Source organism: Bufo gargarizans, unplaced genomic scaffold, assembly GCF_014858855.1.
Source record: "Bufo gargarizans isolate SCDJY-AF-19 unplaced genomic scaffold, ASM1485885v1 original_scaffold_1791_pilon, whole genome shotgun sequence".
NCBI classification, from domain to species: Eukaryota; Metazoa; Chordata; class Amphibia; order Anura; family Bufonidae; genus Bufo; species Bufo gargarizans.
In genome coordinates, this window is record NW_025334518.1 from 4,585 (window position 1) to 140,838 (window position 136,254).

At 46.2% G+C, this 136,254-nt stretch overlaps 1 protein-coding gene across 1 annotated transcript; it reads right to left on the bottom strand.

The window, feature by feature from the left end:
- Positions 1-13,724: 13,724 nt before the first annotated feature.
- LOC122923656 (carcinoembryonic antigen-related cell adhesion molecule 1-like) lies at positions 13,725-92,755 on the bottom strand. The gene is made up of 10 exons (XM_044274511.1): positions 91,961-92,755; positions 91,393-91,704; positions 86,594-86,887; positions 73,204-73,476; positions 48,683-48,922; positions 47,452-47,778; positions 46,907-47,011; positions 45,751-45,830; positions 33,723-33,790; positions 13,725-14,099 (listed from the first exon to the last, which is right to left on the bottom strand). Exons 1-9 carry the CDS (start codon positions 92,025-92,027, stop codon positions 33,731-33,733), a joined length of 1,758 nt encoding a protein of 585 aa, XP_044130446.1. The 5' UTR covers positions 92,028-92,755; the 3' UTR covers positions 13,725-14,099; positions 33,723-33,730.
- Positions 92,756-136,254: the final 43,499 nt, after the last annotated feature.

A 136,254-nucleotide genomic window follows, 5' to 3' on the forward strand; every position in this document is an offset into this window, starting at 1 on the left:
CCCTCGCCGTGGCATACCCTGTGGTTTATGCGCGTCATGGCACCTCCGGCTGCTGACTCGTAGTGGGTGCCTTACGAGCCTGCGCGTGCTGCTATATCCGGTCTTTGGAACGCAGCGTGCGCCGGCTCGGGCGGACGCATGCGCGGATGGCATATCCGGACGCCGTTCGCTTTTCTCATTTGCTACATATGTATATTCTGTGGGGCTATCTTTCACTCCTTCCTGCTCCTCTATGTTAATGAGGTGGTCCCCGCCCCCTCTTCTCATCTGGGGAACAGCACGCAGGTAAAAAGCATTACCACTTAAATATTTAGCATATATAAATTTGACTATGGGCTACCAAGGACTAGGCCTCCTGAGGAAGCCAGCAAGTCTGGCGATACGCGTTGGGCTTTTCTTCTGACCACCACGCACGCCCCCCCATCATGCCATTTATTTATGATAAGTATTTGAGCCTTATTCATTGTTGATGGATTACATGCACTTTACAATGTTATATGCTTATGGATGTGGGGGTCTGTCTATGCTTTTGTGGTGAGTCAGATGGGCATGTACCGATATATGGTTCACATGGCCTTGATTTGGTGTATACAACGATTTTAACTTATTTTGTGTTGTGTCTGTGTCCTTGAATAATTTTGTAATATTTTAGATGTGCGGCTCCTTTTTCGGTATTCTTTTTCTTTCTCATATTGCGCATTATATACCGTGAGCCGGCACTCTTCCCCTTTTTCTATTTTTGGATGTGCCCCAATTTTTTGAATCCCAACAGAAAAGACTTAAACATCCAAATGATAAAAGCCACAAATCAGGCATCAAGGACCTTTGGGATATTCAGGTGAAGGATACCATAGCTTCCGGCAACCTCACCAAATTACACTGATACAGAAAATATCCGGCTAAGCTTAAATAAAGCCTAAGAAAGCCTAGGAACAGTGGATTTGCAGAACAACTCTAATACCATCAAGAGACTGTATTTTGTACTGCTGCAACCAAAGTCAACAACAGTAAAAGTTGTGAGTTGTACCTTACCACTGCCTACTTCATTATTACTACTATTGGTTGTACCACCATTAACGGTACTGGCGTCATGACAAAAACCACCAAGGGACTCAGCTGCAACAAGCACCCTAAGCACCCCTAACATCAAGGGCACCTCAACCACCATCTTGGCTGATGCTTCTCTACCACAGAGCGTGCCCCGGAGGATTTCGTGCTGTCCACCTCAACACTGTGCTGCCGGCCCAGGGAGGCTATCTGCTAACCGTGAGTAAACTGATGAACTGTTTTATTACTTGACCCCTCATCGGTCCACCGTGCACCTCACGTGTTGCCCCTGTGCTACTGGCTGGCTACATGTGGTCAAATTACAGGTCTCCCAGACCTTTATAATACCAGATTAGCCTTTATTCAGGTTCGTACTTCTGGACTCCCACTGCAACACTAAGTGAAGTTTTAATATTAGCCATATTTATTCATTGTCTCGGGCAGAGAACTGCTCTGGCCTACCCCTAGCTCCACCTATGCTTAGTTATGCTAAGGTGTCAACTGAACTGGGTGTGCGGGGTCTTCTTTTTGTCAGACTTGAATAAGTGAAGATTACTTCTCTTGTGTTAGTTATCTCCTTGCCTCTCACCTTACTTATCAAACAATTAATTGAAGCCTGTCGATTTGTGTCACCATCCTACACATACTCGATGACTCTTTTTGCCATTTGTATCCTGTACCATGTTACACCATTGTTGGTGTCTTGTTACTATGTTTTTATTTGAAAATGAATAAAAAATATGAAGAAAAAAAAAGTACACAGAACAAAAACCTTCAGCCATACTAACAGAAAACAGTGTCAATCAGCACTAACTGCCGCTGACCCTTGAAATTACTGGCTCTTACTTCACTGAGGCAAGGAACCTCGGTGACACATACCTTCCATCAATGACAGCCCTTTCCTATATCGAAAACCTCTTCATTACAAACTTACCCTCCTTGGCCTCATAGAAACATTACTGACACCTACGGACACCTTCTCCCATGGAAAACTCCAATTCATCCACACTCCTCGTCCAGACAGACATGCTCGAGGTGTTGGCCTCCTGCTATCAGGTAGCTGCTCCGGCAACCTTCCTTCTTTTGAAATTAACTTTCTCCATATATTCTCTCCTTCCAACCTCCAAATAGTCATCATCTACCATCCACCACACCTCACACAATGGTGCACCACAGGCACCCACAAAGATGAACACACACTAGACGTTGTCTTTGCTCCCCATCTTCATATCTCCTCCTGTCTGACCACATGCTAGATATTCATTTATTTCTTCCCCCTTCTTAAAACTCAACACGGATAAAACAGAATTCATCATCTTTCCTCCATATCACTCTGCGCCCCCCCCCCCCGGACCTATACACTATAGTTAACAGCACAACGCTCTCTCCAGTCTCACAGGTTCCTTATCTCCCTTATCTCCACTTACAGTACATTGCAGCTCCGGTCCACACCAGCCCATAGTTGGTAAAGATTTGACTTTCTGGTGCACAGAGGACAGAAATGCAGCTAAAGAGACAGCCTTCCCTTAATAAGGTACGTGCTTCTTACTCCTCTGAGTCTTAAGATTAGGAAGGAGTTCGGAGGAGTACTGGAGACACATTGTTAGTGGAGGAATTGTCAGTCAGGAGTGGGGTGAGAAGTAATGGGAAATATGTGGCCCAAGCCAGTACCCACAACTGTTTGTCAGGCTTTTTATGTGAATTGTGCCATTTTGTTCTCAGGAGAACCGATAATTCAGTTAAAGGTGTCCTAAGTGCATCTGAATGGTGAGGCCCGCATAGCTCAGGAGCAGTTATGTCACTTTTCTTTCTCTTGCCAGCAGTCGCCTTTGTTTTGATGCTACTAGAGCTTGCTATGAGTGTGATTGTCAGTGTGAAGGATTACAGTTCCCATGCCTGCGATGGATACTCTCTACATAACTCTGGTGCATCCAGCACCAGTTCTAAATGTAAGACAACTTCCCTGATGTCTTACATTTAGACCATTTTCTGCATCTAAAATAGGCGTAGAAAATGATAAATGAGACGGGACATCTCCTTCTCCGCCCTCGCCACGTCCGCTTTATTAGTCTTGGCGTATTTCAGGATAATAAATAACCCCCATTGTCTGTATTTACTGCCATCTGTTTGGAAGTCTGAAAGGTAGCCTGTAATTACTCAAAGATTCTTCTATTCGCTGTTTGCACCATTTTACCCCAGAAAATGTTAAATTAGGTGATTTTTGCCTCATTGTTTTCAGTTGAGCAGTGACTCTCAGTTTTGCTCAGAATAGCTGACAAATGATATTAATTACACATCAGTTATTTTGCAATGTTAAAGGGGTTGTCAGGAGTTCAGAGCAGAGTCCGCACATAAGCTCCGCTTCACACATTCAGCCTGTATCACTGGAGCATGCTCCCATGCCCCCCCCCCCCATGTCCTGTGCTGCATAAAATGGGCCTGCAAGTTGGAGGATTCCGTCTAGCAGTGAGCCCGGTGATGGCGCTAAAGACCGCCCATTAGCCCATTAGTGCCAGTGACGTCACCGGGATCACTGCTCCGCCTAGCATACAGAAAAAAAGCCAGGTACATCACCAGTGGTAAACAAACAGCTGGGCAGCACAGGACAAAGAGCACGAAATGCTAAATGTGGGAAAGGGAGCTTATGTCCGGGTTCTGCTCTGATCCCGGACAATCCCTTGCACCCTAGCATGTATCAGGCCCTGGAAGCAGCTCTAGAGCTTGCACCTTAGAACATATCAGGCCCTGGGAATAGTTATGGATCTTGCATCATGTATCAGGCTTTATGGATTGTTCTAGATCTCCTGCACTAGTGTGTTTAAGGCCCTGTGGACAGTCCTAGACCTTGCAACATATTATATATCAGGCCCTCAGGGCAGAATCTAGACCTTGCACCCTAGCAGCATGTATCAGGCCCAGTGGACAGTTCTAGACCTTACACCATAGCATGTATCAGGCCCATGGACAGTTCTAGACCTTGCACCATAGAATATTTCAGGCCCTGGGGACAGTTCTGAACCTTACACTATAACATGTATCAGGCCCCATGGACAGTTATAGACCTTGCAACACAGCATATTTCTGCCCCCAGGGACAGTTCTATCCCTTGCACCTTAGCATGTATCAGGCCCTGGAGACAGCTCTAGACCATGCACCCTAGACATGGGTGGTGTGGCGAAACCAACCGCGCCACGGTGTTTTGGAGGGGGCTGTTTGTCAGCCTCCTGCCCTGGGATTATGGTCCCTTTAGTTATTGGGTCTTAAGGCACTTGGGACGGAGCCCTCTGTCCCTGGATTGCATCCTCTGCCTTACTTGCTTGGATGAAGCACATGGTGAGAACAATAGATAGCGGCCATTGTAGCTCACAGACACTGTTCTGACTTTTCCACACGGTGCTATCTTGCCTGTATTTGGTGCACAGAGACATCATTCAGTAGTGTGAAACTACCAAACAGGGGACACATTTATTAGTGACTATTTTCTGTATAACCTGTATATTTTCAGTGTAACTGTATCTTCCAAACTACTGAACGGATGTGGGTGAATTTTGGACATGTGGTTCACCCAAATCCCCCGGTTCCGAGGATATATTGGTTATGGGGTTATTGCATGTTTTGGGGTTCCTGTGATATGTTTTATAAAACTGTATTTCTCTGCCTTTGATAATTATATTCGCCCTTGTGTTCAAATAATCATCATCGGCAGAGGGGAGGATTTTGTGTGGGTGTGTTTCTATTGTCCCATTGTGTGTTTAAATGGTGATGTCTGTCTTGTTGTCTCCACATGTGTATTGGCGATCTCCCTTTGTCCTGAGAGATAATTGGATTGCCCTCGGTTGTCTCCGGGACAGAGAGGAGGAAACCATGATGCATTGTGGGGATGTGTTGTATCTGTCCTGTATTTGCAAAACTGTAATAAAAACCAGGCTGGGTGTGCCAGCACTTCAGATCACTGCTGACCCTCAAGACGGAGCCTTGTCTCGTTATTGGGGGGATTCCCTGTATGCTGTTGGAGACTGATTGCCAGGAGTGTAAGCCGATTGTATGCTTTTCCTGTTCGTCTGACGGCAGCTATTTGCGAGGTTCCAGTTTGGAGTGCTATTTTGTATCCAGTTCGGGAGGTTGGTGTTCTGCAGTAGCTGTGCCTGTCTCTCAGAAAGGGGCATATCGCCTAAACGGATTTTAACCCCTTGTCTGCTGAAACGGTCCATTACAGGTGGATTGGCCATAGACCCTACAGGGAAATTTCCTGGTGGGCCAAATCAGAAAGGTTCATAAGGATCTGATGATCTCAGCATTAATTAATGTAGGAGCATCAGGCTCTTATGCACCTAGCCAGTGCCCTCTGTAATTGAATTATATTCCCGTCCTTAAGACAATGATACAGCTTCATACTGTGGGGCGAGCAGCAGCATTTTTTGCTGCACTGTGGTTCCTGGTTCTGCTACAGCAGTATATTGTTCTGTATTGTGGTATCTGGTTCTGCTTGGGCAGTATTTGGTCCTCCACTATGGTATTGCTGGGCCAGCCTATGTCTGTTGTCCTGCCTTCTGTCAATTTGGACCCACCTACAATATGAGGCAACTTTTTTTTTGTTTTTTTTGTTTCAAGGACCACTTTAAGTTCCCAGTCTGCCCCTGAACCTAAAATATATCATGGCCTGGGGATAGTTATGGATCTTGCAACCATAGCATGTATCAGGCCTTATGGATAGTTCTAGACCTTGCACCATAGCATGTATCAGGCCTTATGGATAGTTCTAGACCTTGCACCATAGCATGTATCAGGCCTTATGGATAGTTCTAGACCTTGCACAATAGCATGTATCAGGCCTTATGGATAGTTCTAGACCTTGCACCATAGCATGTATCAGGCCTTATGGATAGTTCTAGACCTTGCACAATAGCATGTATCAGGCCTTATGGATAGTTCTAGACCTTGCACCATAGCATGTATCAGGCCTTATGGATAGTTCTACACCTTGCACCATAGCATGTATCAGGCCTTATGGATAGTTCTAGACCTTGCACCATAGCATGTATCAGGCCTAATGGATAGTTCTAGACCTTGCACCATAGCATGTATCAGGCCTTATGGATAGTTCTAGACCTTGCACCATAGCATGTATCAGGCCTTATGGATAGTTCTAGACCTTGCACCATAGCATGTATCAGGCCTTATGGATAGTTCTAGACCTTGCACCATAGCATGTATCAGGCCGTATGGATAGTTCTAGACCTTGCACAATAGCATGTATCAGGCCTTATGGATAGTTCTAGACCTTGCACCATAGCATGTATCAGGCCTTATGGATAGTTCTAGACCTTGCACCATAGCATGTATCAGGCCGTATGGATAGTTCTAGACCTTGCACAATAGCATGTATCAGGCCTTATGGATAGTTCTAGACCTTGCACCATAGCATGTATTAGGCCTTATGGATAGTTCTAGACCTTGCACCATAGCATGTATCAGGACTTATTGATAGTTCTAGACCTTGCACCATAGCATGTATCAGGCCTTATGGATAGTTCTACACCTTGCACCATAGCATGTATCAGGCCTTATGGATAGTTCTACACCTTGCACCATAGCATGTATCAGGCCTTATGGATAGTTCTACACCTTGCACCATAGCATGTATCAGGCCTTATGGATAGTTCTAGACCTTGCACAATAGCATGTATCAGGCCTTATGGATAGTTCTAGACCTTGCACCATAGCATGTATCAGGCCTTATGGATAGTTCTAGACCTTTCACAATAGCATGTATCAGGCCTTATGGATAGTTCTAGACCTTGCACCATAGCATGTATCAGGCCCTATGGATAGTTCTACACCTTGCACCATAGCATGTATCAGGCCTTATGGATAGTTCTAGACCTTGCACCATAGCATGTATCAGGCCTTATGGATAGTTCTAGACCTTGCACCATAGCATGTATCAGGCCTTATGGATAGTTCTAGACCTTGCACCATAGCATGTATCAGGCCTTATGGATAGTTCTAGACCTTGCACCATAGCATGTATCAGGCCTTATGGATAGTTCTAGACCTTGCACCATAGCATGTATCAGGCCTTATGGATAGTTCTAGACCTTGCACCATAGCATGTATCAGGCCGTATGGATAGTTCTAGACCTTGCACAATAGCATGTATCAGGCCTTATGGATAGTTCTACACCTTGCACCATAGCATGTATCAGGCCTTATGGATAGTTCTACACCTTGCACCATAGCATGTATCAGGCCTTATGGATAGTTCTAGACCTTGCACCATAGCATGTATCAGGCCTTATGGATAGTTCTACACCTTGCACCATAGCATGTATCAGGCCTTATGGATAGTTCTAGACCTGCACCATAGCATGTATCAGGCCGTATGGATAGTTCTAGACCTTGCACAATAGCATGTATCAGGCCTTATGGATAGTTCTACACCTTGCACCATAGCATGTATCAGGCCTTATGGATAGTTCTACACCTTGCACCATAGCATGTATCAGGCCTTATGGATAGTTCTAGACCTTGCACCATAGCATGTATCAGGCCTTATGGATAGTTCTAGACCTTGCACCATAGCATGTATCAGGCCTTATGGATAGTTCTAGACCTTGCACCATAGCATGTATCAGGCCTTATGGATAGTTCTAGACCTTGCACCATAGCATGTATCAGGCCTTATAGATAGTTCTAGACCTTGCACCATAGCATGTATCAGGCCGTATGGATAGTTCTAGACCTAGCACAATAGCATGTATCAGGCCTTATGGATAGTTCTAGACCTTGCACCATAGCATGTATCAGGCCTTATGGATAGTTCTAGACCTTGCACCATAGCATGTATCAGGCCGTATGGATAGTTCTAGACCTTGCACAATAGCATGTATCAGGCCTTATGGATAGTTCTAGACCTTGCACCATAGCATGTATCAGGCCTTATGGATAGTTCTAGACCTTGCACCATAGCATGTATCAGGCCTTATTGATAGTTCTAGGACCTTGCACCATAGCATGTATCAGGCCTTATGGATAGTTCTACACCTTGCACCATAGCATGTATCAGGCCTTATGGATAGTTCTACACCTTGCACCATAGCATGTATCAGGCCTTATGGATAGTTCTACACCTTGCACCATAGCATGTATCAGGCCTTATGGATAGTTCTACACCTTGCACCATAGCATGTATCAGGCCTTATGGATAGTTCTAGACCTTGCACAATAGCATGTATCAGGCCTTATGGATAGTTCTAGACCTTGCACCATAGCATGTATCAGGCCTTATGGATAGTTCTACACCTTGCACCATAGGCATGTATCAGGCCTTATGGATAGTTCTACACCTTGCACCATAGCATGTATCAGGCCTTATGGATAGTTCTACACCTTGCACCATAGCATGTATCAGGCCTTATGGATAGTTCTACACCTTGCACCATAGCAGTATCAGGCCTTATGGATAGTTCTAGACCTTGCACAATAGCATGTATCAGGCCTTATGGATAGTTCTAGACCTTGCACCATAGCATGTATCAGGCCTTATGGATAGTTCTAGACCTTGCACCATAGCATGTATCAGGCCTTATGGATAGTTCTACACCTTGCACCATAGCATGTATCAGGCCTTATGGATAGTTCTAGACCTTGCACCATAGCATGTATCAGGCCTTATGGATAGTTCTACACCTTGCACCATAGCATGTATCAGGCCGTATGGATAGTTCTAGACCTTGCACAATAGCATGTATCAGGCCTTATGGATAGTTCTAGACCTTGCACAATAGCATGTATCAGGCCTTATGGATAGTTCTAGACCTTGCACAATAGCATGTATCAGGCCTTATGGATAGTTCTAGACCTTGCACCATATCATGTATCAGGCCTTATGGATAGTTCTAGACCTTGCACCATAGCATGTATCAGGCCTTATGGATAGTTCTAGACCTTGCACCATAGCATGTATCAGGCCGTATGGATAGTTCTACACCTTGCACCATAGCATGTATCAGGCCTTATGGATAGTTCTAGACCTTGCACAATAGCATGTATCAGGCCTTATGGATAGTTCTACACCTTGCACCATAGAATGTATCAGGCCTTATGGATAGTTCTAGACCTTGTACCATAGCATGTATCAGGCCTTATGGATAGTTCTAGACCTTGCACCATAGCATGTATCAGGCCTTATGGATAGTTCTAGACCTTGCACCATAGCATGTATCAGGCCTTATGGATAGTTCTAGACCTTGCACCATAGCATGTATCAGGCCTTATGGATAGTTCTACACCTTGCACCATAGCATGTATCAGGCCTTATGGATAGTTCTAGACCTTGCACCATAGCATGTATCAGGCCTTATTGATAGTTCTAGACCTTGCACCATAGCATGTATCAGGCCTTATGGATAGTTCTAGACCTTGCACCATAGCATGTATCAGGCCTTATGGATAGTTCTAGACCTTGCACCATAGCATGTATCAGGCCTTATGGATAGTTCTACACCTTGCACCATAGCATGTATCAGGCCGTATGGATAGTTCTAGACCTTGCACAATAGCATGTATCAGGCATTATGGATAGTTCTAGACCTTGCACCATAGCATGTATCAGGCCTTATGGATAGTTCTAGACCTTGCACCATAGCATGTATCAGGCCTTATGGATAGTTCTAGACCTTGCACCATAGCATGTATCAGGCCTTATGGATAGTTCTACACCTTGCACCATAGCATGTATCAGGCCTTATGGATAGTTCTACACCTTGCACCATAGCATGTATCAGGCCTTATGGATAGTTCTACACCTTGCACCATAGAATGTATCAGGCCTTATGGATAGTTCTAGACCTTGCACCATAGCATGTATCAGGCCTTATGGATAGTTCTACACCTTGCACCATAGCATGTATCAGGCCTTATGGATAGTTCTAGACCTTGCACCATAGCATGTATCAGGCCTTATGGATAGTTCTACACCTTGCACCATAGCATGTATCAGGCCTTATGGATAGTTCTACACCTTGCACCATAGCATGTATCAGGCCTTATGGATAGTTCTACACCTTGCACCATAGCATGTATCAGGCCTTATGGATAGTTCTAGACCTTGCACCATAGCATGTATCAGGCCTTATTGATAGTTCTAGACCTTGCACCATAGCATGTATCAGGCCTTATGGATAGTTCTACACCTTGCACCATAGCATGTATCAGGCCTTATGGATAGTTCTAGACCTTGCACAATAGCATGTATCAGGCATTATGGATAGTTCTAGACCTTGCACCATAGCATGTATCAGGCCCTGTGGACAGTACTAGACATTGCACCTTGTGATGGCATGGTGAAGAGTTATATGTGTATTGGTGTTGGGTGTAATTATGTTATGTTGTATGACCTGGTTATGTCAGAACCCCTCTTTCTCCCCCTCCCTCTCGTTATCTCACATTGTACTCTGGAGGAGCTCAGAACAATGCTATTCTTGCCAGGCTCTTGCTAGGGCTGTCTGGAGCTATTAGCAGGTGGACCCCTGTGGTGTGGTACTGACAGAATGTCTGGGGAGAGGAAGGGGGATGTGATGGGATTTTAGTTTTATCTGGTCACAATTTCTGTATATAAGTTTGTGCAGTTGCTCAATAAAGGATTTTTTTGTTTCACCTACACTGAGTCTCGACCAGTGACTGGTATAGAATACAGAGGCGGACATACTCTTCCTGAGTACTGGGGGTCCATCACACACCTTGGTATGCATCAGGCCCTGGTGAAAGTTGTAGACTTTACACCATATCATATATCTGGCCCTGGTGGGCAGAATCTAGACCTTGCACCCTAGCATGTGTCAGGCCCCATGGACAGTTCTAGACCTTACATTATAATACAGTCATGTGAAAAAATTAGGACACCCTTTGAAAGCATGTGGTTTTTTGTAACATTTTTAATAAAAGGTTATTTCATCTCCGTTTCAACAATACAGAGAGATTAAAGTAATCCAACTAAACAAAGAAAACTGAAGAAAAGTCTTTTCAAGATCTTCTGTAAATGTCATTCTACAAAAATGCCTATTCTAACTGAGGAAAAAGATAGGACACCCTCACATGTATTCCCTCTTAAATTGGCTCAGATCTCACACAGGTATATCACACCAGGTGCACATAATTAGTAGATCGTTACTCTGCATGTTGAATGAGGCTTGCCCTATTTAAACCTCAGACATTTAGTTTGGTGTGCTCCTGACTGTTGAAGTGAGAGTGAGCACCATGGTGAGAGCAAAAGAGCTGTCAGAGGACTTCAGAAAAAAGATTGTAGCAGCCTATGAGTCTGGGAAGGGATTTAAAAAGATCTCAAAAGATTTTGAAATCAGCCATTCCACTGTCCGGAAGATAGTCTACAAGTGGAGGGCTTTCAAAACAACTGCCAACATGCCCAGGACTGGTCGCCCCAGCAAGTTCACCCCAAGAGCAGACCGCAAGATGCTAAAAGAGGTCTCCAAAAACCCTAAAGTGTCATCTCGAGAACTACAGCAGGCTCTGGCTACTGTTGATGTAGAAGTACATGCCTCTACAATCAGAAAGAGACTGTACAAGTTTAACTTGCATGGGAGGTGTGCAAGGAGGAAACCTTTGCTTTCCAAGAGAAACATCGAGGCCAGACTGACATTTGCCAGAGATAAAGTTGACAAAGACCAGGACTTCTGGAATAATGTTCTTTGGACAGATGAGTCCAAAATTGAATTATTTGGACACAACAGCAGAGGACATGTTTGGCGTAAACCAAACACAGCATTCCAAGAAAAGAACCTCATACCAACTGTGAAGCATGGAGGTGGAAGTGTCATGGTTTGGGGCTGCTTTGCTGCAGCAGGACCTGGTCAGCTCACCATCATAGAATCCACGATGAATTCTACTGTGTATCAGAAGGTGCTTGAAGAACATGTGAGACCATCAGTTAGAAAATTAAAGCTGAAGCGGAACTGGACCATGCAACATGACAATGACCCAAAACATACTAGTAAATCAACCAAAGATTGGCTGAAAAAGAAGAAATGGAGAGTCCTGGAATGGCCAAGTCAAAGTCCAGATTTGAATCCCATTGAGATGCTGTGGGGTGACTTGAAAAGGGCTGTACGTGCAAGAAACCCCTCAAACATCTCACAGCTGAAAAAGTTCTGCATTGAGGAGTGGGGTAAAATTTCCTCAGACCGATGTCGAAGACTGGTAGATGGCTACAAGAACCGTCTCACTGCAGTTATTTCAGCCAAAGGAGGTAACACTCGCTATTAGGGGCAAGGGTGTCCTATCTTTTTCCTCAGTTAGAATAGGCATTTTTGTAGAATGACATTTACAGAAGATCTTGAAAAGACTTTTCTTCAGTTTTCTTTGTTTAGTCGGATTACTTTAATCTCTCTGTATTGTTGAAACGGAGATGAAATAACCTTTTATTAAAAATGTTACAAAAAACCACATGCTTTCAAAGGGTGTCCTAATTTTTTCACATGACTGTATGTATCAGACCACATGGATAGTTCTAGACCTTGCACCCTAGCATCAGGCCCCATGGACATTTCTAGACCTTACATTATAATATGTATCAGACCACATGGATAGTTCTAGACCTTGCTCCCTAACATGTGTCAGGTCCCATGGACAGTTCTAGACCTTACATTATAATATGTATCAGACCACATGGATAGTTCTAGACCTTGCTCCCTAGCATGTGTCAGGCCCCATGGACATTTCTAGACCTTACATTATAATATGTATCAGACCACATGGATAGTTCTAGACCTTGCTCCCTAGCATGTGTCAGGTCCCATGGACAGTTCTAGACCTTACATTATAATATGTATCAGACCACATGGATAGTTCTAGACCTTGCTCCCTAGCATGTGTCAGGCCCCATGGACAGTTCTAGACCTTACATTATAATATGTATCAGACCACATGGATAGTTCTAGACCTTGCTCCCTAGCATGTGTCAGGCCCCATGTACAGTTCTAGACCTTACATTATAATATGTATCAGACCACATGGATAGTTCTAGACCTTGCTCCCTAGCATGTGTCAGGTCCCATGGACAGTTCTAGACCTTACATTATAATATGTATCAGACCACATGGATAGTTCTAGACCTTGCTCCCTAGCATGTGTCGGGCCCCATGGACAGTTCTAGACCTTACATTATAATATGTATCAGACCACATGGATAGTTCTAGACCTTGCTCCCTAGCATGTGTCAGGTCCCATGGACAGTTCTAGACCTTACATTATAATATGTATCAGACCACATGGATAGTTCTAGACCTTGCTTCCTAGCATGTGTCAGGCCCCATGGACAGTTCTAGACCTTACATTATAATATGTATCAGACCACATGGATAATTCTAGACCTTGCTCCTTAGCATGTATCGGGCCCCATGGACAGTTCTACACTTGCCTCCCTGAAGCGTAATTTCCAGAGTCTCTCTTTTTCTAATATAAAGGTGATAGGAGATGGGGCAGAGATAGTGGAGCAACACGTGACTGTAGGATCCGACTACATCCAAAGTTGTGTTTGTAGTCTGTAACCATGGAGACAAATACAGCTCTGAATATATTCACCAAATGGTGTTACTTCATTATTCATTTACATGCACTGAAACCATGACAACATTGGTTGCAAAAGTCTACAATTCCTTTAATACAATCATTATATAGCAGGTATATAAGAAAGCATAGCGCTTATTAGTAGCATTCACCACTGGAGTACGACTGCCACGTGCAGCCACTAATGAGTAAATGAGTGTTGATTTCGGTGGAATTTTGGGCTCATAGTGCGGTTTTTGTCAGCAGTTTGTACGTCCTGTTCACACATCTTGAGCGGCGTCCTGAGGACGTTTTCATGTTCTGCTGCTTTTCCTCTGCTTTCTTGGGTTTAGACATTGAGTCTCGTGGTGCGTCGTACTGCTGCAGTCCACCGGTGTAGAGACAATGGGCCACAGGGACTTCAGCTGTCACTTGTCTGCCCATGATGTTCACGTGATGAAGCAGCAGCTTGTGCTCCAGAGCAGATGTTCCTATTATAACAGAGAAATAACCTTCTATTGTTAAATTTGTTTTGAAATCCAGTTTTCTGGTCACTCAGTCACCTCTTACGGTATGCACAGACCCCCCCCACCATCCAATGTTTCATAGGCGCCCCCGAGACGAGAAATCAGCTGGGGCTGAAGGGCCCCCTATATCACATGCAGAATTATTTTACCTTTACAACCACTTGGTTTCCCTCGCACAGGAAGTTTTGTGTGGTTTTTACCTGCTTTTTTCCCCCTATATTTTTTTTACTTAGAGCCATTGTTTTTCCACACCTGCAGAAAGCTGTGATTGACAAAAGTGTCAAAAACACAATGCAAAAAACACTGGAGAAAAAACAAGTTCTCACGAATTTCACAATTCTTTGCAGACTGTAAAATGACATCTGGTGCCAGAAAGTAGATGTGGTAAAAACACTAAACTACTGCCCAAAAATGAATAAAACACACAATACCAGCATCATTTAGAATATTTTTGCTGTGATTAAAGAAGTTTTCATAGCAAGGGGGCGATACGAAGAATGGCCACCAGGGGGGGATCTTCTACATCTGCTAAAATCGGAATAACCCCGGAGTCAAATCTGAGCATTATAGTAAACTATGGAGCAATAAACATGAATAACAGTCAGGAAAAGTGCTGAAGCCAACAATATGCTACAAAGACCAGGGGTCAATAATGGAGTCAGTATACCCCGCGTGGGTATAAAAACACATGGGAAGGGGCGGGACAAAAACAGGAAGTACGGTACATCGCTTCCTGTAAGCCGATCCAGACGCAAATAAAACTACAGGCATAAAGAGAGATGAAAGAAGATGCAGTATTTATTCTTAGTCAAAAATTTATTAAAGTAAAAAGAAAATAAATGGAAAAAAATTGAAAAATAACAATAATAAAAAATAAATAAATAAATAAAAGGGGTGTATTGGGGAGGAGGGAGAGGGCACACCGTCTGTATGAAAAAAGCAAAGTGTGCAAACTAGGGAACTATCCTAGTGCAGGGGCATAGCTATAGGGGGTGCAGAGGTCCCAGAAGCCTGAAGGGGCCAAAGACGCTTCTGCCGCATAAGAAGACACCAAAGTTATAGAAGGTGCCTGCTGGTCAAGTTACAACTATGGCTGGAGGGAAGAGGTTAGGTCAAGAATTTGCAAGGGGGCGTGGATTAAAATTTTTGCACCAGGCAGCACAAAGGCTATGTGCTCCCCTGCCTCCGGCCACAAAGCACTGTGGGAAGGGGGGCCCAGGTGAACTTTTGCACCAGGGCCCATGAGCCTTTAGCACAGAAATTTTGGTCCAGTCTATAAGTCATATTATTCAATAAAACATGTAAAATCAATGGATTCATTCAGTCACAAAGAGCTACAGTTTGGAGTCCCACTGTGGGGATTCGCTCTGATAGACAGGGTGCGCGGACGCAGTACAGAGACAAATTACCAAATCAAACTTCCGTGTTTATTCACACATAAAGCAAAAACAAAACGTCACTTTGCAGTCTTGGTGTTAGTTCACACACGATGGAAAGTCCACAGAGCAAAAATCACCTTGTTGGCAGTTCTGCCTCCAGTAGTCCATAGCCAGCTTTTAGGGGGCCCGTTTCCCTTACAGACGTGTCTCAGCCCTCCAGCACGGCATGAGCCTCAGATCCCAGCACACACACCTCCAGAGCTCCACTGTCAGACTGAGGTAGGTCTTGCAAAACCCAGCCTGGAACATGGGGAGTAGACACCCACCCAGTACTTTGACAACTTCCAGTGAGAGCTGTCCCGGATCAGCTATACAGCCATACTAAGTATTAAGGTGTCAAACAGCAACTGCTGCTGACACATAAAAAATGTCTCTTACTCCACCGAGGCCAGGAACCTTGGTGACACGTACCTATCATCCACAATGATTCCTTATACCTTCTTACATATCTTCCCCCTTTGTTCAACCCTAAGGGGGTGAACACATGCCATACAGTATACTCGAGACAGGGCATCCGCGGCCTGCCCTGTGTCCTACGGAGAACTTAAAGTTTTGTAAGGACAGGAACCACCTCTTGATTTGGGCATTTCTCTCTTTGGCCCTGCTCATCACTTGAGAGGGGAGTGGTCAATCACCAGGCAGAATTTTCTCCCCAACAAATAGTAGCGAGGAGACTCGAGTGCCCACTTGATGGCCAGGCACTCTCTCTTCACTATACTATACTGGGTCTCGGCTGGGGTGAGCTTGCGGATTAAGAAGACAACGGGATGCTCCTCCCCGTTGACTTCCTGAGACTGTACAGCACCGTGGCCTATTTTGGAGGTGTCTGTCTGCACTATGAATTCCCGTTTGAAGTCGGACGTCACCAAAACCGGGGACCCACACAGGGACGACTTCAAAGCAGAGAAAGCCTCTTCCGTCTGATCATTCCAGTGAACCATCACTGACTTGCGTCCCTTCAATAACCCTGTCAATGGCGCGGCTACAGTAGAAAAGTGGGGAACAAACCTCATGTAATATCCCACCATTCCCAGGAACGACTTTACTTGTTTAGTGATGACAGGTCGGGGCCAATTTCTTATCGCATCTATTTTGTTTACTTGGGGTTTGATGACTCCACGCCCAAGGACATACCCCAGGTATTTAGTCTCCTCTAACCTTATTGTGCATTTTTTGGGGTTAGCTGTTAGTCCCGCCTTCCGAAGGGAGTCCACTACAGCCTGCACTCGAAGCGTACCAACAATGTGGTCGAAGCACAATGTTTCTAAGCCATTGAAAAGTGGCAGGGGCACCATGCAGACCAAAGGCTAGCACCTTGTACTGATACAACCCCTCAGGTGTGATGAAGGCAGTTTTCTCTTTGGTAGCCTCTGTTAAGGGCACCTACCAGTACCATTTTGTGAGGTCCAAAACAGAAAGATACCTTGTCCTAACCTCTCGATGAGCTTATCCACCCGGGGAATGGGATACGCATCGAATTTAGAAACCTCGTTAAGTTTTCGAAAGTCGTTACAAAACCACAATGTCCCTTCCGGCTGGGTATCAATACTATAGGACTAGCCCACTCACTTTTTGACTCCTTAATTACGTCTAGCTGCAACATTAGCTGCACCTCCTCCGATATGGCTTATTGCCGAGCCTCGGGTACCCAGTATGGTTTTGACCGGACTTTTGCTTGAGGCTTAGTGACAGTGTCATGCCGAATTGTGGAAGTGCGTTCAGGGAGATCCAAAAACACATCCGTGTTCTGGCTAATAAACTCCCTGGCCTCCTGAGCCTGCTTAGAGGAGAGTTTGTCAGCAATTATTTCTGTGGTAGCCGCTTCCTTTATTATTTCTGTGGTAGCCGGGCTGTCTTCAGTACAGGTTTCCCTATCTTTACACGAATTGAATAGATTCGCATGGTAAACCTGCTCCGGCTTTTCGCCTCCCTGGCTGGTGTACCTTGTAATTTAACTCTTCAATTTTTTTAAGTATCTCATAGGGCCCCTGCCACCTGGCCAGGAACTTACTGTCCACGGCCAGCACCAGAACCAAAACATGATCACCTGGGTTAAAGATCTGAACCCGGGCCTGACGATTATAGACCGGACTCTGGGCTCGCTGAGCTGCCTCCATATGCTCCCAAACAAGAGGCAACACTGTCTCTATTCAATCTTGCATCTGGGTAACGTACTCAAGGAAACTTCTATGTGGAGTGGGTTGCTGTTCCCACGCCTCTTTGGCTATGTCCAAGAGACCGCAAGGCTGTCTGCCATATAGCAATTTGAAGGGTGAGAACCCAGTAGAGGCCTGGTGTACCTCTCGCACAGCGAACATGAGATAGGGCAGAAGAAGGTCCCAGTCCTTCCCATCTTTATACACCTTATTAAACCTTTCAACCAGACCGTCCGTTTGCGGATGGTAAATGGACGTCCATAACGGTTTGATATGCAGCAACTTACAGAGCTCCCTCCTCACCTTAGACATAAAAGGGGTCCCGTGGTCAGTCAGAACCTCTTTAGGTAGTCCCACTCGGGAGAACATTTCCATTAGCTCCTTAGCTATCAGTTTAGCAGATGTATGTCGCAGTGGCACTGCCTCCGGGTACCGAGTGACATAGTCTAGGACGACCAGGATGTGTTGGTGTCCTCTAGCGGACTTCAGTACTGGGCCTAAGAGGTCCATCGTGACTCGCTCAAACGGTACCTCGATGATCGGGAGAGGTACCAAGGGACTATGGAAAAGGTGCTGGGGGCTAGTTGCTTGGCAGGTCGGGCATAACTCGCAAAACTTGTCCACCTCTCTAAACACACTGGCCCAGTAAAACCGCTGTGGAATCCGGTCCTGTGTTTTCTGCATTCCTAGATGTCCCCCGAGAACATGTTGGTGGGCTGACTCTAATACGAGTTTGCGATAAGCCTAGGGGACCACTAACTGTTCAATATGTTCACCCCATAGTTGGTTTACCTGATACAACATATCCTGATGGACCACAAAACGGGGGAACACCGACACTGCCCTCCAAACTCAGGATAGGCTTGGGTCTTGGTGGGTCTCATAATTTGGGGTACCTAGAACGCAATATCTTTTAAAAATTGCAGAAGGACCCAAACAATACCGCCATTGATTTCTGCATTTTTTTCACAAGTGGTTTGTGGTCGGTACGAGTTGGAGATGAACATAAAGTAAAATCATTTACTAAAAAATTAAAAAGGAAATGTTATTTCTTGGGGAGAAAATTAAAGCGTTAGATACCCAGCACAGATACGCTGTCTCGGATACCATGGTGCTGGAAACAATGCAGTGTACATAACTGGAGGCAGACATCGCTATCTAGTGGCTGAACTAGGGTACTGCAGCATTCAAGTGAATGGGCGCTCATGTTCAGTGCGCCGCTGCAGGAAACCACACAGTGCACAGAGCCTTGTGCTTACTGCAGCATGGCTTCAGAAGCAGCTGATTGGTGGGGTTGACGGGGGTCAGACTCCCACTGATCTGATAGTCATGACCAAGCCTGAGGATAGCTCATCGATACCTGTACCTGCAAAATTATTGCACTCTATTCTGCTTCCATTTACACCCCTACAGGACCTGATCACTGATTACTTGATTGATTCCTGTACACTTTCTGTTTATTTTCTATACGGCTAAATGAAAATAAAAGACACATAGTCACCACAAGCCAGGAATCACACGTCCAAACGCTTACAGATATGTGGTGGTTCTTTTTCTTGTGATGTAGAGCAGGAGTCACTAGCTCCACTCCTCCTTCTATTGTAGTGTCCTGGAGCAAAGGAACTGTGAAGTCTGGCCATTTGTCTATTTCCCCTATGCAAAGTTATAAACTTCTTACTTTATTTCACTTTAAAGTGTTAACTTGCAATGACTTATACAATTTTATACTGTGTAACAGCATTTCATATGTTTAGTGTGATCTATACCCTGCTCATTTGCACAGCACTGTGCAAAGGGTTAATGAACACCAAGAGACATTTGGGACTTTCTAGCTAATAATGAGAAGCTGGTAATTTTCCACAATTAAAACAAAGAGTTGTGAGACGCACAGGACTGAGGAAAAATATGGAGGAGGTGCTCCCAGTAAAGAGGATCCGCCCTTCCTCTAATAATGAATAAATACAAATAAAAAATACTGGGCACTCTCACTTATGCAGAAACATACAGTTTATTTAAGTACATATAATAAATAATCAATTTATCCATAAACGCATAATCCCAATAATAAAATAAATATTAGATAAAAAATCCTAAAATCATGTTACAAACCAGATTATGTAATAATCTGGATAAGATGGAACGAGAGATTATGGAGAAAAAAATAAAAAAAATGTTATTTATTCAAAATAAAAAAGATAGAAAGGACAAGGGAGTACAACATGTGGAGAGGGAAAGAATAGAAAGTATTAGGGAAGAAGAGCAGATAGAAAAAAGCACTGATTTACGGGATAATTACACCAAAGACAACACTAGGTCTAGTAATTTCAATATACCGATCTATAATAGATTTGAGATTTTTGATGAAAGGGCTTCTTTTTTAGACCGGACCCCACCGCATCACCGTATACGGACCAGGCCACCATCACCCCCAAGGGGAACACACAAACCTTATCACAGACCACAGACAGATCACCAATACAACCTGAGAGACAGGCCACAAGTGCACAGGGAGCAACAGGATTTCAAGACACAGAATATAGGGAAATACCGACAACCGCACAACTCACACAATCACAGCACGAGATATCACGAAGAAAAACGGGGAAGGTACGGAGAGGAAGGAGGAAGGTAAAGACACCACAGGCAATAGAATTAGAAGTGATCAATGATTCCATCATTAATTTGAGCTCAATCACATTGACTAACGTTCAGAAACACCTTCTAAATAAAGGCCTAAAATTTGCCCCAACGGAAAAACTTAACAAATTCTCAACCTTCATAGGGGTGGAGAAGTTTATACGGCGGTTATGCCTTAAAAAATATTTTTCAAAAAACCCGATTGAGAAGGAAATAGAGAACAATATTCAGAGGGAAAAATTTACACATACCAAACTTAAAAAACGTTCCAAAAAATATCCAAGGAACGAAATTAGCCATGAAATGGCGACATTCAAAGAAAGTGTGGAGAATGATTTACGAAAAATAAAAGACACTAATAAATATAGACGCAAAAATTTAACGAAGGGAGAAATTGGTACCCTAAAACAACTACAGAAAGACAATAGGATTATTATCCGCCCAGCCGATAAAGGGGGGGCAATAGTTGTACAAGACGCAGAAAAATACAAACAGGAATGTTATAGACAACTAGAGGGATAAGGAGACATACAAAAAACTAATGAAAGACCCAACTGGTGATTTTTTGGTGGAACTAATGAACTTAGTGGAGGACGGTAAAGTGAGAGGGATTTTGACAGAGAACAAATACAATTTTATACTGAATAAATACCCCAGGATACCGGTATTCTACTGCATACCGAAAGTGCATAAGGATATGAACAACCCACCAGGTCGCCCCATAGTTTCAGGGATCGAGTCCTTGATGTGCAATCTATCCAAGTATATTGACGTGCTATTAAAGCCGACAGTCCAAAAAAATGCCTCTTATATTAAAGACTCAACACAAATTATAAAAACTGTAGAAAATATGGCATTTGAAGAGGACTGGTGGATGGGCACTTTGGATGTTCAATCCCTATACACTATTATCAACCACGAGCAAGGAAAACGAGCAGTTGAGTCCCAGTTAAAACAAGAAGCTAGGCTAAAGGAGGAGCAGATTAATTTTTTAACCCAAAGTATTGATTTTATATTAACGCATAATTATTTTAACTTTGAAACAGATTTTTACCTTCAAACTCAGGGCACAGCCATGGGCACCAGGTTCGCCCCCAGTTATGCAAATTTATTTATGGCGGATTGGGAGGAACGGAACATCACCCCTCGACTGGGGGTGGACCTGGTGCTATGGCAAAGATATATAGATGACGTGCTTTTTATTTGGAAATCTGGCAAAGAATCTTTAGAATTTTTTTTAGGGGTTATTAATTGTAATAATCTTAATTTAAAGTTCACCCACAATATTAGCAAGGAGATGTTAGAATTTTTAGACCTAAAATTATTTATAGAGGATAGGTTAGTCAAATGTTGCACTTTTATGAAACCCACCATGAGAAACAGTTATATACTGTATAACAGTTGTCATTTACCCAGCTGGTTGATCAATATACCGCAGGGTCAGTTCCAAAGAATAAGGCGTAATTGCACACTAGAAGATCAATTTGAAAAAGAGGCCATTAAGATGAAAGAGGCATTTTTAGAAAAAAAACTACCCAGAGGAATTAATAACGGGATCCCTGAACAAAGTGAGAAACATGAAAAGGGAAGACTTTTTTTCAGAAAAGGTGAAACATACAGATGGGGAAAAGGATGTGTGGCGAAACCAACCTCGCCACTGGGTTTTGGAGAGGGCTGTTTAAAAGCCTCTTGCCTCAGGATTATGGCCCATAGTAACTGTAAAAGAGAAGACAGACCGGCCGCACAGCTTAAATCTGTCTGTAGAATTGTATTTTATGTTATTATGCGTTCGGGTAAATTGTATGTTATGTGAGGGTACCCAGATAGCTAATATCATTGTATTCGTGTATTCTGAGTGCCAGTCACCTAATGATATGCACTCAGACTTGAGCTATCTGGGGATATGTTACATGTCTGTGTTTGCTGTGGGGGTGTGCCATTGTGTGTTTGGGTGGTGATTCCTGTCCTGTTGTCTCCACATGTGTATTGGTGATCTCCCCTTTGTCCTGAGAGATAATTGGATTGTCTTCGGTCGTCTCCGGGACAGAGGGGAGGAAACCATGATGCATTGTGGGGATATGTTGTATCTGTTCTGTATTTGCAAAACTGTAATAAAAACCAGGCTGGGTGTGCCAGCACATCAGAGAGCACTGCTTGACCCTCAACACGGAGCCTTGTCTCGTTATTGGGGGGATTCCCTGTATGCTGTTGGAGACTGATTGCCAGGAGTGTAAGCCGACTGAATGCTTTTCCTGTTCGTCTGCCGGCAGCTATCCGCGAGGTTCCAGTTTGGAGTGCTATTTTGTATCCAGTTCGGGAGGTTGGTGTTCTGCAGTAGCTGTGCCTGTCTCTCGGAAAGGGGCATATCGCCTAAACGGATTTTAACCCCTTGTCTGCTGAAACGGTGCCGTTACATTGGTGGCAAGCAGCGGGATCGTTCCTACAGCCAGAAGGACAGCTACAGGAGACACCATTTCTGTGGATTCTACAATTTAAGGGCAACGCATGTCCCAGTACAGCGACCCTAAAAGCACCAGGATGGAACCAGCAGTGTTATACGAGGAGGAGGACCTGGATGGCCGGGATGCATTAAGGAAAGGCATCTGGTACCAGGCCCTGGATAATGTACAATACCAGCGAGGTGAGAGTCTCCCCAGTGAAGAGCAGCGGTTGCAGAAGCAAGTGGCCCTGCGGATGTCCTTCCTGGGAGAGCAGCCCCTGGAGGAATGGGTGATAGAACTACAGCACCGGGTATGGCAGGAGCTATGGCTGGAGGATTCCTACCAGGCGCTTTGGTGGTATGTGGCACAGTTTATACCCTGGACAGCTGAGCATGACAAGCCAGAGGGAGAGGAGTTTGATGGTCCTGGCTTGTTATGGGAGTCCTTTGCAGAGCCTGACTTCGGGAGCCCTGCACAGTCCAGACTTCAGGACATTTTCTATGAGAGGGAGGCTAGGCATGAGTGGGATGACCCCCATGAAGTAGAGCAAGACCTGGCTCACCTAGCAACCCTGGAGTGGGAACTGGAGCAGGACTACCGAGATCTCTTCCACTCCATTGAGAAGGCTCAGCAGGACGGTAAGGTGACAGACCCAGATCCAGACCCATTCAGCTGGGCAGATATTGTAGAGTGTTACTGGGAAGGACCCCAGGTGGCCGGTAGAGATGGGACTGAGGTCTCTCCGCCGGTCCTGCAGGGAATTGGGAGCCTAGTCTCCATTCCCCAGCGGCAGTGTGAAGTGCAGGGAGGGGAGAGCAGCGGCCTCCCTCCCCAGTGGCAGGCTGAGTTACAGGGGGCAGAGGTAGTTGTTCCTGCCCCCCAGCAGCAGCATGATTTTTTGGGAATTGGGAGCCGAGTCTCCATTCCCCAACGGCAGACGGAGTTACAGGGGGCAGAGACAGTCGGTCCTGTCCCCCAGCGGCAGAGTGTCCTACAGGGAATGGAGAGCCCAGTCTCCTTTCCCCAGCAGCAGGACACTGTATTGGGAGCAGAGGCGGTCGGTCGCCCTCCCCAGCGGCTGGAAGTATGTATGGGAGAGGAGCTCGTTACCACCTCTCCCCAGCGGCAGCTTAACGCACCAGGGGGAGACAGTAAGCCCCACAACAGGGCAGATGGGACCGTGGTCTCTGCACTTACAGCACAGGGGGTAGGGACAGTCGTTCCTGTCCCCCAGCAACAGGGCTGTTTAGCCAAAGGGGAGACAGTCGGTTTCTCCCTCCAACAACCAGACTCCAACCAGACTTCTTCCGTGGTAACGCTGTCACCAGGGCAGAGTACCGCTGATCCCTGCCCACAAAGCAACCTCCACTCCAAGCCAGGGAGCAACTCAGAGACCGGGAGTACCAGCTACCAATATAACCTTGGTGGATTCACTGGACAGAGACAGCCTACTAAATTCAACAGGTCCAGTATTGGGTTGTGGGTGGGCTGCCAGACTAACTCAGGTACCGACCGGCGTGAGGTCAGGTATCTGGTTAGTCTTCCCTGGGGGGGGAGATGTGTGGCGAAACCAACCTCGCCACTGGGTTTTGGAGAGGGCTGTTTAAAAGCCTCTTGCCTCAGGATTATGGCCCATAGTAACTTTAAAGGAGAAAACAGACCGGCCGCACAGCTTAAATCTGTCTGTAGAATTGTATTTTATGTTTATTATGCGTTCGGTTAAATTGTATGTTATGTGAGGGCACCCAGATAGCTAATATTATTGTATTCGTGTATTCTGAGTGCCATTCACCTAATGATATGCACTCAGACTTGAGCTATCTGGGGATATGTTAAATGTCTGTGTTTGCTGTGGGGGTGTGCCATTGTGTGTTTAAATGGTGATGTCTGTCCTGTTGTCTCCACATGTGTATTGGTGATCTCCCCTTTGTCCTGAGAGATAATTGGATTGTCTTCGGTCGTCTCCGGGACAGAGGGGAGGAAACCATGATGCATTGTGGGGATATGTTGTATCTGTCCTGTATTTGCAAAACTGTAATAAAAACCAGGCTGGGTGTGCCAGCACTTCAGACCACTGCTTGACCCTCAACACTGAGCCTTGTCTCGTTATTGGGGGGATTCCCTGTATGCTGTTGGAGACTGATTGCCAGGAGTGTAAGCTGACTGATACGCTTTTCCTGTTCGTCTGCCGGCAGCTATCCGCGAGGTTCCAGTTTGGAGTGTTATTTTGTATCCAGTTCGGGAGGTTGGTGTTCTGCAGTAGCTGTGCCTGTCTCTCGGAAAGGGGCATATCGCCTAAACGGATTTTAACCCCTTGTCTGCTGAAACGGTGCCGTTACAGGATGAAATACGGATTATTTTACCTTTTAATGATGAATATAGGAAGATCCCAAAAATTATAGGGAGGCACTGGTATTTATTACAGAAGGACAAAACAATAGGCCCCCTAATTCCAATAAAACCTCGGATAACCTTTACTAAAGCCCCCAGTTTGGGAATAAGGTAGCCCCAACAATAAAAAGAAGATACATAGGAAGTACCTCTCTACAAAATTGGCTAAATATGGAGGGTTTCCATAGATGCGGAAAGTGTGGAAATTGTAGGATTACATCTTTTCCCCGGAAAACAAAAGAAATTATATCCTCGGTTAACAACCACAAACATATAATAAAGGACTTTTTAACATGCAACTCTGATAATGTCATCTATATTATTGAGTGTCCGTGTGGAGGCCAATATGTTGGGAGAACAAAAAGATTCCTAAAAAAACGCATCTCCGAGCATATTACTAATATTAAGAAGGGCCTAGAAACCCACACACTTTCTAAACATTTCAAGTTAATGCATAACCAAAATCCAACAGGCATGAAATTTGCGGCGATTGATAAGGTGGAGAAAGGTTGGAGGGGAGGGGACCACATAAGTAAAATGTCCAGACTAGAGTCCCAACGAATATATGAACTGAATACTTTGATGCCAGGCGGATTGAACGCAGAATTTGAGTTATTCGGATTCTTGTAATTTGGTGGATGTCCCCCATGGACGGCAAAACCCCTGCAGGTTTTTTCTTGTCCTGGGGGGTTCGGCCCTTCATGGGGGACCTCCACCTAACATCTCATCCCCCTTTTTGGGAAGGTTCAATCCACCCCTGATTCCAAATGATGAAAAATAAAAGTGCCCTCAGGTAAATTGAATAGAATAAAAAATATTATATTTTAAATAATAAAAAATATTATATTTTAAAAAATATTATATTTTAAAAAATAAAAAAATGAAAAATGATTTCCTGTTGGTAATGTGGAAATGACATATATGACCCCCATAGGAGGTATGAACAGTGGGTTATGGAAGATGAGATCAAGTAATATGGAGATTGACATTGGACTTGGTCATTAGGGGGTTAATACCCCTGTGCCAATCCTTGAAAATCTATTAGGGCCATCTGACCATCCCACTGTTAGTGTACTTTAAATTTATGTCATTATGCTACATGTAACAGATAGGGGGAACAAAAGAATAATTGATATACAACTTGTCATTTTTAATCCCCCGATTAATAAATTAAACCGCATGGATACCGCAAGGGATTGTATTGGTTTTGTGTAGGTTGAAAATAAATGAGATCAATTGAATGGGATTGTCTTTGGGTTGAAAATAAAATAAAAGAGGCCAATGAATTATTGTAATAGTGTAATTTAAGATACAGGTACCGGCGAACACTATTGTACACTAAGCATTACGCAAGCTAAAATTCAAGTTTTCTTGCGTGGATAATTGGGTGAAATTACGAATAGAATGGATTCCAATTCCGTACCACCTCTTGAGGAAAAGGAGGAGGATCAACACCTGTTTGAATAATTATAATCTACAGGGCTCTATAAAAGTCAACACTTACGGGGCAGTCACTACCACTGAGGAAGGGGCAAGTACCCCGAAATGTGTTTGGTAAAGAGACCCCCAAAGTAATCCCAAAGCAAGACTTACTGGAACTAAAAGGCTGTGTTGCTATTTTGTACCAACCGAGGATCCCGTGCCTTATCAAATCCCTGATACACCGGCGGCTACAAGCGCAACACACGAGGCTACATAGTATCGTGGCGCAGGTCATCCGACGTGGGGAGAGCAAATACAAGTCCCAGCGTCTGCCTGCTCTTAGTCACTACGGAGCGGCAGCCAGAGGACCTCAAAGACACGGGCAAGCAAGTTACAGCAGTATCCAGCGGCGACAGGAGCAGACAAGAGTGATCTTTGGATTACAAGCCGATGATCTGAAAGAACTGCACTGCACAGTGAGTACAAGCGGGACGCCGTGAATATACTCACCTAAATGTATTTCTTTAAACCGCAGTACCGTTACTCTTCTCCAAAGAATTAGGACTGTGAATTGTATAGGACATTGCAAATGTCATCTATAGTCATCAATTACCGCAAACCGCCAGTCAATATCTTGGGATACCCTATGCTTATGGATTGACTATCCCCCATTTTGGATCCATCTTTTAGTGTTTAGTGATTTTAGGATTTTTTATCTACTATTTATTTTATTATTGGGATTATGCGTTTATGGATAAATTGATTATTTATTATATGTACTTAAATAAACTGTATGTTTCTGCATAAGTGAGAGTGCCCAGTATTTTTTATTTGAATTTTACACAATTAACAAAAGATTTGAAGAATATCATGTTTTGGAGAAAAAAAAGACTTGTTTGCCACCAAAACCAGACAGACCGACCTTGTGACTGTCTGGTTTTATCGCTATGTCTGAAAACCTGTTTTTGTCTGAAAAAAACTGTTGTGTCATTGCCATTGAGTATCACTGAAGCTGTAATATAAGTCCATGAGAGACGGGAGGTGTAACATTGTATCTGTTTGTGCTGAGTTTCTCTACTCCATCCCTCCGGCTAGAAGGTCCCCCTAGTGCTCTGCAGTTAGGGATCAGTGCTTGGAGGGAGACTCTGCCAGACTGCATGAGTGACCAGAAGAAGACGCTGAGATGGGGGCGCTGAGCCACAGACCATGGATCACCAGCCTTGGACCAGGGTACCAGCCTGAGGAGGAGGAGGACATTAACTCCCAAGAGTTTTACACAGAAAAAGTGGTTTATCTGCCCAAGGGACAGGAGAGAAACAGGAGGAGCATGAGAGGCCGGAGGGCGATGAGAAGACCAGGAAGATGAACCTGACAAACTGTGGCAGTATGCAGTAGAGATGGAGGCAGGGAGTCCCTCTGATTTCCTTGTGCAAATGGCCAGATGCATGCTGAGTTGATTGTGTAGTGACAGCCGCATTATCACCATTCAGCAGAGGGATGACTACGGGCTCTCCACAATATTAGACCCTCACTACTGAGTCAAAATGGTGTCCTTTTTTACACTTGCTGAGAGGGATAAAAAACTAAACTACTATAAAGACATCCTATATAGTCAGTTGGTCACTGTCTATGTGTGCCATCGCCCATCCTCACAAAGGTCTGACTGAGGGGAACCCTTGCGCTCACGCTCCACTGCCATGACTGCTGGAAAGGGGTGGATGGGAAGGAGCAAAACCAGCTCCATCATCAGAAACTTAAGTCTTGAGTATCTAATGAACATTTTTCTTCACCCGCCTACTGAAGAAACCATCCAGCAACAGCAGGACCTGGTGTACTTTGACTATTACCGCAGATCAAAGATCCCCTGGACTGCTGGGCAGCCAAACTTGTATGGCCGCAACTGGATGAGTTTGCCCTGGACAAGCTTTCCTGCCCGGACAGTAGTTTGGCATCAGAGCAGGTGACCTTTCTAAAGATGAATCAGGCTGGATGCATCAGACTAGATCATTCTAGCAGTAATCTTCTCACTGCAGTGTGCTGCTATACTGGAACATTGTGAAAAATGGCCCGTTATTTCTGGCCACGTGCTTCAGCTGCTATTGTGATACTGCCACCTGCCTTATGCCACATACCTGCTGCCATCTTCTCCTACTGCCACCCACCATCTTGTGCTGTTACTGCTACTGCTGTAGCCCCCCACCTCCCCACTCTGTGACGGGGCCACTAAATTGGGGTTAGTGGGGCCACTAAGTTGACTCCTTTCGCTGTTGCCACCTCACCACTCTGTGACTGGTTCAGCATGTTGACTGCTCATGCAGTTGCCACCCTCACTACTCTGTGACAGGGCCACTATTGTCCTTGTTGACATCACAGTTTATTTTACCCTTCTAATCTGTCAGAAGAACTGAAAAAACAAAGAACACAACGGATCCTGTCTTTGGAGCATCCAAAAGGCCTCTATCACACAGTCAGGGTTTTTCATCAGGATTTCATCATGATTTGGAAGCCTAAAGCAGGAGTGGGTCCAAAATCCAGAAGATAAATATTTCCATTATGTCTCATCTCTGCTTTGGAACCACCGGTTTTTGCTTTGACAATACTGATCAAATACTCATGCAAAAAACTGACCAGACACTGACCGTGTGATAGAGGCCATTTGAATAAAACTGATTTCAGAGGCAAATAGCAAAAACTCATGCAAATGGAGCATTAGGCCTCTATCACATGGTCAGTATTTGGCATCAGAATTGCCTTATGATTTGGAAGCCAAAACCAGGAGTGGGTCCAAGAGAAGACCTGAAAATATTCCATTCACGTGTCATTTCTGTTTTGGACAAATTATTTATGTGGCGAAACCAACCTCGCCACTGGGTTTTGGAGGGGGCTGTTTGAAGGCCTCTTGCCTCAGGATTATGGCCCATAGTAACTTTTGAACCCCTGAACCTATTCCAGGGAATTTTGGATAGGTTTGTCCCCCAAGTTATACTGTTTAAATTGATGTAAGTTATATGTATGGACAATGTAACCTCACAAAGTTGTAACAACTTATAATAAGTGTAACTTGTCAGCTTGGGAGGAATATGCTGGGTGTGGTTCCATTGTCCCATTGTCCCATTGTCCCATTGTCCCATTGTCCCATTGTCCCATTGTCCCATTGTCCCATTGTCCCATTGTCCCATTGTCCCATTGTCCCATTGTCCCATTGTCCCATTGTCCCATTGTGTGTTTAAATGGTGATGTCTGTCCTGTTGTCTCCACATGTGTATTGGTGATCTCCCCTTTGTCCTGAGAGATAATTGGATTGTCTTCGGTCGTCTCCCAGGCAGAGAGGAGGAAACCATGATGCATTGTGGGGATATGTTGTATCTGTCCTGTGTCACAGTCTCCCTTCTGGTCCTCTAGGGGGCGGGAACGATTGGTTGCTGTATTTACATTGTGTGTGTTGTGAATTACTGATTGGTTGGATTTCAAAACCCTGTGGGCAGTACTATGTTTGTTTTTTTATCAATAAAAGAGGCTGTACTTGAAGTACAGTCAGACCACTGCTTGACCCTGATCACGGAGCCTTGTCTCGTCATTGGGGGGATTCCCTGTATGCTGTTGGAGACTGATTGCCAGGAGTGTAAGCCGACTGAATGCTTTTCCTGTTCGCCTGCTGACAGCTATTTGGGAGGTTCCAGTTTGGAGTGCTATTTTGTATCCAGTTCGGGAGGTTGGTGTTCTGCAGTAGCTGTGCCTGTCTCTCGGAAAGGGGCATATCGCCTGAACGGATTTTAACCCCTTGTCTGCGGAAATGGTGCCGTTACATTGGTGGCAAGCAGCGGGATCGTTCCTACAGCCAGAAGGACAGCTACAGGAGACACCATTTCTGTGGATTCTACAATTTAAGGGCAACGCATGTCCCAGTACAGCGACCCTAAAAGCACCAGGATGGAACCAGCAGTGTTATACGAGGAGGAGGACCTGGATGGCCGGGATGCATTAAGGAAAGGCTTCTGGTACCAGGCCCTGGATAATGTACAATACCAGCGAGGTGAGAGTCTCCCCAGTGAAGAGCAGCGGTTGCAGAAGCACAGTTTATACCCTGGACAGCTGAGCATGACAAGCCAGAGGGAGAGTAGTTTGATGGTCCTGGCTTGTTATGGGAGTCCTTTGCAGAGCCTGACTTCGGGAGCCCTGCACAGTCCAGACTTCAGGACATTTTCTATGAGAGGGAGGCTAGGCAGAATTGGGATGACCCCCATGAGGTAGAGCAAGACCTGGCTCACCTAGCAACCCTGGAGTGGGAACTGGAGCAGGACTACCGAGATCTCTTCCACTCCATTGGGAAGGCTCAGCAGGACAGCAAGAAGTCAGACCCAGGTCCAGAGCCCTTCAGCTGGGAGGATATTGTTGATGTTTACTGGGAAGAACCCCAGGTGGCCGGTGGAGATGGGACCGAGGTCTCTCCACCGGTCCTGCAGGGAATTGGGAGACTAGTCTCCATTCCCCAGCGGCAGGCTGAGTTACAGGGGGCAGAGGTAGTTGTTTCTGCCCCCCAGCAGCAGCATGATTTTTTGGGAATTGGGAGCCTAGTCTCCATTCCCCAGCGGCAGTGTGAAGTGCAGGGAGGGGAGAGCAGCGGCCTCCCTCCCCAGCGGCAGGCTGAGTTACAGGGGCAGAGGTAGTTGTTCCTGCCCCCCAGCAATAGCATGATTTTTTGGGAATTGGGAGCCGAGTCTCCATTCCCCAGTGGCTGACGGAGTTACAGGGGGCAGAGACAGTCGGTCCTGTCCCCCAGCGGCAGAGTGTCCTACAGGGAATAGAGAGCCCAGTCTCCTTTCCCCAGCAGCAGGACACTGTATTGGGAGCGGAGGCGGTCGGTCGCCCTCCCCAGCGGCTGGAAGTATGTATGGGAGAGGAGCTTGTTACCCCCTCTCCCCAGCGGCAGCTTAACGCACCAGGGGGAGACAGTAAGCCCCACAACTCTGCAGATGGGACCGTGGTCTCTGCACTTACAGCACAGGGGGTAGGGACAGTCGGTCCTGTCCCCCAGCAACAGGGCTGTTTAGCCAAAGGGGAGACAGTCAGTTTCCCCCTCCAACAACCAGACTCCAAACAGGCTTCTTCCGTGGTAACGCTGGCACCAGGGCAGAGTACCGCTGATCCCTGCCCACAAAGCAACCTCCACTCCAAGCCAGGGAGCAACTCAGAGACCGGGAGTACCAGCTACAAATATAATCTTGGTGGATTCACTGGACAGAGACAGGCTACGAAATTCAGCAGGTCCAGTATTTTGTTGTGGGTGGCCTGCCAGACTAACTCAGGTACCGACCGGCGTGAGGTCAGGTATCTGGTTAGTCTTCCCTGGGGGGGGGGGGAGATGTGTGGCGAAACCAACCTCGCCACTGGGTTTTGGAGGGGGCTGTTTGAAGGCCTCTTGCCTCAGGATTATGGCCCATAGTAACTTTTGAACCCCTGAACCTATTCCAGTGAATTTTGGATAGGTTTGTCCCCAAGTTATACTGTTTAAATTGATGTAAGTTATATGTATGGACAATGTAACCTCACAAAGTTGTAACAACTTATAATAAGTGTAACTTGTCAGCTTGGGAGGAATATGCTGGGTGTGGTTCTATTGTCCCATTGTCCCATTGTGTGTTTAAATAGTGATGTCTGTCCTGTTGTCTCCACATGTGTATTGGCGATCTCCCCTTTGTCCTGAGAGATAATTGGATTGTCTTCGGTCGTCTCCCAGGCAGAGAGGAGGAAACCATGATGCATTGTGGGGATATGTTGTATCTGTCCTGTGTCGCAGTCTCCCTTCTGGTCCTCTAGGGGGCGGGAACGATTGGTTGCTGTATTTACATTGTGTGTGTTGTGAATTACTGATTGGTTGGATTTCAAAACCCTGTGGGCAGTACTATGTTTGTTTTTTTATCAATAAAAGAGGCTGTACTTGAAGTACAGTCAGACCACTGCTTGACCCTGATCACGGAGCCTTGTCTCGTCATTGGGGGGATTCCCTGTATGCTGTTGGAGACTGATTGCCAGGAGTGTAAGCCGACTGAATGCTTTTCCTGTTCGCCTGCTGACAGCTATTTGGGAGGTTCCAGTTTGGAGTGCTATTTTGTATCCAGTTCGGGAGGTTGGTGTTCTGCAGTAGCTGTGCCTGTCTCTCGGAAAGGGGCATATCGCCTGAACGGATTTTAACCCCTTGTCTGCGGAAACGGTCCGTTACAATTTACCAATACTGATCAATTGCTGACCAAATACTGACCGTGTAAAGATGGATTCTCAAAAGACAGGATCCGTTTTTGTTGGGTTGTTCTTATGATGGATCAGAAGAAGGGAAAAATAAACAGTGAGGTCAGCACAACCTTACTGCGGACCCCCTCTCCACTCTGTCGGGGGCTCTACTTGTCTCAGCGTGTAATAGAACAGGTTCTGTAGGAATCTATGTGGAATCAGGTGATGACGTTAAATGAGTGCGCTCTTTCACTCTATAGTAAAATCTTGGGCCACTGCACGGTTCTTTATACCTGACACTAACATCGTCCTGTAAGGCTAAGTTCACACTTGAGGTATTTGGTCAGTGTTGGCCCCGTGACTGCCCAAATAAGTGAAGTGTGCAGTGATTCTAAGAGCGACGCCGGTCATCTGCATGTCATACGGACTCACAGAACTGCTTTGCTACCACGGACTAGCTTTGCATGTTTCTCCACTGCACAGTGATGTACACCGAGATACAGTCTCCCTGCAGGTCAGGAAATGCCGAAGCTGATTTATAAAGCGCTTTGTGACTAATTAATTTGGATCAAATAACATTTTTAGGAAAAATTGGGCAAATCGTCTGAATCTATTTTTTTTAAACTTCGCTCATCTCTACCTCTGTGGATCAGGAGAACATAAAATGAAATTGAGATGTGAACTCTCCCTTACCCATCGATGCCCCACGGCCATGTTGTGGGGCTTCGATGGCTGTCAGTCACCTGTGTGATCACTATGACATGTACGGCAATCTTCTTCAAAGTGGAAACAAATTTTACAGGATAATAGTCAAATGTGTATAAAATGATAATAGAAAGCTCCATTAAAACCAGTTTATAAAAGTGGGATTACCAGCCTGATCATGTCCTGCGGCCTGGCAACACATTACAGTATACTGACTCGTCTGGATGCTGGATTTTCTTGAAATAAAGGAGCAGAAAGATTCATTAGAAAGGGTTAAAATGGCATAAAAAGTGTCAGGTTTGTAATCTGAAGGTAGAAAACGATAGAGGAGGAAACATTGAGTTCAAACATGTATGGCTTTCTATAATTTTCTTTACTCTATATTTTTATGTACATTGCTCGCAGCATAAAGCCTGTGAGTCCTGCTTCCCCCATACTTCATAGAGAAAGCCTGTGAGTCCTGCTTCCCCCTCCTACTCATAGAGAAAGCCTGTGAGTCCTGCTTCCCCCATACTTCATAGAGAAAGCCTGAGAGTCCTGCTTCCCCCATACTTCATAGAGAAAGCCTGCGAGTCCTGCTTCCCCCATACTTCATAGAGAAAGCCTGTGAGTCCTGCTTCCCCCTCCTACTCATAGAGAAAGCTTGTGAGTCCTGCTTCCCCCTCCTACTCATAGAGAAAGCCTGTGAGTCCTGCTTCCCCCATACTTCATAGAGAAAGCCTGTGAGTCCTGCTTCCCCCATACTTCATAGAGAAAGCCTGTGAGTCCTGCTTCCCCCATACTTCATAGAGAAAACCTGCGAGTCCTGCTTCCCCCATACTTCATAGAGAAAGCCTGTGAGTCCTGCTTCCCCCTCCTACTCATAGAGAAAGCCTGTGAGTCCTGCTTCCCCCATACTTCATAGAGAAAGCCTGAGAGTCCTGCTTCCCCCATACTTCATAGAGAAAGCCTGTGAGTTCTGCATAAGGGGAAACAGAACTTACAGGCCTCCCCCATACTTCATAGAGAAAACCTGTGAGTCCTGCTTCCCCCATACTTCATAGAGAAAGTCTGAGAGTCCTGCTTCCCCCATACTTCATAGAGAAAGCCTGCGAGTCCTGCTTCCCCCATACTTCATAGAGAAAGCCTGTGAGTTCTGCATAAGGGGAAGCAGAACTTACAGGCCTCCCCCATACTTCATAGAGAAAACCTGAGTCCTGCTTCCCCCTACTACTCATTGAGAAGGCCTGATTCCTGCTTCCCTCTACTACTCATAGAGAATGCCTGTGATTCCTGCTTCCCTCTACTACTCATAGAGAAAGCCTGTGAGTCCTGCTTCCTCCATACTTCATAGAGAAAGCCTGTGAGTCCTGCTTCTCCCTACTACTCATAGAGAAAGCCTGTGAGTCCTGCTTCCCCCGCCTACTCATAGAGAAAGCCTGTGAGTCCTGCTTCCCCCATACTTCATAGAGAAAGCCTGTGAGTCCTGCTTCCCCCTCCTACTCATAGAGAAAGCCTGTGAGTCCTGCTTCCCCCATACTTCATAGAGAAAGCCTGTGAGTCCTGCTTCCCCCATACTTCATAGAGAAAGCCTGTGAGTCCTGCTTGACCCATACTTCATAGAGAAAACCTGTAAGTCCTGCTTCCCCCATACTTCATAGAGAAAGCCTGTGAGTCAGGGGCGTAGCGTGGGGGGGGCCGGGGGGGGCGTTGCCCCGGGCGCCACACTGCAGGGGGGCGCTGTCCGCTTCAACAACAAAATCTTAAATGGCTGATGCTGTGTTTTTTTCTTCACACAGCAGAGCAGAGTGAGGAGGCGGGGCGCAGTACGATCACACTGATAGGCTCCGCCCACCACCAGGCAGGAAAGACAGTGCGGAGCCAGGAGCCAGAAGAAGATAGAAGCAGAAGATGGCTGCCGCACTGTCCCTGCTTCAGTACTTGTAGCGGTCAGAGAGTCTATCCAGAGTCCAGACAGGCAGCCTGAAAGCGACCCTGACAGAGTACGTGACACTGCAGTCAGTGTCATTCCCAGTCCCAGCCTGAGTGAATTAGGTCAGTCACAGTGTGTATGTTGGCATGGGCTGAGGGTAGGCGTTAGGGGTAATATATGAGTGAACTAGTGAAGTGCCACTGTGCCAGTGCCATGAGAGCCAGGCCAAGGCTGCCAAGTAGATGGCATCATGGCAGTCAGGGTGCTGGTGAAGGATGACCAGCCCAGGAACACTGACAGAGAGACAGTATGCCTCTCTGGGATGCCATCTGCAGTTTCTGCCCATCTCTGCTGCCCATATACCAGGCCTACCCTGGTATATGGAGTGGACAGCAGAGATGGGCACATGGCATCCCAGAGACAGTACTGTCTCTGGTCATCCTTCACCAGCACCACCTGACTGCCACGGTCCTGCTTGGACTGGCTCTCATGGCACTTCAGCTTCCTCTTGGTCTTTTATATCCTGCTTTGGAATCAGGTTTTGAGCTGGGTCCCTGTAAGCTTCAGGGCTGCAGCCATGTCTGCCCTCCTCTCAGTCTCAGGTCCAGACAAGTCACTGACCAAGTTTAAGTCCCTCTGAGGCTCAGCCTAAGGGTCCATTCACACGTCCGCAACGTGTTTTGCGGATCCACGGATCCGCAAAACATGGACAGCGGCAATGTGCGTTCCGCATTTTGCGGACCGCACATTGCCGGCACTAATAGAATATGCCTGTTCTTGTCCGCAATTGCGGACAAGAATAGGACATGCTCTTAACGGAATTGCGGACCCGGAAGTATGGGTCCGCAATTCCGTATCTGGGCAGCACATTGTGCTGCCCCATAGAAATTAATGGGTCCGCAATTCCGTTCCTGCAAAATGCGGAACGAAATTGCGGACGTGTGAATGGACCCTAAGGCTACTTTCACACTAGCGGCAGGACGGATCCGACAGGCTGTTCACCCTGTCGGATCTGTCCTGCCGCTATTTCGCCGGACCGTCGCTCCATCCCCATTGAGCTCCGGCACAGAACGGCAAAAGGCCGCCAGACTGAAAGTACTGCATGTCTGACCTTTTAGTGCTGCGCCGGCGCTCCGCCCCCGTCCCCATTATAGTCAATGGGGACGGAGCGGCGGCACTGCGAAATAGCGGCAGGTCGGATCCATCCTGCCACTAGTGTGAAAGTAGCCTTAGACACTGAGCTGAGGCACAATTTTATAAACTAAACAGAGCCTGGCCTGCTGCACCACTCAGACCAGTCAGGGAGTCAGGGCAGCAGTAGTTGTATTTCTTCAGGTAACGATTGCTCGCTGCCCAGAGAGGTCATTTTTGTGGGGAAAATGTGTCTCAGCCCAGGCTCAGGAGGAGTCATACTGGACCAGTATTAATAATGGAGGATTATTATTGTGGGGGCCTAGGTGGAATATGCACAGTGAGTAGTACTAGTAATATTCTTTCCCATAGGCCTATTGTGCATCAGATTCCACTTAGGCCCCCACAGTAATAATCCTTTGTATTAATCCATTGTTAGTCCTCATTAGGCCCCATGCCCCAGCCAGGCCTCACTGAGAATCTCAGAGGGCAATTTACTTTATTAATACATTAATAATAAAGAGGGGGCCATTATATACAGGGGGAATAATATTATGGGGAATGAAAGCTATCTGTCTGGCTCTAGCACAGTATTCGGGGGCAGCAGGAGGAGTTGTTGGACACCAGGAAGGAGAGGATGATAGTGAAGTGAGGAACCTAAAAAAATTCTGTGAAACTCTGCAGAGACGAGAAGCGGCTGAAAGAAGTTATCATGGTGGTCTTATCTCTGAATGAAGACGTTGAGGAAAGTCTACATCACAGGAGAGGTCACTGGATGTAACAGGTATGGGGCGGTATTATACTGTAATAATAATGCCCATGCACATATCTGTTTCATGGTAGGGTTGGGGGAGCAGATTGAGAATATCGCCCACCCTGCTGCATCCTGGCCCCAGACTTCAGGTCACACGGTGCGTGTTCTGAATTCTGGGGGCTCACACCCATCTACTACATTATCTGTATTCAGAGAGTTATCACTGTGTTATCTGAGGTGTTACATAGGACTGCAGGTGACATCTACTACATTATCTGTACACGGAGAGTTATCACTGTTATCTGTGGTGTTACATAGGACTGCAAGTGATCTACTACATTATCTGTTAATGGGAACCTGTCACTGGGATTTTAGAGCTGAGGACATGGGTTGCTAGATGGCCGCTGGCACATCTGTAATACCCAGTCCCCATAGCTCTGTGTGCTTTTATTGTGTAAAAAAAAATATATTTGATCCATATGTAAATTAACCTGAGATGAGTCCTGTATGTGAGATGAGTCAGGGACAGGACTAATTTCAGGTTAATTTGCATATGTATCAAATCGTTTTTTTTACACAATAAAAGCACACAGAGCTATGGGGACTGGGTATTGCGGATGTGCTAGCGGCCATCTAGTAACCCATGTCCTTAGCTCTATACCCAAAATCCCGGTGACATTTTCCCTTTAAAAGGGGTGTGCCCACGGGCTTTGGGGGGGGGGGCGACATTTTTGGCTTGCCCCGGGTGCTGGCAACCCACGCTACGCCACTGCTGTGAGTCCTGCTTCCCCCTCCTACTCATAGAGAAAGCCTGTGAGTCCTGCGTCCCCCATACTTCATAGAGAAAACCTGCGAGTCCTGCTCCCCCCTACTACTCATAGAGAAAGCCTGTGATTCCTGCTTCCCCCATACTTCATAGAGAAAACCTGTGAGTCCTGCTTTCCCCATACTTCATAGAGAAAGTCTGTGAGTCCTGCGTCCCCCATACTTCATAGAGAAAACCTGCGACTCCTGCTCCCCCCTACTACTCATAGAGAAAGCCTGTGATTCCTGCTTCCCCCATACTTCATAGAGAAAACCTGTGAGTCCTGCTTTCCCCATACTTCATAGAGAAAGTCTGTGAGTCCTGCGTCCCCCATACTTCATAGAGAAAACCTGCGACTCCTGCTCCCCCCTACTACTCATAGAGAAAGCCTGTGATTCCTGCTTCCCCCATACTTCATAGAGAAAACCTGTGAGTCCTGCTTTCCCCATACTTCATAGAGAAAACCTGTGAGTCCTGCTCCCCCCTACTACTCATAAAGAAGGCCTGTGAGTCCTGCTTCCCCCATACTACATATAGAAAGCCTGTGAGTCCTGCTTCCCCCTCCTACTCATAGAGAAAGCTTGTGAGTCCTGCTTCCCCCTCCTACTCATAGAGAAAGCCTGTGAGTCCTGCTTCCCCATACTTCATAGAGAAAGCCTGAGAGTCCTGCTTCCCCCATACTTCATAGAGAAAGCCTGCGAGTCCTGCTTCCCCCATACTTTATAGAGAAAGCCTGTGAGTCCTGCTTCCCCCTCCTACTCATAGAGAAAGCTTGTGAGTCCTGCTTCCCCCTCCTACTAATAGAGAAAGCCTGTGAGTCCTGCTTCCCCCATACTTCATAGAAAAAGCCTGAGAGTCCTGCTTCCCCCATACTTCATAGAGAAAGCCTGTGAGTTCTGCATAAGGGGAAGCAGAACTTACAGGCCTCCCCCATACTTCATAGAGAAAACCTGTGAGTCCTGCTTCCCCCATACTTCATAGAGAAAACCTGAGTCCTGCTTCCCCCATACTTCATAGAGAAAGTCTGTGAGTCCTGCTTCCCCCATACTTCATAGAGAAAACCTGAGTCCTGCTTCCCCCTACTACTCATTGAGAAGGCCTGATTCCTGCTTCCCCCTCCTACTCATAGAGAAAGCCTGTGATTCCTGCTTCCCTCTACTACTCATAGAGAAAGCCTGTGAGTCCTGCTTCTCCCTACTACTCATAGAGAAAGCCTGTGAGTCCTGCTTCCCCCTCCTACTCATAGAGAAAGCCTGTGAATCCTGCTTCCCTACTACTCATAGAGAAAGCCTGTGAGTCCTGCTTCCCCCATACTTCATAGAGAAAGCCTGTGAGTCCTGCTTCCCCCTCCTACTCATAGAGAAAGCCTGTGAGTCCTGCTTCCCCCTACTACTCATAGAGAAAGCCTGTGAGTCCTGCTTCCCCCATACTTCATAGAGAAAGCCTGTGAGTCCTGCTTCCCCCATACTTCATAGAGAAAGCCTGTGAGTCCTGCTTCCCCCTCCTACTCATAGAGAAAGCCTGTGATTCCTGCTTCCCCCTACTACTCATAGAGAAAGCCTGTGAGTCCTGCTTCCCCCATACTTCATAGAGAAAGCCTGTGACTCCTGCTTCCCCCATACTTCATAGAGAAAGTCTGTGAGTCCTGCTTGACCCATACTTCATAGAGAAAACCTGTGAGTCCTGCTTCCCCCATACTTCATAGAGAAAGCCTGTGAGTCCTGCTTCCCCCTCCTACTCATAGAGAAAGCCTGTGAGTCCTGCTTCCCCCATACTTCATAGAGAAAACCTGCGAGTCCTGCTTCCCCCTACTACTCATAGAGAAAGCCAGTGATTCCTGCTTCCCCCATACTTCATAGAGAAAACCTGTGAGTCCTGCTTTCCCCATACTTCATAGAGAAAGTCTGTGAGTTTTGCTTCCCCCATACTTCATAGAGAAAACCTGTGAGTCCTGCTCCCCACTACTACTCATAGAGAAGGCCTGTGAGTCCTGCTTCCCTCTACTACTCATAGAGAAAGCCTGTGATTCCTGCTTCCCCCATACTTCATATAGAAAGCCTGTGAGTCCTGCTTCCCCCTCCTACTCATAGAGAAAGCTTGTGAGTCCTGCTTCCCCCTCCTCCTCATAGAGAAAGCCTGTGAGTCCTGCTTCCCCCATACTTCATAGAGAAAGCCTGCGAGTCCTGCTTCCCCCATACTTCATAGAGAAAGCCTGTGAGTTCTGCATAAGGGGAAGCAGAACTTACAGGCCTCCCCCATACTTCATAGAGAAAGCCTGTGAGTCCTGCTTCCCCCTACTACTCATTGAGAAGGCCTGATTCCTGCTTCCCCCTCCTACTCATAGAGAAAGCCTGTGATTCCTGCTTCCCTCTACTACTCATAGAGAAAGCCTGTGAGTCCTGCTTCCCCCTCTTACTCATAGAGAAAGCCTGTGATTCCTGCTTCTCCCTACTACTCATAGAGAAAGCCTGTGAGTCCTGCTTCCCCCATACTTCATAGAGAAAGCCTGTGAGTCCTGCTTCCCCCTCCTACTCATAGAGAAAGCCTGTGAGTCCTGCTTCCCCCTACTACTCATAGAAAAAGCCTGTGAGTCCTGCTTCCCCCATACTTCATAGAGAAAGCCTGTGAGTCCTGCTTCCCCCATACTTCATAGAGAAAGCCTGTGAGTCCTGCTTCCCCCTCCTACTCATAGAGAAAGCCTGTGATTCCTGCTTCCCCCATACTTCATAGAGAAAGCCTGTGAGTCCTGCTTCCCCCATACTTCATAGAGAAAGTCTGTGAGTCCTGCTTGACCCATACTTCATAGAGAAAACCTGTGAGTCCTGCTTCCCCCATACTTCATAGAGAAAGCCTGTGAGTCCTGATTCCCCCTCCTACTCATAGAGAAAGCCTGTGAGTCCTGCTTCCCCCTCCTACTCATAAAGAAAGCCTGTGATTCCTGCTTCCCCCATACTTCATAGAGAAAACCTGTGAGTCCTGCTTTTCCCATACTTCATAGAGAAAGTCTGTGAGTTTTGCTTCCCCCATACTTCATAGAGAAAACCTGTGAGTCCTGCTCCCCCCTACTACTCATAGAGAAAGCCTGTGAGTCCTGCTTCCCCCTCCTACTCATAAAGAAAGCCTGTGATTCCTGCTTCCCCAATACTTCATAGAGAAAACCTGTGAGTCCTGCTTTCCCCATACTTCATAGAGAAAGTCTGTGAGTTTTGCTTCCCCCATACTTCATAGAGAAAACCTGTGAGTCCTGCTCCCCCCTACTACTCATAGAGAAGGCCTGTGAGTCCTGCTTCCCTCTACTACTCATAGAGAAAGCCTGTGAGTCCTGCTTCCCCCATACTTCATAGAGAAAGCCTGTGAGTCCTGCTTCCCCCATACTTCATAGAGAAAGTATGTGAGTCCTGCTTGACCCATACTTCATATAGAAAGCCTGTGAGTCCTGCTTCCCCCTCCTACTCATAGAGAAAGCTTGTGAGTCCTGCTTCCCCCTCCTACTCATAGAGAAAGCCTGTGAGTCCTGCTTCCCCCATACTTCATAGAGAAAGCCTGAGAGTCCTGCTTCCCCCATACTTCATTGAGAAAACCTGTGAGTTCTGCTCCCCCCTACTACTCATAGAGAAAGCCTGTGAGTCCTGCTTCCCCCTACTACTCATAGAGAAACCCTGTGATTCCTGCTACCCCCATACTTCATAGAGAAAACCTGTGAGTCCTGCTTCCCCCATACTTCATAGAGAAAACCTGAGTCCTGCTTCCCCCATACTTCATAGAGAAAACCTGAGTCCTGCTTCCCCCTACTACTCATTGAGAGGGCAGAAAATGAAAAACTAAAAAATTGTGGCAATTCTGGAGGAGCTGCTCAGCCCATGACACTGTAGCGTGTCTTTAGTAAGGGGAGCAGCCCGACCGCATGTGGACCGCAGTAATCGACTAACCCCAGCAAAATATGCATACAATGGAGGATATCGGCGCGGTCCACATGCACCACAAGAGCAAACTACATAGAATGTAGCAATCATATAGGGTTAACCCTATATGACCCTAACCCTGCCTTGCTAGATTTGAGTGTGTTTGCCTTTACTTGGCACTCTAACACTTTTTTGCACCTGGTAACCTCCATCACATGGTCTGGTGTGGGTGAGGCTCACAGCCTGGCTTCATCCACATTGTACAACCGCAGCTGGGCAATTGTGGGGAGCTTGGCTGTGAGCTGAATTATATCATCCCCAGACCGTGTTCACACCATAGTCAGAGCAGTGGTTAGGACCCCTTGCCATGCTGAGATACCGTGACGTGGTGCATGTTGGGCTCCGATATCTCCATGACTGGAACATATTGGCAAAAGTCTCAGCTTTTAATACCTTTACTTATGTCTTGCCAGCATAGTCAGTGTTATATCTGTTTGGTGCATTCTCTCTGTGTGTTCTATACTCATTGAGAAGGCCTGATTTCTGCTTCCCTCTACTACTCATAGAGAAAGCCTGTGAGTCCTGCTTCCCCCTCCTACTCATAGAGAAAGCCTGTGATTCCTGCTTCTCCCTACTACTCATAGAGAAAGCCTGTGAGTCCTGCTTCCCCCATACTTCATAGAGAAAGCCTGTGAGTCCTGCTTCCCCCTCCTACTCATAGAGAAAGCCTGTGATTCCTGCTTCCCCCTACTACTCATAGAAAAAGCCTGTGAGTCCTGCTCCCCCCATACTTCATAGAGAAAGCCTGTGAGTCCTGCTTCCCCCATACTTCATAGAGAAAGCCTGTGAGTCCTTATTCCCCCTCCTACTCATAGAGAAAGCCTGTGATTCCTGCTTCCCCCTACTACTCATAGAGAAAGCCTGTGAGTCCTGCTTCCCCCATACTTAACAGAGAAAGCCTGTGAGTCCTGCTTCCCCCATACTTCATAGAGAAAGTCTGTGAGTCCTGCTTGACCCATACTTCATAGAGAAAACCTGTGAGTCCTGCTTCCCCCATACTTCATAGAGAAAGCCTGTGAGTCCTGCTTCCCCCTCCTACTCATAGAGAAAGCCTGTGAGTCCTGCTTCCCCATACTTCATAGAGAAAACCTGCGAGTCCTGCTTCCCCCTACTACTCATAGAGAAAGCCTGTGAGTCCTGCTTCCCCCATACTTCATAGAGAAAACCTGTGAGTCCTGTTTTCCCCATACTTCATAGAGAAAGCCTGTGAGTCCTGCTTCCCCCTCCTACTCATAGAGAAAGCCTGTGAGTCCTGCTTCCCCCTCCTACTCATAGAGAAAGCCTGTGAGTCCTGCTTCCCCCATACTTCATAGAGAAAGCCTGTGAGTCCTGCTTCCCCCTACTACTCATAGAGAAGGCCTGTGATTCCTGCTTCCCTCTACTACTCATAGAGAAAGCCTGTGAGTCCTGCTTTCCCCATACTTCATAGAGAAAGCCTGTGAGTCCTGCTTCCCCCATACTTCATAGAGAAAGTCTGTGAGTCCTGCTTCCCCCTCCTACTCATAGAGAAAGCCTGTGAGTCCTGCTTCCCTCTACTACTCATAGAGAAGGCCTGTGATTCCTGCTTCCCTCTACTACTCATAGAGAAAGCCTGTGAGTCCTGCTTTCCCCATACTTCATAGAGAAAGTCTGTGAGTTTTGCTTCCCCCATACTTCATAGAGAAAACCTGTGAGTCCTGCTCCCCCCTACTACTCATAGAGAAGGCCTGTGAGTCCTGCTTCCCTCTACTACTCATAGAGAAAGCCTGTGATTCCTGCTTCCCCCATACTTTATAGTGAAAGCCTGTGAGTCCTGCGTAGGGGAAGCAGAACTCACAGGCTTTCTCTATGAAGTATGGGGGAAGCAGGACTCACAGGCTTCCCCCATACTTCATAGAGAAAGCCTGTGAGTCCTGCTTCCCCCATATTTCATAGAGAAAGCCTGTGAATTCTGCTTCCCCCTACTACTCAAAGAGAAAGCCTGTGAGTCCTGCTCCCTCCTACTACTCATAGAGAAAGCCTGTGAGTCCTGCTTCCCCCTCCTACTCATAGAGAAAGCCTGTGATTCCTGCTTCCCCCATACTTCATAGAGAAAGCCTGTGAGTCCTGCTTCCCCCATACTTCACAGAGAAAGCCTGTGAGTCCTGCTTCCTCCATACTTCATAGAGAAAGCCTGTGAGTCCTGCTTTCCCCCATACTTCATAGAGAAAGCCTGTGAGTTCTGCTTCCCCCACCATTGATTATACAAATGCACTTACAATCTTATCAGTATGTCTTTGGAGTGTGGGAGGAAACCCATGCAAACATGGGGAGAACATGCAGATGTTGCCCTTGGTCGGATTCAAACCTAGAACCTCAGCGCTGCTAGGTACCAGTGCTAACCACTGAGCCACCATGCTGCCCATAGAGAGCCCATAGAGAAAGCCTGTAAGTCCTGCTTCCCCCATGCTTCTTAGCTTGCTTTCCCCTACTACTCATAGAGAAAGCCTGTGATTTCTGCTTCCCCATCCTACTCATAGAGAAAGTCTGTGAGGCCTGCTTTCAATTCAATCATAGAAAAGCCTGTGAGTTCTGCTTCACCCTACTACTCATAGAGAAAGTATGTGAGTCCTGCTTCCCCTGCTAGTCATAGAGAAAGCCTGTGAGTCCTGCTTTCCACTTAGTCATAGAGAAAGCCTGTGATTCCTGCTTCCCCCTGCTACCCATATATAAAGCCTGCGAGTCCTGCTTCCCCCCCCCTCAGCAATAGAGAAAGCCTGTGAGTCCTGCTTCCATCTCAACAATAGAGAAAGCCTGCGAGTCCTGCTTCCCCCTCAACAATAGAGAAAGACTGCGAGTCCTGCTTCCCCCTCAACAATAGAGAAAGCCTGCGAGTCCTGCTTCCCCCTCAACAATAGAGAAAGACTGCGAGTCCTGCTCCCCCCTCAACAATAGAGAAAGCCTGTGAGTCCTGCTTCCCCCTCAACAATAGAGAAAGTCTGCGAGTCCTGCTCCCCCCTCAACAATAGAGAAAGCCTGCGAGTCCTGCTTCCCCCTCCTACTCATAGAGAAAGCCTGTGAGTCCTGCTTCCCCCTGCTACTCATAGAGAAAGTCTGAGAGTCCTGCTTCCACCACCCAGAGAGAAAGAATGTGAGCCCTGATTTCCCCCCTCAACAATAGAGAAAGCCTGTGAGTCCTGCTTCCCCCTCCTACTCATAGAGAAAGCCTGTGAGTCCTGCTTCCCCCTGCTACTCATAGAGAAAGCCTGCGAGTCCTGCTTCCCCCTCCTACTCATAGAGAAAGCCTGTGAGTCCTGCTTCCCCCTCCAACTCATAGAGAAAGCCTGTGAGTCCTGCTTCCCCTTCAACAATAGAGAAAGCCTGTGAGTCCTTATTCTCTAATACACAGTGACTTACGGTTATTCTTGTATCCGTTTTTTTTTGTAAGAAAAGCTGTTAATCACTCTGTGTGCACAGGAAGCAGGACTCACAGGCTTTGACCATGAGTGGGTGAAGGAAACAGGACTCAGAGACTTTCTTTATGAAGCATAAGGTAAGTAGGACTCACAGGCTTTGACCATGAGTGGGTGGAGGAATCAGGATTCACAGATTTCTTCGGCTAAGAGCCTTTGGCACTGGCGCTCCCGATGAGCCTGACAGCGTTGTCTTCTTACCGGCTCTCCCGGTCCAGTATTTTCATAGATGTTAGATAACGACGAATCCGCGTTCTCATAAATTAATGCTTTAGGCTTCACTGTGAAAAAAACATGAAAAGAATGAACGTGTGTGAATAAAGGCTCAGAGTGAAGATAACAATCTGGAGTAATAAAAATACTCTATAGTGCGGTATAAAACATCATTGACTGATTTAACATTATAAATAAGATCTCACTGCGGTGAACATATAACCTTCTGTAGCATTATCTGGAGGGGGGAGGGGGACCTTGGATTATGATAACAGGATAAGCCAGCAACACCTCAGCCAAGGAAGGGGCCATGGTGCTCCATGTAGTTGAGTCTGCTACAGCATCTCAGCCACTTGAATTTCATCGAGCTGCCACACTAGTTACGGCCACGTGCACATGGATGGCGCTGTGTTGGAGATTCCTGCGTTGTTATTATTAAAGCGTCATTCATTCCATGTCTCTGTACATATGATAAGCGGTCACATACATAATACAGACAGTTGCAATCAGTAGGAACAAGAGTTACAAACTGGTACAGAAGGAGAGAGGGCCCTGGCCACGAAGACTTACAATGTACATAGATCTCCACTGTGAACATATAATAATGAAGACATGTAATGTTGCAGGTGGATGGCGATAACGACATGATGGCTGGTGGGGCAGTCTACAAATAACATGGCCGGTGCAGCCAGAACACTACCTGGATGTCTCTTCTGTATGTGAACAGTCTCTATAACCACAGCATTCAATATTGTTCTATAGGACACGGCCCAACAGTCCTTGCACCAGGGGCCCTTTCTTGCCTGCTTGTGAATTCCACTCTTCTATGGGGCTGGCACACATGTGCTCCGGTTCTGTAATGTGACCTCAGAGTGCAGCCTTCTGCACAGTCCTTTCTCTCTGTATTGTGCAGAACACTGGCTTTGCTCACCTAGGTCTGATGGCTCTTCTGATTCTGCTCTTTCCCTGTACAGGACTCTGGAAACTACAGTTAGAAGGTATCTATCAGGCTAAGAAACCTTCCCCAGCTGTCTCCTGCTCTTTGGTTCCCTCTTCCTCTTGCTGACACACAGCACCTAGACACCCTGGCAGTCTCCGCATTCCCTGGCTGACATTCACACTAGGACAGATAACATTCACATACTTTGCTTTCTCTTCAAAATGAAGTGCACCATGACTCCAACAGCGGCGATGAGCAGTCCGGCCAGTATCCCAAGGACAATTCCCGATATCTTATCAATATTGAGGCCTTGTTGAGAAATAGAAAACGTGGACCAGACACAAACAAGACACAAATTATTACAGAATATCTTTCAATAGAATAGGATAGTTTTATGATCGGTCACAGCCGGCTGACGTTTTTTGTAGCTGACTTGTCAGCTTTGCCGTGTAGACTGGGACAGAGTCAGGAGAGGGTGGACGATTAATGACAGCTGTAAAGCTGGAGGCACGAGGAGGGGGCTTTATTTCCTCAATTTCTGGAGATGATTGTAATATAGTAGCTCCCTGCTGCAATGTGTATAGAGACTAGGAGATGAGACCCCATCTAAACTGTCCCCGGGGAAGGATTGACAAACAAAAAAAGGAGATCTACAACAGTAATTGAAACTAAAATTATACACATGAGACATTCTTTATGGCAGAGTTACCGTCCAAGAAGAAATTAGCCACAGAGTGAAGGTGACTTACCCTGAGGAGTAACAGTGAGGGTGAACATGAACTCTTTTGTGCCAATAACGTTTTCGGCTCTACATGTATAATTCCCAGAGTTCAGTTCAGACACCTTGAAGATTCGGAGCCTGGAAGACTCATTCGTGGAGGTCACCTGAAACTTCTCATTACTCTGTATAGGCATGGAGTCATAGAACCAAGAGAAATTAGCAGGAAGGATCTGGAGAGAGGAGGAGAAGGCTCGTAACCGGGCTCCAGAGCGCAAAGCCAGCGTCAGGTTGACTGTTTCTCCTTCTGCTACTTTTATTGCTGAACTGACCTCATGGTCGGGGGACTGTGGAGGCTCTGGAGGAATAGAAGAAGAAAATAAAAAATACTCCAGGTCCCGTGGATGACAGCTTACAGTAATATAGAGAGACGGGAGAGACATAAATGGTCTCAGCTGCATCATCTCCCTCTATAGTATATGATGTTCTATGTATCACTGATTATGTCACTATAACATCTGGGCGCCACCAGCTTATACATCTGACCTACAGGAAAAGATGGAGGTGACGATTTTTTATGCTTCCTACACTTACATAGAAGAGGATCTATAGGGGCATCTAACTGGAATGATACGTCTAACTCTGCATGTATGGGCTAGAATGTTCCTTAGTTGGCATTTTTGACAGCTGTTTTTGAAAATGAAAGGTTGAATCTGATTGTTTGCAAAGGGAAACTAAGCCAGTCCTACTTTACCCCAGTTTCGAGCCCATGTTTTAATTATTAGACTAACATAGTTACATAGTAATTTTGGCTTTGGCCCCTTAGTTCCAATGAAGGGAAATCTTAATGCTTCAGCAGACAAGACATTGGGGACAATTGTATGGAGACAGTTTTGTGGGAACTGTTTGGGGAAGGCCCTTTTCTGTTCCTCCATGACTGCATCCTGGGCACAAAGCAAGCCCCATAAAAACACGGTTGAGTAAGTCTGGAAAAACTTGACTGGCCTTGACCTCAACCCCATTCAACACCTAATCGAGCCAAGTCCTCTCCTCCATCAGGATCTGACCTCACAATTGTTCTTCTGGATAACAAAGCAAACATTCCCACATACTGTACACCCTCCAAGATCTTGTATGTAATGTATTATGTATGTAATATGGCAGTAATGCTTCTGGAGGTGTAACGTGGAGGGGCCACATATATGTCTCCAAATACTATGAGTGGAATATAGAAATCTTCGAATAATCCAAATCCATCTTACCAAATAATAGTGCACAAGTTGACTGTCTTCCCAGCTGGTGTCCATTACAGGTGAGGTTGGACCCTAAGATAATATTTATAGAAGACACATTTCTGGAGACTCTGTCCTGCCCCGTCTCTGTCCTGTTATCATAGATCATGGTCACATTAGCTGCAGGGTTTCCTCCTGGCCATGAACAGCCTAGCCGTACATCCTGGTTTATGGTATTAGTGGTGCAGAGAATGCCACCCTCTGGGTACCCTGAAAGACACAAGAAAATTACATCTATAGAATATACATAAATTGTGTTCAGCTGTGCAATCATCGTCCATGTTGATGCACCTTTGATGTCCCTCATGCACAGCTTATGACTAAGGATGAGCGAACCCGAACTATACAGTAACAAATTTTGGGGTGTTTGTGACACAGACCCGAACCCGAACATTTTCGTAAAAGTCCGGGTTCGGGTTCGGTGTTCGGCGCTTTCTTGGCGCTTTTTGAAAGGCGGCTAAGCAGCTAATCTACAAGCGTCATACTACTTGCCCCAAGAGGCCGTCACAGCCATGCCTACTATTGGCATGGCTGTGATTGGCCAGTGCAGCATGTGACCCAGCCTCTATTTAAGCTGGAGTCACATAGCGCCGCCCGTCACTCTGCTCTGATCAGTGTAGGGAGAGGTTGCGGCTGCGACAGTAGGGCGAGATTAGGCAGTGATTAACTCCTCCAAAAGACTTCATTCAGTGATCGATCTGCAGCTGTGGATGATTAAACTGCTGCTATTCAACTGCTCACTGTTTTTAGGCTGCCCAGAGCGTTTTTCAGTAACTTTTTTCTAGGGTGATCGGCGGCCATTTTGTGTCTTCTGGTGCGCCAGCACAAGCTGCCACCAAGTGCATTTAACCCTCAATAGTGTTTTTTTTTTTTTTTTTGCTATATCCTACATCAGGGGCTTGGCTGTGCGTGCTATTTTATTGAGGGGTGAAATACAATTGCCAATATAGCAGTACCCTAAATCTGGCGTTTCAGCTGTGGCTAGCCAACAGGAAAACATCTAGTTAGGGACGCGGACATGGTCCTGGTGGTGTCAGTGGACCCTCTGGTGCTGGGAGAGGATGTGGCCATTCTGCCACAGCCACACGTCCTAGTGTACCAACTACCTCAGGTCCCAGTAGCCGCCATAATCTACAGCGATATTTGGTGGGGCCCAATGCCGTTCTAAGGATGGTAAGGCCTGAGCAGGTACAGGCATTAGTCAATTGGGTGGCCGACAGTGGATCCAGCACGTTCACATTATCTCCCCCCCAGTCTTCTGCAGAAAGCGCACAGATGGCGCCTGAAAACCAACCCCATCAGTCTGTCACATCACCCCCATGCATACCAGGGAAACTGTCTCAGCCTCAAGTTATGCAGCAGTCTCTTATGCTGTTTGAAGACTCCGCTGGCAGGGTTTCCCAAGGGCATCCACCCAGCCCTTCCCCAGCGGTGAAAGACATAGAATGCACTGACGCACAACCACTTATGTTTCCTGATGATGAGGACATGGGAATACCACCTCAGCATGTCTCTGATGATGACGAAACACAGGTGCCAACTGCTGCGTCTTTCTGCAGTGTGCAGACTGAACAGGAGGTCAGGGATCAAGACTGGGTGGAAGACGATGCAGGGGACGATGAGGTCCTAGACCCCACATGGAATGAAGGTCGTGCCACTGACTTTCACAGTTCGGAGGAAGAGGCAGTGGTGAGACCGAGCCAACAGCGTAGCAAAAGAGGGAGCAGTGGGCAAAAGCAGAACACCCGCCGCCAAGAGACTCCGCCTGCTACTGACCGCCGCCATCTGGGACCGAGCACCTCAAAGGCAGCTTCAAGGAGTTCCCTGGCATGGCACTTCTTCAAACAATGTGCTGACGACAAGACCCGAGTGGTTTGCACGCTGTGCCATCAGAGCCTGAAGCGAGGCATTAACGTTCTGAACCTTAGCACAACCTGCATGACCAGGCACCTGCATGCAAAGCATGGACTGCAGTGGAGTAAACACCTTAAAGACAAGGAAGTCACTCAGGCTCCCCCTGCTACCTCTTCTGCTGCTGCCGCCTCGGCCTCGTCTGCTGCTGCCGCCTCGGCCTCTTCTGCTGCTGCTGCCGCCTCGGCCTCTTCCTCCGCCTCTGGAGGAACGTTGGCACCTGCCGCCCAGCAAACAGGGGATGTACCACCAACACCACCACCACCTCCGTCACCAAGCATCTCAACCATGTCACACGGCAGCGTTCAGCTCTCCATCTCACAAACATTTGAGAGAAAGCGTAAATTCCCACCTAGCCACCCTCGATCCCTGGCCCTGAATGCCAGCATTTCTAAACTACTGGCCTATGAAATGCTGTCATTTAGGCTGGTGGACACAGACAGCTTCAAACAGCTCATGTCGCTTGCTGTCCCACAGTATGTTGTTCCCAGCCGGCACTACTTCTCCAAGAAAGCCGTGCCTTCCCTGCACAACCAAGTTTCCGATAAAATCAAGTGTGCACTGCGCAACGCCATCTGTGGCAAGGTCCACCTAACCACAGATACGTGGACCAGTAAGCACGGCCAGGGACGCTATATCTCCCGAACTGCACACTGGGTAAATCTAGTGGTGGCTGGGCCCCAGGCGGAGAGTTCTTTGGCGCACGTCCTTCCACTGCCAAGGATCGCAGGGCAACATTCTTTGCCTCCTGTTGCCTCCTCCTCCTACTCGGCTTCCTCCTCCTCTTCTTCCACCTGCTCATCCAGTCAGCCACACACCTTCACCACCAACTTCAGCACAGCCCGGGGTAAACGTCAGCAGGCCATTCTGAAACTCATATGTTTGGGGGACAGGCCCCACACCGCACAGGAGTTGTGGCGGGGTATAGAACAACAGACCGATGAGTGGTTGCTGCCGGTGAGCCTCAAGCCCGGCCTGGTGGTGTGCGATAATGAGCAAAATCTCGTTGATCCCTTGCCTGGCGCATGTGCTGAATTTGGTGGTGCAGAAGTTCATTCACAACTACCCCGACATGTCAGAGCTGCTGCATAAAGTGCGGGCCGTCTGTTCGCGCTTCCGGCGTTCACATCCTGCCGCTGCTCGCCTGTCTGCGCTACAGCGTAACTTCGGCCTTCCCGCTCACCGCCTCATATGCGACGTGCCCACCAGGTGGAACTCCACCTTGCACATGCTGGACAGACTGTGCGAGCAGCAGCAGGCCATAGTGGAGTTTCAGCTGCAGCACGCACGGGTCAGTCGCACTGCGGAACAGCACCACTTCACCACCAATGACTGGGCCTCCATGCGAGACCTGTGTGCCCTGTTGCACTGTTTCAAGTACTCCACCAACATGGCCAGTGTCGATGACGCCGTTATCAGCGTTACAATACCACTTCTATGTCTCCTTTAGAAAACACTTAGGGCGATGATGGAAGAGGAGGTGGCCCAGGAGGAGGAAGAGGTGTGATTTTTAGCACTTTCAGGCCAGTCTCTTCGAAGTGACTCAGAGGGAAGTTTTTTGCAACACCATAGGCCAGGTACATGTATGGTATGTGGCCAGACAGGGCCCACTACTGGAGGATGAGGATGAGGAGGAGGTGGAGGAGGATGAGGATGAAGCATGGTCACAGCGGGGTGGTACCCAACGCAGCTCGGGCCCTTCACTGGTGCGTGGCTGGGGGGAAAGGCAGGACGATGATGATACGCCTCCCACAGAGGACAGCTTGTCCTTACCCCTGGGCAGCCTGGCACACATGAGCGACTACATGCTGCAGTGCCTGCGCAACGACAGCAGAGTTGCCCACATTTTAACGTGTGCGGACTACTGGGTTGCCACCCTGCTGGATCCACTCTACAAAGACAATGTGCCCACCTTACTTCCTGCACTGGAGCGTGATAGGAAGATGCGCGAGTACAAGCGCACGTTGGTAGACGTGCTACTGAGAGCATTCCCAAATGTCACAGGGGAACAAGTGGAAGCCCAAGGCCAAGGCAGAGGAGGAGCAAGAGGTCGCCAAGGCAGCTGTGTCACGGCCAGCTCCTCTGAGGGCAGGGTTAGCATGGCAGAGATGTGGAAAAGTTTTGTCAATACACCACAGCTAACTGCACCACCACCTGATACGCAACGTGTTAGCAGGAGGCAACATTTCACTAACATGGTGGAACAGTACGTGTGCACACCCCTCCACGTACTGACTGATGGTTCGGCCCCATTCAACTTCTGGGTCTCCAAATTGTCCACGTGGCCAGAGCTAGCCTTTTATGCCTTGGAGGTGCTAGCCTGCCCGGCGGCCAGCGTTTTGTCTGAACGTGTATTCAGCACGGCAGGGGGCGTCATTACAGACAAACGCAGCCGCCTGTCTACAGCCAATGTGGACAAGCTGACGTTCATAAAAATGAACCAGGCATGGATCCCACAGGACCTGTCCGTCCCTTGTGCAGATTAGACATTAACTACCTCCCCTTAACCATATATTATTGTACTCCAGGGCACTTCCTCATTCAATCCTATTTTTTTAATTTTACCATTATATTGCGAGGCTACCCAAAGTTGAATGAACCTCTCCTCTGCCTGGGTGCTGGGGCCTAAAAATATCTGACAGTGGCCTGTTCCCGTGGTGGGTGACATGAAGCCTGATTCTCTGCTATGACATGAAGCCAGATTCTCTGCTATGGGACCTCTCTCCTCTGTCTGGTTGCCGGGGCCTAAAAATATCTGACAATGGCCTGTTCCAGTGGTGGGTGACGTGAAGCCTGATTTTCTGCTATGACATGAAGCCAGATCCTCTGCTATGGGACCTCTCTCCTCTGTCTGGGTGCCGGGGCCTAAAAATATCTGACAATGGCATGTTCCAGTGTTGGGTGACATTAAGCCTGATTCTCTGCTATGACATGAAGCCTGATTCTCTGCTATGGGACCTCTCTCCTCTGTCTGGGTGCCGGGGCCTAAATATCTCACAGAGGCCTTTTACAGTGGTGGGTGACATGAAGCCTACGTTTTGCTGCCTTTTGCAGCCCTCTAGCGCTTTCCTGGGCTATTTTACAGCCTTTTTAGTGCCAAAAAGTTTGGGTCCCCATTGACTTCAATGGGGTTGGGGTTTGGGGCGAAGTTTGGGGCGAGTTCGGATTCCAAACCCGAACATTTTCGGAAAGTTCGGATGAACTTCTTGAACCCGAACATCCAGGTGTTTGCTCAACTGTAATGGAAGAGAGAGAGAATGTTTTAAGGCATTTTTATAACTTTCTGCAAAGTCAAAAGTTTACATACATTTTATTAATATTTGGTACCATTGGCCTTAAACTGTATGACTTGGGTAAAACGTATTAGACATCCTTCCACAAGCTTCTCACAATAGTTGGTCGGTATTTGGGCCCATTCCTCCTGACAGAACTGGTGTAACTGAGCCATGTCTGTTGGTCGCCTTGCTCGCACCTGCCTTTTCAACTTTTCCCATAAATTTCCAATAGGATTTAGATCAGGGCTTTGTGATGGCCGCTCCAAAACATTGACTACGTAACCAGTTTGGCAGCTTCGGGTCATTGTCCATTTGGAAGACCCATTTCCGCCCAAGCTTTAACTTCCGGGCTGATGTCTTGCGATGCTGCTTCAGTATTTCCACATAATCTTCTTTCCTCATGATGGCATCTATTTTGTGAAGTGCACCCGTCCCTCCTGCAGCAGAATAACCCCACAACATGATGCTGCCATCCCCGTCTTTCACAGTCGGGATGGTGTTCTTAGGCTTCCAAGATTCTCCCTTTTTCCTTCAAATGTAACGATTGTCATTATGGCCAAAAAGTTCAATTTATTTTCGTCAGACCACAGGACATGTCTCCAAAAATATAGGTCATTTTTCCTGTGTGCATTTGCAGACATAAATATGGCTTTTTTATGTTTCTTTTGGAGTAATAGCTTCTTCCGGGCAGAGTGGCCTTTCAGCCCATGATGATACAGTCCTCGTTTCACTGTGGATAGTGACACAATCTCACCAGCTTCCACCATCATCTTCACAGGGTCTTTTGCTTTTGTTCTTGGGTTGATATGCACATGTCGGACCAAAGCAGTTCATCCCTGGGACACAGAACCCGTCTCCTTCCTGAGCGGTATAATGGCTGGACAGATGAACGAGGCATCTTCAGGTATCTTGAAATTGCACCCAAGGTTGAGCCAGACTGGTGCAAGTCTACAATTCTCCTCCTGATATCTTGGCTGATTTCTTTAGATTTTCCTATGATGCTACATGAAGAAGCAGTGTGCTTCAGGTCTGCATTTAAATGCATCCACAGGTGTGTCTGTAATCACCAAACCTAACAGAAGCTTCCAAACACATGACATCATCATATGGGCGGTCCAGAATGGTTTAAAGGCATAGTAATCTTAGTGTATGGAAACTTTTGACTTTGCAGAAAGTAATAAAAATGCCTTAAAAAATTATCTCTCATTCTGTAATTTGGCAAATAATAATAATTATGATAATCCTAATCCTAAAAGTTTATTCTGATTTCATGGCAGGTAATGAGAAAACATGCATACAGTATAGTGTATGTAAACTTCTGGTTTCAACTGTTAGCTAGATAGTGTCCTTGCTACATTGCTCATATTGACTGCGTCTAAGGACTCAAAAGTGCCTTGTGTCAGCGTAGAAAGCCTAGGCATTGTAAAGGATTATTTGCATACACCCTTAACCTTTTTCTCTCTACAGACTTGGGAGGGGAAGGAGCCAGCGTGCTCTATGCTTTGGGTTCATGTGCTGTTGCTATAACAGAGAGGACCAAGTGGCAAAGTCACAAGCAGATCTAACATCTCTAAAGGGTGATCCCGCTGCTATACAGGGAGGAACAGAAGTATTTGAACACCCTGCGATTTTGCAAGTTCTCCCACTTAGAAATCATTGAGGGGTCGGAAATTCACATTGTAGGTGCATTCCCACTTTGAGAGACAGAATAAAATATAATAATTCAGGAAATCACATTGTATGATTTTTTAAGATTTTCTTTGCCTTGCACTGCTGAACAGAAGTATTTGAACACCTGTTAATCTTTGGTCCAGAAGCCTTTGTTTGCAGTTCCAGAGGTCAAACGTTTCCTGTAGTTCTTGACCAGGTTTGCAGACACTGCAGCAGGAATTTTGGCCCACTCCTCCACACCGATCTCCTCTACATCTGTCAGGTTTCGGGGCTGTCACTGAGAAACACAGAGTTTCAGCTCCCTCCAAAGATGTTCTATTGGATTTAGGTCTGGAGACTGGCTAGACCACCCCAGAACCTTGATATGCTTCTTACAGAGCGACTCCTTGGTTATCCTGGCTGTGTACTTCGGGTCGTTGTCCTGTTGGAAGACCCAGCCACGACCCATCTTCAATGCTCTGACTGAGGGAAGGAGGCTGTTGCTCAAAATCTCACAATAAATGGCCCCATTCATCCTCTCCTTAATACAGTGCAGTCGTCCTGTCCCGTTTGCAGAAAAGCACCCCCAAAGTATGATGTTACACCCCCCCCATGCTTCACAGTAGGGATGGTGTTCTTGGGATGCAACTCATCCTTCTTTTTCCTCCAAACACGACGAGTGAAGTTTAGACCAAAAAGTTCTATTTTGATCTCCTCTGACCACATGACTTTCTCCCATGCCTCCTCTGGATAATCCAGATGGTCATTGGCAAACTTCAGATGGGCCTGGACATGTGATGACTTGAGCAGGGGAACCTTCCGTGCAATGTATGATTTGAAACCATGACGGCATAGTGTTCTACTGACAGTGACCTTTGAAACTGTGATCCCAGCTCTTTTAATGTCATTGACCAGCTCTTCCCTTGTAGTTCTGGGCTGATTCCTCACCTTTGTTATCATCAGTGATACCCCACGAGGTGAGATCTTGCATGGAGTCCCAGTCCGAGGGAGACTGACAGTCGTCTTTAGACTCTTCCATTTTCTAACTGTGGCGAAACCAACCTCGCCACTGGGTTTTGGAGAGGGCTGTTTGAAGGCCTCTTGCCTCAGGATTATGGCCCTTAGTAACTTTAAAGGAGAAGACAGACCGGCCGCACAGCTTAAATCTGTCTGTAGAATTGTATTTTATGTTATTATGCGTTCGGTTAAATTGCATGTTATGTGAGGGCACCCAGATAGCTAATATTATTGTATTCGTGTATTCTGAGTGCCATTCACCTAATGATATGCACTCAGACTTGAGCTATCTGGGGATATGTTAAATGTCTGTGTTTGCTGTGGGGGTGTGCCATTGTGTGTTTAAATGGTGATGTCTGTCCTGTTGTCTCCACGTGTGTATTGGTGATCTCCCCTTTGTCCTGAGAGATAATTGGATTGTCTTCGGTCGTCTCCCAGGCGGAGAGGAGGAAACCATGATGCATTGTGGGGGTATGTTGTATCTGTTCTGTGTCGCAGTCTCCCTTCTGGTCCTCTAGGGGGCGGGAACGATTGGTTGCTGTATTTACATTGTGTGTGTTGTGAATTACTGATTGGTTGGATTTCAAAACCCTGTGGGCAGTACTATGTTTGGTTTTTTATCAATAAAAGAGGCTGTACTTGAAGTACAGTCAGATCACTGCTTGACCCTGATCACGGAGCCTTGTCTCGTTATTGGGGGGATTCCCTGTATGCTGTTGGAGACTGATTGCCAGGAGTGTAAGCTGACTGATACGCTTTTCCTGTTCGTCTGCCGGCAGCTACTTGTGAGGTTCCAGTTTGGAGTGCTATGTTGTATCCAGTTCGGGAGGTTGGTGTTCTGCAGTAGCTGTGCCTGTCTCTCGGAAAGGGGCATATCGCCTAGACGGATTTTAGCCCCTTGTCTGCTGAAGCGGTCCGTTACATTGGTGGCAGCAGCGGGATCGTTCCTACAGCCAGAAGGACAGCTACAGGAGACACCATTTCTGTGGATTCTACAAATTTAAGGGCAACACATGTCTCAGTACAGTGACCCTAAAAGCACCAGGATGGAACCAGCAGTGTTATACGAGGAGGAGGACCTGGATGGCCGGGATGCATTAAGGAAAGGCATCTGGTACCAGGTCCTGGATAATGTACAATACCAGCGAGGTGAGAGTCTCCCCAGTGAAGAGCAGCGGTTGCAGAAGCAAGTGGCCCTGCGGATGCCCTTCCTGGGAGAGCAGCCCCTGGAGGAATGGGTGAAGGAACTAGAGCACCGGGTATGGCAGGAGCTATGGCTGGAGGATGCCTACCAAGCGCTTTGGTGGTATGTGGCACAGTTTATACCCTGGACAGCTGAGCATGACAAGCCAGAGGGAGAGGAGTTTGATGGTCCTGGCTTGTTATGGGAGTCCTTTGCAGAGCCTGACTTCGGGAGCCCTGCACAGTCCAGACTTCAGGACATTTTCTATGAGAGGGAGGCTAGGCATGAGTGGGATGACCCCCATGAGGTAGAGCAAGACCTGGCTCACCTAGCAACCCTGGAGTGGGAACTGGAGCAGGACTAACGAGATCTCTTCCACTCCATTGGGAAGGCTCAGCAGGACAGCAAGAAGTCAGACCCAGGTCCAGAGCCCTTCAGCTGGGAGGATATTGTTGATGTTTACTGGGAAGAACCCCAGGTGGCCGGTGGAGATGGGACCGAGGTCTCTCCACCGGTCCTGCAGGGAATTGGGAGCCTAGTCTCCATTCCCCTGCGGCAGGCTGAGTTACAGGGGGCAGAGGTAGTTGTTCCTGCCCCCCAGCAGCAGCATGATTTTTTGGGAATTGGGAGCCTAGTCTCCATTCCCCAGCGGCAGTGTGAAGTGCAGGGAGGGGAGAGCAGCGGCCTCCCTCCCCAGCGGCAGGCTGAGTTACAGGGGGCAGAGGTAGTTGTTCCTGCCCCCCAGCAGCAGCAGCAGCATGATTTTTTGGAAATTGGGAGCCGAGTCTCCATTCCCCAGCGGCAGATGGAGTTACAGGGGGCAAAGACAGTCGGTCCTGTCCCCCAGCGGCAGAGTGTCCTACAGGGAATAGAGAGCCCAGTCTCTTTTCCCCAGCAGCAGGACACTGTATTGGGAGCGGAGGCGGTCGGTCGCCCTCCCCAGCGGCTGGAAGTATGTATGGGAGAGGAGCTCGTTACCCCCTCTCCCCAGCGGCAGCTTAACGCACCAGGGGGAGACAGTAAGCCCCACAACTGTGCAGATGGGACCGTGGTCTCTGCACTTACAGCACAGGGGGTAGGGACAGTTGTTCCTGTCCCCCAGCAACAGGGCAGTTTAGCCAAAGGGGAGACAGTCGGTTTCCCCCTCCAACAACCACACTCCAACCAGGCTTCTTCCGTGGTAACGCTGGCACCAGGGCAGAGTACCGCTGATCCCTGCCCCCAAAGCAACCTCCACTCCAAGCCAGGGAGCAACTCAGAGACCGGGAGTACCAGCTACCAATATAACCTTGGTGGATTCACTGGACAGAGACAGCCTACTAAATTCTACAGGTCCAGTATTGGGTTGTGGGTGGGCTGCCAGACTAACTCAGGTACCGACCGGCGTGAGGTCAGGTATCTGGTTAGTCTTCCCTGGGGGGGGGGGAGATGTGTGGTGAAACCAACCTCGCCACTGGGTTTTTTAGAGGGCTGTTTAAAAGCCTCTTGCCTCAGGATTATGGCCCATAGTAACTTTAAAGGAGAAAACAGACCGGCCGCACAGCTTAAATCTGTCTGTAGAATTGTATTTTATGTTATTATGCGTTCGGTTAAATTGCATGTTATGTGAGGGTACCCAGATAGCTAATAGTATTGTATTCGTGTATTCTGAGTGCCATTCACCTAATGATATGCACTCAGACTTGAGCTATCTGGGGATATGTTAAATGTCTGTGTTTGCTGTGGGGGTGTGCCATTGTGTGTTTGGGTGGTGATTCCTGTCCTGTTGTCTCCATATGTGTATTGGCGATCTCCCCTTTGTCCTGAGAGATAATTGGATTGTCTTCGGTCGTCTCCCAGGCAGAGAGGAGGAAACCATGATGCATTGTGGGGATATGTTGTATCTGTTCTGTGTCGCAGTCTCCCTTCTGGTCCTCTAGGGGGCGGGAACGATTGGTTGCTGTATTTGCATTGTGTGTGTTGTGAATTACTGATTGGTTGGATTTCAAAACCCTGTGGGCAGTACTATGTTTGGTTTTTATCAATAAAAGAGGCTGTACTTGAAGTACAATCAGACTACTGCTTGACCCTCAAGACGGAGCCTTGTCTCGTTATTGGGGGGATTCCCTGTATGCTGTTGGAGACTGATTGCCAGGAGTGTAAGCTGATGTATGCTTTTCCTGTTCGTCTGCTGACAGTTATTTGCGAGGTTCCAGTTTGGAGTGCTATTTTGTATCCAGTTCGGGAGGTTGGTGTTCTGCAGTAGCTGTGCCTGTCTCTCGGAAAGGGGCATATCGCCTAGACGGATTTTAACCCCTTGTCTGCTGAAGCGGTCCGTTACACTAACAATTGCTCCAACAGTTGATCTATTTTCACCAAGCTGCTCGGCAATTGCCCCGTAGCCTTTTCCAGCCTTGTGGAGGTCCACAATTTTGTCTCTGGTGTCTTTTGACAGCTCTTTGGTCTTGCCCATGGTAGTAGTTGGCGTCTGACTGACTGTGGGGTGGACAGGTGACTTTAAAGAGCTCAGACAGGTGCTGCTCAGTTAGATTAATGAGTGGAGTAGAGGTGGACTTTTGAAAGGCACAGTGTGATGGACTGAACAGTCACTGGGGCTGCTGGAGAAGCCTGAGGGCCAGCCTCCTTCCTACGGACTATGGACCCAGAACTATGGAGACCCCCTCAGACCTTTTGGGGCTACAAGGAACTATGGACCCTGATTTATGTGTGGAATTTATATGACACATATTTCCTATTGCCCATTAAAGGTGCAGGGTGTGAATTCAGCAACACAAAAAGGGGTTTACTCTGCAGGGAGAGGAGAGCAGCGTCTCCATTCCCCAGCGGCAGTGTACCTTGCAGGGAGAGGAGACAACCGGTCTCTCTCCCCAACCACAGGGGGACAGCACCCTTAACTCCGATGGTGCAGATGGGACTGCGGTCTCTGCACCAGACCTACAGGGATGCTGGACGGCCGGTACAGATCCCCAACTAACTCCACAGGAATGCCAGGAGGAGGAGGTGAGCGATCCCTCCTCTCCACAGCTGATCCACAACCACGTCCTGGGGGTAGGATTCCATAACCCCATCCAGCAGAAGAGCTGGCATCTGGGCAGAGCGCAGTCGGCCTCTGCCCTACCCTATCCTCTTGTCCAGAGCCTGACTCCCCACAGGCTACCCCAGTGGAAGAGCTGGCATCTGGTCAGAGTGCAGTTGGCCTCGGCCCTCCCCTATCCTCTTGTCTAGAGCCTAAATCCCCAAAGGCTACCCCAGTGGAAGAGATGGCATCTGGTCAGAGTGCAGTTGGCCTCTGCCCTCCCCTATCCTCTTGTCTAGAGCCTGACTCCCCACAGGCTACCCCAGCAAAAGAGCTGGCATCTGGTCAGAGCGCAGTTGGCCTCTGCCCTACCTTATCCTCTTGTCCAGAGCCTGACTGCCCGCTGGCTACGCCAGCGGAAGAGCTGGCATCTGGGCAGAGCGCAGTCGGACTCTGCCCTCCCCTATCCTCTTGATCAGAGCCTGACTGCCCACAGGCTATGCCAGCGGAAGAGCTGGCATTTGGGCAGAGCGCAGTCGGCCTCTGCCCTCCCCTATCCTCTTGATCAGAGCCTGACTGCCCACAGGCTATGCCAGCGGAAGAGCTGGCATCTGGGCAGAGCGCAGTCGGCCTCTGCCCACCAAGTAGCCACAGCTCCAAGCTAGAGAGCAACAATGCAGCAAGGAGTAACAGACGCACACTCAACAGCTGGGGACATACAGAACAGAACAGAGCCAGGCCTCAGAGTTCAACAGGACCAGTGTTTGTTTATGGGTGGGCTACTCGACTAACTCAGGCACCGACCGACAGGAGGTCAGGTACCTGGTTAGTCTACTGTTGGAAGGGGAGAAATGTGATGGACTGAACCATCATTGGGACTGCTGGAGAAGCCTGAGGGCCAGCCTCCTTCCTATGGACAATGGACTCAGAACTATTGAGACCCCCTCAGACCTTTTGGGGTTACAAGGAACTACGTACCCTGATTTATGCGTGGAATTTATATGACACATATTTCCTATTGCCCAATAAAGGTGCAGGGTGTGAATTCAGCAACCCAAAAAGGGGTTAACTCTGCACTGAGACTCCCACTGATTGTGTTAGTGATGGGATTAAGATAGCTGACTCTAGGAGTAGCCGACTCCGGTGTAGATGAGTAGATCACCCTATGATACACTCAGGAGATAATCCCATCAGATGTGTCTCCTCTCTCCCTATTCATTCATTATGGAGGGGGGGGGGGTCTGTTTGCATGTTGTTCATGGTTGATTGCGTTATGTTGTTAGACTTCTTGAACTGTATATATATTGAATTGGTCTTCAATAAAGTGAGTTCCTGTTTTGGCCTTCAACATAGAACCTCCCCTCATGTGTGTAGGGATTGCTATACACTGTGTACTCCCCTGGCTATAACCCCTAGCTCTTGTGAGTGCTGTTCCTGTTCCTTGTTCTGTTGTGGTTACGGTGTCGAGCGGAGTGCTTGGAGTCCTCGGGAAGCACTAGGAGCATCCATCAACGGAGGTACCCAGTCGGGGTGCCAGGAGATCCATTACACACAGTAACAGGTCTTTGAGAGCCAGAATTCTTGCTGTTTCTCAGGTGTTCAAATACTTCTGTTCAGCCGTGCAAGACAAATAAATTATTTATAAATCATACAATGTGATTTCCTGATTTTTTTTTTTTTATTCTGTCTCTCAGAGTGGGAATGCACCTACAATGTGAATTTCAGACCCCAATATGATTTCTAAGTGGGCGAACTTGCAAAATCACAGGGTGTTCAAATACTTCTGTTCCTCACTGTATGCATGTTCCTAAGTGCCCTAAGGCACTGTGAAACTACCAGTTCAGACATCAAGGTGACAAAGCATAAAGCATGATTAGACCTTGGTGCTGGAAGGGATTACAGGATGAAGCCACCCTTCTATTAGCGGGCTTTTATTGCATAGTGGTGGGATTACAGAGTGAAGCCATGCCTGTGCTTTCTTTGGTGCTAGGATCCAGTACACTCATAAGAAAGCCAGGAATAATCGCTTGGTGCAGACTCTTTGGTTCTCCCCCCTCTGGGCAGAACTGGGCCAGTCCTGCTTGCTGCCGGAAGGGTGGGGCAGGAGTTTCCAGTTGGTTCTAGTTCTAAGCTAGAAAGGAGGATTGTGAGCAGGGGCATGCTCAGGCGTGCCTGGCCAGCCAGAGCACCCTAAACTCTGCTGGCCATGAAGAAAGATGTCTGGAAGCCATAGGGGCCAGAGGAATAATTATTTGGCTACCATAAGAGAAATTAGCAAGAGGAAGAGTTTTTTGGCTGACGATAAGATTTACTGTGTTAGGAGGGGAATAACAGTCAACGTGACCCCATCCAAGTATACTAGAGCAGATCAGAAGTACAGAAACCAGACTAAGGCCCCTCTCACACGGGCGAGTATTCCGCGCGGATGCGATGCGTGAGTTGAACGCATTGCACCCGCACTGAATCAGGACCCATTCATTTCTATGGGGCTGTGCACATGATCGGTGATTTTCACGCATCCTTTGTGCGTTGCTCTATATTGTGCGTTTTCCACGCAACGCAGGGCCCATAGAAGTGAATAGGGCTGCGTGAAAATTGCAAGCATCCGCAAGCAAGTGCGGATGCGGTGTGATTTTCACGCACGGTTGCTAGGAGACAATCGGGATGGAGACCCGATCATTATTATTTTCCCTTATAACATGTTTATAAGGGAAAATAATAGCATTCTGAATACAGGATGCATAGTACAATAGCGCTGAAGGGGTTAAAAAAATTTAATAAAATTTAACTCACCTTAATCCACTTGCTCGCGCAGCCCGTCTTCTCTTCTGTCTTCTCTGCTGTGTGCAGGAAAAGGACCTGTGGTGACATCACTCCGGTCATCACATGATCCATCACTATGGTAAAAGATCATGTGATGGACAATCTGATGACCGGGGTGACATCACCACAGGTCCTTTTCCTGCACACAGCACAGAAGACAGACAGAAGAGAAGCCGGGCTGCATGAGCAAGTGGATTAAGGTGAGTAAAAAAAAATTTAATAATTTTTTAACCCTTTTTGCGCTATTGTACTATGAATTCTGTATTCAGAATGCTATTATTTTCCCTTATAACCATGTTATAAGGGAAAATAATACAATCTACAGAATACTAACCCAAACCCGAACTTCTGTGAAGAAGTTCGGGTTTGGGTACCAAACATGCCGATTTTTCTCACGCGCCTGCAAAACGCATTACAATGTTTTGCACTTGTGCGGAAAAATCGTGCATGTTCCTGCAACGCACCCGCACCTTTTTCCGCAACGCCCGTCTGAAAGAGGCCTTAAAGCAGAATTTAGCGCAGCATAAAGAAAGAAAGTAAAGTAATTAAGCAAGCCTGTCATTACAGCAAAGAAAGAGAGAAAGCAGGGTTGAGTTTGCCTGCCAGTTTATGCTAAAGCCTGCTGAGACCAAGACAAAGCTTGAATATTGTTTTTGATTAACTTTTACTCAAATAAAGCTGCTGTTCAACTACATACAAGGTCTGGACTCAATCTTTCTATCAATACCTCAAGTAAACCCCCCTTCTTCCTTTATCTTGTGCTTCGGAGCCAACGCTTGGGGTCCTGCAGTGTCCAGGTAGGAGCGCGGTGACACATAAAGAGACATTTTGGCCGCACTACACCACTCGGTATTCCTACTACACCTGGGACACGATAGGGGCCTTGGAGGAAGGCGCACTGCACAGGAAGGGACTGTGGTACCACCAACTTGGCCAGGAGCACATTCAACTTCTGAGCCGTTGGATGAGTGCACACATACTGTTGTCTCTTTGAAATCACCTCAGTGATCGATTCCTGGGGAAATACATTACGAGGAGTTGAAGGAGCATTAGGCGTTATAGACGAAGGGAAGGAACGACAGCCTCCTTCTGTCGGGTTTAGGGAGCCCTGATCGCTGAAGAACGTGTGTGGACCACTCCCAGTCAGGCTGTTTTCCCAGGCCACTTTATGGTGACGTTCAATGTGTTGGCACAGAGCCATGGTGCCAGCATTAGCACCCTGACCGCGCTTCACCTTTTGCCCACACATCCTGCATTCCTCCACGCTAACGTCCTCCAGCGTACTGATAAAAAATTCTGACATGGCAGAGTATGGCATTTTCCCTCCACCACTTCATGCTGACTGCCTGCCATTGCCCATGCTCCATTAGTTGTTTCCTGACAGGTAGGCTCCTGAGTAGTAGATGGTCTATCCAGGGTGCTTTGGCTCCAGTTCTCTCACTGCTTCCACCCTGCTGGCTGATTGGCACACATCCACCCTGATGTTGTCCCACAGGCCTGCTACCACCCTCATCCCCTGATGATGATGAAGCCCCCTCTTCACCCGGCTCCCACATGCGATCAGCAACATCATCATCCACTACAGTCTGTTGGTCACTTATGTCACCCTCCCTAGTTTCATGGCCACATCCCTGACTGCTCGCTACACCTGCTCCCACTCAACTGTCATCATTGCTAGTTGCACGCCTAAGGGAGGATGTAGAGGACCTCTCCTCCAAGCCTCCAAGCCTGTGCTTAGAATTAGCTGCTGACTGTCCTCACTTAGTTCATCCTAGCTGAAAAGCAGAGCAGACTTTACTTCCCGAGCAGAAGGAGCAGCAAAAGAAAGAGGTAGGTTCAGGACAGGTGAGGGCACTGAGGCATTTCTGGGGCCATATCAAGTGTGGTGTCAGAGGAACCCACCGATTCCTGGCTGTGTGTATCTGTTGTCACCTAAGATGATGTTAAAAACGTGTCAACTGTTCCAGTACAGCTGGATTGTTGGTCAAAACACGACTGCTGGATGACACTGGCAGTTCTGGCCTGTTGCTGCGGCTGCTGCTACCACACCCCTTCTTCTGCTGCCAGGTACACAGGGGTGCACCACCAATAAGGCCAGGTGAGGCGATCGCCTCAGGCAGTACCAGGTAGGGGCAAGAGGGAGGCAGTGGAAGGGTCATGGGGAATTAGCGCTTTCATTGGGGTAAAGGGGTTGGGTTAAGAAATGAACATTAGAGAGGGGGCGCCGTTTCAATTTTTGCTCAGGCAGCAGAAAGGCTAGGTGCACCCCTGTGGCTACAGCAACATTTTTGCAACTGCCCATTCCTTTCTCTATGTCTGTTGGCCATAGAGTACAGTAACTGAATCCGTAATGTTACAGATTAAGTATGAATGGGGTAGCAATTGTCCTAGATATGCTCGCCTATACAGTATATTAGACCGCCTGTTGACAATGAGTCTGATTCACAGTAAGTCTATGTATAACAGAACAGATTAAGTATGAATGGCGCATCAGGTGAACTAGGTAAATGCGCCTATATGTTAGACTACCTGTTGAGAATAGGGGGGTTATTTACTTATAGAAATACCTCTATATTAGGCGTATTTCTGGTGCAGATTGTAGCTCAAAGGTTCTTTGCTCTGCAATCAGCAACTTTTTCCCGCTCATGCCAGGTCTAAAAAAGGGGGGCATGGTGTGGGCGTGGAAAGGGAATGGGCCGGCAGGCCCATCTCATTCTTCGTTTTCTACGCTTGTTATTGGCGTACATAAATGGTCAACATCTACGCCTGCAAGGGAGGTGGTATAAATCTACAAGCGGTGGTGGAAAGACCAAAGTTATGTAGATCCACCGCCAGAACAGGGGCTTATTAAGGCTGGCGTCTAAAAGGTCCCCTAAATGACCCCATAAGTCTGCTGCACAGTAAGTCTATGCATAACAGAACAGATTAAGTATGAATGGTGCAGTAGGTGAGCTAGCTAAACCCGCCTATATATTAGACCGCCTGTTGAGACTAAAGGGCACATTAGATGCCAGTCTTGATATAGGCCCAAAGTTATGAAGATGCACAGGCCTCTCCATAAATTCGGCTCATGCAGCGCCAGTTATAAATGTATGACAGGTTCCGAGCCGTCTTACATTCAGACCATTTTCTATGTCTAAAACAGGCATAGAAAATGATGAATGAGATGGGCCTGCCGGCCCATCCTCTTCCCCGCCCACCCCACACCTACAATTTTAGACCTGGTGTGCATGAGCGGGGAGAAGTCACAGGTTAGTAGCGCCGCCATCTGCGCCTGTAAAATGCCTAATTGACGGGTATTTCAGTATAGTAAATGATCCCCTAAGTCTTATGCACAGTAAGTCTATGTATAACAGACCAGATTAAGTATGAATGGTGCAGGAGATGAACTTTATAACTCTGCCTATATATTAGACCTCCTGTCGACAATGAGTCTTATGCACAGTGAGTCTATGTATAACAGAACAGATTAAGTATAAATGGCGCAGCAGGTAAACAAGATGCACAGGGCGATTACACAGAGCCTGCACTGTCCCTGCACTCTCTCTATGCTATCCCTGCAGTGTGTAAAAGCCAGGGGTGGATTGGCCATAGACCTTACAGTGAACTTTCCCAGTGGGCTGATGCCCAGGGGTCCGCCTAAGCCCTCCTCACAGCCGGCCAGTGGAAGTTATTAGCGATGTATTTTGTGCTGTTGGCGACAGTATTTTGTGATGGACTGTGATATTTGGCTCTGTTGGGGTGGTATAATGTGCCACAATATGGTATTGCTGGCCCTGCCTACTTGTCTTGGCCCTGCCTTCCATTAATTTGGACCCAACTACAAAACGGGGACACTTTTAGTATTTTTTCCAAGTCCAGTTTAGGTTCCCAGCCCGCCCCTGGTAAAAACTCTTCTTACGATCTCCCTACACCTTCCCTGCACTCTCCCTATCCAATAGTCTACAATTAAAAGATTACTAAAACACTGTTCCTAGTACTTGCCACGTCTCTCCCTATGCTCAGTTCACAGTAAAATGGCGACGATCGCGCGAGATAAGGCTTTTATAGGGCTGTGATATCATGGGGTATAGCTATCTGCTGACTAGCTGGCTGAACGGCATTATAGGTCATATCGCGTTCCCGTGTAGCCACCACTCTAGGAAAAAACTGATTCGTTACCACAAAGCGCAAGGTAATTTGATTTCATGGCCAATTGAATTTTTCCTGAAATTTGGATCAACGTCAGTTCGTTTCAGTTCAAGTCACTGAACACTACAGACAGCAGTGTAAGCACAACCCCAGGATGCACTCACACAAAGCCAGTGGCCTGGAAGTCAAGAGTCTGGAAAGAAGCAGCACATGGAATCACTATACCGGCAAAGAGGCACAAAAGCTCAAGGTATTTAACCCTTTCTTTAAAGTTGTCACCCACTCATGAGCATGGCGGGCGCCAAAGCCGTCAAGTGCCTGCTGTTTTAAACAGCAGGCATCCAGGACTTATGCCCGCGATAGTCAGTAATGCCGGTCGTGAACTTTTAATCTTTTAGATGCCATGTTCAAACGTGACCACAACATCTGAACTCACAAAAACCCGGATGCGCTCGCTTCCAGGTGTGCGCCAGCTCTCCCCCCGGCCTATGGCAGTGCTCCATACGAATACAGTGTATTTATCATAATGCATTGGAGTGTATGAGACAAAATATAGGAACTATCAAAAAATATATATATTATTAAAGATATAACATTTCAAATCAATCTCCTTTTCCCAAAATGTAAATAACAATATGTAAACAACAACAACAAAAAATAGACATCATAGGCATGGCAGTGTGCAAAACCGTCCTAACTATTCAAATATAAAAACATTTTCCCATACTGCAAACAGCAAAACGGAAAAAAAAAAAGTCAAAATGGCAGGTTTGGCATTTTTTGGTTGCTTCCCCTCCCACAAAAATTAAATAAAAAGTGGTTGAAAAGTCTTACATACCCCAAATGGTATCAATGAAAAGTACCCTGCAAAAAATCAGCCATCAGATAGCTCCGTACACATAACTACAAAAAAGTTGGGCCAAAAAGATCAGAATATAGCAACAAAAAGAAAAAAAATTATTTTCAATTTTTTTATTATTTATTTTTTAATAGTAAAACACAGAAATACTATACATATGTGGTATCACTGTAATCGTACTGACCCGGAGAATGAGGAGAACAGGTCAGTTTTATCTCATAGGGAACGCTGTAAAAACAAAACCCATAAAACTATATAAATGTGGTATCTCTGTAATCGTACTGACCCGGAGAATGAAGAGAACAGGTCAGTTTTATCTCATAGGGAACATTGTAAAAACAAAACCCATAAAACTATATAAATGTGGTATCACTGTAATCGTACTGATCCGGAGAATAAAGGGAACAGGTCAGTTTTATCTCATAGGGAACATTGTAAAAACAAACAGATTCAGGTGAAACACAGGCGCACCGCATACACTGGCCCAAATTTGGGGATCCGCAATCTATAGATGATGTCTGTGCTGCATCAGATTTTTGCGCACCCATTCATTTGATTTGGGCTGTGGTCCATATTTTGTGGCAAAGTATAGGACATGTTCGATTCTATTGTGGAACAGATATGATCCATGTTGCACTGACCCAGAGAATGAAGGGAACAGGTCAGTTTTATCTCATAGGGAACGCTGTAAAAACAAAACTCATAAAACGATATAAATGTGGTATCACTGTAATCGTACTGACCCAGAGAATGAAGAGAACAGGTCAGTTTTATCTCATAGGGAACGCTGTAAAAACAAAACCCATAAAACGATATAAATGTGGTATCACTGTAATCGTACTGACCCAGAGAATGAAGGGAACAGGTCAGTTTTATCTCATAGGGAACGCTGTAAAAACAAAACCCATAAACTATATAAATGTGGTATCGCTGTAATCGTACTGACCCAGAGAGTGAAGAGAACAGGACAGTTTTATCTCATAGGGAACGCTGTAAATACAAAACCCATAAAACTATATAAATGTGGTATCGCTGTAATCGTACTGACCCGGAGAGTGAAGAGAACAGGACAGTTTTCTCTCATAGGGAACGCTGTAAAAACATAACCCATAAAACTATATAAATGTGGTATCACTGTAATCATACTGACCTGGAGAATGAAGAGAACAGGTCAGTTTTATCTTATTGGGAATGCTGTAAATACAAAACCCATAAAACTATATAAATGTGATATCACTGTAATCGTACTGACCGGAGAATGGAGAGAACAGGTCAGTTTTATCTCATAGGGAACGCTGTAAAAACAAAACCCATAAAACTATATAAATGTGGTATCACTATAATCGTACTGACCCAGAGAATAAAGGGAACAGGTCCGTTTTATATCATAGGGAATGCTGTAAATACAAAACCCTTAAAACTATATAAATGTGGTATCACTATAATCGTACTGACCTGGAAAATGAGGGGGACAGGTCAGTTTTATCTCATAGGGAATGCTGTAAAAACATAACACATAAAAGTATAAAAATGTGGTATCACTGTAATAGTACTGACCCGGAGAATGAAGGGAACAGGTCAGTTTTATCTCATAGGGAACGCTGTAAAAACAAAACCCATAAGACTATATAAATGTGGTATCTCTGTAATCGTACTGACCCGGAGAATGAAGGGAACAGGTCAGTTTTATCTCATAGGGAACACTGTAAAAACACAACCTATAAAACTATATAAATTTGGTATCACTGTAATCGTACTGACCCGGAGAATGAGGGGAACAGGTCAGTTTTATCTTATAGGGAACACTGTAAAAACAAAACCCATTAAACTATATAAATGTGGTGTCACTGTAATCGTAATGACCCGGAGAATAAAGGGAACAGGACAGTTTTATCTCATAGGGAACGCTGTAAAACTAAATCCATTAAAACTATATAAATGTGGTATCCCTGTAATCGTACTGACCCAGAGAATAAAGGGAACAGGTCAGTTTTATCTCATTGGGAACGCTGTAAAAACACAACCTATAAAACTATATAAATGTGGTATCACTGTAATCGTACTGACCGGAGAATGAAGAGAACAGGTCAGTTTTATCTCATAGGGAACGCTGTAAAAACACAACCTATAAAACTATATAAATGTGGTATCTCTGTAATCGTACTGACGCGGAGAATGAAGGGAACAGGTCAGTTTTATCTCATAGGGGACCTTGTAAAAACAAACAGATTCAGGTGAAACACAGGCGCACCGCATACACTGGCCTAAATTTTGGTGTCCGCAATATAGATGATGTCCGTGTTGCATCTGATTTTTGTGCACCCATTCATTTAATTTGGGCTGTGGTCCATATTTTGTGGCCAAATATAGGACATGTTCGATTCTATTGTGGAACAGATATGATCCATGTGCGTTCGCATCATTATGTCCGTTTAAAAAATAAAATATATAGGGGGTCATTTATTAAGACTTCGGTCTTAATAACTCGTTTATCTGGCATTATGAAAAGGCCGCTCCATAACTTCTTTGCTGTCTTACATTTAGACTATATTCTACATCTAAAACAGGCATAGAAAATGGTAAATAAGATGGGCCTGACATCCTCTCCCCTTACCCGCCCATGCCATGTCCACTTTTTTATACCAGGTGTGAGCCCAATATGGGTATATTTCTGGATAATAAATGACACCCATAACATTCTATATTTGAATGCAAAATGCAGGCCGCAGTCCCAATTAAGGCAAAGGGTGCACAAAAAAAGTTATGGCACACAGATGTGTATTTTGCAGATCCACGTTTTGTGGACCGCTAAATACATACGGTCTTGTGAATGTTCCCCTAGTGAGAAGAAGGCAAAAGATGAACAAATGTACAGACAAGTAAAAAAAAAAAGTCATTCAGTAAATTGCAGGAGCCAAAAGATGTATTATGAACTAATAACCTAATATATACAGTGGAGGAAATAATTATTTGACCCCTCACTGATTTTGTAAGTTTGTCCAATGACAAAGAAATGAAAAGTCTCAGAACAGTATCATTTCAATGGTAGGTTTATTGTAACAGTGGCAGATAGCACATCAAAAGGAAAATCGAAAAAATAACTTTAAATAAAAGATAGCAACTGATTTGCATTTCATTGAGTGAAATAAGTATTTGAACCCCTACCAACCATTAAGAGTTCTGGCTCCCACAGAGTGGTTAGACACTTCTACTCAATTAGTCACCCTCATTAAGGACACCTGTCTTAACTAGTCACCTGTATAAAAGACACCTGTCCACAGAATCAATCAATCAAGCAGACTCCAAACTCTCCAACATGGGAAAGACCAAAGAGCTGTCCAAGGATGTCAGAGACAAAATTGTAGACCTGCACAAGGCTGGAATGGGCTACAAAACCATTAGCAAGAAGCTGGGAGAGAAGGTGACAACTGTTGGTGCGATTGTTCGAAAATGGAAGGAGCACAAAATGACCATCAATCGACCTCGCTCTGGGGCTCCACGCAAGATCTCACCTCGTGGGGTGTCAATGGTTCTGAGAAAGGTGAAAAAGCATCCTAGAACTACACGGGAGGAGTTAGTTAATGACCTCAAATTAGCAGGGACCACAGTCACCAAGAAAACCATTGGAAACACATTACACCGCAATGGATTAAAATCCTGCAGGGCTCGCAAGGTCCCCCTGCTCAAGAAGGCACATGTTCAGGCCCGTCTGAAGTTTGCCAATGAACACCTGAATGATTCAGAGAGTGACTGGGAGAAGGTGCTGTGGTCTGATGAGACCAAAATAGAGCTCTTTGGCATTAACTCAACTCGCTGTGTTTGGAGGAAGAAAAATGCTGCCTATGACCCCCAAAACACCGTCCCCACCGTCAAGCATGGGGGTGGAAACATTTTGCTTTGGGGGTGTTTTTCTGCTAAGGGCACAGGACAACTTATTCGCATAAACGGGAAAATGGACGGAGCCATGTATCGTGAAATCCTGAGCGACAACCTCCTTCCCTCTGCCAGGAAACTGAAAATGGGTCGTGGATGGGTGTTCCAGCACGACAATGACCCAAAACATACAGCAAAGGCAACAAAGGAGTGGCTCAAGAAGAAGCACATTAAGGTCATGGAGTGGCCTAGTCAGTCTCCGGACCTTAATCCAATCGAAAACCTATGGAGGGAGCTCAAGCTCAGAGTTGCACAGAGACAGCCTCGAAACCTTAGGGATTTAGAGATGATCTGCAAAGAGGAGTGGACCAACATTCCTCCTAAAATGTGCGCAAACTTGGTCATCAATTACAAGAAACGTTTGACCTCTGTGCTTGCAAACAAGGGGTTTTCCACCAAGTATTAAGTCTTTTTTTGTTAGAGGGTTCAAATACTTATTTCACTCAATGAAATGCAAATCAGTTGCTATCTTTTATTTAAAGTTATTTTTTCGATTTTCCTTTTGATGTGCTATCTGCCACTGTTACAATAAACCTACCATTGAAATGATACTGTTCTGAGACTTTTCATTTCTTTGTCATTGGACAAACTTACAAAATCAGTGAGGGGTCAAATAATTATTTCCTCCACTGTACATGATACCACATATAATAGACCATGTAAAGCATCAAGGATCATAGAGCACACACTTACACGATACCGTCACATTGATGGGGTCACTGGTGTTGGAGCTGACCAGGTTCTCGATGCGGCAGGTGTAGGACCCATTGTAAATCTCAGATATCGGGGTGAAGTCCAGGGATGATCCCCTGCAGGTGACATGGGGCTTGGAGCAGATCTTCTCCTTATCATGGTAGAAGGTGTACGTAGTCACAGTCTGATTCCCGTCATCACAATGAAGGGTCACATTGGTGCCATTGATGAGCTCCTGGTGTTCAGGCCTGAGAACCGGGGCATTAAGAGAAGCTAGAACAGAAGTGTATGAATGTGTAAGTGATAAGATTCATCAGAACTTGACTGCAGGAAAGCAACAGCAAAATAAGACCACAGTGATTGCTCCATTATACGGACGTCACAGAGAGGGGTCTTCCCCACACCACCCTGAGGCTGAAGAATCCTGCACACAACGGCTTCCTCCAAAAATATCAGCTAAGTATGTCAGGTGGTGATCAGCTGCTCATCGGGCTTGGGAGATTCCTTTAAAAGATTCCCATAGTCTCACTGTTCTTGAAGTAAAGAGTCCATAGTCTCACTGTTCTTACAGTAAAGAGTCCATAGTCTCACCGTTCTTACAGTAAAGAGTCCATAGTCTCACCGCTCTTACAGTAAAGAGTCCATAGTCTCACCGCTCTTACAGTAAAGAGTCCATAGTCTCACCGCTCTTACAGTATAGAGTCCATAGTCTCACCGCTCTTACAGTATAGAGTCCATAGTCTCACCGCTCTTACAGTAAAGAGTCCATAGTCTAACTGCTCTTACAGTAAAGAGTCCATAGTCTCACTGCTCTTACAGTAAAGAGTCCATAGTCTCACTGCTCTTACAGTACAGAGTCCATAGTCTCCCGCTCTTACAGTAAAGAGTCCATAGTCTCAACCACTCTTACAGTAAAGAGTCCATAGTCTCACTGCTCTTACCGTAAAGAGTCCATAGTCTCACCGCTCTTACAGTAAAGGGTCCATAGTCTCACCGCTCTTACGTAAAGTGTCCATAGTCTCACTGCTCTTACAGTAAAAAGGTCCATAGTCTCATACCGCTCTTACAGTAAAGAGGCCATAGTCAGACTGCTCTTACAGTAATAGAGTCCATAGTCTCACTGTTCTTACAGTAAGCCAAAGTCATTTCACCGTAAAGCCATAGGCTCACTGTTCCTTACCGTAAATACAGTCAATATTCCGCACTGTTCTTAACCGTAAGAGTCCATAGTATCACTGCTCTTACAGTAAGAGTCCATAGTATCACCTGCTCTTACAGTAAAGAGGCCATAGCTCACTGCTCTTACAGTATAGAGTCCCATAGTCTCACTGCTCTTACAGTAAAGAGTCCATAGTGTGACTGCTCTTACCGTAAATAGTCCATAGTCTCACTGCTCTTACAGTATAGAGTCCATAGTCTCACTTGCTCTTACAGTATAGAGTCCATAGTCTCACTGCTCTTACAGTAAAGAGTCCATAGTCTCCCTGCTCTTACAGTAAGAGTCCATAGTCTCCACTGCTCTTACAGTAAGAGTCCATAGTCTCACTGCTCTTACAGTAAGAGTCCATAGTCTCACTGCTCTTACAGTATGAGTCCATGGTCTCACTGCTCTTACAGTAAAGAGTCCATAGTCTCACTGCTCTTACAGTATAGAGTCCCAGAGTCTCACTGCTCTTACAGTAAAGAGTCCATAGTCTCACTGCTCTTACAGTAAAGAGTCCATAGTCCTCACTGCTCTACAGTAAAGAGGCCATAGTCTCACTGCTCTTACAGTATAAGAGTCCATAGTCTCACTGCTCTTACAGTAAAGAGTCCATAGTCTCACTGCTCTTACAGTAAAGAGTCCATAGTCCTCACTGCTCTTACAGTAAAGAGTCCATAGTCTCACTGCTCTTACAGTAAGAGTCCATAGTCTCACTGCTCTTACAGTAAGAGTCCATAGTCTCACTGCTCTTACAGTAAAGAGTCCATAGTCTCACTGCTCTTACAGTAAGAGTCCATAGTCTCACTGCTCTTACAGTAAGAGTCCATAGTCTCACTGCTCTTACAGTAAAGTCCATAGTCTCACTGCTCTTACAGTAAAGTCCATAGTCTCACTGCTCTTACAGTAAGAGTCCATAGTCTCACTGCTCTTACATAGAGTCCATAGTCTCACTGCTCTTACAGTAAGAGTCCATAGTCTCACTGCTCTTACAGTAAAGAGTCCATAGTCTCACTGCTCTTACAGTATAGAGTCCATAGTCTCACTGCTCTTACAGTAAGAGTCCATAGTCTCACTGCTCTTACAGTAAGAGTCCATAGTCTCACTGCTCTTACAGTAAGAGTCCATAGTCTCACTGCTCTTACAGTAAAGTCCATAGTCTCACTGCTCTTACAGTAAAGAGTCCCATAGTCTCACTGCTCTTACAGTATAGAGTCCATAGTCCTCACTGCTCTTACAGTAAAGAGTCCATAGTGCTCACTGCTCTTACAGTAAAGAGTCCATAGTCTCACTGCTCTTACAGTATAGAGTCCATAGTCTCACTGCTCTTACAGTAAAGAGTCCATAGTCTCACTGCTCTTACAGTAAAGAGTCCATAGTCTCACTGCTCTTACAGTAAGAGCATAGTCTCATTGCTCTTACAGTATTAGAGTCCATAGTCTCACTGCTCTTACAGTAAAGAGTCCATAGTCTCACTGCTCTTACAGTAAAGGCCATAGTCTCACTGCTCTTACAGTAAAGAGTCCATAGTCTCACTGCTCTTACAGTAAAGAGTCCAATAGTCTCACGGCTCTTACAGTAAAGAGTCCATAGTCTCACTGCTCTTACAGTAAAGAGTCCATAGTCTCACTGCTCTTACAGTAAAGAGTCCATAGTCCTCACTGCTCTTACAGTAAAGAGTCCATAGTCTCACTGCTCTTACAGTAAAGAGTCCCTAGTCTCACTGCTCTTACAGTAAAGAGTCCATAGTCTCACTGCTCTTACAGTAAAGAGTCCATAGTCTCACTGCTCTTACAGTAAAGAGTCCATAGCCTCACTGCTCTTACAGTAAGAGCCCATAGTCTCACTGCTCTTACAGTATAGAGTCCATAGTCTCACTGCTATTACCATAAAGAGTCCATAGTCTCACTGCTCTTACCAGTACAGAGTCCATAGTCCTCACTGCCTCTTACCGTAAAGAGTCCATAGTCTCACTGCTCTTACAGTAAAGAGTCCATAGTCTCACTGCTCTTACAGTAAGAGTCCACAGTCTCACTGCTCTTACAGTAAAGAGTCCATAGTCTCACTGGTCTTACAGTACAGAGTCCATAGTCTCACTGCTCTTACCGTAAAGAGTCCATAGTCTCACTGCTCTTACAGTAAAGAGTCCATAGTCTCACTGCTCTTACAATAAAGAGTCCATAGTCTCACTGCTCTTACAGTAAAGAGTCCACAGTCTCACTGCTCATACAGTATAGAGTCCATAGTCTCACTGCTCTTACAGTAAAGAGTCCATAGTCTCACTGCTCTTACAGTAAAGAGTCCACAGTCTCACTGCTCTTACAGTAAAGAGTCCATAGTCTCACTGCTCTTACAGTAAAGAGTCCATAGTCTCACTGCACTTACAGTAAAGAGTCCATAGTCTCACTGCTCTTACAGTAAAGAGTCCATATGTGGCGAAACCAACCTCGCCACGGTGTTTTGGAGGGGGCTGTTTGCCAGCCTCCTGCCCTGGGATTATGGTCCCTTAAGTTATTGGGCCTTAAGGCACTTGGGACGGAGCCCTCTGTCCCTGGATTGCATCCTTTGCCTTACTTGCTTGGATGAAGCACATGGTGAGAACAATAGATAGCGGCCATTGTAGCTCACAGACACTGTTCTGACTTTCCCACACGGGGCTATCTTGCCTGTATTTGGTGCACAGAGACATCATTCAGTAGTTTGAAACTACCAAACAGGGGACACGTTTACTAGTGACTATTTTCTGTATAACTTGTATATTTTCAGTGTAACTGTATCTTCCAAACTACTGAAAGGATGTGGGTGAATTTTGGACATGTGGTTCACCCAGATCCCCCAGTTCCGAGGATATATTGGTTATGAGGTTGTTGCATGTTTTAGGGTTCCTGTGATATGTTTTATAAAACTGTATTTCTCTGCCTTTGATAATTATATTCGCCCTTGTGTTCAATAATCATCACCGGCAGAGGGGAGGATTTTGTGTGGGTGTGTTTCTATTGTCCCATTGTGTGTTTAAATGGTGATGTCTGTCCTGTTGTCTCCACATGTGTATTGGCGACTTCCCTTTGTCCTGAGAGATAATTGGATTGCCCTCGGTTGTCTCTGGGGCAGAGAGGAGGAAACCATGATGCATTGTGGGGATGTGTTGTATCTGTCCTGTATTTGCAAGAACTGTATTAAAAACCAGGCTGGGTGTGCCAGCATGTCAGACCACTGCTTGACCCTGAAAACGGAGCCTTGTCTCGTCATTGGGCGGATTCCCTGTATGCTGTTGGAGACTGATTGCCAGGAATGTAAGCTGACTGTATGCTTTTCCTGTTCGTCTGCTGGCAGCTATTCGCGAGGTTCCAGTTTGGAGTGCTATTTTGTATCCAGTTCGGGGGTTTGGTGTTCTGCAGTAGCTGTGCCTGTCTCTCAGAAAGGGGCATATCGCCTAAATGGATTTTAACCCCTTGTCTGCTGAAACGGTCCGTTACAATTGGTGGCAAGCAGCGGGATCGTTCCTACAGCCAGAAGGACAGCTACAGGAGACACCATTTCTTTAGATTTTACAACTTAAGGGAAACGCATGTCTCAGAACAGCGACCCTAAAAGCACCAGGATGGAACCAGCAGTGGAGTACAGATACTCTGTTGAGGAATTTGACCATATGATGTGGTTGCGCTGAATTTCTTCGGACCCAATCCAGCTGAGAAATACGTGAAGTTCATGAGGAGTCTAGTGTTCAAGACCCTACTATACCGGGCAGAAGGTGACGGTCAGCTGCCACGTTGGGTGGACCTCCATCGGAAATTACAGTTGCGGGACAGAGGGAGCCCAGTCTCCATTCCCCAGCGGCAGGCTGAGTTACAGGGGGCAGAGGTAGTTGTTCCTGCCCCCCAGCAGCAGAGTGATATGCCGGGAAGGCAGTGTGAAATGCAGGGAGAGGAGAGCAGTGTCCTCCCTCCCCGGCGGCAGGCTGAGTTACAGGGGGCAGAGGTAGTTGTTCCTGCCCCCCAGCAGCAGCATATTCTTTTGGGAATTGGGAGCCCAGTCTCCATTGCCCAGCGGCCGTGTGATGTACAGGGAGTTGGGAGCCTATTCTCCATTCCCCAGCGGCAGGCGAAGTTACAGGGGGCAGAGACAGTCGGTCCTGTCCCCCAGCGGCAGATTGTCCAGCAGGGAATAGAGAGTCCAGTCTCCTTTCCCCAGCAGCAGGACACTGTATTGGGAGAAGAGACAGTCGGTCTCCCCCTCCAACAACCAGGCTCCAACCAGGCTTCTTCCATGATAACGCTGGCACCAGGGCAGAGTACCGCTGATACCTGCCCACAAAGCAACCTCCACTCCAAGCCAGGGAGCAACTCAGAGACCGGGAGTACCAGCTACCAATATAATCTTGGTGGATTCACTGGACAGAGACAGGCTACTAAATTCAACAGGTCCAGTATTGGGTTGTGGGTGGGCTGCCAGACTAACTCAGGTACCGACCGGCGTGAGGTCAGGTATCTGGTTAGTCTTCCCTGGGGGGGGGAGATGTGTGGCGAAACCAACCTCGCCACGGTGTTTTGGAGGGGGCTGTTTACCAGCCTCCTGCCCTGGGATTATTGTCCCTTAAGTTATTGGGTCTTAAGGCACTTGGGACGGAGCCCTCTGTCCCTGGATTGCATCCTTTGCCTTACTTGCTTGGATGAAGCACATGGTGAGAACAATAGATAGCGGCCATTTTAGCTCACAGACACTGTTCTGACTTTCCAACACGGTGCTATCTTGCCTGTATTTGGTGCACAGAGACATCATTCAGTAGTTTGAAACTACCAAACAGGGGACACATTTATTAGTGACTATTTTCTGTATAAGTTGTATATTTTCAGTGTAACTGTATCTTCCAAACTACTGAACGGATGTGGGTGAATTTTGGATATGTGGTTCACCCAGATCCCCCGGTTCCGAGGATATATTGGTTATGGGGTTATTGCATGTTTTGTGGTTCCTGTGATATGTTTTATAAAACTGTATTTCTTCTGCCTTTGAAAATTATATTCGCCAGTGTGTTCAATAATCATCACCGGCAGAGGGGAGGATTTTGTGTGGGTGTGTTTCTATTGTCCCATTGTATGTTTAAATGGTGATGTCTGTCCTGTTGTCTCCACATGTGTATTGGCGACTTCCCTTTGTCCTGAGAGATAATTGGATTGCCCTCGGTTGTCTCTGGGGCAGAGAGGAGGAAACCATGATGCATTGTGGGGATGTGTTGTATCTGTCCTGTATTTTCAACAACTGTAATAAAAACCAGGCTGGGTGTGCCAGCACGTCAGACCACTGCTTGACCCTGAACACGGAGCCTTGTCTCGTCATTGGGGGGTGATAACGGACCGTTTCAGCAGACAAGGGGTTAAAATCCGTTTAGGCGATATGCCACTTTCTGAGAGACAGGCACAGCTACTGCAGAACACCAACCTCCCGAACTGGATACAAAATAGCACTCCAAACTGGAACCTCGCGAATAGCTGCTGGCAGACGAACAGGAAAAGCATACAATCAGCTTACACTCCTTGCAATCGGTCTCTAACAGCATACAGGGAATCCCCCCAATAACGAGACATGGCTTCGTGTTGAGGGTCAGCAGTGGTCTGACGTGCTGGCACACCCAGCCTGGCTTTTATTACAGTTGTTGCAAATACAGGTCTGCCCACAGGATTTTGAAATACAACCAATCAGTAATTTACAACACATACAATGTAAATACAGCAACCAATCGTTCACGCCCCCAGAGGACCAGAAGGGAGACTGCGACACAGAACAAATACAACATATCCCCAAAATGCATCATGGTTTCCTCCTCTCTGTCCCGGAGACAACCGAAGGCAATCCAATTATCTCTCAGGACAAAGGGAGATCACCAATACACATGTGGAGACAACAGGACAGACATCACCATTTAAACACACAATGGCACACCCCCACAGCAAACACAGACATTTAACATATCCCCAGATAGCTCAAGTCTGAGTGCATATCATTAGGTGAATGGCACTCAGAATACACGAATACAATAATATTAGCTATCTGGGTACCCTCACATAACATACAATTTAACCGAACGCATAATTACATAAAATACAATTCCACAGACAGATTTAAGCTATGCGGCCGGTCTGTCTTCTCCTTTAAAGTTACTATGGGCCATAATCCTGAGGCAAGAGGCTTTTAAACAGCCCTCTCCAAAACCCAGTGGCGAGGTTGGTTTCGCCACACATCCCCTCCCCCCCCCCAGGGAAGACTAACCAGATACCTGACCTCACGCCAGTCGGTACCTGAGTTAGTCTGGCAGCCCACCCACAACCCAATACTGGACCTGTTGAATCTTAGGGCCTGGCTCTGTTCTGTATGTCCCCAGCTGTTGAGTGGGCATCTGCTACTCCTTGCTTTGTGGTTCTCCAGCTTGGAGCTGTAGGTACTCGGTGGGCAGAGGCCGACTGCGCTCTGCCCAGATGCCAGCTCTTCCACTGGGGATGCCTGTGGGAAGTCAGTCTCTGGACAAGAGGATAGGGGAGGGCAGAGGCCGACTGCGCTCTGCCCTGATGCCAGCTCTTCTGCTGGCGTGAGGGGAGTACAAGCCAGTCCTGTAACAAGGGGGTCGGTGGAGCAGAGGCTAGCGGCTCTCTGCCCTGATGCCAGCTCTTCCACTGGGAAGGGATCAGTGGGTATTGAAGGCTCATCCCCTGCCCCCAGAACTCGGTTGAGAAGTAGCTGGGAAGGGGAGGGCTCGCTTACCTCCTCCTCCTGGTATCTCTGCGGAGATGGCTGGAGATCTAGTTGTTTGAGGGGGAGACCGACTGTCTCCTCTTTGGCTAAACAGCCTTGTTGCTGGGGGACAGGACCGACTGTCCCTACCCCCTGTGCTGTGATTGCATAGACCACGGCCCCATCTGCATAGTTGTGGGGCTTACTGTCTCCCCCTGGTGCGTTAAGCTGCCGCTGGGGAAAGGAGACTAGGCTCCCAGTTCCCAACAAATCCTTCTGTTGCTGGGGGACAGGACCGACTGTCTCTGCCCCCTGTAACTCCGCCTGCCGCTGGGGAATGGAGACTGGGCTTCCAATTCCCTGCAGGACCTGTGGAGAGACCTCGGTCCCATCTCTACCGGCCACCTGGGGTCCTTCCCAGTAACGCTCTACAATATCTGCCCAGCTGAATGGGTCTGGATCTGGGTCTGTCACTTTACTGTCCTGCTGAGCCTTCCCAATGGAGTGGAAGAGATCTCGGTAGTCCTGCTCCAGTTCCCACTCCAGGGTTGCTAGGTGAGCCAGGTCTTGCTCTACCTCATGGGGGTCATCCCACTCATGCCTAGCCTTCCTCTCATAGAAAATGTCCTGAAGTCTAGACTGTGCAGGGCTCCCGAAGTCAGGCTCTGCAAAGGACTCCCATAACAAACCAGGACCATCAAACTCCTCTCCCTCTGGCTTGTCATGCTCAGCTGTCCAGGGTATATACTGTGCCATTAACCACCAGAGCGCCTGGTAGGCATCCTCCAGCCATAGCTCCTGCCATACCCGGTGCTCTAGTTCCTTCACCCATTCCTCCAGGGGCTGCTCTCCCAGGAAGGGCATCCACAGGGCCACTTGCTTCTGCAACCGCTGCTCTTCACTGGGGAGACTCTCACCCCGCTGGTATTGTACATTATCCAGGGCCTGGTACCAGATGCCTTTCCTTAATGCATCCCGGCCATCCAGGTCCTCCTCCTCGTATACCACTGCTGGTTCCATCCTGTTGCTTTTAGTGTCGCTGTACTGGGACATGCGTTGCCCTTAAATTGTAGAATCCACAGAAATGGTGTCTCCTGTAGCTGTCCTTCTGGCTGTAGGAACGATCCCGCTGCTTGCCACCAATGTAATGGTCCGTTTCTGCAGACAAGGGGTTGAAATCCGTTTAGGCGATATGCCCCTTTCTGAGAGACAGGCACAGCTACTGCAGAACACCAACCTCCCGAACTGGATACAAAATAGCACTCCAAACTGGAACCTCGCGAATAGCTGCTGGCAGACGACCAGGAAAAGCGTATCAGTCAGCTTACACTCCTGGCAATCAGTCTCCTAACAGCATACAGGGAATCCCCCCAATGACGAGACAAGGCTCCGTGTTGAGGGTCAGCAGTGGTCTGACGTGCTGGCACACCCAGCCTGGTTTTTATTACAGTTGTTGCAAATACAGGTCCGGCCACAGGATTTTGAAATACAACCAATCAGTAATTTACAACACATACAATGTAAATACAGCAACCAATCGTTCACGCCCCCAGAGGACCAGAAGGGAGACTGCGACACAGGACAGATACAACACATCCCCACAATGCATCATGGTTTCCTCCTCTCTGTCCCGGAGACAACCAAAGGCAATCCAATTATCTCTCAGGACAAAGGGAGATCACCAATACACATGTGGAGACAACAGGACAGACATCACCATTTAAACACACAATGGCACACCCCCACAGCAACCACAGACATTTAACATATCCCCAGATAGCTCAAGTCTGAGTGCATATCATTAGGTGAATGGCACTCAGAATACACAAATACAATAATATTAGCTATCTGGGTGCCCTCACATAACATACAATTTAACCGAACGCATAATAACATAAAATACAATTCCACAGACAGATTTAAGCTGTGCGGCCGGTCTGTCTTCTCCTTTAAAGTTACTATCGGCCATAATCCTGAGGCAAGAGGCTTTTAAACAGCCCTCTCCAAAACCCAGTGGCGAGGTTGGTTTCCCCACAGGGGGATTCCCTGTATGCTGTTGGAGACTGATTGCCAGGAGTGTAAGCTGATTGTATGCTTTTCCTGTTCGTCTGCTGGCAGCTATTCGCGAGGTTCCAGTTTGGAGTGCTATTTTGTATCCAGTTCGGGAGTTTGGTGTTCTGCAGTAGCTGTGTCTGTCTCTCAGAAATGGGCATATCGCCTAAACGGATTTTAACCCCTTGGCTGATGAAACGGTCCGTTACACCATAGTCTCACTGCTCTTACAGTATAGAGTCCATAGTCTCACTGCTCTTACAGTATAGAGTCCATAGTCTCACTGCTCTTACAATAAAGAGTCCATAGTCTCACTGCTCTTACAGTACAGAGTCCATAGTCTCACTGCTCCTACAGTACAGAGTCCATAGTCTCACTGCTCTTACAGTAAAGAGTACATAGTCTCACTGTTCTTACAGTAAAGAGTCCATAGTCTCACTGCTCTTAAAGTAGAGTCCATAGTCTCACTGCTCTTACAGTAAAGAGTCCATAGTCTCACTGCTCTAACAGTAAAGAGTCCATAGTCTCACTGCTCTTACAGTAAAGAGTCCTCAGTCTCACTGCTCTTACAGTAAAGAGTCCATAGTCTCACTGCTCTTACAGTAAAAAGTCTATAGTCTCACTGCTCTTACAGTAAAGAGTCCATAGTCTCACTGCTCTTACCGTAAAGAGTCCATAGTCTCACTGCTCTTACAGTAAATAGTTTATAGTCTCACTGCTCTTACAGTAAAGAGTCCATAGTCTCACTACTTTTACAGTAAAGAGTCCATAGTTTCACTGCTCTTACAGTATAGAGTCCACAGTCTCACTGCCCTTACAGTAAAGAGTCCATAGTCTCACTCCTCTTACAGTAAAGAGTCCATAGTCTCACTGATCTTACAATAAAGTCCATAGTTTTACTGCTCTTACAGTAAATAATCCTTCTCCATGTTTGTGTAACAACCTTCTTTCTTCTTGATGCATTGGGTGTCCCCTCGTCACAGTCCTGTGTATAAAAAGATATTGGGGTTGTTTTTTAATTTTCTAACCCTAATCTCCTCTCGCCTCATCTACTGTAACCCATTGTAGGCCTCTGCCCTGTTATCAGTCCTGGCTCCTCGTCAGGTCACTAGAAGGGAGGGGATCTTTTTGCATACTGCGTTACTAATCCCCTCTTCTCGTGGAAGAATTTACATTAGTTTCCTGTTTCTTCTGCAATAACATTCAAATCTCTATTACTCATTTACAAAGTTCTGATTATCTCATGAGTTACCGTCCCGCATCTGGCACCACTTATCTCCAAGGGAACCACATAATGGCCAGCTCAGGACTCCTCATTTGCTGCCCCTTTACACTCAGTGGTATATTGACGATACCCAGGGTGGAGCAGCAATATCACTGTCAAGCGTCTAGGAAAATAAGTCTAAAAGAGACCTCAGCTCTCCTACCAGTGCTCACCTGGTGTCCAGTAATTGCCATTGACCTGAAGTGTTCATTATTTCATGTGAAAACTGCACCTGGTCGTGTTCTAGTTCTTCACTATACAGAAACCTACCAAATATGAGTGGTCACACACTTTAGACAGCTGTCAGCTAAATACTCATCCAGTTGACAGTCACTCCACCCACCTCATACACATGGACACTGGGCTCAGCTGAGGATGTTTGTGTTGACAACATGGAGAGGGAAATAGGCTTTCTCAAGACTTCTCTTTCTCCTTCAGACTCCACTGTCCTCTCAAGACCTATCTGTCCACTTCAGACCCATATTTCCCATCAGGTTCCTATCTCCTCTCCAGGTTTTTCTCTCTCCTCCAGACCTCTCTGTACTTCTCCAGACCCCTCTCTCCCCTCCAGACCCCTCTCTCTTCTCTACACCCCTCTCTCTTCTCCAGACCTCTCTCTCCTCCAGACTCCTCTGTCATTCTTCTGACCTTTTTGTCTCCTCCAGACCACTCTGTCCCCTCCATAACACTCTGTAATTTCCCAGACCCCTATGTCCCCTCCAGACCCCTCTGTCCTCATCAGACTCCTCTGCCCACTCCAGACATCTCTGCCCCCCCCCCCACACGACTCCTCTGTCACTTTCTAGATCCCTCTGTCTCTTCTAGACCCTGTGTACTTGTCTAAACTACTCTGTCCACTCTAGACCTTTCTGTCCTCTCCAGACACCGCTATCTCCTACAGGTTCCTCTGACACCTCTATTCTGTTATCCTCCAAGCTCCTGTGTCCCCTTCCTGGCTCCTCTCACCCAATTTCAGACTCCTCTGGCCCCTCCTGTCCAGGCCCCTTTTCCTCTTCTGGAATCCTTTCCATCCTTCAGACCCCTCTTCTTTCCCTCCAGACCCCTCTCTCATCCTCTGGACTCGTCTGATCTCCTCCAAACTAGTCTGTTCTCCTCCAGATTCCCCCAGATTCCTCTGATCTCCTCCAGACCCATCTGTCCCCTTCCAGACTTCTCTGTCCATTCCATAACACTCTGTAATTTTCCAGACCCCTTTCTCTCCTCCAGACCCCTCTGTCCTCATCAGACTCCTCTGCCCACTCCAGACATCTCTGCCCCCCCCCCCACACGACTCCTCTGTCACCTTCTAGATACCTCTGTCTCTTCTAGACCCTCTGTACTTGTCTAAACTACTCGGTCCACTCCAGACCTTTCTGTCCTCTCCAGACACCTCTATCTCCTACAGGTTCCTCTGACACCTCTATTCTGTTCTCCTCCAAGCTCTTGTGTCCCCTTCCTGGCTCCTCTCACCCCATTTCAGACTCCTCTGGCCCCTGCTGTCCAGGCCCCTTTTCCTCTTCTGGAATGCTTTCCATCCTTCAGACCCCTCTTCTTTCCCTCCAGAACCCTCTGTCATCCTCTGGACTTGTCTGATCTCCTCCAAACTAGTCTGTTCTCCTCCAGACTCCCCCAGATTCCTCTGATCTCCTCCAGACCCATCTGTCCTCTTCCAGACTTCTCTGCCCCCTCCAGACTCCTCTGTCCTCTCTAGACTCCTGTTTGCTCCACACCCCTCATCATTATCATGTAAGTTCTCTGCGGCCCTGTTACTGTACCTGATAAGTGACTGCTGATTTCAGTGGCCTCTCTCCAGTTTATATTGTCCTGGTGAGGGCAACATGAGTATGTGGCCGGCTTTCTCTAATTTGTATTGAGAATAACGGACTGGGCCAGTGGATGCTGATGTGCCCCTGCAGATCGTCCCCTCTTATGGACGCCTTACTGTGAGTGCCCCCTGATACCACACTTCATGTTTTAATTGAAACAGGTTGAACCAAAACCTGCATTGAAGGCTCGGCGCCACTCTTGTGTGCAGGCGGTGCCAGGTACTGCAGCCCAACCCATCTTCTGCACTAGATTGAGCTGCAGTACCATACACCTTCTGGGTAAGGGTGGCTCTGTGTGACCCCTTTAGGAATCTGACTTACGGTAGACCCTGAGCTGGTAGTGCTGGACCTTCAGGGCTTCTCCGGTCCTGTTTACAGACAGGGTGTAGTCCCCCTCGTATTCCTCTGTGAGATCGCACAGCTTCAGGGATCCATTTACATAGATGTCATACTTTTTAAATAACTGATGGAAGCATTCGGGAGACGAGTTGTAAGCGACTTGTACAATGAGATTGTCCCCAAATCTCCATGTTATTTCCAGAGTTGTCAGACTCTCCACAGACACATTAAAGAAAGCCGCCCCCCCGAGGACTCCGTTCACCACCGAGGCAGCGCCTGCAATGGACACGGGTAACATGAGGTCCAGTGATTAGTCATTTCATATCAGCCAGAAACATTCCTTTAATCTGACATCTCATAATCCGCAAATTCAGTCCCCAACAAAAAAATGTAAAATGTAATATTATCTGTATATTGCGTATTATTATCTGTATATAGTGTATTATTATATAGTGAGTATTATTATCGGTATATGTAGTGTATTATCTGTATATGTGGTGTACGGTCTGTATACTGTATATGTAGTGTATTATCTGTATATGTGGTGTACGGTCTGTGTACTGTATATGTAGTGTATTATCTATATACTGTATATGTAGTGTATTATCTATATACTGTATATGTAGTGTATTATCTATATACTGTATATGTAGTGTACGGTCTGTGTACTGTATATGTAGTGTATTATCTATATACTGTATATGTAGTGTACGGTCTGTATACTGTATACGTAGTGAATTATCTATATACTGTATATGTAGTGTATTTTCTGTATATGTGGTGTATTATCTGTATATGTAGTGTATTTTCTGTATATGTGGTGTACGGTCTGTGTACTGTATATGTAGTGTACGGTCTGTATACTGTATACGTAGTGTATTATCCATATACTGTATATGTAGTGTATTTTCTGTATATGTAGTGTACGGTCTATACTGTATATGTAGTGTATTATCTATATACTGTATATGTAGTGTATTTTCTGTATATGTGGTGTATGGTCTGTGTACTGTATATGTAGTGTACGGTCTGTATACTGTATACGTAGTGTATTATCCATATACTGTATATGTACTGTATATGTAGTGTATATGTAGTGTATTTTCTGTTTATGTGGTGTACGGTCTGTATACTGTATATGTAGTGTATTTTCTGTATATGTAGTGTACGGTCTGTGTACTGTATATGTAGTGTATTTTCTGTATATGTAGTGTACGGTCTATACTGTATATGTAGTGTATTATCTGTATAATGTATATGTGGTGTACGGTCTGTATACTGTATATGTAGTGTATTTTCTGTATATGTAGTGTACGGTCTGTGTACTGTATATGTAGTGTATGGTCTGTGTACTGTATATGTAGTGTACGGTCTGTGTACTGTATATGTAGTGTATTTTCTGTATATGTAGTGTACTGTCTGTATACTGTATATGTAGTGTATTTTCTGTATATGTAGTGTATGGTCTGTGTACTGTATATGTAGTGTACTGTCTGTATACTGTATATGTAGTGTATTTTCTGTATATGTAGTGTACGGTCTGTGTACTGTATATGTAGTGTATTTTCTGTATATGTAGTGTACTGTCTGTATACTGTATATGTAGTGTATTTTCTGTATATGTAGTGTACGGTCTGTGTACTGTATATGTAGTGTATTTTCTGTATATGTGGTGTACGGTCTATATACTGTATATGTAGTGTATTTTCTGTATATGTGGTGTATTATCTGTATATGTAGTGTATTTTCTGTATATGTGGTGTACGGTCTGTGTACTGTATATGTAGTGTATTTTCTGTATATGTAGTGTACGGTCTATATACTGTATATGTAGTGTATTATCTGTATATGTAGTGTACGGTCTGTGTACTGTATATGTAGTGTATTATCTGTATACTGTATATGTAGTGTATTATCTGTATATGTAGTGTATTTTCTGTATATGTGGTGTACGGTCTGTATACTGTATATGTAGTGTATTTTCTGTATATGTAGTGTACGGTCTATATACTGTATATGTAGTGTATTATCTGTATATGTAGTGTACGGTCTGTGTACTGTATATGTAGTGTATTTTCTGTATATGTAGTGTACGGTCTGTGTACTGTATATGTAGTGTATTATCTGTATATGTAGTGTACGGTCTGTGTACTGTATATGTAGTGTATTTTCTGTATATGTAGTGTATGGTCTATATACTGTATATGTAGTGTATTTTCTGTATATGTAGTGTACGGTCTGAGTACTGTATATGTAGTGTATATGTAGTGTATTTTCTGTATATGTAGTGTACGGTCTATATACTGTATATGTAGTGTATTTTCTGTATATGTAGTGTACGGTCTGAGTACTGTATATGTAGTGTATAGGTAGTGTATTTTCTGTATATGTAGTGTACGGTCTGTGTACTGTATATGTAGTGTACGGTCTGTGTACTGTATATGTAGTGTATTTTCTGTATATGTGGTGTACGGTCTGTGTACTGTATATGTAATGTATTTTCTGTATATGTGGTGTACGGTCTGTGTACTGTATATGTAGTGTATTATCTGTATATGTAGTGTACGGTCTGTGTACTGTATATGTAGTGTATTTTCTGTATATGTAGTGTATGGTCTATATACTGTATATGTAGTGTATTTTCTGTATATGTAGTGTACGGTCTGAGTACTGTATATGTAGTGTATATGTAGTGTATTTTCTGTATATGTAGTGTACGGTCTATATACTGTATATGTAGTGTATTTTCTGTATATGTAGTGTACGGTCTGAGTACTGTATATGTAGTGTATATGTAGTGTATTTTCTGTATATGTAGTGTACGGTCTATATACTGTATATGTAGTGTATTTTCTGTATATGTAGTGTACGGTCTGTGTACTGTATATGTAGTGTACGGTCTGTGTACTGTATATGTAATGTATTTTCTGTATATGTGGTGTACGGTCTGTGTACTGTATATGTAATGTATTTTCTGTATATGTAGTGTACGGTCTATATACTGTATATGTAGTGTATTTTCTGTATATGTAGTGTACGGTCTGTGTACTGTATATGTAGTGTACGGTCTGTGTACTGTATATGTAATGTATTTTCTGTATATGTGGTGTACGGTCTGTGTACTGTATATGTAATGTATTTTCTGTATATGTAGTGTACGGTCTGTGTACTGTATATGTAGTGTATTTTCTGTATATGTAGTGTACGGTCTGTGTACTGTATATGTAGTGTATTTTCTGTATATGTGGTGTACGGTCTGTGTACTGTATATGTAGTGTACGGTCTGTATATGTGGTGTACAGTCTGTATATGTAGTGTACGGTCTATATACTGTATATGTAGTGTACGGTCTGTATACTGTATATGTAGTGTATGGTCTATATACTGTACATGTAGTGTATTTTCTGTATATGTAGTGTACGGTCTGTGTACTGTATATGTAGTGTATTTTCTGTATATGTAGTGTATGGTCTATATACTGTATATGTAGTGTATTTTCTGTATATGTAGTGTACGGTCTGTGTACTGTATATGTAGTGTATATGTAGTGTATTTTCTGTATATGTAGTGTACGGTCTGTGTACTGTATATGTAGTGTACGGTCTGTGTACTGTATATGTAGTGTACGGTCTGTGTACTGTATATGTAGTGTATTTTATGTATATGTAGTGTACGGTCTGTATACTGTATATGTAGTGTATTTTCTGTATATGTAGTGTACGGTCTGTGTACTGTATATGTAGTGTATTTTCTGTATATGTAGTGTACGGTCTGTGTACTGTATATGTAGTGTATATGTAGTGTATTTTCTGTATATGTAGTGTACGGTCTATATACTGTATATGTAATGTATTTTCTGTATATGTAGTGTACGGTCTGTGTACTGTATATGTAGTGTACGGTCTGTGTACTGTATATGTAGTGTATTTTCTGTATATGTGGTGTACGGTCTGTGTACTGTATATGTAGTGTATTTTCTGTATATGTAGTGTACGGTCTGTGTACTGTATATGTAGTGTACGGTCTGTATACTGTATATGTAGTGTATTTTCTGTATATGTGGTGTACGGTCTGTGTACTGTATATGTAGTGTATTTTCTGTATATGTAGTGTACGGTCTGTATGCTGTATATGTAGTGTACGGTCTGTATGCTGTATATGTAGTGTACGGTCTGTGTACTGTATATGTAGTGTATTTTCTGTATATGTAGTGTACGGTCTGTGTACTGTATATGTAGTGTATTTTCTGTATATGTGGTGTACGGTCTGTGTACTGTATATGTAGTGTACGGTCTGTATACTGTATATGTAGTGTACGGTCTGTATACTGTATATGTAGTGTACGGTCTGTGTACTGTATATGTAGTGTACGGTCTATATACTGTATATGTAGTGTACGGTCTGTATACTGTATATGTAGTGTATGGTCTATATACTGTACATGTAGTGTATTTTCTGTATATGTAGTGTACGGTCTGTGTACTGTATATGTAGTGTATTTTCTGTATATGTAGTGTACGGTCTGTGTACTGTATATGTAGTGTATTTTCTGTATATGTAATGTATGGTCTGTGTACTGTATATGTAATGTATTATCTGTATATGTGGTGTACGGTCTATATACTGTATATGTGGTGTACGGTCTGTGTACTGTATATGTAGTGTACGGTCTGTGTACTGTATATGTAGTGTACAGTCTGTATACTGTATATGTAGTGTATTTTCTGTATATGTGGTATACGGTCTGTGTACCTTATATGCCGTGTATGGGTCGTACTCACAGTTGACTTGCAGGTAATAAACGACTTCCCGAAGTGTGAGTCCGATCAGGTCCAGGACAGTCACGGTGTATGTTCCGGTGTCCTTCTCGTTGAGGTTCTCCAGCCTCAGGGACCCATTGCTGAGGACTTCACACCTGTCCTTGTAGCTGGGACTGCAGGTCGGCTCAGCACAAGGTCTCATTACCACAATAGCATCAATGGAATCCTTAGTCATCCAGATGACCTCCTGATCGGCCGGAGTGTGAATGTCCAGACTGAAGAGCACGGATCCTCCGACAGTGCCGTCCACCTGCTCAGCGAGCGTCACAGGACCTGTCCTCAGAAAGAGGAGCAATAATAATAAGCTGAATAGTAATAGTAATTCTAATAATGAGAAACAGAATAATAACAATAGTAAAAATAATAATAAGCTGAATAATAATAGGAATTCTAATAATGAGAAACAGAATAATAACAATAGTAAAAATAATAATAAATTTATAGTAAATAATATAGAAAAAATCATAATGATGATAATGATAAGTATAATAATAACCCTAAGCATAGTACTAATGAGGTCATATCTCACCTGAATGTAGTGAGAATATCGTCCCCCAGGCGGGCAGCAGCAGCAGCAGCAGAGGGGGGCGATCCATCCGGATATTCTGCGTGCAGCCCCTGAAATCACCTGCAGGATATTATCTCCGGTCCAGTCATCTCCAGGTTTTATACCTGCCGGTTATTTATTAATCTGGCTGGTCCTCTTTGGACTCTCTTCTGCCTCCTATTGGTCTCATTCAGTAGTGACACGGATGTGATATCATCCAGTTTATAATGTAGACTATGAGATGATGAAGTATTCACCGCCCGGGCAGATTGGGTTCTGTGTTTGCAAACACGTATCGGAGAGCGGAGATGACCCGGCAACAAGAGACAGACGTAACTGTTCTATGTTTGAGGATTAGAAGTCAGACCAATACCACGAATTACCACGAATATACAAGAAAACCACAAAAATCTGTAAAAATGATCGGCCAAAGACTTTATTACGTCACCATCTAAATGGCCAGAAATAAAGAACTACATAACAATCAGTAATTCATAACTTTCAAAACAGTCAATAATAAGTAATGTAAGAGCAATGGTGACAATGTATCATGGAAAAGACGATTATCAGGAAGGAAGCCATAGATCCCCTCAACCGCCTGCTCGTCAGTGGAGGAGACCATTACATTTACCTGCAGCAATTAATAATATATTATTAACTTATACACTATACTGTAATTACTGTACTGACTGTACAGACATTCTCATCACTTATATATCACTGACATATTCCACAGCGCTGTACAGACATTCTCATCACTTATATATCACTGACATATTCCACAGCGCTGTACAGACATTCTCATCACTTATATATCGCTGACATATTCCACAGCGCTGTACAGACATTCTCATCACTTATATATCACTGACATATTCCACAGAGCTGTACAGACATTCTCATCACTTATATATCGCTGACATATTCCACAGCGCTGTACAGACATTCTCATCACTTATCACTGACATATTCCCCAGCGCTGTACAGACATTCTCATCACTTATATATCACTGACATATTCCACAGCGCTGTACAGACATTCCCATCACTTATATATCACTGACATATTCACAGCGCTGTACAGACATTCTCATCACTTATATATCACTGACATATCCACAGCGCTGTACAGACATTCTCATCACTTATATATCACTGACATATTCCACAGCGCTGTACAGACATTCTCATCACTTATATATCACTGACATATTCCACAGCGCTGTACAGACATTCTCATCCCTTATATATCACTGACATACTCCACAGCGCTGTACAGACATTCTCATCACTTATATATCACTGACATATTCCACAGCGCTGTACAGACATTCTCATCACTTATATATCACTGATATATCCACAGCGCTGTACAGACATTCTCATCACTTATATATCACTGACATATTCCACAGCACTGTACAGACATTCTCATCACTTATATATCACTGACATATTCCACAGCACTGTACAGACATTCTCATCACTTATATATCACTGACATATTCCACAGCGCTGTACAGACATTCTCATCACTTATATATCACTGGACATATTCCACAGCGCTGTACAGACATTCTCATCACTTATATATCACTGACATATTCCACAGCGCTGTACAGACATTCTCATCACTTATATATCACTGACATATTCCACAGCGCTGTACAGACAGACATTCTCATCACTTTATTATCACTGACATATTCCACAGCGCTGTACAGACAGACATTCTCATCACTTATATATCACTGACATATTCCACAGCGCTGTACAGACAGACATTCTCATCACTTATATATCACTGACATATTCCACAGCGCTGTACAGACATTCTCATCACTTATATATCACTGACATATTCCACAGCGCTGTACAGACATTCTCATGCACTTATATATCACTGACATATTCCCACAGCGCTGTACAGACACATTCTCATCACTTATATATCACTGACATATTCCACAGCGCTGTACAGACAGACATTCTCATCACTTATATATCACTGACATATTCCACAGCGCTGTACAGACAGACATTCTCATCACTTATATATCACTGACATATTCCACAGCGCTGTACAGACAGAATTCTCATCACTTATATATCACTGATATTTCCACAGCGCTGTACAGACTTCTCATCACTTATATATCACTGACATATTCCACAGCGCTGTACAGACATTCTCATCACTTATATATCACTGACATAGTTCCACAGCGCTGTACAGACATTCTCATCACTTATATCACTGACATATTCCACAGCGCTGTACAGACAGACATTCTCATCACTTATATATCACTGACATATTCCACAGCGCTGTCAGACAGACATTCTCATCACTTATATATCACTGACATATTCCACAGCGCTGTACAGACAGACATTCTCATCACTTATATACACTGACATATTCCACAGCGCTGTACAGACATTCTCATCACTTATATATCACTGACATATTCCACAGCGCTGTACAGACATTCTCATCACTTATATATCACTGACATATTCCACAGCGCTGTACAGACAGACATTCTCATCACTTATATATCACTGACATATTCCACAGCGCTGTACAGACAGACATTCTCATCACTTATATATCACTGACATATTCCACAGCGCTGTACAGACATTCCTCATCCCTTATATATCACTGACATACTTCCACAGGCGCTGTACAGACATTCTCATCACTTATATATCACTGACATATTCCACAGCGCTGTACAGACATTCTCATCACTTATATATCACTGACATATTTCCACAGCGCGTACAGACATTCTCATCACTTATATATGACTGACATATTCCACAGCAGCTGTACAGGACATTCTCAATCACTTATATATCACTGACATTAATTCCACAGCGCTGTACAGACATTCTCATCACTTATATATCACTGACATATTCCACAGCGCTGTACAGACATTTCTCATCACTTATATATCACTGACATATTCCACAGCGCTGTACAGACATTCTCATCCCTATATATCACTGACATACTCCACGCGCTGTACAGACATTCTCATCACTTATATATACACTGACATATTCCACAGCGCTGTACAGACATTCTCATCACTTATATATCACTGATTATTCCACAGCGCTGTACAGACATCTCTCATCACTTATATATGACTGACATATTCCACACAGCTGTACAGACATTCTCATCACTTATATATCACTGACATATTCCACAGCGCTGTACAGACATTCTTCATCACTTATATATCACTGACATATTCCACAGCGCTGTACAGACATTCTCATCACTTATATATCACTGACATATTCCACAGCTCTGTACAGATCATTCTCATCACTTATATATCACTGTACTATTCCACAGCGCTGTACAGACATTCTCATCACTTATATATCACTGACATATTCCACAGTGCTGTACAGACATTCTCATCACTTATATATCACTGACATAGTCCACAGCGCTGTACAGACATTCTCATCACTTATATATCACTGACATATTCCACAGCGCTGTACAGACATTCTCATCACTTATATATCACTGACATAATCCACAGCGCTGTACAGACATCTCTATCACTTATATATCACTGACATATTCCACAGCGCTGTACAGACATTCTCATCACTTATATATCACTGACATATTCCACAGCGCTGTACAGACATTCTCATCACTTATATATCACTGACATACTCCACAGCGCTGTACAGACATTCTCATCACTTATATATCACTGACATATTCCACAGCGCTGTACAGACATTCTCATCACTTATATATCACTGATATATTCCACAGCGCTGTACAGACATTCTCATCACTTATATATGACTGACATATTCCACAGCACTGTACAGACATTCTCATCACTTATATATCACTGACATATTCCACAGCGCTGTACAGACATTATCATCACTTATATATCACTGACATATTCCACAGCGCTGTACAGACATTCTCATCACTTATATATCACTGGTATTATCCACAGCGCTGTACAGACATTCTCATCACTTATATATCACTGACATATTCCACAGCACTGTACAGACATTCTCATCACTTATATCACTGACATATTCCACAGCGCTGTACAGACATTCTCATCACTTATATATCACTGACATATTCCACAGCGCTGTACAGACATTCTCATCCTTATATATCACTGACATATTCCACGCGCTGTACAGACATTCTCATCACTTATATATCACTGACATATTCCACAGCGCTGTACAGACATTCTCATCACTTATATATCACTGACATATTCCACAGCGCTGTACAGACATTCTCATCTTATATATCACTGACATATTCCACAGCACTGTACAGACATTCTCATCACTTATATCACTGACATATTCCACAGCGCTGTACAGACATTCTCATCACTTATATATCACTGACATATTCCACAGCGCTGTACAGACATTCTCATCACTTATATATCACTGACATATTCCACAGCGCTGTACAGACATTCTCATCACTTATATATCACTGACATATTCCACAGCGCTGTACAGACATTCTCATCACTTATATATCACTGACATATTCCACAGCGCTGTACAGACATTCTCATCACTTATATATCACTGACATATTCCACAGCGCTGCACATTCTCATCACTTATATATCACTGACATATTCCACAGCGCTGTACAGACATTCTCATCACTTATATATCACTGACATATTCCACAGCGCTGTACAGACATTCTCATCACTTATATATCACTGACATATTCCACAGCGCTGTACAGAACATTCTCATCACTTATATATCACTGATATTCCACAGCGCTGTACAGACATTCTCATCACTTATATATCACTGACATATTCCACAGCGCTGTAACAGACATTCTCATCACTTATATATCACTGACATATTCCACAGCGCTGTACAGAACATTCTCATCACTTATATATCACTGACATATTCCACAGCGCTGTACAGACATTCTCATCACTTATATATCACTGACATATTCCACAGCGCTGTACAGACATCTCATCACTTATATATCACTGACATATTCCACAGCGCTGTACAGACATTCTCATCACTTATATAGCACTGACATATTCCACAGCGCTGTACAGACATTCTCATCACTTATATATCACTGACATATTCCCACAGCGCTGTACAGACATTCTCATCACTTATATATCACTGACATATTCCACAGCGCTGTACAGACATTCTCATCACTTATATACACTGACATATTCCACAGCTACTGTACAGAACATTCTCATCACTTATATATCACTGACATATCCACAGCGCTGTACAGACATTCTCATCACTTATATATCACTGACATATTCCACAGCGCTGTACAGACATTCTCATCACTTATATATCACTGACATATTCCACAGCGCTGTACAGGACATTCTCATCACTTATATATCACTGACATATTCCACAGCGCTGTACAAGACATTCTCATCACTTATATATCACTGACATATTCCACAGCGCTGTACAAGACATTCTCATCACTTATATATCACTGACATATTCCACAGCGCTGTACAGACATTTCTCATCACTTATATATCACTGACATATTCCACAGCGCTGTACAGGACATTCTCATCACTTATATCACTGACATATTCCACAGCGCTGTACAGACATTCTCATCACTTATATATCACTGACATATTCCACAGCGCTGTACAGACATTCTCATCACTTATATATCACTGGACATATTCCACAGCGCTGTACAGACATTCTCATCACTTATATATCACTGACATATTCCACAGCGCTGTACAGACATTCTCATCACTTATATATCACTGACATATTCCACAGCGCTGTACAGACATTCTCATCACTTATATATCACTGACATATTCCACAGCGCTGTACAGACATTCTCATCACTTATATATCACTGACATATTCCACAGCGCTGTACAGACATTCTCATCACTTATATATCACTGACATATTCCACAGCGCTGTACAGACATTCTCATCACTTATATATCACTGACATATTCCACAGCGCTGTACCAGACATTCTCATCACTTATATATCACTGACATATTCCACAGCGCTGTACAGACATTCTCATCACTTATATATCACTGACATATTCCACAGCGCTGTCCAGACATTCTCATCACTTATATATCACTGACATATTCCACAGCGCTGTACACACATTCTCATCACTTATATATCACTGACATATTCCACAGCGCTGTACAGACATTCTCATCACTTATATATCACTGACATATTCCACAGCGCGTAACAGACATTCTCATCACTTATATATCACTGACATATTCCACAGCGCTGTACAGACATTCTCATCACTTTATATATCACTGACATATTCCACAGCGGCTGTACAGACATTCTCATCACTTATATATCACTGACATATTCCACAGCGCTAGTACAGACATTCTCATCACTTTATATATCACTGACATATTCCACAGCGCTGTACAGACATTCTCATCACTTATATATCACTGACATATTCCACAGCGCTGTAGCAGACATTCTCATCACTTATATATCACTGACATATTCCACAGCGCTGTACAGGACATCTCATCACTTATATATCACTGACATATTCCACAGCGCTGTACAGACATTCTCATCACTTATATATCACTGACATATTCCACAGCGCTGTACAGACATTCTCATCACTTATATATCACTGACATATTCCACAGCGCTGTACAGACATTCTCATCACTTATATATCCTGACATAATTCCACAGCGCTGTACAGACATTCTCATCACTTATATATCACTGACATATTCCACAGCTGTACAGACATTCTCATCACTTATATCACTGACATATTCCACAGCGCTGTACAGACATTCTCATCACTTATATCACTGACATATTCCACACTGTACAGACATTCTCATCACTTATATATCACTGACATATTCCACAGCGCTGTACAGACATTCTCATCACTTATATATCACTGACATATTCCACAGCGCTGTACAGACATTCTCATCACTTATATATCACTGACATATTCCACAGCGCTGTACAGACATTCTCATCACTTATATATCACTGACATATTCCACAGCTTTACAGACATTCTCATCACTTATATATCACTGACATATTCCACAGCGCTGTACAGACATTCTCATCACTTATATATCACTGACATATCCACAGCGCTGTACAGACAGACATTCTCATCACTTATATATCACTGACATATTCCACAGCGCTGTACAGACATTCTCATCACTTATATATCACTGACATATTCCACAGCGCTGTACAGACATTTTCATCACTTATATATCACTGACATATTCCACAGCGCTGTACAGACATTCTCATCACTTATATATCACTGATATATTCCACAGCGCTGTACAGACATTCTCATCACTTATATATCACTGACATATTCCACAGCGCTGAACAGACATTCTCATCACTTATATATCACTGACATATTCAACAGCGCTATACAGACATTCTCATCACTTATATATCACTGACATATTCCACAGCGCTGTACAGACATTCTCATCACTTATATATCACTGACATATTCCACAGCGCTGTACAGACATTCTCATCACTTATATATCACTGACATATTCCACAGCGCTGTACAGACATTCTCATCACTTATATATCACTGACATATTCCACAGCGCTGTACAGACATTCTCATCACTTATATATCACTGACATATTCCACAGCGCTGTACAGACATTCTCATCACTTATATATCACTGACATATTCCACAGCGCTGTACAGACATTCTCATCACTTATATATCACTGACATATTCCACAGCGCTGTCCAGACTTCTCATCACTTATATATCACTACAATTCCACAACACTGTATAGACATTCTCATCACTTATATATCACTGACATATTCCACAGCGCTGCACAGACATTCTCATCACTTATATATCACTGACATATTCCACAGCGCTGTACAGACATTCTCATCACTTATTATCACTGACATATTCCACAGCGCTGTACAGACATTCTCATCACTTATATATCACTGATATATTCCACAGTGCTGCACAGACATTCTCATCACTTATATATCACTGACATATTCCAAAGCGCTGTACAGACATTCTCATTACTTATATATCACTGACATATTCCACAGCGCTGTACAGACAGTCCCATCACTTATATAGAGCTGACAAATTCCACAGCGCTGTACAGACATTCTCATCACTTATATATCACTGACATATTCCACAGCGCTGTACAGACATTCTCATCACTTATATATCACTGACATATTCCACAGTGCTGTAGACATTCTCATCACTTATACAGGTCCTTCTCAAAAAATTAGCATATTGTGATAAAGTTCATTATTTTCTGTAATGTACTGATAAACATTAGACTTTCATATATTTTAGATTCATTACACACCAACTGAAGTAGTTCAAGCCTTTTATTGTTTTAATATTGATGATTTTGGCCACAGCTCATGAAAACCCAAATTTCCTATCTAAAAAAATTAGCATATTTCATCCGACCAATTAAAGAAAAGTGTTTTTAATACAAAAAAAGTCAACCTTCAAATAATTATGTTCAGTTATGCACTCAATACTTGGTCGGGAATCCTTTTGCAGAAATGACTGCTTCAATGCGGCGTGGCATGGAGGCAATCAGCCTGTGGCACTGCTGAGGTGTTATGGAGGCCCAGGATGCTTCGATAGCGGCCTTAAGCTCATCCAGAGTGTTGGGTCTTGCGTCTCTCAACTTTCTCTTCCCAATATCCCACAGATTCTCTATGGGGTTCAGGTCAGGAGAGTTGGCAGGCCAGTTGAGCACAGTGATACCATGGTCAGTAAACCAGTTACCAGTGGTGTTGGCGCTGTGAGCAGGTGCCAGGTCGTGCTGAAAAATGACATCTTCATCTCCATAAAGCTTTTCAGCAGATGGAAGCATGAAGTGCTCCAAAATCTCCTGATAGCTAGCTGCATTGACCCTGCCCTTGATAAAACACAGTGGACCAACACCAGCAGCTGACATGGCACCCCAGACCATCACTGACTGTGGGTACTTGACACTGGACTTCAGGCATTTTGGCATTTCCCTATCCCCAGTCTTCCTCCAGACTCTGGCACCTTGATTTCCGAATGACATGCAACAGTCCAGTGCTGCTTCTCTGTAGCCCAGGTCAGGCGCTTCTGCCGCTGTTTCTGGTTCAAAAGTGGCTTGACCTGGGGAATGCGGCACCTGTAGCCCATTTCCTGCACCCTACACGGGCTCTGATGTTACTCCAGACTCAGTCCACTGCTTCCGCAGGTCCCCCAAGGTCTGGAATCGGTCCTTCTCCACAATCTTCCTCAGGGTCCGGTCACCTCTTCTCGTTGTGCAGCGTTTTCTGCCACACTTTTTCCTTCCCACAGACTTCCCACTGAGGTGCCTTGATACAGCACTCTGGGAACAGCCTATTCCTTCAGACATGTCTTTCTGTGTCTTACCCTCTTGCTTGAGGGTGTCAATGATGGCCTTCTGGACAGCAGTCAGGTCGGCAGTCTTACCCATGATTGCGGTTTGGAGTAATGAACCAGGCTGGGAGTTTTTAAAAGCCTCAGGAATCTTTTGCAGGTGTTTAGAGTTAATTAGTTGATTCAGATGATTAGGTTAATAGCTCGTTTAGAGAACCTTTTCATGATATGCTAATTTTTTGAGATAGGAATTTTGGGTTTTCATGAGCTGTATGCCAAAATCATCAATATTAAAACAATAAAAGGCTTGAACTACTTCAGTTGGTGTGTAATGAATCTAAAATATATGAAAGTCTAATGTTTATCAGTACATTACAGAAAACAATGAACTTTAACACAATATGCTAATTTTTTGAGAAGGACCTGTATATCACTGACATATTCCACAGCGCTGTACAGACATTCTCATCACTTATATATCGCTGACATATTCCACAGCGCTGTACAGACATTCTCATCACTTATATATCGCTGACATATTCCACAGCGCTGTACAGACATTCTCATCACTTATATATCACTGACATATTCCACAGCTCTGTACAGACATTCTCATCACTTATATATCACTGACATATTCCACAGCGCTGTCCAGACATTCTCATCACTTATATATCGCTGACATATTCCACAGCGCTGTACAGACATTCTCATCACTTATATATCGCTGACATATTCCACAGCGCTGTACAGACATTCTCATCACTTATATATCGCTGACATATTCCACAGCGCTGTACAGACATTCTCATCACTTATATATCACTGACATATTCCACAGCGCTGTACAGACATTCTCATCACTTATATATCGCTGACATATTCCACAGAGCTGTACAGACATTCTCATCACTTATATATCACTGACATATTCCACAGCGCTGTACAGACATTCTCATCACTTATATATCACTGACATATTCCACAGCGCTGTCCAGACATTCTCATCACTTATATATCACTGACATATTCCACAGCTCTGTACAGACATTCTCATCACTTCTATATCACTGACATATTCCACAGCGCTGTACAGACATTCTCATCACTTATATATCACTGACATATTCCACAGTGCTGTACAGACATTCTCATCACTTTTATATCACTGACATATTCCACAACACTGTATAGACATTCTCATCACTTATATATCACTGACATATTCCACAGCGCTGCACAGACATTCTCATCACTTATATATCACTGACATATTCCACAGCGCTGTACAGACATTCTCATCACTTATATATCACTGACATATTCCACAGCGCTGCACAGACATTCTCATCACTTATATATCACTGACATATTCCACAGCGCTGTACAGACAGTCCCATCACTTATATATCACTGACATATTCCACAGCGCTGTACAGACATTCTCATCACTTATATATCACTGACATATTCCACAGCGCTGTACAGACATTCTCATCCCTTATATATCACTGACATATTCCACAGCTCTGTACAGACATTCTCATCACTTATATATCACTGACATATTCCAAAGCGCTGTACAGACATTCTCATTACTTATATATCACTGACATATTCCACAGCGCTGTACAGACAGTCCCATCACTTATATATCACTGACATATTCCACAGCGCTGTACAGACATTCTCATCACTTATATATCACTGACATATTCCACAGCGCTGTACAGACATTCTCATCCCTTATATATCACTGACATATTCCACAGCTCTGTACAGACATTCTCATCACTTATATATCACTGACATATTCCACAGCGCTGTACAGACATTCTCATCGCTTATATATCGCGCTTGAGGAGGCGGTGGATGTGGCGGTGTAGGTTGACGTGGCAGTGTAGGTGGAAGCGGCGGTGAAAGAGGAATAGGTCGCCAACACTGATTTGTGTTATTTTTTATTTTTAAATTGGGTTTGGGACATATAACAAAAATAAAACAAAGAATAAGTGCACTTGACTTGAGTACAAGGATGGATGGTTGAGGTATAAATGTCTACTCTGCACACGGTACGGACGAGTCCTGTGGGATCCAGGCCTGGTTCATTATAATAAACGTGAGCTTGTCCACATTGGCTGCGGCCGGTGATAATGCTCTCTGCCGGCTAAACACACGTTCACACTATACACCGGCTGCAGGGCAGGTCAGCGCCTCCAAGGCTGACAAAGCTATCCCACATGTCGGCCATGCTAACCCTGGCGGTGCCCCTGCTGCGTTGGCGACCTCTTCCTACTCCTCTGCCTTTGCCTTTTGCTTCCACTGTGCCCCCGCTGTCAGGTGGGAATGCCATCAGCAGCGGGCGCTTGTAGTCGCGCATCTTCCCATCAGTAACAGATGTTTTCACTAAATTTAGTTCCCTGTCAGCAATGCAGAGCAGGGGGTCATTCATGGCAAAGGGGGTTCATGTCACCCAGCAACAGAACAGAGGATTCTGAGAGATTTAGGCCCCCGTCACCCAGGCACAGCAGGGGTTAATACACGGCAAAAGGGGGTTCATGTCACCCATTTTCAATTTAGGGCACTAAAATTGGCACTTTTTTTTATTACAATGGCTCTAAAATAGTCCTTGTGAAAAGGCTAGAGGGATGTAAAAGGCAGTAAAATGTGCTTAAGAGCCTGGCCACTGCTCTGCAAACAAATGTGGAGAGGGAAATCACTTAAAATGAAATAAAATTACAAATTATTAACCTGGAACTCAGAGAAGGAGGTGGATGTGGAGTCGGAGGTTGAGGAGGCGGGGAATGTGGTGTTGTAGGTGGAGGCAGCAATGGAGGAGGAGGAGGAAGAGGGGGCCAACAATGTTTTTATTTTTTTTATTGGGGTAGGTAGCCCCAAAATATTGGGACAAATAAAAAGAAAACAAAGAATCATTGCACTTGACTTGAGTACAAGAATGTACAGTCGTGGCCAAAAGTTTTGAGAATTACATAAATATTGGAAAAGTTGCTGCTTAAGTTTTTATAACAGCAATTTGCATCTACTCCAGAATGTTATGACGAGTGATCAGATGAATTGCATCGTACTTCTTTGCCATGAAAATTAACTTAATCCCAATAAAACCTTTCCACTGCATTTCATTGCTGTCATTAACCCTGTAACTGATCTCCTAGCACCCCGACCGGGTACCTCCCTCGATAGATGCTCCTAGTGCTTTCCGAGGACTCCAAGCACTCCACTTGACACCGTACGCCCTGCAGACCCCACGAACCGCCGCAGCTTGGTTGGGGTCTCACTGTCCTCCACCCACGCTGGACCTACGACAAGGCTCCAGGCTCCAGTGGGTGAACCTCTCCTACAGCCAGAGAGCAGGAACAGCTCTTACAAGAGCTAGTAGTTATGCCAGAGGAGTATAGCAAATCTTCAGCGTATAGCAATCCCCCAGTTTGATCAGTTATCCAAACACCAGTCTCCACATGATGAAGGATAAAACAGGAACACTTTATTGAGGGCTACCCGCCCGTATTTATGCAGGTCCCCATCTGGTGGACACACCCCCAGGGGACCAGAATGGAGACTGCGACACAACGAACAGATACAACACATCCCCACAATGTATCATGGTTTCCTCCTCTCTGCCCCAGAGACAACCGAGGGATAATCCAATTATCTCTCAGGACAAAGGGGAGATCGCCAATACACATGTGGGGACAACAGGACAGAAATCACCATTTAAACACACAATGTCACACCCTCCCAGCAACCACAGACATGTAACATATTCCCAGATAGCTCAAGTCTGAGTGCATATCATTAGGTGAATGGCACTCAGACCACACGAATACAATTAAACTAGCCATCTGGGTGCCCTCACATAACAAAATACAATTCCAAAGACAGATTTAAGCTGTGCGGCCGGCCTGTCTTCTTTAAAGTTAGTATGGGCCATAATCCTGAGGCAGGAGGCTGGCAACCAGCCCCCTCCAAAACATCGTGGCGAGGTTGGTTTCGTCACACATCTCCCCCTTCCAGGGAAGACTAACCAGATACCTGAGTTAGTCTGGCAGTCCAACCACAACCCCATACTGGACCTGTTGAATTTTGGGGCCTGGCTCTGTTCTTTATGTCCCCAGCTGTTGAGTGGGCATCTGCGACTCCTTGCTGCCTTGTGGTTCTCCAGCTTGGAGCTGAAGGTACTTGGTGGGCAGAGGCCGACTGCGCTCTGCCCAGATGCCAGCTCTTCCGCGGGGGTAGCCTGTGGAAAGTCCGGCTCTGAAGAAGAGGGTAGGGGAGGGCAGAGGCCGACTGCGCTCTGCCCAGATGCCAGCTCTTCCGCTGGGGTAGCCGGTGGGGAGTCCGGGTCTGGAGAAGAGGATAGGGGAGGGCAGAGGCCGACTGCACTCTGCCCAGATGCCAGCACTTTCGCTGGGGTAGTCTGTGGGATGTCCGGCTCTGGAGAAGAGGATAGAGGAGGGCAGAGGCCGACTGCGCTCTGCCCTGATGCCAGCTCTTCCGCTGGGAAGAAATCAGTGGGTAGCGCAGGCTCATCCCCTGCCCCCAGAACTCTGTTGGGAAGTAGCTGGGAAGGGGAGGGCTCGCTTACCTCCTCCTCCTGGTATCCCTGCGGAGATGGATGGGGATCTGGACCGACTGTCCAGCATCCCTGTAGGACTGGCACCGAGCCCGCGGTCTCATCTGCGCCCATGCAGAGGGGCTTGTGTTCCCCTTTTCCCGGTATCTCCGGCTGCTGGTGGAAGGTGAGGCCGGTTGCCTCTCCTCCCCAGGACTCTGGTTGCTGTAAGGCAGAGGGACCCCGCATCTCCTCCCCCTGGAACTCAGGTTGCCGCTGGGGAGAGAGACCGGTTGTCTCCTCTCCCTGTGATATGCACTGCCGCTGGAGATCTGGGCAGGCGGCCCATCATCCCTGTAGGGCCAGTAGAGAGACCTCGGTCCCATCTCCACCTACCATCTGTGGGTCCTCCCAGGACCAGTCTGTGAGGTCCCTCAACATTTGCGAGTCAGGATCACCTGCGTCCACACCTGGCAACTCCGGCTGCTGCTGAGGGTCTAGGCCAGCATCCCAGCATCCCGGTGGAGAGCCCTCGGTCCCGTCTCCACCTGCCTGTTGTAGTTCTTCACAGGACCAGTCTATGAGGACCCCTACCTCTGTAGCTGGTACTGAAGCAGGGTATACTTCAGTCGGGTCTTCCCAGCTGTAGGGTTGTAGGTCTGGGACTGCCACCCAGCTCTCTGGCAGTGTATATTGGGACTGAATTGAGCTGAAGAAGTATTGGTAGTCCTGCTCCAGCTCCCACTCCTTTGTCACTAGAGATGCCAGGTCTTGTCTCACCTCTCTCGCTGTAGCCCAATCATGCATAGCCTTTCTGTAGTCATAGATATCCCAGAACCGGGACCCTCCAGCATCTCCGAACTCCGGTTCTGCGAAGGCCTCAAAAAACAGGCCAGGGCCATCATAATCCTCACCCTCGGGTCTGTCGTGCTCAGCCATCCAGGGAGAGTGCCAAATCACATACCACCAGAGTGCCTGGTAGGCGTCATCTAGCCAAAGCTCCTACCATACCAGGCTCTCCAGTTCTGTCACCCACTCATTCAGGGGCTCCTCTCCCAGAAGGGGCATTCGCAGGGACACTCGCATCCGCAACTGCTGCTCCTCACTGGGGAGACACTCGCCCCGCCGACGCTGTACATCTTCCAGGGCCTCGTGCCAGACGCCTTTCCGGACTGCATCCCTCCAGTCCGGGTCATCATCCTCCTCGTAGTGGAACGCTGTTCGAAGACTAGCCGATTCCATCCTGCTGTAGCCAGGGGCGCTGTACGGATACTAGCGTTGCCCTCAATATACTCCACGAACGGTGTCTCCGAGCTGCTTCTCCTCACACTAGGATGCCATCCCACTGCTTGCCACCAATGTAACGGATCTCCTAGCACCCCCACCGGGTACCTCCGTCGATAGATGCTCCTAGTGCTTTCCGAGGACTCCAAGCACTCCACTTGACACCGTACGCCCTGCAGACCCCACGAACCGCCGCAGCTTGGTTGGGGTCTCACCGTCCTCCACCCACGCTGGACCTACGACAAGGCTCCAGGCTCCAGTGGGTGAACCTCTCCTACAGCCAGAGAGCAGGAACAGCTCTTACAAGAGCTAGTAGTTATGCCAGGGGAGTATAGCAAATCTTCAGCGTATAGCAATTCCCCAGTTTTGATCAGTTATCCAAACACCAGTCTCAACATGATGAAGTATAAAACAGGAACACTTTATTGAGGGCTACTCGCCCGTATTTATGCAGGTCCCCATCTGGTGGACACGCCCCCAGGGGACCAGAATGGAGACTGCGACACACCGAACAGATACAACACATCCCCACAATGCATCATGGTTTCCTCCTCTCTGTCCCGGAGACAACCGAGGAATAATCCAATTATCTCTCAGGACAAAGGGGAGATCGCCAATACACATGTGGAGACAACAGGACAGACATCACCATTTAAACACACAATGTCACACCCTCCCAGCAACCACAGACATTTAACATATTCCCAGATAGCTCAAGTCTGAGTGCATATCATTAGGCGAATGGCACTCAGACCACACGAATACAATTAAACTAGCCATCTGGGTGCCCTCACATAACAAAATACAATTCCAAAGACATATTTAAGCTGTGCGGCCGGCCTGTCTTCTTTAAAGTTAGTATGGGCCATAATCCTGAGGCAGGAGGCTGGCAACCAGCCCCCTCCAAAACACCGTGGCGAGGTTGGTTTCGTCACAAACCCCTTAAGGACACAGGATGTACAGGTACGCCCTTATGCCCTGGTACTTAAGGACACAGGGCGTACATGTACGCCCTGTGTATTTTCAATCACTGCCGCGCGGCGGGCGGTGATCGGAACCCCGTGCCTGCTCAATTCAGACCTGCGGTTTTCTGCGTTTCCGGGTTATTCGGGTCTCTGAAGACCCAATAACCCGGAACAGGATGGTGATGGTGATGGTGGTGTGATTTCGCCCCACCAATCACCATCCAGCGATCCCGAGTGGTGATGGTGACATCACCACTTAGGATCACTTTCTGATTGGTCTGAGGGCGGGACGGCGGCAGATTCAAAAGAGGCAGGCGCTCCTCTCCTCCTCCTTTTGTGTTCCGGAGCCGGAGGAGAGAGGAGCTGCCTGCACGTGTGTCCGTCATCGCTGCCAGCACCCCCAGGACCCGATCTCTGCCCCCAGGACCCGATCTGTGCCCCAGCACCCCCCATCAGGTACATAGGGAAAGCATAGGGAAAGTTTGGTTTAGGCAGGGGAAAAAAAGGGAAAGTTAGTTTCTGAACTTTGATTGCATCACCCTAAGTTAGGGTGTCTGGCGTCCACAGCACAGCTGTCTGACCCTAGACCCCCCAGGGATGCTGCCACTTGACACGCTCCCAGTTTGAGGCCATCAAGAAATGTCTGCATTATTCTGATAATGCAGCATGTCCCCCCCGAGGTGATCCTGCCCATGACTGTCTGTATAAGATACGGCCGGTCATCGATCACTTTGGGGCCAAATTCATGGAGGCCTATGTACCTGGAAGGGAGGGTACGGTTGATGAGTCTCTCATTGCGTTCAAGGGGAGACTCATTTTCCGCCAGTATGTGCCCTCCAAGTTGGCGAGGTATGGCGTGAAGCTATACAAAATTTGTGAGAGTACCTCAAGGTACACTTACAAATTTTGTGTAAACGAGATTCCCGGATTCAACCCCCAGAATGTCCCCCCACTCTGGGTGTTACCGGGAAACTTGTGTGGGACCTTATACACCCACTGCTGGATAAGGCTTACCCCTGTGGCAAACCCAGCCACTGTATACTGTAATTCTTGTATGTATGATGTTAGGGCATATGGGTATACCACTTTAAAGAACCAGGCGTATATATATGTTTGTGTAACTTGTCAGCTTGGGAGATAGTTGAGTGGATAGACAGAGGGGAGGAATATGCTGGGTGTGGTTCTATTGTCCCATTGTGTGTTTAAATGGTGATGTCTGTCCTGTTGTCTCCACGTGTGTATTGGTGATCTCCCTTTGTCCTGAGAGATAATTGGATTACTCCTCGGTTGTCTCCAGGGCAGAGAGGAGGAAACCATGATGCATTGTGGGATGTGTTGTATCTGTCCTGTGTCACAGTCTCCCTTCTGGTCCCCTAGGGGCGTGAACGATTGGTTGCTGTACTTGCATTGTATGTGTTGTAATATATTGATTGGTTGTATTTCAAAACCCTGTGGGCGGTACTATGTTTGTTTTTTTGTGAATAAAAGAGGCAGTACGTGCAAGTACAGTCAGTTCCTGTTTTAACCCTCAAAGTGAAGTGTCGTCTCATCATTGGGGGAGGATTTATGGTATGCTGTTCCAGTTTGACTGCTAGGAGCGTAAACCTATTCGTATGGTTTCCTATTCCACTGTCTACAGCATTCATATGTTTGAAGAGGATTTATCTTCTTCTTCGGTTCAGTGATGGTGGTGTCTGCCGGAGCGCTTGAAGACCTCAGGAAACGCTAGGAGCATCCAGCAACGGAGGTACTCAGTCGGGGTGCCAGGTGATCAGTTATATTTGGTGGCAAGCGGCGGGATTTCAACTACCCAGCAAAGCAACTTTCGGCAGAATTCTAGCGAATAGAAGAAAGGAAATGGTAATGGAACAGTTCTTTGACGGGATACCCGCTCACCTGCAGAATTGGGTGCGGGATCGGAAGCTACGCACTCTACAAGACGCAGCCAAGCTAGCAGATGAGTTTCAAGATACTAGGAGGGAACAGCGCACTCACTCGAAACCAACCTATGGATCTACCACACCAGTACCAGCCGTAAACACAGCCGTTCCAGCACACCCGGGGGTAAGCCATAACACCTACACCCCCAGGTATCAAGCTCGCCCCCCGATACAATGCCGCACCTGTAACCAACAGGGACATATTCAGCGGGACTGTCCCCGCAACCGACCACGGCCCAGCTGGAACCCCCCGGCACCCAACAACCGGGCAGCAGTTCATTGTGCCCAAGCGGAACCCTACAGAGTACCCGAGGCCCTAGCTTCCACCGAGGAACCCCTGGGCACCCTCCACGAGGTGAACCCTATCCATGCCGCCTCTGACAACCGCCAAGGGCACTGTCAAGAGGTACAGATGGAAGGGAGAAAGGTACAGGGGTTACGAGACTCTGGGGCCACTATAACGCTGGTCCGCAACCACCTAGTACCCAAAGGCAACCTCACGGGGGAGTGTGTAGCAGTGGGAGAGATCTACAAGATCCCCACGGCCAAAGTCCACTTGAATTGGGGAGCGGGGAATGGGAATGTGGAGGTGGGCCTGATGCAGGACTTACCTGCAGACGTTATTTTGGGCAACGACCTGGGGGAGCTGACTTCAGCTTTTGTCCCCCAGTCCACCAGCCATGAAGCTTATCCGGTTGTGACCCGGCAACAGGCTCGCACCACAGCACCACCTAACCACTCCGAGGCTCGGGTAAGCAATGTACCCCCCATGCCTAATGTCACCCCCTGGGCATCCCCCCTAGAATTTGGGTCCGAAGTGGCCCTAGACCCTTCCTTACAGCTATACAAAGACTGGGTGGATAAGAATCAGACAGGGTTAGAAGGGGAACGGTACACTTGGGAAAAGGGACTCCTATACCGCCAAGCCGAAAAGGTAATAGCCGGAGCGATCCCTACACCCATTAAGCAATTAATTGTTCCCCGGAAATATAGATTGGAACTGCTGCGCATAGCGCACGACATACCCCTGTCCGGACACCTAGGGATCAGTCGTACTAAACACCGGCTGACCCAGAGTTTCTTTTGGCCTGGGATCTCCCAGGATGTACGGCGATATTGCCAGACTTGTGATACCTGCCAAAGGGTAGGGAAGAGGGGTGACCGATACAAGGCCCGGCTACGATCCCTCCCCATAATTGAGGAACCCTTTAGCCGGGTCGCAGTAGATATAATAGGACCCTTAGCTAAACCCAGCCCTTCCGGCAAGAAATACGTTCTAACGGTGGTAGACTACGCCACCAGATACCCTGAGGCAGTGGCCTTGACCAATGTGCATGCTGAAACGGTGGCCGATGCCCTGATGCGAATATTCTCCTGCGTGGGATTTCCCCGGGAGGTTATTTCGGATAGGGGCACTCAGTTCACCGCTGAAGTAATGCACCAGCTCTGGAAGATATGTGGGGTACAACAGATTTTGAACTCCGAATATCACCCCCAGTCCAACGGGCTCTGTGAACGTTTTAACGGCACCCTCAAACAGATGATCCGTACGTTCATGGATACCCAGAAAGACTAGGGAAGGTTCCTGCCCCACTTAATGTTTGCGTATAGGGAAGTACCCCAAGAGTCCACCGGATTCTCCCCTTTCGAACTTCTGTTCGGAAGGAGAGTGAGGGGCCCCCTCAATTTAATCCGAGAACATTGGGAAGGGGAGGGGACCAGTAATAGTACACCTATCGTACCATATGTACTGGAGTTTAGGGAACGCTTGGAGGCTCTAACTCAGACTGTACGCAACAACCTCCAGGCGGCCCAACAACGACAGATCCGCTGGTACGATAGGGGAGCCAGGGACCGCAGCTTTCAAGTCGGACAAAAGGTATTAATCTTATGACCAGTCCCCAAAGACAAGCTGCAGGCTTCCTGGCAGGGCCCATACAAGGTAGTAGAACAAATATGTGATACCACCTATGTGATCGGCCCAGTCACGGGCCTGGGGCCCACACGCATGCTCCACGTAAACATGCTCAAACCTTACCAGGAGCGGACCGAAGAGGTCACCACAATTTGCGCATCAGCAGCCGAAGACTTTGATAATTTACCCCTCCCAGACCTCCTAGATCAGGAGGGCAGGAACGGAGATTTGGGAGAGATACAGTTAGGAGAGCGGCTAAACGCACAAGAACGTGGCCAGGTCCAAAACCTAATTAGGGAAAAAGGGGCCACCTTCTCTAACCTACCAGGGTACACCCCATTGGCCACCCATAAGGAAGAAACCCCAGACCAGACTCCCCTTCGCCAACCGGCCTACCGTATCCCTGAATCAGTCAAAGGGAGCATGCATAAAGAGCTTGAGGAGATGCTACAGCTAGGAGTGATAGAGCACTCTGAGAGCCCTTGGGCCTCCCCAGTAGTCTTAGTGCCTAAACGAGACGGAACGACCCGTTTCTGCGCAGACTACCGGAGGCTCAATGACAAAACCACCTCCGATGCTTACCCGATGCCCAGGATAGACGAGCTCCTGGATAAAATGGCCAGAGGCCAGTACCTCACCACAATAGATCTGTGCAAAGGGTTGTGGCGAAACCAACCTCGCCACTGGGTTTTGGAGAGGACTGTTTAAAAGCCTCTTGCCTCAGGATTATGGCCCATAGTAACTGTAAAGGAGAAGACAGACCGGCCGCACAGCTTAAATCTGTCTGTAGAATTGTATTTTATGTTATTATGCGTTCGGTTAAATTGTATGTTATGTGAGGGCACCCAGATAGCTAATATTATTGTATTCGTGTATTCTGAGTGCCATTCACCTAATGATATGCACTCAGACTTGAGCTATCTGGGGATATGTTAAATGTCTGTGTTTGCTGTGGGGGTGTAAGCCGACTGAATGCTTTTCCTGTTCGTCTGACTGACAGCTACTTGTGAGGTTCCAGTTTGGAGTGCTATTTTGTATCCAGTTCGGGAGGTTGGTGTTCTGCAGTAGCTGTGCCTGTCTCTCGGAAAGGGGCATATCGCCTAAACGGATCTTAACCCCTTGTCTGCTGAAACGGTGCCGTTACATTGGTGGCAGCAGTGGGATCGTTCCTACAGCCAGAAGGACAGCTACAGGAGACACCATTTCTTTGGATTCTACAATTTAAGGGCAACGCATGTCCCAGTACAGTGACCCTAAAAGCACCAGGATGGAACCAGCAGTGGTATACGAGGAGGAGGACCTGGATGGCCGGGATGCATTAAGGAAAGGCATCTGGTACCAGGCCCTGGATAATGTACAATACCAGCGAGGTGAGAGTCTCCCCAGTGAAGAGCAGCGGTTGCAGAAGCAAGTGGCCCTGCGGATGCCCTTCCTGGGAGAGCAGCCCCTGGAGGAATGGGTAATGGAACTACAGCACCGGGTATGGCAGGAGCTATGGCTGGAGGATGCCTACCAGGCGCTTTGGTGGTATGTGGCACAGTTTATACCCTGGACAGCTGAGCATGACAAGCCAGAGGGAGAGGAGTTTGAGGGTCCTGGCTTGTTATGGGAGTCCTTTGCAGAGCCTGACTTCGGGAGCCCTGCACAGTCCAGACTTCAGGACATTTTCTATGAGAGGGAGGCTAGGCATGAGTGGGATGACCCCCATGAAGTAGAGAAAGACCTGGCTCACCTAGCAACCCTGGAGTGGGAACTGGAGCAGGACTACCGAGATCTCTTCCACTCCATTGAGAAGGCTCAGCAGGACGGTAAGGTGACAGACCCAGATCCAGACCCATTCAGCTGGGCAGATATTGTTGATGTTTACTGGGAAGAACCCCAGGTGGCCGGTGGAGATGGGACCGAGGTCTCTCCACCGGTCCTGCAGGGAATTGGGAGCCTAGTCTCCATTCCCCAGCGGCAGGCTGAGTTACCGGGGGCAGAGGTAGTTGTTCCTGCCCCCCAGCAGCAGAGTGATATGCCGGGAAGGCAGTGTAAAGTGCAGGGAGAGGAGAGCAGCGGCCTCCCTCCCCAGCGGCAGGCTGAGTTACAGGGGGCAGAGGTAGTTGTTCCTGCCCCCCAGCAGCAGCATGATTTTTTGGAAATTGGGAGCCGAGTCTCCATTCCCCAGCGGCAGATGGAGTTACAGGGGGCAGAGACAGTCGGTCCTGTCCCCCAGCGGCAGAGTGTCCTACAGGGAATAGAGAGCCCAGTCTCCTTTCCCCAGCAGCAGGACACTGTATTGGGAGCGGAGGCGGTCGGTCGCCCTCCCCAGCGGCTGGAAGTATGTATGGGAGAGGAGCTCGTTACCCCCTCTCCCCAGCGGCAGCTTAACGCACCAGGGGGAGACAGTAAGCCCCACAACTGTGCAGATGGGACCGTGGTCTCTGCACTTACAGCACAGGGGGTAGGGACAGTCGGTCCTGTCCCCCAGCAACAGGGCAGTTCAGCCAAAGGGGAGACAGTCGGTCTCCCCCTCCAACAACCAGGCTCCAACCAGGCTTCTTCCGTGGTAGCGCTGGCACCAGGGCTGAGTACCGCTGATCCCTGCCCACAAAGCAACCTCCACTCCAAACCAGGGAGCAACTCAGAGACCGGGAGTACCAGCAGACAGAGACAGAGACATGCTACGAAATTCAGCAGATCCAGTATTTTGTTGTGGGTGGCCTGCCAGACTAACTCAGGTACCGACCGGCGTGAGGTCAGGTATCTGGTTAGTCTTCCCTGGGGGGGGGAGATGTGTGGCGAAACCAACCTCGCCACTGGGTTTTGGAGAGGGCTGTTTAAAAGCCTCTTGCCTCAGGATTATGGCCCATAGTAACTGTAAAGGAGAAAACAGACCGGCCGCACAGCTTAAATCTGTCTGTAGAATTGTATTTTATGTTATTATGCGTTCGGTTAAATTGTATGTTATGTGAGGGCACCCAGATAGCTAATATCATTGTATTCGTGTATTCTGAGTGCCATTCACCTAATGATATGCACTCAGACTTGAGCTATCTGGGGATATGTTAAATGTCTGTGTTTGCTGTGGGGGTGTAAGCCGACTGAATGCTTTTCCTGTTCGTCTGACTGACAGCTACTTGTGAGGTTCCAGTTTGGAGTGCTATTTTGTATCCAGTTCGGGAGGTTGGTGTTCTGCAGTAGCTGTGCCTGTCTCTCGGAAAGGGGCATATCGCCTAAACGGATCTTAACCCCTTGTCTGCTGAAACGGTGCCGTTACAAGGGTACTGGCAAATTCCACTAGGACGCCATCCCTAAGTCGGCATTTGTCACCCCGTTTGGCCTGTACCAGCTTAAAGTCATGCCATTCGGGATGAAAAATGCCCTGGCTACCTTCCAGAGGATGGTGGATCGGCTACTGGATGGGTTTCAGGAGTATGCTTGCGCCTACTTAGACGATATCGCCATTTTTAGCGACTCCTGGCCTGAACACCTGAGCCACATAGGAGCCGTACTAGACCGGATTAGGGAAGCAGGGTTGACCCTCAAACCCAGCAAGTGCCACATAGGGATGGCCGAGGTCCAGTACTTGGGACACCGGGTAGGAAGCGGTCAGCAGAAACCCGAGCCGGCCAAAATAGAGGCTGTCGCCAAGTGGCCCACCCCTCGCACCAAGACACAGGTTTTAGCCTTCCTGGGTACCGCAGGGTATTATCGCAAATTCGTACCCAACTATAACCAACTTAACCCGCAAGAACCTTCCCAAAATGGTAGCCTGGGCCCCAGAGTGTGAACAGGCATTCCAACAGCTCAAAACGGCACTTGTTAACTCTCCTGTACTTTCTGCTCCCGATCCAAGTAAACGATTTCTCGTTCATACAGACGCTTCTATGTTTGGATTGGGAGCCGTACTGAGCCAAGTCGGAGCGGATGGCGGCGAGCACCCCGTGGCTTATTTAAGCAGGAAACTTTTACCCTGGGAAGTGAGCTAGGCTGCCATTGAAAAGGAGTGCCTGGCTGTGGTGTGGGCCCTCAAAAAGTTGCAACCCTATTTGTACGGACAACCATTTTCTTTACTCACGGATCACAACCTGTTGGTGCGGCTAAACAGGGTGTCAGGCGACAATGCCCGGCTGCTGCGCTGGAGTTTGGCATTGCAGCCTTTTGACTTTACGATCCACTACCGCCCTGGGAAGCAAAACGGCAACGCCGACGGGTTATCCAGACAAACAGACATTGACAAGTGATCCGTGAGTACTTCTCCGGACATCCCCAAGCCGATCCGTTAGGATCAGACTGTGTATGCCGGCTTAGTTCTCGGGGAGCATTGTGGCAAACCCAGCCACTGTATATTGTAATTCCTCTATGTATGAAGTTAGGGCATGGGTATACCACTTTAAAGAACCAAGCGTATATATGTTTGTGTAACTTGTCAGCTTGGGAGATAGTTGAGTGGATAGACAGAGGGGAGGGTGTGTTCTATTGTCCCATTGTGCCATTGTCCCATTGTGAGTTTAAATGGTGATGTCTGTCCGGTTGTCTCCACATGTGTATTGGCGATTTCCCTTTGTCCTGAGAGATAATTGGATTACTTCTCGGTTGTCTCTGGGGCAGAGAGGAGGAAACCATGATGCATTGTGGGGATGTGTTGTATCTGTCCTGTGTCGCAGTCTCCCTTCTGGTCCTCTAGGGGGCGTGAACGATTGGTTGCTGTATTTACATTGTGTGTGTTGTAATATACTGATTGGTTGTATTTCAAAACCCTGTGGGCAGTACTATGTTTGTGGTTTGTGAATAAAAGAGGCTGTACGTGAAGTACAGTCAGTTCCTGTTTTAACCCTCAGAGTGAAGTGTTGTTTCATCATTGGGGGAGGATTTATGGTATGCTGTTCCAGTTTGACTGCTAGGAGCGTAAACCTATTCGTATGGTTTCCTATTCCACTGTCTACAGCCTTCATATGCTTGGAGAGGATTTATATGCTTCTTCGGTTCGGTGATGGTGGAGTGCTTGAAGACCTCAGGAAACGCTAGGAGCATCCAGCAACGGAGGTACTCAGTTGGGTGCCAGTTGATCCGTTACACCACCTTTACGTGGATAACTTTTATACCAGTATCCCCTTGTTCCAGTCCCTTGCCGCCAGATCCACGTTCGCTTGTGGGACCGTGCGGAAAAATCAACGCGGCATCCCTGCCCTCCCCCTCCAGGTACCTATCCCCAGGGGTGAGACCCGTGCCCTTACCACTGGAAACCTGTTGCTGGTCAGGTATAAGGACAAGAGGGATGTCCTTATGCTGTCCACAATTCATGGTAACGGCATCACCCCTGTCCCTGTGCGAGGTACCGCGGCAACGGTCCTCAAGCCGGATTGTATCGTCGACTACAATCGGTATATGGGAGGAGTTGATCTCTCTGATCAAGTCCTCACGCCATATAACGCCATGCGAAAAACCCAGGCATGGTACAAAAAAGTTGCAGTCTACTTGGTACAGGTTGCCATGTACAACTCTTTTGTACTATCCCGAAGCGCTGGCAGCACAGGGACATTCCTCCAGTTCTATGAGGCAGTCCTCAAGGCCCTGATCTTTTCGGACCGGGAAAGAGCAGGCCGGAGTACCTCGGGAACTGGAGGCGCCCGGATCGTCCCTGGCCAACATTTATCAGGTGTGGTCCCCCATACTGGACAGAAGGGACGAACCCCCAAAAAGTGCAGAGTGTGTCGCAGGAGGGGGATACGGAAGGACACGACTACTCAGTGCGACACGTGCCCCGATCATCCGGGCCTCTGCATTGACGGTTGCTTCAGGGAGTATCACACTTCCATGGAGTACTACATTTATATCCCAATTTAGCACTGACATCGGATGAAAAAAAATGGTTCTCAGACTTGAGACACCCAAAAAAACTAAAATAATTTATTAAAAGTAGACATATTAGGTATCGCCGCGTCGGTAATAATCTCCTGTATAAAAATACCCCATGACCTAACCCCTAGATTAACACGGTCCAGAATAAAAATAAAAAAAGGTGCAAAAAAAATTCACCTTACATAATAAAAAGTTTAATAGCAAGCGATCAAAAAGTCATATAGCCCTCAAAAAACGTTGTCTCTTCCCGCAAAAAATGAGCCCCCACATAAGATAATCGAATAAAATAAAAAAATAAAAAATGACTCAGACTTTAGAGATACAAAAATAATTTTGGGGTATCAAAAAGGATAATATAGTCTAAAATCTAAATAATTGTAAAAAAAGTAGACTTATTAGGTATCGCCGTGTCCGTAAGAATCTCCTCTATAAAAAAAAATCATGACCCAACCACCCAGATTAACACGGTCAAAAAATAAATAAAAAATAGGTGCAAAAAAATATTTTTTTTGTCACCTTACATAACAAAAAGATTAATAGCAAGCGATAAAAAAGTAATATAGCCCCCAAAATAGTGCCAATAAAACCGTCCGCTCATCCCGCAAAAAATGAGCCCCCACATGAGATAATTGGATAAAAAAAATAAAAAAAATGACCCTTAGACTTTAGAGATACCCCCAAAAAAATTTTTGTATCAAAAAAGATAATATAGTCAAAAACCTTATTAGGTATTGCCGCGTCCGTAAGAATCTCCTCTATAAAAATATCCCATGACCTAACCCCCCAGATTAACACGGTTAAAAAAAAAAAAAAAACGGTGCCAAAACCGCTATTTTTGGCACTTTTTAATTTCAATCCTTTTTTCCGGTAACAACCAAACAAAACTTAATATTTATTACCCTGATACTGCAGTTTACAGAAACGCCACATTTGTGGTCGTAAACTGCTGCATCAGTAAAAGGGAGGCGCAAAAGGAAAGGACCGACATGGTTTCTGGAAGGCCGATTTTGATGGCCTTTTTTTTTGACACCATGTCCCTTTTGAAGCCCCCCTGATGCCCCCCTAGAGTAAAAACTCCCTAAAAGTGACCCCATCTAAGAAACTACACCCCTCAAGGTATTCAAAACTGATTATACAAACTTTATTAACCCTTTAGGTGTTCCTCAACAGTTAATGGCAAATGGAGATGAAATTTCAGAATTTCAATTTTTGGTAACCTTGCCTCACAAAAATGTAATATAGAGCAACCAAAAAGCATATGTACCCTAAAAATACTCCCCCAAAAAATGCAACCTTATTGCGTAGTTTCCAAAATTGACTCACTTTTATGAAGTTTCTACTCCAGGGGCGCATCAGGGGGGTTGAAACAGGACACGGTGCAAATAAACCGGTCCATAAAAATCAGCCCTCCAAAAACCAAACGGCGCACCTTCCCTCTACGCCCCGCTGTGTGGCCGTACTGTAGTTTACGGCCACATATGGGGTGTTTCTGTAAACGGCAGAGTCAGGGCCATAAAGATACAGTCTTGTTTGGCTGTTAACCCTTGCTTTGTTAGTGGAAAAAATGGGTTAAAATTAAAAATTAGACAAAAAAATGAAATTTTCAAATTTCATCCCCATTTGCCAATAATTCTTTTTTTTTTTATATCAAAATTTTTATTCAGATCAGGCATTAGGCAAAGTTGTACAAAAAGTAGTACAGTACATACAATGGTTAATTCCGTACACAGAAATATAACAAATCGGAAGATGTAAGTTTAACATCAGTCATCGCATGAGAAAGAAAAGTCTGCCTAGATCTCTTTTTTATTTTTTAAACCTCCCAACCCTCCCCCCCCCCCCCCTCAGAAAAGCAAGTCAAGACCCGAAGCATCTTGTAGTTATTGGATTTCCACCAAAATGAGTCTGATAGATTTCAGTTTTATTAATCTCAACATCCTTTTTCCCTTCTTCCAATCAAACGTCAAAACTGTATAGTAGCACTACAGATAATTTAAAGCATCCTGAGCTATATCAATAAGTCTCCCAAACTACCTGCCAATTTCGCTTTCATGTACCATGTTGCGTCAACGAATGGTTTAATAACCTCTTTTTTCTCATATAATGTGAGTGAATTCTCGATGAACGGTCTCCACTTCTGAATAAAGGATTGGATGGATAATTCCTTGTTGCGTTCCGCATCCAACCTATCCATATACATGAGCACTTTCACCGTGCCGATGACTTCATCCAAAGTGGGCAACTGGGGCTGTAGCCACTTCCTCAGTATACACTTTTTTGCCGCAAGTAGTAGTACATGTGGCCCCTTGGTGCCCACTATGGGCGCGTCAGCGTCTTCCTGATCCCTGGGGATGAATTGGAATACACATTGTTGGGGGACATCTTTGACTCTAATCTTCCAGGTGTCATTAACATATCCGCACATTTGCTCCCAATACAATCTTAGCTTGCTGCATCCCCAAATCCCATGCAGAAGGTCGGCTTTATGCAGATCACATTTGGGGCAATGTCTGAAGTAGTGTGCTGGCGCATTGTCATAGGACAAGTTATAGGCATAGGTTGCCCTGTGAATTATCCGGAATTGTGTTTCTCTCCAATGTTCACTACTGATAGCGCATCTTATTTTATCCATCCCCTCTCGTATCTTAAAAGTAAGTTTATCATCAGCTACCTGTTTCTCCCATTCCTTGAAGACCGTCTGCGCAACCCCTTCAAGCTTGACATTCATCAGTTTCTTATATATTATGGAAATAGAGTCCATATTACTCCCTTGGTTCATCAAACTAGCAAACCTAATAGTGGTTGTCTCAGTTCCTAATGTTTTCGACTGGGCTGCGCAGAATGCCTTTATCAGATACTGCAGATACTGGTTTGGGGGTATGGAGTATTTGGACTGTACTTCCTCCCAGGATAGTAGCTTTAGTCCATTAACCGTCAAAAGGTCTCCTAGGGTCCTCACATTTTTCCTACGCCATTCTTGGAATAATCTGTTGGATCCACCCTGTGGAAAAGATGGAAGAGACCACAACGGCATGTAAGATGAGATATAGATTGGTAGCTTATATAATTTTCTGACATGTTTCCACGTCGCTATTGTATCCCCGAGTATCAGAGCTTGTCTGGCCTCCTCTGGAAGTAATGACATTTCTGTGTGCATCAGAGCATGTAGATCATGTGGCGCTACTAGTTCTTGCTCCAACGCCCAATCAGCGTAATGTGAGGTTCCCCCCACCCAATCTCGTGTATACCGCCATAGTGCTGCCAAGTTATAGCCCCAAATATCAGGTAACTGCAGACCCCCCTCCCATTTTAGAAGGCAGAGTTTCTTATATGCAATCCGGGGTCTTTTTTTCTTCCACAGGAAAGCTATAACCGCGGATTGCAGTTTATTAACGTCTGTGTGTTTCAATAAAAGCGGTATCGTTTGCAACGAATATAAGAGCCTGGCAAAACGTGTCATTTTAATGAGGCTTGCCCTTCCTAATAATGTCAGTGGGAGTTCTTGCCATTTCTGCAATTCTTGAATATTCTTAGCTATCAAGGGGTCATAGTTTGTACATCTTAGCTGGAGACTTGCCTATTTTATATGGTCCTGCGCTACAGTAATCAAACCCCCATCATATCTCACTCCTAATCCTTTCCCAATATGTAACAGCTGACATTTAGCTACATTGATCCTATAGCCCATAAAGGTTTGCACTTTATTTAGGGTTTCTAGGACTCTTGGCAGATCTTTAGTGGGATCCTTCACAAATAGCAGCATATCGTCCGCGAAGCACGTCAGTTTAATCTCTCTATTCCCCACCTTTATTCCTCCATAAACACCTGAACTCAGCAAGTGCTTCAAGAGCAATGTTGAATAAAAGTGGGGAAAGTGGGCATCCCTGTCTCGTGCCTTTCTTAAGATGGAACTGAGCAGACAACCAACCAGGGAGACAGATCCTTGCCTGTGGGGCGGTATAAATTGCATGGACAAACGCCCTGAAGGGGCCTTGAATTCCTATCTTATCTAATACTAGATCTAACCACTGCCAATTCACATTGTCGAAGGCTTTTTCGGCATCTAAAGCCAAAAGAGCCTCTCTTCCCTTCCCATCTGTCTGCCGTCTCCTGAGGAGCCAATCCTGTACCGCCAGAACTGTTCGTATGTTAATTGTGGCTGACCGGCCTTTCACAAATCCGACTTGATGTGAACCAATGAGCTTGGGCATAATATTAGCTAGTCTGTTAGCCATTATCTTCGCCAAGATCTTTAAATCTTGATTTATCAAGGAGATGGGTCTATAGGACCCCGGAAGAGTGGGGTCTTTATCTTGTTTGGGTATCAGTTTGATATGTGCCAAGTTTCCTGAAGGCATCACCGTATGGGTTTGGATAATAGACTCAAACAGCCTTAGCAGGCTATGAACTATTTCTAGGCCCAGGGATTTGTAAAATTCCGCTGGGAAACCATCGGGCCCCAGGGCTTTCCCATTATATAAGGATTTTATCACCAAGCTAATTTCCTGCTCCGTGATAGGAGCATTCAGCATTAACAAATCCGGCTCCTCAACAGACGGCAGAGAGACGGAGTCTAGGAAGGCACGACCTTCCGTAATATCGCAAGGATCCTGGGCATATAACTGTTCATAGTAACTTTTAAAAATCTCTAATGTGATTTTTGGGTCACTAGACAGATCCCCCCTCCCTGTTTGAAGTTTGGGAGGTGGCAATTGTGTTCTCTTTCCTTGTGCAACCCTGGCCAACAATCTACCCGACTTGTTACCAAATTTAAAAAAATATGGTGAAGAGTGATCTGCATGGATCCTTTCCATTTTTTCTGCATAATGATCATAGTTATGTTTAGCTGTAACCCATTTAGTTTTGTGGGCCTCTGTGGGGTTCTGTTGAAACTCTGTGTAGAGCATTCTTAGATTATTTGTGACTTCTAGTAATTTGGAACGTGTATCCTTTTTTTGAGCTATAGTGTAGGAAATGATATTTCCTCTTAATACCGCTTTAGCTGTGTCCCAAAAAAGGGATGGATTGTCCTGGTGTTGCCCATTCGTATCTTTATATTCCCACCACCACCCTAGTAGCCTAGATTTTAAAGTTTCATCCATGGCTAAGTATCCCGAAAGCCGCCATAGGATATCTTGACCCTTTGCGGTAACTTCTCTCAGTCTCAATGATACCGGTGAATGGTCAGAAATCACCATCTCCTCTATCTTTACTTTACTCACTTTGGTGGTCAATAGTCTGGATCCTAAAAAGTAGTCTATCCTGGACCAAGCACATTGAGAGTGAGAGAAGTGTGTATATTCCCGTTCCATGGGGTTGCAATGCCACCAGATATCCGTTAATTTAGTGGCTTCCAACATATTTGGAAGTATGGACAGTGAGCTCTGCTTATCTGCTCTGCCAGTCCTAGTTCGTTTCCTATCTTCCAGGACCGAATGTACCATATTAAGATCTCCTCCTATTAACACTAAGTTGTTAGAGTCCTGTAAGATCAGCCTTTCTAGTTTCCCAATAAAGGGACCTGCTTGCACATTCGGGGCATAAACATTATAAATTGATAATGTCCCTGCAGGGGTTTCAATGGTTAGGGTGACCAGTCTCCCACTGTCATCCGCCTCCGTTGTCAGTATCTTATAATGTAGTCTTTTATGTAGCAGTATAAGCACTCCTGCCTTCTTCCCGTCAGATGGGGATCCTATCACTTCTCCCACCCATAATCTCTGCATTCTCTTAAAATCTGCTGCCTCTAGATGCATCTCTTGTAACAAGGCAATATCTGCATGTAGTTTTTTCAAGTGACATAAAACCATCATTCTCTTGTGAGGAGAGCGTAGACCCTTGATATTCCAGGTTACTATATTTACCATTTTGATATCTTGCTAATTCCACTAACAAAGAATGGATAGATTATCTGTATTGCTATGAGAACCCAACTCCTTCCCTCCCCAACTTAAAACAAACAAAAACAAAATAACCTCTTTATCACCAAGGGTGATTGCGAACTTATGACTTCCTGACTTCACTTTTTTCTCGTCTATTTAGAGACTTCGCTATCTCTGAACCTCCTATGCTCCACTCCAACAGAATATACATTAGCCCTATCCGTTATCCTGAAGAACCTTTGCTTAGTACACGTAAAGAAGTCCTCAGGCAGACAATCAATATGTAGTTCCAAGTCAATCATTTAAAGGCGATTCAGCTGTACAGCTTACTAAGTTCCGCCCATGAGAGTCATGGAAGTCGATTATAGCATGGTTAAACATCAGATAGACCAGTGACAACCTACGGTATAGCACATTGACATAGCTACCATATCATGTAGGTTCAAAAGTTCTCAGAACAGGTATTCAATATTTTAGTCCCTTCTGGAACGTCGGTCCTCATTTCGATTCCCTCGCCGTCGTGGTGATCGTGGCCCTTGCGAGGCTGGCCTGTCTCTCTGTGATGATGGTGGTCTTCCTGATGATGTATGCGGGTCAGGGGACCGCTCTGCTGTGCCCTCTAGAGTTAGCATATTCATATTCTTCTCGGCCTCCTCTGGTGTCTCAAAAGTCTCCGAGGAGCCATCATCCTTAAACACTTTCAATAACACCGGATATAACAGTGCGAACTTTAGTTTCTTTCTCACAAGGTTTGAGCTGATCACTGAGAAAGCCCTTCTCCTTCTCGAGACTTCAGCGCTATAGTCCCCAAACAGCAGAACCTTATAGCCTCTGACATCAATCGGCTTCTCTCTTTTCTTGAACTGTCCCAAAATATCCGCTTTTTCTGCGTAATTCAGGTACTTAACAATGGTGGGACGGGGCCTTACAATTTGATCACTGTTGTTTTCGCCAGTACGATCCGACCGCACTGGGCCCACACGATGTGCCCTTTCCACAACACAAGGGCTGCGGATCCCTAGGGATTTAGGTATGTCCACGGAACAGATGGCTAGTAGGCACCGACTCTGGTAGTCCAATAACTCTTACGTTACTGCGCCGGGACCGATTTTCCAGGTCTTCTAATTTGTCGCGTAGACCCGAGGTAGACCTCAGCACTGCCTGTAATTGCATTTGGGACTGGCCCAGGTCACTCTCCAGTGAGCTGATTTTATCCTCCAGTTCAGAAATCTGGGACGAGTGTTTAGAAACGTCAGCCTGTAGCTGTGATAGCGTGGTTTCCACCGCAGCCTCAAGCGCGGCTTTAATATCTGGGGCCAAAAGTTTAGCGACTTCCACTGCCAGGGCTTTACATCCAACCCCCAACCCTTGTAGTACCTCAGGCTCCTGGTCAAAGGTTTCCGGATCGATTATCGGTTCGATGGCCTTTAAGGTAGTGGGAGGGGGTTGGGATGAGGATCTGGCTGAGCGCATGAGGCGATCTGCCGCGCCCGCCATCTTGTCTTCCTCAGCTGCAGTCTTTGCGTGCCTGCAGTGTGCTGGGCTTCCCACACATGCACCACTCCTGGTCAGATATTTCTACATCCACTCCGGAGGAGATACGAGGCAGGTGAGCGGGGATTACACCCCTTTGAAAAAGCTTGTGGCCTTGCGATCGGTTCTCAGGCACGGAGCTCTCTTTCTCCTGCTGCTTCACATACGAGCGCCGGAACCGGAAGTCTGCCAATAATTCTTGTGCAACACCTAAAGGGTTAACGACGTATGTAAAATCAGTTTTAAATACCTTGAGGGGTGTCGTTTCTTAGATGGGGTCACTTTTAGGGAGTTTGTACTCTAGGGGTGCATCAGGGGGGTTGAAACAAGACATGGTGCAAATAAACCGGTCCATAAAAATCAGCCCTCCAAAAACCAAACGGTGCACCTTTCACTCTACGCCCCGCTGTGTGGCCGTACAGTAGTTTACGGCCACATATTGGGTGTTTCTGTAAACGGCAGAGTCAGGGCAATAAAGATACAATCTTGTTTGGCTGTTAACCCTTGCTTTGTTAGTGGAAAAAATGGGTTAAAATGAAAAATTTGACAAAAAAAATGAAATTCTCAAATTTCATCCCCATTTGCCAATAACTCTTGTGCAACACCTAAAGGGTTATTAACGTATGTAAAATCAGTTTTGAATACCTTGAGGGGTGTAGTTTATTAGATGGGGTCATTTTTGGGTGGTTTCTATTATGTAAGCCTCGCAAAGCGACTTCAGACCTGAACAGGTCCTTAAAAATTTAGTTTTTGTAAATTTCTGAAAAATTTCAAGATTTGCTTCTAAACTTCTAAGCCTTATAACATCCCCAAAAAATAAAATATCATTCCCAAAATAATTCAAACATGAAGTAGACATATGGGGAATGTAAAGTCATCACAATTTTTGGGGGTATTACTATATATTACAGAAGTAGAGAAACTGAAATTTTGAAATTTGCCAATCTTTCCAAATTTTTAATTATTTTTTTGACTTCTTTTACCAGTGTCATGAAGTACAATATGTGACAAAAAAACTATCTCAGAACGGCCTGGATAAGGCAAAGCGTTTTAAAGTTATCAGCACTTAAAGTGACACTGGTCAGATTTGCAAAAAATGGCCTGGTCCTAAGGTGTAATAAGGCCGTGTCCCTAAGGGATTAAAGGACCCGCTGAGATCATTTCAGTAATCGTCTTGGTAACTCAGGTGAGAATGTTGACGAGCACAAGGCTGGAGATCATTATGTCCGGCTGATTGGGTTAAAATGGCAGACTTGACCTGTTAAAAGGAGGGTGATGCTTGAAATCATTGTTCTTCCATTGTTAACCATGGTGACCTGCAAAGAAACGCGCGCAGCCATCATTGCGTTGCATAAAAATGGCTTCACAGGCAAGGATATTGTGGCTACTAAGATTGCACCTCAATCAACAATTTATAGGATCATCAAGAACTTCAAGGAAAGAGGTTCAATTCTTGTTAAGAAGGCTTCAGGGCGTCCAGGAAAGTCCAGCAAGCGCCAGGATCGTCTCCTAAAGAGGATTCAGCTGCAGGATCGGAGTGCCACCAGTGCAGAGCTTGCTCAGAAATGGCAGCAGGCAGGTGTGAGCGCATCTGCACGCACAGTGAGGCCAAGACTTCTGGAAGATGGCCTGGTGTCAAGAAGGGCAGCAAAGAAGCCACGTATCTAAAAAAAAACATCAGGGCCAACACTGCAAATACTGACTCTTTGCATAAATGTCATGTAATGGTCGATAAAAGCCTTTGAAATGTATGAAGTGCGAGTAATTATATTTCACTACATCACAGAAACAACTGAGACAGAGATCTAACAGCAGTTTAGCAGCAAACTCTGTGAAAACTAATATTTGTGTCATTCTCAAAACTTTTGGCCACGACTGTATGTTTGATGGTGGTATAAATGTCTATTCTGCACAAGGTACAGACAAGTCCTAAGGGATCCAGGCCTGGTTCATTTTAATGAACGTGATCTTGTCCACGTTGGCTGTGGACAGGCAGCTGCGCTTGTCTGTAATGACGCCCCCTGCCGTGCTAAATACACGTTCAGATAATACACCGGCTGCAGGGCAGGCCAGCACCTCCAAGGGGTAAAGGGCAAGCTCAGGCCATGTGCCCAATGTGGAGACCCAGAAGTTGAATGGGGCCGAACCATCAGTCAGTACGTGGAGGGGTGTGCACACGTACTGTTCCACCATGTTGGTGAAATGCTGCCTCCTGCTAACACGCTCCATATCAGCAGTTGGGGCCGGTTGTTGCGGCGAGGTGAAAAAGCTTTTCCACATGTCAGCCATGCTACCCTGCCTTCTGAGGTGCTGGCGCTGACACAGCTGCATTAGCGACCTCTTCCTCCTCCTCTGCCTTCGCCTTGTGCTTCCACTTGTCCCCCGGCGTCAGTCGGGAATGCTCTCAGGAGTGCGTCTACCAGCGTGCGCCTGTAGTCATGCATCTTCCTATCACGCTCCAGTGAGGGAATTAAGAACGGCACATTGTCTTTGTAGCGTGGATCCAGCAGGGTGGCAACCCAGTAGTCTGCACACGTTAAAATGTGGGCAACTCTGCTGTCGTTGCGCAGGCACTGCAGCATGTAGTCGCTCATGTGTGCCAGGCTGCCCAGGGGTAAGGACAAGCTGTCCACTGTGGGAGGCGTATCGTCTGCGTCCTCCGTATCCCCCCAGCCACGCACCAGTGATGGTCCCGAGCTGCGTTGGCTGCCACCCCGCTGGGAACATGCTTCATCCCCATCCTCCTCCTCTTCATCCTTCTCCTCTTCATCCTCCCCCTCGTCCTCCTCATCTTCCTCCTCCTCCAGTAGTGGGCCCTGTCTGGCCAAATTTGTACCTGGCCTCTGCTGTTGCAAAAATCCTCTTTCTGAGCCACTTCTAAAAGACTGGCCTGAAAGTGCTAAAAATGACCCCTCTTCCTCCTCTTCCTCCTCCTCTTCCTGGGCCACCTCCTCTTCCATCATCGCCCTAAGTGTTTTCTCAAGGAGACATAGAAGTGGTATTGTAACGCTGATAACGGCGTCATCGCCACTGGCCATGTTGGTGGAGTACTCGAAACAGCGCAACAGGGCACACAGGTCTCGCATGGAGGCCCAGTCATTGGTGGTGAAGTGGTGCTGTACCGTAGTGCGACTGACCCGTGCGTGCTGCAGCTGAAACTCCACTATGGCCTGCTGCTGCTCGCACAGTCTGTCCAGCATGTGCAAGGTGGAGTTCCACCTGGTGGGCACGTCGCATATGAGGCGGTGAGCGGGAAGGCCGAAGTTACGCTGTAGCGCAGACAGGCGAGCAGCAGCAGGATGTGAACGCCGGAAGCGCGAACAGACGGCCCGCACTTTATGCAGCAGCTCTGACATGTCGGGGTAGTTGTGTATGAACTTCTGCACCACCAAATTCAGCACATGCGCCAAGCAAGGGATGTGCGTCAAACCGGCTAGTGCCAGAGCTGCAACGAGATTTCGCCCATTATCACACACCACCAGGCCGGGCTTGAGGCTCACCGGCAGCAACCACTCGTCGGTCTGTTGTTCTATACCCCGCCACAACTCCTGTGCGGTGTGGGGCCTGTCCCCCAAACATATGAGTTTCAGAATGGCCTGCTGACGTTTACCCCGGGCTGTGCTGAAGTTGGTGGTGAAGGTGTGTGGCTGACTGGATGAGCAGGTGGAAGAAGAGGAGGAGGAAGCCGAGAAGGAGGAGGAGGCAACAGGAGGCAAAGAATGTTGCCCTGCGATCCTTGGCGGCGGAAGGACGTGCGCCAAACAGCTCTCCGCCTGGGGCCCAGCCGCCACTACATTTACCCAGTGTGCAGTTAGGGAGATATAGTGTCCCTGGCCGTGCTTACTGGTCCACGTATCTGTGGTTAGGTGGACCTTGCTACAGATGGCGTTGCGCAGTGCACACTTGATTTTATCGGATACTTGGTTGTGCAGGGAAGGCACGGCTCTCTTGGAGAAGTAGTGGCGGCTGGGAACAACATACTGTGGGACAGCAAGCGACATGAGCTGTTTGAAGCTGTCTGTGTCCACCAGCCTAAATGACAGCATTTCATAGGCCAGTAGTTTAGAAATGCTGGCATTCAGGGCCAGGGATCGAGGGTGGCTAGGTGGGAATTTACGCTTTCTCTCAAATGTTTGTGAGATGGAGAGCTGAACGCTGCCGTGTGACATGGTTGAGACGCTTGGTGACGGAGGTGGTGGTGGTGTTGGTGGTACATCCCCTGTTTGCTGGGCGGCAGGTGCCAACGTTCTTCCAGAGGCGGAGGAAGAGGCGGAGGCGGCAGCAGCAGAAGAGGTAGCAGGGGGAGCCTGAGTGACTTCCTTGGTTTTAAGGTGTTTACTCCACTGCAGTTCATGCTTTGCATGCAGGTGCCTGGTCATACATGTTGTGCTCAGGTTCAGAACGTTAATGCCTCGCTTCAGGCTCTGATGGCACAGCGTGCAAACCACTCGGGTCTTGTCGTCAGCACATTGTTTGAAGAAGTGCCATGCCAGGGAACTCCTTGAAGCTGCCTTTGGGGTGCTCGGTCCCAGATGGCGGCGGTCAGTAGCAGGCGGAGTCTCTTGGCGGCGGGTGTTCTGCTTTTGCCCACTGCTCCCTCTTTTGCTACGCTGTTGGCTCGGTCTCACCACTGCCTCTTCCTCCGAACTGTGAAAGTCAGTGGCACGACCTTCATTCCATGTGGGGTCTAGGACCTCATCGTCCCCTGCATCGTCTTCCACCCAGTCTTGATCCCTGACCTCCTGTTCGGTCTGCACACTGCAGAAAGACGCAGCAGTTGGCACCTGTGTTTCGTCATCATCAGAGACGTGCTGAGGTGGTATTCCCATGTCCTCATAATCAGGAAACATAAGTGGTTGTGCGTCAGTGCATTCTATGTCTTCCACCGCTGGGGAAGGGCTAGGTGGATGCCCATGGGAAACCCTGCCAGCGGAGTCTTCAAACAGCATAAGAGACTGCTGCATAACTTGAGGCTGAGACAGTTTCCCTGGTATGCATGGGGGTGATGTGACAGACTGATGGGCTTGGTTTTCAGGCGCCATCTGTGCGCTTTCTGCAGAAGACTGGGTGGGAGATAATGTGAACGTGCTGGATCCACTGTCGGCCACCCAATTGACTAATGCCTGTACCTGCTCAGGCCTTACCATCCTTAGAACGGCATTGGGCCCCACCAAATATCGCTGTAAATACTGGCGGCTACTGGGACCTGAGGTAGTTGGTTCACTAGGACGTGTGGATGTGGCAGAACGACCACGTCCTCTCCCAGCACCAGAGGGTCCACTAACACCACCACTACAACCATGACCGTGTCCCTTATTAGATGGTTGCCTCATAGTTAGCGTTTACAAAGCAAAGTAAAGAGTGGTTAAGTCTGTTAAAAATAATTAACCGCCAATATAAACCCTGATAGGTTATTGCACAATTTCTATTTATTTTTACTTTATATGACAGCGGTATTTGTGGCATAAATGTGACACTCACTTATGCACGTGTAATCCCAGATGTGCAGTAGATCAGAGGGTTTTTTCACCCCAGTATGCCAAAGCTGTATTTCTGGACTAGCAGACACGCAGATAGCCTGTGCTGGTGCACTATCGTTGCATACAATGGCTGCCGATCAGGTATTGATATTGACTAACTGAAGAAAAAAAAGTCTGTTTTCAGCAGTAGTCGGCTCAGGACAGGCTTAAGAAAATTGTGCACTGCACCCACAAAGCACTTTTTCTGTAGATCGCTGAGTCCATTATTCCAATAGTCTGCTGACTATAATTTCCTGTTTCTGGTCTTATAATTAAAATATAACCTTTATTTTCCTTTTATTAAACACTATATTCCATGAAAAAACACTCTTGTTAAAATGTATATGGGGGGCTTGGACCTGTGGGCTCAGTGTCTGTATTATTCTGAATAGTCAGGAGGACTCTCTCTCACAGAAGGTCACATGCAGGCTATTTGTGTCTGACCTGTGTAATTACACTTCAGTGCCTGTAGGTGTCGCCCGACACCAAAAATATAATCAGTCACACCGCACTCTGTAATGAATGCTGCGTCCTCGGCTCTGCCTTGGTTGTATTGTCCCTCACTGACAATCTCTCAGTAGCTATACTACTTATATGCTTCTAATCTGGCCCTCAGGAAGGATCGGCGTCTGCAGATCGCCTCTCCCTGATCCATTCTTAGCCCTGCCATCGTTATTAAAATGTTACAGACACAGCTCCCCCGACATGTTTCACCGTAAACGCAGGCGTCTTCAGGGGAATGGAGCTACTATCAACGCAGCGTCTTCAGGGGAATGGAGCTACTATCAACGCGGCGTCTTCAGGGGAATGGAGCTACTATCAACACGAGTGCTTTCTATCTGCGATCCTTTACGTCAAAGGGTGGGTCTCATTTGGAGGCCACCTATCGCACTGCGATCCCGTGCTCATTGATGTCCTATAACGGCCAATCACATACTTCTCTTCAGGGTGGACACTGCGCATGCGTCTGGTGTTTGAAACTTTTTACACAGCGGCAGGTTAGTGCGCATGCGTTAGGAGGTAGACTCATTACCAGCTATATCCCAGAGCTCAATGCGCATGCGCTGGGACTTTGACTTCCTCCTCGTTTTCTGTTGCCTCCCCAGGTCCTCTGCGCTTGCGCTGGGACTTAGAGCTGCCGAATCCTGTGGATTCATCCATCTCCACCGTGACTGCGTCCGGATTTGAATTATTTTCCTCCTTTTCCATACACCCGCGCATGCGTTAGTACTTATACTACGGTCTGCATACATCCCGCATTTGTGCGCATGTGTTGATACTTTAAGTTTCCAATGCTAGAATAGAATCAGCATTTCTCCATTTATGTATCTTCTATTATGTGGCGCATGCGGTGACACTTATAATTCCTCACATTTCTTTCCAATAGCACAGCGCATATGCCGGGACTCGCATATTTATCAGACTCCTGCATTCGGACTTTGACCCAAAGGCCTTCAGTCCAGCGGTTCCCATGCACTCCATGGGGATGGTACATACTTTAATTGGATCCCAGATGGTGAATTCCAGAATTACAAGGTATTCTTATATACAGATATCTACATCTCCAGAGTCAGTTATTATTTTTCCTTCCATGTACATAAACTCAGAGATTTTTTGCAGTTTTTTTATCCATATAGATATTCAGTCAGTTCTTATTTCTCTTTCACATAAACTTTCCTCCAACCTTTTTAGGATATCTACATTATCCATTATTTATTTTTGTGGAGACCCGTCTCTTAGATTCCCCGAGTATGTGACGGCCTGTGTTTTCCTGGACAATCCTTGTATTTGACTAATTTTTATTGTAGTAGCTTCACTACAAATGTATCATAGAGAAAGAATACATAGTATATATTTTCCATAGAGGTCCATAGGAGTCTCTTAAATTATTTATGAGTTTTAATCTCGTGCTAAGGTATCATATAAATGCTGTATATGTGAAACCCTCATTCAGACCAATTGGACTCATTTGGCCAGATTTATCATTAGCTAAGGTCAGAATAATGGAGTGAAAAAGTCCCAAAAAAAGTCCCAAACGCTAAAACTGAGCACAAATTTTGCTCTGCACTATGCTCGCCAGTTTTCTGAAAGTGGGCGTGTTTTCTATGTAAATGAATCTCTAGACAGATTTACTATTGGGACTATTTTAAAAGTCGCAAAAAAGTTGCAAAAAAGTCGCAATTTCACTCCAGTGAGGACCATGCTTATCTTATGAGACTTTTCAATAGAACATGCGACTTTTTCATAAAAACTTGCGACTTTTTCGTATTGATGTGCGACTTTTGTAAAGCTGCTTACTGACTGTGACGAAACCAACCTCGCCACGGTGTTTTGGAGAGGGCTGTTTGAAGGCCTCTTGCCTCAGGATTATGGCACATAGTAACTTTAAAGGAGAAGACAGACCGGCCGCACAGCTTAAATCTGTCTGTAGAATTGTATTTTATGTTATTATGCGTTCGGTTAAATTGTATGTTATGTGAGGGCACCCAGATAGCTAATATTATTGTATTCGTGTGGTCTGAGTGCCATTCACCTAATGATATGCACTCAGACTTGAGCTATCTGGGGATATGTTAAATGTCTGTGTTTGCTGTGGGGGTGTGCCATTGTGTGTTTGGGTGGTGATTCCTGTCCTGTTGTCTCCACATGTGTATTGGTGTTTTCCCTTTGTCCTGAGACATAATTGGATTGCTCCTCGGGTGTCGCCAGGCAGAGAGGAGGAAACCATGATGCATCGTGGGGATGTGTTGTGTCTGTGTATCCTGAATTTCTGCATATCTGTCCTGTGTCACAGTCTCCATTCTGGTCCCCTAAGGGCGTGGCCACCAGATGGGGACCTGCATAAATACGGGCGGGTAGCCCTCAGTAAAGTGTTCCTGTTTTATCCTTCATCATGTTGAGACTGGTGTTTGGATAACTGATTAAACTGGGGGATTGCTATACGCTGAAGATTTGCTATACTCCCCTGGCATAACTACGAGCTCTTGTAAGAGCTGTTCCTGCTCTCTGGCTGTAGGAGAGGTTCACCCACTGGAGCCTGGAGCCTTGTCGTAGGTCCAGCGTGGGTGGAGGACGGTGAGACCCCAACCAAGCTGCGGCGGTTCGTGGGGTCTGCAGGGCGTATGGTGTCAAGTGGAGTGCTTGGAGTCCTCGGAAAGCACTAGGAGCATCTATCGACTGAGGTACCCGGTCGGGGTGCCAGGAGATCCGTTACACTGACAGATAAACTGCTACCGTCAAACCACATTTATTACAGTCTTAAAGGGCCGATCATAAATCTGACTTGGCTAAAACTGACTTTAGCCATATGTTAAAGTGGAGTGAGCTGTCAGAGTCGTGATAAATCTGGCCCATTGTGTTGAGTCGCTGGATCCATCTTGCTTCATTTTGCAGGATTTTTTTGTCAAGGTTGCCCCCTCAGGGGCCCATAGTTAATTTCTCTATGCCCCAGTGTAGAACTGATATTTTGTTTCCATGTATATATTTTATGTGTCTTGCAATGGGTGTATCTTTTTCGGTTTCTATCGAGCTTAAATGGCCCAATATCCGACGTCTCAGTTCCTGAGTGGTTTTACCCACATACAGCCTGGGGCAGGGACATGATGCTATATATACAACTCCTTGCGTTTTACATGTGATCAATTGTCTGATCTCATACTCCTGTTTGTCAGCAGGATTTGTAAATGTTTTAATCCGTGGGACATATTTACAAAAGGAGCAGTCTCCACAGGGCGATGACCCTCGGTATTTCCCTCTATTTGAACTATTATCTGTTTCTTTCTCCTTTAGGTAGCTGTGCACCAATTGATCCTGAAGACACTGCGTTGATAGTAGCTCCATTCCCCTGAAGACGCCGCGTTGATAGTAGCTCCATTCCCCTGAAGTCGCCGCGTTGATAGTAGCTCCATTCCCCTGAAGACGCCGCGTTGATAGTAGCTCAATCCCCCTGAAGACGCCGCGTTAATAGTAGCTCCATTCCCCTGAAGACGCCGCGTTGATAGTAGCTCCATTCCCCTGAAGACGCCGCGTTGATAGTAGCTCCATCCCCCTGAAGACGCTGCGTTAATAGTAGCTCCATTCCCCTGAAGACGCCGCGTTAATAGTAGCTCCATTCCCCTGAAGACGCCGCGTTGATAGTAGCTCCATCCCCCTGAAGACGCCGCGTTGATAGTAGCTCCATTCCCCTGAAGACGCTGTGTTGATAGTAGCTCCATTCCCCTGAAGACGCTGCGTTGATAGTAGCTCCATTCCCCTGAAGACGCTGCGTTGATAGTAGCTCCATTCCCCTGAAGACGCTGCGTTGATAGTAGCTCCATTCCCCTGAAGACGCCGCGTTTACGGTGAAACATGTCGGGGGAGCTGTGTCTGTAACATTTGAATAACGATGGCAGGGCTAAGAATGGATTAGGGAGAGGCGATCTGCAGACGCCGATCCTTCCTGAGGGCCAGATTAGAAGCATTCAAGTAGTATAACTACTGAGAGATTGTCAGTGAGGGACAATACAACCAAGGCAGAGCCGAGGACGCAGCATTCATTACAGAGTGCGGCGTGACTGATTATATGCCTGGTGTCGGGCGACACCTACAGGCACTGAAGTGTAATTACACAGGTCAGACACAAATAGCCTGCATGTGACCTTCTGTGAGAGAGTGTCCTCCTGACTATTCAGACTAATACAGACACTGAGCCCACAGGTCCAAGCCCTCCATATACATTTTAACAAGTGTGTTTTTTTGTGGAATATAGTGTTTAATAAAAGGAAAATAAAGGTTATATTTTAATTATCAGACTATTGGAATATTGAATTTGACCTCCCGGGTTAGTGGGTCATCTGAAATGTCGCTGAGTACATAAACCAGTTCTTGATAAGATTCCTCCCTGATCTCTCCCTCTCAGCAGCCGCAACCTCTCCCTATGCTGATCAGAGCAGAGTGACGGGCGGCGCTATGTGACTCCAGCTTAAATAGAGGCTGGGTCACATGGTGCTCTGGCCAATCACAGCCATGCCAATAGTAGGCATGGCTGTGATGGCCTCTTGGGGCAAGTAGTATGACGCTTGTTGATTGGCTGCTTTGCAGACTTTCAAAAAGCACCAAAAAATCGCCTAACACCGAACCCAAACTTTTACGTAAATGTTCAGTTTCGGGTCCAGGTGCCGAAAACCCTAAAGTTCGGTATGAACCCGAACTTTACCGTTTGGGTTCGCTCAACTCTATTTGTGACTACAGAGACTATTCATCTGCGTTTCTCGTTGGGTGGGTGCAAATGTGGCTAGAAACCCTTCTGAATTCTGATGAATGGAG

What these genes read in the sequence shown, in the direction of transcription:
- LOC122923656 (XM_044274511.1), bottom strand. Translation starts at nt 92,027, where the DNA reads ATGGATCGCCCCCCTCTGCTGCTGCTGCTGCTGCCCGCCTGGGGGACG. An exon ending in CATCAATGTGACGGTATCGT is followed by an intron (nt 48,923 to 73,203) that starts GTAAGTGTGTGC and finishes TGTGTCTTTCAG; the next exon opens with GGTACCCAGAGGGTGGCATT. An exon ending in AACTTGTGCACTATTATTTG is followed by an intron (nt 47,779 to 48,682) that starts GTAAGATGGATT and finishes CTATTCCTCCAG; the next exon opens with AGCCTCCACAGTCCCCCGAC.